This window comes from Opisthocomus hoazin, chromosome 4 (genome assembly GCF_030867145.1).
Source record: "Opisthocomus hoazin isolate bOpiHoa1 chromosome 4, bOpiHoa1.hap1, whole genome shotgun sequence".
NCBI classification, from domain to species: Eukaryota; Metazoa; Chordata; class Aves; order Opisthocomiformes; family Opisthocomidae; genus Opisthocomus; species Opisthocomus hoazin.
The window spans coordinates 93,492,286-93,593,785 of record NC_134417.1 but is presented as its reverse complement, the minus strand read 5'-3'; the positions used below and the strand labels follow the sequence as shown (position 1 = coordinate 93,593,785).

General features: G+C 57.0%; 2 protein-coding genes across 4 annotated transcripts; one reads left to right on the top strand and one right to left on the bottom strand.

Annotated features, from left to right (window-relative positions):
* Positions 1-2,327: 2,327 nt before the first annotated feature.
* On the bottom strand, positions 2,328-38,437 carry NBEAL2 (neurobeachin like 2). 3 transcript variants are annotated; one of them, XM_075419959.1, is made up of 55 exons: positions 38,348-38,437; positions 31,214-31,302; positions 30,041-30,205; positions 28,318-28,399; positions 28,086-28,207; positions 27,916-27,998; positions 24,489-24,574; positions 23,745-24,033; positions 23,566-23,672; positions 23,254-23,337; positions 23,074-23,157; positions 22,837-22,935; positions 21,304-21,875; positions 21,084-21,216; positions 20,876-20,995; positions 20,460-20,790; positions 20,287-20,369; positions 20,089-20,181; positions 19,420-19,591; positions 18,737-18,870; positions 18,495-18,654; positions 18,317-18,419; positions 17,606-17,759; positions 17,304-17,462; positions 17,052-17,211; positions 16,788-16,873; positions 15,823-16,491; positions 15,566-15,744; positions 15,320-15,479; positions 11,833-11,970; positions 11,438-11,743; positions 11,065-11,214; positions 9,584-9,741; positions 9,379-9,503; positions 9,056-9,176; positions 8,812-8,969; positions 8,455-8,588; positions 8,254-8,361; positions 7,615-7,710; positions 7,410-7,534; positions 7,185-7,325; positions 6,973-7,103; positions 6,769-6,878; positions 6,542-6,659; positions 6,375-6,472; positions 6,174-6,290; positions 5,997-6,086; positions 5,769-5,878; positions 5,502-5,674; positions 5,133-5,227; positions 4,922-5,038; positions 4,684-4,845; positions 4,461-4,609; positions 4,230-4,365; positions 2,328-2,812 (listed from the first exon to the last, which is right to left on the bottom strand). In XM_075419959.1, the coding sequence occupies exons 1-55, from the start codon at positions 38,396-38,398 to the stop codon at positions 2,708-2,710; spliced, it is 8,280 nt and encodes a 2,759-aa protein (XP_075276074.1). In that variant the 5' UTR covers positions 38,399-38,437; the 3' UTR covers positions 2,328-2,707. The 3 variants fall into 3 exon arrangements, with proteins under 3 accessions (XP_075276074.1, XP_075276072.1, XP_075276073.1); XM_075419957.1 differs by having other exon boundaries at positions 8,254-8,588; XM_075419958.1 differs by lacking the exon at positions 38,348-38,437 and adding an exon at positions 34,141-34,175 and having other exon boundaries at positions 8,254-8,588.
* A 62-nt stretch (positions 38,438-38,499) lies between these two features.
* Positions 38,500-95,745, top strand: CCDC12 (coiled-coil domain containing 12). The gene is made up of 7 exons (XM_075419960.1): positions 38,500-39,051; positions 75,906-75,976; positions 90,765-90,844; positions 93,849-93,910; positions 94,261-94,295; positions 94,707-94,783; positions 95,069-95,745. The coding sequence occupies exons 1-7, from the start codon at positions 38,851-38,853 to the stop codon at positions 95,146-95,148; spliced, it is 606 nt and encodes a 201-aa protein (XP_075276075.1). The 5' UTR covers positions 38,500-38,850; the 3' UTR covers positions 95,149-95,745.
* The last annotated feature ends 5,755 nt before the right edge of the window (positions 95,746-101,500 follow it).

The following is a 101,500-nucleotide window of genomic DNA, read 5'->3' as shown; positions in this document are numbered from 1 at the left end:
GACCACTCCACACTCGTGACACCTGGATGCACGGCTGCTGAGACACCCCCCCCCCAGTCGTGACATGGGGGTAAACATCTCCTGAGACCCCCCCCACGCTCGTGACACGTGGGTGCACGGCTGCTGAAACTCCTCCCACTTGTGACATGGGGTGCACGGCTGCTGAGACCCCCCCCACTTGTGACATGTGGGTTTACAGATGCTGAGACCCCCCAGTCGTGACATGGGGGTGCCCGGATGCTCAGACCCCCCCCCCCCCCACGATGGTGACACGGAGGTGCTCTGCTGCTGAGACCCCCCCCACTCTTGTGACATGTGGGTAAAGGGCTGCTGAGACCCCCCCCCCGCTCGTTAAATGTGGACATGTGGGTGCTGAGACCCCCCCGACTCGTGACACCTGGGTGCACGGCTGCTGAGACCCCTCCTGCCCATGAAATGTGGGCACGTGGCTGCTGAGACCCCCCCAACTCGCGACACATGGGCGTACAGATGCTGAGACCCTCCCAGTTGTGACATTGGCGTAAACGGCTGCTGAGACCCCCCACACTCGTGACATGGAAGTTCACGGATGCTGAGACTGCCCATGCTCGTGACACGTGGGCGTGAAGTCGCTGAGACCCCTCCACACACGTGACATGGGGTGCATGGCTGCTGAGACCCCCCCCACGCTCATGACACGTGGGTCTACAGATGCTGAGACCACTCCACACTCGTGACACCTGGATGCACGGCTGCTGAGACCACCCCACTCATGACATGGGGTAAATGGCTGCTGAGACCCCCCATGCTCGTGACCTGTGGGCGTACAGCTGCTGAGACCCCCCATGCTCGTGACATGGGGGTGCACGGATGCTGAGACTCCCCATGCTCGTGACACGTGTGCGTGAAGTCGCTGAGACCCCTCCACACACGTGACATGGGGTGCACGGCTGCTGAGACCCCCCCCCCCACGCTCGTGACACGTGGGTCTACAGATGCTGAGGCCACTCCACACTCGTGACACCTGGATGCATGGCTGCTGAGACCCCCCCACACTCGTGACATGTGGGCAGGTGGCTGCTGAGACCCCCCACGGTCGTGACATGGGGGTGCACGGCTGCAGAGACTCCTCCCACTCACGAAATGAGGGCATGTGGCTGCTGAGACCCCCACACTCGTGACACGTGGGCGCACAGATGCTGAGACGCCCCCCCACTCGTGACATGGGAGTAAACGGCTGCTGAGACCCCCCCCCTACTTGTGACATGGGGGTTTACAGATGCTGAGACCCCCCCACTCGTGACATGGGGGTAAACGGCTACTGGACCCTCCACTCCTGATATGTGGGCACGTGGCTGCTGAGACCCCCCCCCACGCTCATGACACATGGGCGCACAGATGCTGAGACCCCCCACGCTCATGACAACTGGGTGCACGGCTGCTGAGACCCCCCCAGTCATGACATGGGGTTAAACGGCTCCTGAGACCCCTCCTGCTCATGAAATATGGGCAAATGGCTGCTGAGACCCCCCCAACTCGTGACACGTGTGTGTATAGCTGCTGAGACCCTCCCAGTCGTGACATGGGGATGCCCGGATGCTCAGACCCCCCCCCCACTCTCGTGACATGTGGGTAAAGGGCTGCTGAGACCCCCCCACGCTCGCTAAATGTGGACATGTGGGTGCTGAGACCCCCCCCACTCGTGACATGTGGGCATACTGTTGCTGAGACCCCCCCACGCTCGTGACACGTGGGCATACAGATTCTGAGACCCCCCATGCTCGTGACAGGGGGGGTGCACGGCTGCTGAGACCCCTCTTATTCGTGACACCTGAATGCACGGCTGCTGAGACTCCCCACACTCGTGACAGGGGGGTGTACAGCTGCTGAGACCCCCCCCAGTCGTGACATGGGGGTAAACGGCTGCTGAGACCCCCCCAACTTGTGACATGGGGGTGTTTGGCTGCTGAGACCCCCCCCCCCACTCGTGACATGTGGGTATACAGATGCCGAGACCCCCCACGGTCATGACACCTGGGTGTACAGATGCTGAGACCCCCCCCCACTTGTGACATGGGGGTGCACGGCTGCTGAGACCCCCCCACTCGCAACGTGGGCGTACAGATGCTGAGACCCCCCCCCACTTGTGACATGGGGGTGCACGGCTGCTGAGACCCCCCCACGCTCGTGACACGTGTCCCCACATCCCAGGTGGGCAGAAAGGGCCCCAAAACCACGGGGGGGGGGGAGGGGGGTGACACCAGAGGGGGGGTGACATGGGGGGGGTGTCAGTCACCCCCCACCCAGCACGGGGCACACACGGGCCTTGCACACCTTATTCCCCATAGATATATTATTATTAATTTTTTCTTCTTTTTTTTTTCTGCAAAAAGACCTAAAAATGGATAGAAAAAAAAAAAAACAACCAAAATAGGGAGGGGGGACAACGCCGGCGGCCGGCTCCTGGCCAGCGGGCACGGCGACGGGGGGTGGGGGGCCACCGCGACACCCCCCTTCCCAGCAGGGGGTCCCTGCCTCCTCCTCCTCGCCCCCCGTCCGTCCACGTCCCCAAAACTGGGGGGGGGACACACGATTCTGCGCCCCCACCCCAGCGGGCTGAGGCCGTGGGGTTGAGCGGGGGTCTGCAGCCCCCCCCCGGCTCTGCGGGGCTCCCCGTGTCCCCACGGTGGGTGGGTGGGTGGGTGGGTGGTGGGTGGTGGGTGCCCAGCTAGGACCTGCCCTCGGCGGGGTTGTACTCCGTCTCGCCGGCCGAGACCTGGGAGATGCGTCGCGTGGAACGCCACAGCCGCCGGTGGAACTGGCCGGGTCGGACCTGGGTGAGGGGACAATGAGCGCCCACCCCGTGTCCCCAGTCCTGACCCCTGCCAGAAGACCAGCCCCCTACTCATCTCACCTGCATCCCCTTCTCCATCCCCATCCCCTTCTCCATCTTCATCTTCCTTTCCATCCCCATCGCCTTCCAGATCCCCATCCTTTTCTCCATCCCCATCCTCATCCCACTCTTCATTCCCATCCCCTTCCAGATCCTCATCTTCCAAATCTCCATCCCCTTCTCCAACCCCATCCCCTTCTCCATCTTCATCCTGTTCTCCATCCCCATACCCTTCCAGATCCCCATCCGTTTCTCCATCCCCATCCTCATCCCACTCTTCCTTCCCGTCCCCTTCCAGATCCTCATCCTCTCCTCCATCCTGATCGGCTTCCAGATCCCCAGCCTTGTTCCCTTCTTCAACCCTTCTCCATCACCACGCTCATCCTCTTCTCCTTGCCCATCCCCCTCCAGATCCTCCTCCCCTTCCAAAGCTCCATCCCCTTCTCCACCTCCAACGTCATCCCACTCTTCATGCCCATCCCCTTCCAGATCCTCATCCTCTTCTCCATCCCCATCCCCTTCCAGATCCTCACCCCCTTCTCCATCACCATCCTCAACCCACTCTTCATTCCCATCCCCTTCCAGATCCTCATCTCCTTCCAAATCTTCATCCACTGCTCCATCCCCATCCTCATCCCACTTTTTATTCCCACTCCCTTCCAGATCCTCATCCTCTTCTCCATCCCCATCCCCTTCCAGATCCTCATCCTCTTCATCCCCCTCACTTTCCAAATCCCCACCCGTTTCTGTATCCCCATCCTTATTCCCTTCTTCAACCCTCTCCATCCCCTTCTCCATCTTCATCCTCTTCTCCATCCCCATCCCCTTCCATATCCTCATCCCCTTCTCCATCTCCATCCTCATCCCACTCTTTATTCCCAACCCCTTCCAGATCCTCATCCCCTTCTCCATCTCCTCCATCCCCACCCTGATCCTCACCCCCTTGTCCATCTGCATCACCTTCCAGATCCCCATCTGCTTCTCCATCCCCATGGTTATTCCCTTCCTTCCCCATCCGTTCTCCATCCCCGCTCCTCACCCCCTTCTCCATCTCCATCCCCTTCCCAGATCCACATCTTCCGAATGTCCATCTCCTTCTCTATCCCCATTCCCTTCCAAATCCCCATCTCATCCCCATCTCCATCCCCGTCCCCTTCCAAACACCCTTCATCCCCAGCCCCTTCCCCATCATCATCTCCACCCCATGCCAAACCCCAGCCTTTTCTCCACACACACCCACACCCATCCCCATCCCTTCTCCCATCACCACCCCCTTCCCCATCTGCACCCCCACCCTTTTCCCAACCCTTTCCCAACCACCATCCGCCCACCACCCCCTTCCCCATCTCCAGCTCACCTCAGCGGGCTGCCCAGCCCCCACCACGATGAGCTTGCCATCCTCCAACCCCACCAAGATGTGACTCTTCTCCTTGGTGACGGACACGCTGTGGACGGGCACCCGCATGGGCACGGGGGGCATGGCTGCCCTGAGGCTGCGAGAAGACCAGTGGTGGGATGGGACCCCTCAAGCCCCCCGGGCACCCCAAGCGGGTGGCTGGGGTGGGACGAGGCAGGTGGAAGCCCTCACCTCTGGAGGTCACGGATCTCCAGCCCGCACTGCGTGGTCCCCAGCACCACGAACTCCTCCGTCAGGCACATGGCCGTCACCTCCTCGTCCAGGGGGACGGAGGAGAGGTGCTTCCCGTTCACCGAGTAGAGGTGCAGCGCAAACCTCTCCTGAAAGGCAAAGAGCGGGGGGACACACACGCTGACGGTGACGAGGAGGGGGACACGGGGACACCTGGCCATACCTTGGAGCAGGCTCGCTGACCCACGGTGGTCTGGGCGACCACCTGCCCTTCCAGCCCCACGGCCAGGTGGGAGAGGACAGCGGGTGGAGAGCTCTCGCCGGGCGGCCGCAGGGACCGGATGAAGAGACCCCGGCGGATGGTGTGGATGATGATGGTGCCATCCTACGGGAGGAAGGAGACACAGGGTGATGATGGTGGCACTCCCAACTCTGCCGCCCACCCCACCACCCCAGCTCACCTTGGACCCCGACACCGCCATGTCCAGCTCGGTGCTGATGGCCACGCATGTCACCTCAGCGTCGTGGCCGTATAGGACCTGGACAGGTTTGGGAGCCAAGCCGCTGGAGAACCCACCCTGGCGTTGGGGACACAGGGACCTCAGTGACCTGGTGGCAGCGCCCACCGCAAGCCCCCCAGCCTGGAGCGCAGGGTTAGGGTCAACCCCCTACCTGCTGTAGGACCTGCCACACCATGCAGGTGGTGTCTCGCGACCCAGAAATGAGGTAGATGCCGCAGAGGTCAAGCGCCAGGCAGGTGACAACATCTGTGACACCCAGAGGGACACCATGAGCTGCTGGTCCTGTCCCACCGTCCTCAGCACCCCGACCCCGTGGGCTGGCACCAAGATGTGTTTTGGGGTGTGGAGATGCTGCTAACCCCAACTCCAGCCCTGCTCCGTGATGGAGCCTGGACTGTCCCCAGAAGATGGGAGACACTGGGAGATGTCCCCTGCCCGCTCATGTGTCCCCTGCCTCCCCCCATGGCCCTACAAACCCATTGGGGCATCATCGGACCTTCATCATCGGAGGTGGACGTACCTATGTGCCGGGTGATCTGCCCAACGACCTTCCCTTTGGCCAGCGAGGTGACGCGGAGGCTGTTGTCCCAATGCCCCCCGCTGAAGAGCAGCTTCCCGTCGGGGGACACGGCCAGCGTGCGGGAGCAGAGGTCCGCGCCGGGGGCGAAGGGGCCCTGCAGGAAGCGCTGGGTCCTGGTGGGGAGGGGACACGGGATGGTGGCAGAGCCGTGGGGTGGGCTGGTGGCACCTCCGAGGACCATCCCCGGGGATCACGTGCCCGACTCACTTTGCGTTGGAGACGGTGGGGTCTTTGGTGAAGCTGAAGTAGTTGGAGATGTTCTTGTCGTAGGGTAACCAGTTGTGGGTGCCCAGCAAGCCGTTGGCACTCACGGTGACCTGGGCAGAGATGGAGATGGAGGTGACACAGCCATCACCACTGAAGCCCTCCTGGGGTTCGGTCCCAGTCCCCCCGGGCCAGCAGCATGCACCCATGCCTCAGTTTCCCCACACTCACCAGGACGTCGGGTGATCCCTGAGTGATGAAGGAGTGCGCCTGGTTCTTGGGGACCACTGCTTGCACCAGAGCCACCCCATCACTGATGCCCTGCAGGGAGACAGCAACCAGTGGGCACCCTCCTGGCCACCACCACCCTCCCAGTCCCGGCCAGGGACCCCTTGGGCTTGGCCTCACCTCCACGAAGAAGGACTTCAGCTGGTCCAGGTTCTCGAAGACGTTGGGTGAGCGGGTGTCGAGGCGGGCCAGCCTCCGGGCAGCGCTCTCTGCCGACAGCCGGGCGGGATGGGGTTCCTGAGGACGGTGGCGAGGGAACCCATCAGAAGGGGGGTGGCCCCCTGAAAGGGGCTATTCTTTTGGGGTGGGGGCATGAGCTACCTTGAGCAGCTGGCAGGGCGTCTGCCCAAAGTTGCTGATGATGCCCTCCAGAGCTTTCCTCTGCGTCTCATCAGCGATGGCGTCCAGGTCCACGGCCCCTGGGGACGGGGATGGTTATGGGGGGCCACCTGGCAGGTGCTCCTCCACCTCCTTGCCCCACGGCTCACCCTCATATGTGCAGTAGTAGAAGACGTTGAGGGCCTCCACGGCGGCCGGGCCTCGTTGCTTGTACCCAAAAATGAGGTCGATCCACTCGTGGAGGTGGGCTGAGACATACTCTGACTCCTGTCCAAGGATGGGGCATCGCGGTGGGCTGGGAACGCCCACCACCCCCTGTAACAACCCCCCAGGGGTGGGAGTGGAGCAATGGCCGGAGTGAGGTTCACCATCTCACCAGGGCTTTGCGGTGCTGGTAGATGAAGTCCTCGCGGGAGCGCGCCCACCGGGGCAGCACCACGTCGCCCACCTTCTCGTTGGAGAGCTGCAGGCAGCCCAGGTTGAAGCCTGAAGGCACAGCAGGTGGGGGGTGAGGGACACCCACCCAAGCCATGCTCCCATGGGTGCTGTCCCCATGGTGGGGATGGCGGGTGCTCCTCACCGTTCTGGTTCTCCAGGAACTCAGGGAAGTAGAAGAACTCGGGGATGAGCTCCTTGACGTCTACGGGGTTCTCCATGCGGGCTTGCCACGCTGCTGGCACCGAGTGGAACTGCCGGTCCGAGCAGTCAAACCTGGTGGCACAGGACACTCGGTCGGAGCCCGCTCGTCCCCCTCGATGTCCCCTCCGCAGGGTCGCCCCCCCAGATGCCCACCTGCCGCTCTGCAGCTGGATGTGGAGGGTGGTGAAGGGCTCGGTGCGGATCAGGTAGTGCATGACGCCCGCCGCGTTGGAGTAGTGTGTGCCGTAGTGGAACTTGTCCACGGTGCCCGTGGGGTCCTCGAAGCTCTCGTACCTGGGGGTGAGGTGGGGGAGGTCCACCAGGAGCTGACCAGATGGTCCCCAAGTCCCCCGTCCCTCCTTTCTTGGGGACACTCACTTCTCCTTCACGTCCCGGGCGTGCCGCTCGTTGGCCACCCCAATGGGCTTGGACAGGTCCCGAAACACGGCTGGGTCGGTGAGGTCGAGGGTCTCCGAGACGTAATCCCGCAGGATCCATGGGAACTGGGTGGGGGCGGGAGGTGGGTGAGGCTGGGGGGGCCCCGGGGTCACTGGGGGGACGGGGACACAGCTGGGGGGCTCACCACAGGGTACTGGGAGAGGTCATTGTAGGTGCGTCCTGCAATCGTGTTCAGCTGCATGAGGTACTCGAAGTTGGAGATCTCCCGCAGGACCCATTTCTGGAGGGAAGGGAGGGCGCTGAGATGGGCTGGGGGGGAGGAGAGGGCGCAGACACCCCCTCCCCATGGCTGTCCCTGTCCCACAGCCATCCCTGGTCCCATGGTCATCCCCATCCCATGGCCATCCCTGGTCCCACAAACATCCCTGATCCTGTGGCCATTCCTGGTGCCACGGCCATCCCTGGTCCTGCAGTCATCTCCATCCTATGACCACCCCAGGTCCCATGACCATCTCCATCACACAGCCATCCCTGATCCCATGACCACCCCAGGTTCCAAGGCCATCTCCATCCCACAGTCATCCCTGGTCCCATGGTCATCTCCAACCCATGGCCACCCCTGGTCCCACAGCCATCCCTGGTCCCATGGCTACCTCCATCCCACAGCCATCCCCGGTCCCATGGCCATCCCTGGTCCCATGGTCATCTCCAACCCATGCCCATCCTTGGTCCCACAGCCATCCCCATTCCACGCTGGCACTGTCCCCTTTGCCATCTGGGAAGGTGAGATATGGGGCGGGGATGGGCAAGGAGGGGCTGGTACCTGGGTGAGCCCTGAGGCTTTCAGCAGCTCCTGGGGTGACCGGCTGCCGAAGTAGATCTGGTTGGTGGGACGCAGGCCAAGGATGCAGGAGTATACCTTGTTCCTCACCTGAGGGGACGTCGGTAGGTCGTGGAGTGGCTGGAGCCTGGGCAGTGCCATGGCCCCAGGAGGGGCTTGGGGAGGGGGAAAGGGTGCCACCACCTTTTTTTTGAAGTTGAGGAAGTAGTTGGCCTGGTCGATGAAGAAGAGCTCAAGTGCAGAGCGGCGTAGGTTGTAGCGGCGCAGGTGGACCTCGCGCAGGTGGGACAAGGGGCGCTTGAAGTCGTAGCCGATCCCTGCCGAGATGGGGGGGCACAGAGCCCCACTGGCATCACTTTCCACCCGGATCCCAATTCCCGAGGCAGGGATGGAGGCCACCATCGCCCTGGGGCTGGGAGAAGCCCACCCCCAAAATGGCCAGCACCCAGCGCAATGGGCTTCTGGAGAAGATGGGATGGGTGGGGGGTTCCTCATCCCACCTTGCTGCAGGGTACTCCCCCAAGCAGCATGTGCCGTTACCTCCCTCTGTCTCCTCCTTCTCGCTGCTGCCGTCGTAGAAGTAGACGTGCTGGGTTGTGACCTCCAAGCGGCCGGGGACAACCGCCACCGTCGTGATGAGCTCGCAGTCCTCTGAGACCACCAGCTTCTCCCGCTGGTTTTGCTCCTTGGGCTCAGCCCTGGGTGACACAGGGGGGCAAGGAGACCCTGGTGACACCCCCAGCCTGGGCAAGCCAGGGCCACGGCAGGGGATGTGGACACTCACTGGTTGTCCAGGACGGGGAGGTCCTCCTCGGCCAGTTGGTCATCTTCCAGCTCGCTCACCTTGGCCTCCTTGGCCATGGCGAGTGGCAGGGACTCGGCGGGGTTGTGAAGGTGGTCGGCTCCTGAAATGAGGAAGGGGTCAGCAGGACCCCTGGCCTCCCACAGCTGGGGGACAAGCCCTGTGAAGGGTCTCCATCCCACCCCCCAACCCCAACAGGGTCCACGACAGTTCCCAGCTCAACTCCACCATGTGCATCCAACCAGTGGCACTCTTTGCCCAAGGTGTGGGGGGACCCCTGGGTGCCCCCCTCCCATCAGCCTCACCCAAGTTGTCCCGTAGCGCGCTGGCCTCCAAGTGTTGGTCAAAATTCAGGTTGGGCACCAGCTTCAGCCTCATCCGGGAGTAGGTCTCGGCGCTCGACAGCTTCCAGCGAACCTCCGGTGGGTTCCTGGGGGGCAGGTGGGGGTGAGGCACCCTGGAGACCCCCAGCCATGCCTCCCCTCCCCAGGGACCAAGGCGGGGGCTCACCGGTCAGCCCAGGCGGAGCGGGATGAGGTGAGGAGGCGGCACAGGGACCGCCACTGCTTCAGCACGGTGCTGTGGTGGTTGTTGGCCTGCTTGAGCACGTTGGCGTGCCGGGCGTTTTCTGCTTTGCAGCGCTTCGCCGCCGGCTCCAGCACCAGCTCCTACCGAGGGAGCAGAAGAGTGAAGTGACAGCAGGGCTGGGGCTTGGGGACATCCCTGCGGTGAGGAGCACATCCCTGGGGTGATGTCCCCAGGGCAAGGAGCACACCCCTGGGGTGATGTACTAGGGGTGAGGAGCACATCCTTGGGATGATGTCCTCAGGCTGATGAGCACATCTCCAGGAAGATGATGCTGGGATGAGGAGCACATCCCCAGGACGGTGCTCCTGGGATGAGGAGCACATCCTCAGGATGGTGCTCCAGGGATGAGGAGTACATCCCCAGGATGGTGCTCCTGGGATGAGGAGAACATCCCCAGGATGGTGGTCCTGCGATGAGGAGCACAGCCCCAGGATGGTGCTCCTGGAATTATGAGAACATCCCCAGTCTGGTGCTCCTGGGATGAGGAGCATGTCCCCAGTGTGAGTGGTACATCCCTGGGATGATGTCCCCAGTCTGAAGAGCACATCTCCAGGAAGATGATGCTGGGATGAGGGGCACATCCCCAGGATGGTGCTCCTGGAATGAGGAGCACAGCCCCAGTCTGAAGAGCACATCCCTGGGATGATGTCCCCAGGCTGATGAGCACATCCCTGGGATGATGATCCTGTGATGAGGAGCACAGCCCCAGAACAATGTCCTTTAGGATGAGGAGCACTTCCTGAGGGCAATGTCCCCAGCATAAGGAGCATGTCCCCAGGATGACATCCCTGGGATGAAGAGCACATCCCCGTGATTAATGTCCACCGGGTTGATAAGCATGTCTCTGAAGCAAGTAGCACGTCCCTAGGATGACAGCCCCAGAGTGAGGAGCACATCCCTGGGATGATGTCCCTGAGATGAGGAGCACGTCCCCACGATTTCCCGAGGATGAGGAGCACATCCTGAGGATGATGTCCCCAGAGAGAGGAGGATGTCCCCAAGATGACCTCCCCAGGATAAAGAGCACATCCCTGGGGTGAGCACCATGTCCCCAGGATGACATCTCCAGAGGAGCATGTCCCCAGCATGACAATCTTGGGTGAGAAGCACATCCCCATGACCCCTGGATGATGTCCCTGGGGTGAGGAGCATGTACCCAGGGTGAGGAGCACATCCCTGAAACAACGTCCCTGGGTTGATGAGTACATCCCTGGGATGATGTCCCTGGGATGAGGAGCACACCCTGAGGACCACGTCCCCAGAGTGAGGAGGATCTCCCCAAGATGACATCCTCGGGATGAGGAGCACATCCCCAGGATGACATCCTTGGGGTGAGGAGCATGTCCCCAGGATGAGGAAGACATCCCCAGAGTGACGTCCCAGGGGCGAGGAGCACGCAGTACCTGGAACATCTTGCGGCTGGCCGCCTTCTCCTGCTCCCGTCGCTGGGAGCTGCTCATCATGGCATCGTAGCAGGCGTTCCAGAAATTGGACATGTGGTCGTGGCTCTTGGCGAAGGTGTCCATCTCAAACTGGGCCATGGTGGGCTGCACCTACCGAGAGAACCGGGACGAAGGGGAAGGTGTTTGCAGGGCTTGGCACCCACCAACCATCATCCGGGCTAGAAGCATCCATGTCTTGGAGGTCACCCCTGCAGGCTGTCCCAAACCGCTGGTGACATGGGGACCCAGCTGCAGTATGGACCCGTCTCTAAGCCTGGGAAGGGGTTCCCCCAACACCAACGCCACCCCACGCCCCACGCCCCACGGCACCCACGTGCTTCTCGATGAAGCCCCTCCACTCCGGGGTGGTGCAGAAGAGCTGGAAGTCCTCGTAGAAGGTTGGGCTGCCGTTGGTGGGGGGCAGCGAGGGCAGGAAGACCTGCAGCTGCAGGGTCTCGTAGCACTGGTCCATGAGAGTGCGGACGATGGGCACCAACCAGGAGAAGGTCTCCGACTTGGCGTCCAGCGAGCGTCGCAGCGGGGTCTCCAGCTTGCCCAGCAGGTAGCAAGCCTCGTCCTTTTTGGGGGCTGAGGCGGTCTGCAGCAGGCTGTGGAGCTTCACGTACGCCAGCGAGTGTAGCTGGGGGGGACAGGGGACATCAGCTGGGGCCACCTGCCCTGCTCCAAGGGCTAGGGTCTCACCCCGAGTCCCGGGAAGGGTTGACCCACCTGGGGGTCTTGCAGCATGATGTAGCCCACGAGGACGCGTAGACCCGTCTGGGCCATCTCCTTGAGGTCGGAGGTGCCGTTGGCCAGGTGGTACCAGACGCCGAGCTTGTCCAGCAGACTGCTCACCCCCTCGTAGATCTGGGGGGGGCACAGTGAGACCCTGCCCAGCCACGCACCCCCCACCTCTCTGGCCTGGTGGGCATGAAGCCACCAGGTCTGTCCCCATCACCCGGCCACCCTCAGCTTTGGTGGACATGGGTGAGTTACCCATGGTTTGGGTTTGGGTAGGGGTTCGGATCAGGGTTTAGGGGGAGGGTAGAGCCCCAGCCCTAATGACGAACTCGTTAGGGTTTGGCATGAGGGTTATGGGTCGGGGCTTAGGGTATGGGTTTATGGTAGGGGGGTAGGGTTGGGGTTAGGGGTTGGGACTGATTTTAGGGTGATGATACAGGATTGGGGTCAGGGGTGAGGTTTAGGGCAAGGATGTCGGGTTCAGGTCGAGGATTTGGATTTAGGAGATACGGTTAGATTTATAAATCATAAATGAAGGTTAGTGCTTAGGGGATAGGGTTAGAAATTCGGTTTACAGTCACGTTGTAGGGTTAGGGTTGGGATTGGGGTTAGGGCGAGGGTATAGGATTGGGGTTAGGGCTGAGGTTTAGGGCAAGTATGTAGGGTTTAGGATTAGGATTTAAGAGGTATGATTAGATTATAGGTTATGTGTTATGGTTAGGGGTTGGGGTTTCGGCTTAAAGTAAGGGCGTAGGGTTAGGGTTAAGATTAGGGTTAAAGTTTGAGGTTTACAACAAGGATGTAAGGTTAAGGTTGAGGATTAGCATTTAGGAGATAAGGTTAGGTTTATAAATTATAAATGAAGGTTAGGGTTTAGGGTACAGGATTAGAATTTCGGTTTACAGTAAGGTTGTAGGGTTTGGGTTGAGGGTTGGGCTTGGGGTTAGGGCGAGGGTGTAGGACTGGGATTAGGGCTGAGCTTTAGGGCAAGGATGTAGGGTTAAGGTTTAGGATTAAGATTAGGAGATAGGGTTAGGGTTTAGGGTTAGACCTTAGGGCACAGGGCTAATGTTTTGGGTTTAGAGGAAGGGTTAGGCTTAAGGTTAAAGTTTAGGCTTAGCATCAGGGTTAGGGTTTAAAGGAATAGTGTGGGGTTAACAGCAGGGTTCGGGTCAGATTTCCAGGTTATGAGATGGGGATAGGGCTTAAGGTTAGATCTTAGCCTACAGGGTTAGTGTATGGGGTTAGGGTTACAGTAAGGGTTAGGGCTAGCGTTAGGGTTAGGACTGGGGTTAGGGTGAGGGCACAGGATTGGGGTTAGGGCTGAGCTTTAGGGCAAGGATGAACGGAGAGGTTGCAGATTAGGATTTAGGAGGCAGGGTTAGATTACAGGGTATGAGTTAAGGTTAGGTTTTGGCGTTTCAGTTTACAGTAAGGGCGTAGGGTTGGGGTTAAGATTAGGGTTAAGGGTTGGGGTTTACAACAAGGATGTCGGGTTAAGTTTGAGGATTAGCATTTAGGAGATAAGGTAAGGTTTATAAATTATAAATGAAGGTTAGGGTTTAGGGTACAGGATTAGAATTTCGGTTTACAGTAAGGTTGTAGGGTTTGGGTTGAGGGTACAGGACTGGGATTAGGGCTAAGCTTTAGGGCAAGGATGTAGGGTTAAGGTTTAGGATTAAGATTAGGAGATAGGGTTAGGGTTTAGGGTTAGACCTTAGGGCACAGGGCTAATGTTTTGGGTTTAGAGGAAGGGTTAGGCTTAAGGTTAAAATTTAGGCTTAGGATAAGGGTTAGGGTTTAAAGCAATAGTGTGGGGTTAACAGCAAGGGTTCGCGTTAGATTTCCAGGTTATGAGACAGGGATAGGGTTACATCTTAGCCTACAGGGTTAGTGTATGGGGTTAGGGTTACAGTAAGGGTTAGGGTTAGCGTTAGGGTTAGGACTGGGGTTAGGGTGAGGGCACAGGATTGGGGTTAGGGCTGAGCTTTAGGGCAAGGATGTAGGGTTAAGGTTTAGGATTTGGAGGTAGGGTTAGATTACAGGTTGTGAGTTAAGGTTAGGGTTTGGGGTTTAGGTTTGTGGTAAGGGCATAGGGTTGGGGTTAAGTTTAGGGTTAAGGGTTGGGGTTTACAACAAGGATGTAGGGTTCAGGTTGAGGATTAGCATTTAGGAGATATGGTCAGATTTATAAATTATAAATGAAGGTTAGCGCTTAGAGTACAGGATTAGAATTTCGGTTTACAGTAAGGTTGTAGGGTTTGGGTTGAGGGTTGGGACTGGGGTTAGGGTGAGGGTGTAGGACTGGGATTAGGGCTGAGTTTAGGGGAAGAATGTAGGGTTAAGGTTTAGGATTAAGATTAGGAGATAGGGTTAGGGTTTAGGCTTAGACCTTAGGGCATAGGGCTAATGTTTTGGGTTTAGAGGAAGGGTTAGGGTTAAGGTTAAAGTTTAGGCTTAGGATCAGGGTTAGGTTTAAAGCAATAGTGTGGGGTTAACAGCAGGCTTCGGGTTAGATTTACAGGCTATGAGATGGGGATAGGGTTTAAGGTTAGATCTTAGCCTACAGGGTTAGTGTATGGGGTTAGGATTACAGTAAGGGTTAGAGTTAGTGTCCAGGGTTAGGACTGGGGTTAGGGTGAGGGCACAGGCTTGGGGTTAGGGCTGAGCTTTAGGGCAAGGATGAACGGAGAGGTTGCAGATTAGGATTTAGGAGGTAGGGTTAGATTACAGGGTATGAGTTATGGTTCGGGTTTGGGGTTTTGGTTTAGAGTAAGTGCATAGGGTTGGGGTTAAGAGTAGGGTTAAGGATTGGGGCTTCCAACAAGGATGTAGGGTTAAGGTTGAGGATTAGGATTTGGTACAGTTAGATTTACAGATTATGAGTGAGGGACAGGCTTTAGGGTTAGGGCTTACGGTATAGGGCTAGGGGGTTGGATTTATGGTGAGAGTGCAGGGTTAAGTTTAAACTTCAGGATTAGGGGTTAGGGCTTAGGATCATCATTGGCATTTACAGCAGGAGTTGGGGCCTAGGGTTAACAGCATGGGTTAGGGTTAAATTGACAGTTTACTAGTTAGGGACAGGGTTTAGGGTTAGATCTCAGTGTACAGGGTTAGATCATCAGATTTGGGTTTACAGTAAGGCTGTAGGACTGGGGTTAAGGGTTAGAAGTAGGGCTTAGGGCTAGGGTGTAGGATCGGGCTTCACAGCAAGGGTGCGGGGTTGGGGTTAAGGCTTAGGGTTAGAGTTGGGGTTTACGGACAGAGCGTCGGGCTAGGGCTAAGGTTTTGGGGTCAGCATTTGCTTTACTGGTTATGGGTTAGCGTTTAGGATTAAGGCACAGGTTATTTCCTAAGGTTAGGTTCAAGGGCTGCAGGTAGGGGCAGGGTTTAGGCTCAGGGCTAACATCAGGGGTTAGCATCAGGGTTCTGAGCTCGGCTTTGGGATCAGGAACCCCTCCTCGTGCCCATCCACCTTCTCGCTCCACAGAGCCTGGTTGTTGTGTCCCTCGGAGAACAAGAAGTCCTGGAGCAGCCGCAGCAGCTTGAGGGCGTTGTGGGTGAGACCGGGCAGGGTGGCCGGCCCCGACTCCTTCAGGTCCGTCAGCGCCGATTCCAGCATCATCTCCAGCAGGCTGCGGGACAGCAGGCAGCTCCGCGGGGTGGTCCTCCCTTGGGGCACACCCCACCAGACCCCGCTCCGCACCTGGGCAGGACTCACCTGCGCTTGATCTCATCAGGGGGCCGCACCAGCTCACACGCCATCCCCAGCTTGGTGAGGACAGAGAAGACCTGCCCGCGCTCCCTCCACGCTGCGTCATCCCAGCCCTCCACCCCGCGCCAGGTCACCGAGAAGATGATGTTGGTCAAGAGGTTGCACAGCTCCTCCTCAGGCGTTTGCTGCCAACGGAGAGGAAGGGTGAGAGGTCCGGTGTCCAGTGTAGCCCAGGGTGGTGGGCATGATGGTTCTGGGCTCACCTGGGGGTTGCTGGTGTTGGAGACATTGTCACTGGGCAGAGCATCCTGGTAGCTGCTCTCATCCAGGACGTTGGAGAGGCTGGAGCTCTTGCGTGCTCGCATCCCCGGGAAGGGCTTGAAGCTCTCCAGGGGTGAGGGGGTGCCAGGGCCGCTGGTGGGGGTCTGCGTGCCACTCTCGGCTGTGGCAATGGAGCAGGTGCTGGCCAGGTCAAGCCCCAGGTCAAAGGGTGAGGTGGAGAAGGGTGAGAGTGGGTGATAGACACCATCAAAGGGAGGACCATCACCGGGGTTGGAGGACGAGCGGCTGGCCCGGTCAGAGGAGTCGAAAGACTTGAAGTTGTAGGAGTGGAAGGACTTGGTGCGGCCGCTCGGGGAGATGGAGTGGTCGGAGAAGCCTTCGGAGAGCTCCTGGTCAGAGGCCTCGTAGCCCAGAGGCAGGAAGACGTCCAGCTCCTGCAGCTCGGCTGGTGGCGAGCTCATCCCCTCTTTGCTGGGAGTGTCTGAGAGGCGGAGGAGCTCCAGGCAGCCCCCGTTGCCCGCGTTGCTCAGGCTGTGCTGACGGGACTCGTAGGACTCCTTGACGTAGAGCTTGGTGAGCGTGTCCTGCCAGCCAGCCAACCTCGCCAGCTGCTTCACCATGTCCTGCTGCGCGTAGATCAAGTGGAAGAGCTGCAAGAGAAAGCGAGAGGGGAGACCTGATGATGTTGCCCCAGCTCCTGGTAGCCTCTTGGGGGTTGGTCCCTCCAAGGGGCAGGATGCTTGAGCACCCTAGACCCTCCATAACCTTCACGGAGTGCTGGGGCTGCACCACCTCCATGCTGGCATGTCCATGTGCCAGCAGTCCCGTGCACAGGTGTCACCACCACCTCCATGGTCTCCGTGTTGAGGCATGGCTGGGTGCCCAAGGAGCTCAGCCCCGGGGCAACCACTCAGCCACAGCCCCTTGCACCCGTGGTCCTGCTCACCTTGCGGCAGATATCTAGCCGGACGGTCAGCTCAGCCCGGTGGGACAGGTAAACCACGGCCACCAGGTCCTTGTAGTTGGGAGGGTCTACGGACAAGGAGAGACAGTACTGCAGTTAGACACCTCCTTCTGTCTCCAAAAGCCACCAAAGACCCTCAGCCCCAGGACGGGCTGAGCCTTGCGGGAAGTCACCCGTGATGTCCCCATGGCACATGTTTGGGATAGGTGGCCGGGGTCAGCTTGGTTTGGTCAGGACATGCGGTACCTGCCCCGAGGACCTGCTCCGAGAGGCAGCGGAAGAGCAGCATGGAGCTGGGGACGTCGCTGAGGCAGGCGATCAGCCCCTGGTACCCGATGTCCTTCAGCTTCAGGCGGTTCTTGCTGCGCTCAGGGACCTTCTCGTACTTCAGCATCTTGTAGAGGACCTGGTGAGACAGAGAGAGGTGGTCACCCCGCTGCAGGAAAGGCCCTGGCTGCTGGGGGACAGCAAGAGGTTGGTACTGGGAACCTGCCTTACCTTGAAGACCCTCTCCCGCACTTCATCCGAGAACTTCTTCTGCACCAGTAGCGAGAAGAGGACCTCCACGTGGCCTGGCTCAAAGAGGAAGGCAAAGAGCTGCTCCTGGGCAGGTGAGCCCTTCAGCAGGCTGTGGATCACCTCCAGTGCCCCGCAGACCTGTGGGACATGGGGCTGGTTGTCCACGGCCCTCTACATGACCCACCAGGACCTCAGCGGCTTCTCCCCACCTACTGTGAAGCGCCGGGCCAGCCCATGGACACACTGAGGTGTCTGGGGACCTGGGTGGCTCAGTGCCGTACCTGCTGCTCGTCCTGTGCCCCGGCCACGTAGCTCAGCAAGCTCTGCATCTCCTCCCCGGAGAAGCTCCTGCAGAAGAAATCCTTCACCAGACTGAAGAGGGACGTCTGCACTGTCTTGATGTCATCGGTGGCTGTGGTCTTCTCCCTGGAGATGCTGGTGGACAGACACGCATGGGCATTCCCTCTGTGGATGTGCACAGCTGCCCTCCCCATCCCTTGTCACCCATCGCCAGCATCACCCCAAATCCCACCACGGAGCCTGAGGAGCTCCAGGTCAGCCTGGTGTGGACATCCCTTCTGACCAACCCTGCCCACTGGGAAATGTTCACCCCATGCATTTTGGTCTCTGCAGGGTGCAAGCACCCCCAGCATCACGAAAGTGTGGAAACACATCAGGTCAGACAAGAAAAGGGCATCAGTTCGTTGCAGAAACCACCAAGCTCTTGGTTGCTGCTGGAGAGACGCTGGGCGTGGATTTTGGGGCTGACCAGGCACAGCTCTGGGTGGAGGCTTGGGGACGAGGCATGGTCATGGGGAGCGGAACGTCCTGCACACACCACCATGCTCCCACACCGGGAGATCACCCCATGAGGTGCTTGCAGGGAGCATATTACCCCAAGCAAAGGGCATCTACCCCAAACAGCAGCTCTGAGGGGTGAAGCCCACCACCACGTCAGCATTCAGGGGTCCGGACTACAAGCGACAGCTCACCCATAGTACGTCCGGATGGAGTCGAGGATGTACTGCACCCCGTACTTCTTGCGGACGCGCTGCTTGTGGTCCTTGATGACGTTGGCCAGATACTGGATGTGACCTGCAGGGAGAAGGTGTGAGCGGCCGTGGAGGCTGGTCGGGATGAGAACACCCCCAAAGCAGCCCCAGTTCCCACCTAAGCGGACGGCGAAGTCGCTGTTGCTCCAGATGCGGAAGTCGAAGAGGAGATGCTGGTAGAGGAGGTGCAGCAAGAGCCCGCTGCCCTCGGAGCCCACCTGCTCCATGAGGATCTGTGAGGCCATCAGCGTGCTCATGTCCAGCAGCGGACTGGAGACCTGCCATGGGCGAGAGAGGAGGTCTGCAGCCTCGGCATCCCCCTTGGGACCATAGGATGGAACCCTTGGTAGCCCCCCACACCTTCTGCAGCAGCGCCCCAATGATGGCCGGCCCGTGGCACTGTACCAGGCTCTCCTGGTTCACTGGGTGGTTCTGGATGAAGTTCTTCACCAGCAGCAGGAAGGCGGCCACGCTGTTCCTCTCCAGCCTGCTCTCTGCAAGGCACAGGGCAGAGGCCCACCAGTAGCTGTGAGCCCCATGCCCACCTAGACACCTTCCCCTAGTGCTGCCTGCAATGGGCATCCTGGAGACCCCATCGTAAACTTTTCTCTGCAAACTTTTCAGCCCATTCCCGTATTTCCCCCAAATTTAAGCGAGTGGAAACCTCCGCTGCTCTGAGCTTCTTGGAAATAAGCAGCTGGGTATCGGGAAAAAGCCTATTTCACCTACGCAGGAGAAGCCTCCTGGATGAACCCAGCCCTACTATAAGACACCAGAGACTCCACACAAAGGCAAGCCGGAGGCAACAGGCTGGAGCCACCCTCACCTTCCCAGAACTGCTTGTTTATGACTAATTGGGTCATAACAACATTAAAAGATGTCAACGGTTTCTCCGTCACCCCATAACCCTTGGTGCCCCAGGCAAGACCTCTCATGGCCATGGTAGACACCAGCCTGCTCCAGGCAGCACCCATGTGGCAGCGGGGCTCCCTCCAGCCACCTGAGCAGGACAGCTCCCTCTCCACGTCCCCCGAGGTCCTCACCTGAGGACTTGCCCAGCGGGATGAGCATGCCCTGGGCGTTCCTGGAGGATGTCAGCTCTGGCCCCACCAGGTCGTTGGTCTCCTGCTCATCCTCGGGCTCCTCCTTCTTGGAAACCACTTGCTCGAGCAGGGGTAGCAGCACGCCCATCCCACCCACGCAGTTGACCACGTCCTGCCGGAGGGAGGCGAGAGGCTTTACCGGGTGCTGCGTGGTGACGGCAGCGTAGAGGAGGAGGTTGCACGTGCAACTGGGGTCCGTCCTACCTGCTCACGGCCTCAGCCCAAGCCGGGGAGAGCTGGGCCCTGTGCCTAGCAGATATCGGGGTGTGCCCTGACCCACCCCACAGCACAAACCTAAAACAGGTCCCCAAAGAGCACCTCGTCCCCTGCACCACCCATGGTGCCCGCCCTGGGTGCTGAGGAGTTGCGGGGCAACAGGTCCTTAGGGGACCCATGGGGCATGCAGGTCCTTGGGGGACCTATGGGTCAGGCAGGTCCTTGGTGGGCCCCATACTATGTAGCAGAGACCCCGCAGGGTCCAGGGGAACCACCGTGGCCATCCAACACTCCTTGGGGGTCCTGGCCCTGCCCCACACTCCAGAAGGGACCCAGCTGCCTCCATGCCATGGGATGGATGGACCAGGACAGGTCACCTTGTGCTCAGCATACCTTTATGTCCCAGTTGACCACCTTGTGTCCCGTCAGCCTCCCGTCCAAGCCATGGCTGGGAGAGAGGTCCAGGCAGATGTTGTTCCTGCAGGCCTAAAAGAGAGCACCATGGGAGCGTCCTCATGCTCCTGGAGATGTCACCTACGGTAGAGGGTCTACCAGTGCTGTCCTCGCCCCTGAAGGGGTGGCTCTCCTCACCTGTGGGGTGTAGTACAGCAAAAGCTTGCTGCTGAGCTCCACCAAGTCACCTTCTAGCGCAAACGGTGATGTGACGTTTGGTCCTGGGAGAAGAGGACTGGGGTGAGCTAGGGCATGGTGGAGGAGACCTTGGTTGCCACCAGCAACGTCCCCCATGCCCCACCCCGACGTACCCATGCAGAAGAGCGTCTTGACCTGGGCTTGCTGCAGTGCCTCGCAGAAGATGGCCACGGATCCCAGGTGACCCTCCAGGGAGGTGGGGCTGCCCCACTCGGTGTCCTGGCTACCGGCCGCCGTGGTGGCCACCACCCCCTCGGTGGGGGGCTGAGTAGGGGTCCAGGCGTGGGGGCCCAGCGTGGCGGGGACGGACTGGGAGCGGCCGAGTGCTGGGCGCGGGGGGAAGACCAGCTCCGGCCCGTGGGACGCCGGCAGGTGGCCAGCGGTGGTTGCGGTGGTGGTGGTGGTCCGGTGGCCTGCAGAGCCGATGCAGCAGGAGGTGAAGGACTGGAAGGGAGAAGGAGTTGTGCTCAGCCCCTATCCCCACGCCATCGGGAAAGGGGTCCGGCCAGGAGCCTGGGGGGTCCCCCACCTCGTGGAGGGACGGAAAGCGGAGCTGCGCCGTCTTCCGCAAGTGCCCATCAGCGTAGATGCTGACGATGTTCTGGCCAAAGGGCCGTCGGCCAGCAATGTGGACAATGTCAACGCAGTGCTGGGGGGACAGGGAGAGGGTGTCAGGCATCCCAGTGTCCCCGTTGCCCCTCCCTCGACGGGGACACAGGAATGGGGATGATGCTCACCCAAGCCGAGTCGTTGAAGGCAAACTCCGGCAATGCCACCGTCATGTAGTCCTTCTTGGTGCAGACGGCCACCACCAACACACCGCCGGCGGTGAAGAACGCCTCGAAGCCCGTCCCGCCGGCTGTGAAGAAGCTGGTGGAGGAGAAGCATGGTGGGGATGGTGGTGCTGCCCCTCCTCATCCTCACCTCAACCCCCCTGATCCCTCCACTGAGCATCACCTGTAGAGCTGCCTCCTCTTCGGCCTCACCGGTGGCTCGGGCTCCTCCTCGCTCAGGCACAACCAGGCGTGGAAGGCGAAGGCACCACCGGGCCACTTCTGGATGGCAGGCACCATGATCCCCGCCATGCCGGGCGTCAGGTCGAAGCACTGCAGCGCCCGGGGGGGTCCCTCGACCCGCGCCATCCCCGAGAGCGCCCGGATGACGGGCGCCGCGTAGGGATGCGGTCCCCGACCCCGCTCGTGTCGCAGCAGCCGCAGCAGCTGCCGCAGCTCCCCGGGGCGGATGGAGAGGCTGCCCAACGCCCGCAGCAGCTCCAGCAAATTTTCGGAGCAGGCTGCCGGCAGCGCTGGCTCGGTGGCCAAGGCACCCAACAGGCAACCGACCATGCCTGCCTTGACACAGGTGAGGCGGCTGGGCAGGGAGGCTTCACAGAGCCGCTGCAGCTGGCCCGAGAGGAAGACCTGCAGCTCCTGGCAGGCCAGCGCTGGCAACCAGGCCAGCAGGATGAGCAGGGGTTGCTCGTTGCGGATGGGACGCACCGGGAAGGAGCCGTGGTCACCTTCCACTGCCTGCCAAAACACAAGAGCCGGTTGGTGGAGACCCGCGTGTATCAAGTGTCTTGGAAACCCCATGCATCAAAAGGCTTGAAGACCTCCACGGATCAAAAGTCTTGAAGACCTCCATGCATCTAGGATCTTGAAGAACTCTGTGCATCAAGGATCTTGGAGACTCCCGTGCACCAAGGGTCTTGGAAACCCCATGCATCAAAAGTCTTGAAGACCTCATGCATTGAAAGTCTTGGAGACCTCTGTGCATCAAGGATCTTGGAGACCCCCGTGCACCAAGGGTCTTGGAAACCCCATGCATCAAAAGTCTTGAAGACCTCATGCATTGAAAGTCTTGGAGACCCCTGTGAATCAAGAGTCTTGAAGAACTCTGTGCATCAAGGATCTTGGAGACCTCTGTGCATCAACGGTCTTGGAGACCCCCATGCATCAAGGGTCTTGGAGAACCTCCATGCACCAAAGGTCTTGGAGACCCCCGTGCATCAAGGGTCTTGGAGACCCCTGTGCATCAAGGGTCTTGGAGACCCCCGTGCATCAAGGGTCTTGGAGAACCTCTGTGCACCAAGCAACTTTGAGACCCTCCATGCATCAAGCATCTTGGAGACCCTTGCGCATCAAGCGCCCTGAAGACTGCCACGCATCAAGCATCTTGGAGTCTGCTGTGCATCAAGCACTCTGAAGACCCCTATGCATCAAGCATTTTGGAAGCCCCTGTGCGTCAAGCATTTTGGAGATGTTGGCATGTCCAGCAGTACCAGCACAAGGACTACCACATCAGAAAGGACTCAAATCTTCCCAAAGCTGAACATGACTCCAAGCTAAAGATGGCCCCAGGACCCCTCAGGACCAAGGCGATGGGAAACTAGCAGGGTGGAGAGGACCGACGGTCTGCCGGGGGCTGAGTTCCACCATGAACCAACAGCACTGAGGGCTTTGCTCGGCGTAGAGAACTGGGAATGCTCACCATGTTGAGGAGCTCCTGGAGCAGGCGTTGGGTGGGCTGGCCTTGGCTCCTCAACACCTCGTAGAGGTGGGCATAGCCGATGCGCTCCTTGAACACCTCCTGCAAGCACCCGGGCATGTGGGACCCCACACCGAGCCCCACCACGTGCTGCTTTCACCCCAGCCCACCTTGCGAGGGGAAAACCCCCAAACCCATCCGCTTTTGGGGTGTCCTCCCCGCCTCTGGTCTGCTGCCCACCTTGGCTGAGGGCGAGTTGCTCATGATGGCGGTGAGCACTCTGACAGCGTGGACCGCGATGGCATCGGAGCTGCCGTCAAAAACCTATGGTGACATGGGGATGGTGGGTCCACCATTAGGTTGGGGGGACACAGCCCACCACACCCGGTGGTTTGGTTACGGGGTAGCCCCACACGATACCTGCTGGAGCCCATCCCCATCCGGTGGCTGCGCGGGGACCTGGTCCTGAGCTTCACCCACCTCCCGCGAGCTGCTGAGGTAGAGCTGTGGGACACAGGGTGCGTGTCAGCCCTGGGGAACGGCACCCGGTACAGGGTGGGAGGAAGAGGGAAGGGGTTATGGAGGGTCCCCACCCTGGGAATGCTGCTGCACTGCGGCCACCCCACCCCAGCATTGTTTAGAGCCAGGAAGGGTGAGGATGGAGATGAGGGTGCCCAAGGTGCCCAACCCTGGTGTCACCAAGGGGGAACACCAAGGTGGCCACCCTGGTACCTTGCTGTTCTGGAGGAGGCGGATGATGTGCTCGAAGCAGTTGTTGCTGAGAAACACGGCTTGGAGGACCGGGCGGTCCTCGCAGCTCAGCATGGCCGGGATGGCATCTACGGCGAGGTGGAGACAGCTCAGCACCCACCCCGCGTCCCCATCCCCATCCCCGTCCCCCAACCACCTACCCAGCATGAGGACACGGAGAGCGATGAGGCCACCGGCCGCCTCCGGCGCCAAGGAAGCCACGGGCAGATCCGAATTGAGCACCCTGAAGTAACCATCCAGGAGGACACGCAACGGGACGGGGCCGGCGCCGGGACTGCTGCCGTGCAGCACGTGGACCACGGCCACCACGCCACGCAACGCCAGCTCCAGCAACCCGGGGACCGGAGCGGGGGTCCCACCGCCTCCCCGCCGCAGCACCCCCAGCAGAACCTCCACCGCCGCCGGCGTGATGGCCCGCAGCGCGTTGGGCTGTCGGGATGATGGGAGGAGACGGGCGTTTATGTCGCCTATCGCGATATAAAATCCTTCCTTTAAGCTATCCGTGCTGAGCCCGCCGCCTCCGGCGCTGCAGGTTTTACCCCGCTTCCGGGCGCGTGCAAGTTATTTTAAAGCAAAATTTCAGAGCTATTAATTAAATCCTGATTTTTAAGCATCGGGGTAATTAAAACCTATTTCCGCTCAAATTTATTCAGCCGTGAAGTTCTCATCTGCCATCCCGGAGCCAAACCGGCAGCTTCAACTCAACCCCCTCTTTAATTTCATTATTTTTTGTTAGGTAAATCCCCCCGAATTTAGGGCTGGAATTTTAAATAGGATTTTTAAAAGCTTTGGAAAATTCAGACGTTTAATTCCAGCTCCTGGAAGAAATAAAGCTTCGGGGTTTATCACTTGGATGATGATCCCAAGTCCTTTCCCAACGCTACCTTGGATCCGGAGAGGACGGCCCCAAAAAGATGGATCAGTCGGAGCTGGAGCGTTTCGGGGAGCTGCGCTCCCGTTTGGAAACTCTCTGCGAGGATGAGGAGGGGGAAGATTGATTTCGGGGAGGAAGCAGTGAACAAAAATAAAAAAAGGGAAAATAAAAAAATCCCTTTTCTGCCCAAATCCACCTCAAAACTCAGCCCACGTGGGCGCTGGACGCTGTCGACGATGGAGGGGATGAGGATGCTCAATTTTTTTGCGGCTCTGGTTGCGGCACGGGAGCTATTTTTAACCCCCCCAAAACGGGGTTTTGCCCAGAAACAGGGTTCGGTTGGGGGATTTACGGGCGGTTGGGTGCGTCGGGAGTTTTAGGTGATTTTTTGCAACGCCTTTGCCTTGGGGTGAGGGTTTTTGGGGGGTTTCCCCAGAAAAAAAAAAGAGAAAAAAATCCCCCTTTGCATTGATTTTTGCGGGCTCCTCAGGTCATGAAGGACTTGATCCCCGCTTCGGGATCCTATACCTGCCCCCAGGACCCCCTACGTGCCCGGGGGCACGTACGGGGTCCCGGGGGCATGTATAGGATCCTATATTTGCCCCTGAATCATACAACAATACTGGAGCAGGTATAGGATCCTATATTTGCCCTTCCCTATGGGTCCTGGGGCAGGTATAGGCTCCTACACTTACAGGGGCAGGTATAGGATAACCAGGGGCAGGTATAGGCTCCTATATTTGCCCCTCACTACGGGCACATATGGGGTCCTGGGGCGGGTATAGGACCTTTTATTTCCCTCGAATCATATACAGACCCTAGGGTAGGTATAGGATCCTATATTTGCCCTCGAAGCATATACTGATCCTGGAGCAGGTATAGAATCCTATATTTGCAGGGGCAGGTATACGATAACCTGAGGCAGGTATAGGATCCTGTATTTGCCCTCAAATCATATACTGATCCTATATTAGCCCTGGAATCATATACTGATCCTGGGGAGGGTATAGGATCCTATATTTGCTCTTGAATCATATACTGATCCTGGGGAGGGTATAGGATCCTATATTTGCTCTTGAATCATATACTGATCCTGGGGAGGGTATAGGATCCTATATTTGCCCTCAAATCATATACTGATCCTGGAGCAGGTATAGAATCCTATATTTGCAGGGGCAGGTATACGATAACCTGAGGCAGGTATAGGATCTTGTATTAGCCCTGGAATCATATACTGATCTTGGGGCAGGTATAGGATCCTATATTTGCTCTTGAATCATATACTGATCCTGGGGAGGGTATAGGATCCTATATTTGTTCTCGAATCATATACTGATCCTGGGGAGGGTATAGGATCCTGTATTTGCTCTCGAATCATATACTGATCTTGGGGTAGGTATAGGATCTTATATTTGCCCTGAAATCATATACTGGTCCTGGGGCAGGTATAGGATCCTGTATTTGCTTTTGAATCATATACTGACCCTGGGACAGGCATAGGATCCCATATTTCCCTTCCCTATGGGTCCTGGGGTAGGTATAGGATCCTATATTTGCAGAGGCAGGTATAGGATAACCTGAGGCAGGTGTAGGATCCTATATTTGCCCTCGAATCACATACTGATCCTGGGGCAGGCATAGGATCCTGTATTTACTCTCCAATCATATACTGACCCTGGGACAGGCATAGGATCCCATATTTGGCCATCCCTATGGGTCCTGGGGTAGGTATAGGATCCTATATTTGCAGAGGCAGGTATAGGATAACCTGAGGCAGGTGTAGGATCCTATATTTGCCCTCGAATCACATACTGATCCTGGGGCAGGCATAGGATCCTGTATTTACTCTCCAATCATATACTGATCCCGGGGAGGGTATAGGATCCTGTATTTGCCTTTGAATCATATACTGGTCCTGGAGCAGGTATAGGATCCTGTATTTGCCGTCGAAGCCTACAGTGATCCTGGGGGAGCTACAGGCTCCTATATTTGCAGGGGCAGGTATAGGATAACTCGAGGCAGGTATAGGATCCTACAGTTGCCCTCCCATGAGGGCATGTAGGTGGTCCTGGGGCAGATACAGGGTCCTATATTTTCCCTTGAATCATATAGTGATCCTGGGGCAAGTATAGGCTCCCATACTTACAGGGGCAGGTATAGGGTAATCTGGGGCAGGTACAGGCTCCTATATTTGCCCCTCATTATGGGCACATATGGCGTCCTGGTATAGGACCCTATATTTCCCCTTGAACCATATAGTGATTCTGGGACAGGTATAGGCTCCTATAATTACAGGAGCAGGTATAGGATAACCAAGGGCAGGTTTAGGCTCCTGTATTTGTCCCCCACTATGGGCACATATGGGGTCCTGGGGCATGTATAGGACCCTATATTTCCCCTTGAACCATATAGCGACCCCGGGGCACGTATAGGCTCCTATACTTACAGGGCAGGTATAGGATAACCAGGTGCAGGTATAGGCTCCTATATTTGTCCTCCGCACTACAGGCACATATGGGCTCCTGGCATAGGCTCCTATATTTTCCCTTGAATCATACAGTGATCCTGGGGCAGGTATAGGCTCCTATACTTGCAGGGGCAGGTATAAGATAACCAGGGGCAGGTATAGGCTCCTATACTTGCAAGGGCAGGTATAGGATAACCAGGGGCAGGTATAGGCTCCTGTATTTGTCCCCCACTATGAGCACATATGGGGTCCTGGGGCATATATAGGACCCTATATTTTCCCTTGAATCATACAGCGACCCCAGGGCACGTATAGGCTCCTATACTTACAGGGCAGGTATAGGATAACCAGGTGCAGGTATAGGCTCCTATATTTGTCCTCCGCACTACAGGCACATATGGGCTCCTGGCATAGGCTCCTATATTTTCCCTTGAATCATACAGTGATCCTGGGGCAGGTATAGGCTCCTATACTTGCAAGGGCAGGTATAGGATAACCAGGGGCAGGTATAGGCTCCTATACTTGCAGGGGCAGGTATAAGATAACCAGGGGCAGGTATAGGCTCCTATACTTGCAAGGGCAGGTATAGGATAACCAGGGGCAGGTATAGGCTCCTGTATTTGTCCCCTACTACGAGCACATATGGGGTCCTGGGGCATATATAGGACCCTATATTTTCCCTTGAATCATACAGCGACCCCAGGGCACGTATAGGCTCCTATACATACAGGGCAGGTATAGGATAACCAGGGGCAGGTATAGAATCCAGCATCTACCCCCAAATCATCTACCTTCCCCTGAATACCATATGCCCCACGGATCCTATACGCTCCTGGATCCCACCCCCACCCCAGCACCCTCCACCCGCCCCGGGGTGCTCTACGCACCCATGGATCCCATACTGACCCTCTACGTGGCCCCAGATCCCGCTGCCAGAGCACCAAAGCCCCCCCCCCCCCACCCCCTTTACCTTGGAAGAAGGCGCCGAACTCGGGGGGCAAAGGGGCCGGGGCGAACTTGTATTTACTCTTCTCCTTGGCGCTGATGAGTTCCCTGGAAAGAGAGGGGTGAAGGGGGGGGGTGCAGGGGGGTTTTGGGGTGCAGGGGGGGGTGTGGTGGTGGGGGGGTGTCCCCGCTCACCCGCTCAGCTGCCGTCGCCAGGTCTGGTAGGGGTCGAAGAGGCACTCGCAGAGATGCAGGGCGTAGAGCATCCCGCTCTCCAGCTGCACCCCGCTCCCCTCATCCGCCCGGATGGTCCTCAGCTGCCGGAAAAGCGGAGCAGGATTAACCCCCCCCCCCCAAAAAAAAAAAAGTCTCCTCCCTGGGCTGAGCCCCCCCAGCTCGGCGCAGGGGGTTCCCCCCACGTCCTCACCTTGCTGGCACAGACCCGCAGCAGCTTCAGCACCTCCGGGATGAAGCCGGGGGTTTTGTCCCCTTGGATGTTTTCCGGGTTCCTGTGGGGAGGGGGGGTAATATATGGGGGGGGGGGGGGGGGTGTTAATGCATCGGGGGGGGAGGGTTATTGCACCATGGGGGGGGCTGTTGCATCATGGGGGGTTATTGCACTTCTTGGGGTCAGGATGCTATGTTTGGGGAGGTGCTGCACTTCTTGGGGGGGGAATGCTTTGTTTTTCGGGGGGGGCTGTACTTCTTGGGGGGGAATGCTTTGTTTTTGGGGGGGGGCTGTACTTCTTGGGGGGGATGCTGTGTTTTGGGGGGGTCCTGCACTTCTTGGTGGGCGGATGCTGTGTTTTGGGGGGGTGCTGAACTTGTTGGGGGGGGGAATGATGTGATTTCAGGGGGTGCTGCCCTTTGGGGGTTCCTGCACTTCTTGGGGGGAGGATGCTGTGCTTTGGGGGGGTGCTGCACTTGTTGGTGGGGGGAATTATGTGATTTAGGGGGGTGCTGCCATTTGAAGGGGGGTGCTGCCCTTTGGGGGGGTCCTGCACTTCTTGGGGGGAGGATGCTGTGCTTTGGGGGGGTGCTGCACTTGTTGGGGGGGGGAATTATGTGATTTAGGGGGGTGCTGTCATTTGGTGGGGGGTGCCGTGTTTTGAGGGGGTCCTGTACTTCCTGGGGGGGGAATGATGTGTTTCGGGGGGGTGCTGCACTTGTTGGGGGGTGGGAATGATGTGATTTGGGGGGGTGCTGCATTTTGGAGGGGTCCTGCACTTCCTGGAGGGGGAATGATGAGTTCTGGGGGGGTGCTGGACTTCTTGGGAGGGATGCTGTGTTTTGGGGGGGTGCTGTGTTTTGGGGGGTGTTGCTCTTCTTAGGGGGGGAATGATGTGTTTTGGGGGGTGTATGATGTGTTTTGGGGGGGTGTTGCCCTTCGGTGGGGGGGTGCTGTGTTTTTAGGGGGTGCTGCACTTGTTGGGGGGGTGCTGTGTTTTGGGGGGGTGCTGTAATTCTTGCGGGGGGGAATGCTGTGTTTTTGGGGGGTGTTGCCCTTCAGTGGAGGGGTGCTGTGCTTTGGGGGGGTGCTGTACTTGTTGGGGAGGGGATGCTGTGTTTTCAGGGGGGGTGCACTTCTTGGGGGGGGATGCTGTGATTTGGGGGGGTGCTGTCATTTGGTGGGGGGTGCTGTGTTTTGGGGGGGTCCTGTACTTCCTGGGGGGGGAATGATGTGTTTTGGGGGGGTCCTGTACTTCCTGGGGGGGGAATGATGTGTTTTGGGGGGCTGCTGCATTTCATTGGGGGGATGCTGTGTTTTGGGGGGTGCTGCAATTCTTGGAGGGGGTGCTGATCTTCTTGGGGGGGGAAGCTGTGTTTTAGGGGGTGCTGCTCTTCTTGGGGGGGAATGATGTCTTTTGGGGGGGTGCTGCCCTTTGGTGGGGGGGTGCTGTGTTTTGGGGGGGTGCTGTACTTGTTGGAGGGGGATGCTGTGTTTTTTGGGGGGTGGAATGCTGTGTTTTGGGGGGGTGCTGCACTTCCTGGGGGGGGGATGCTGCCCTTCGGCAGGCGGATGCTGTGTTTTGGGGGGGTGGTGGCCACAGGACCCAGAGATGGAGGGGTCCCCTCAGCACCCTTGGGAGGACCGAAACCAGGACCCGTCACAGGGGCCGGTGGGTGGCCCGGGGGGGTCTGTCACCCACCTGCAGATGATGATGAAGAACTTGAGGAGCAGCAGAGCCTGCCCCAAGCCGGCCCCGCCGCCCTCCTCCCGCGGGACCTGGGCCACGCAGTGCCCCAGCTGCTGGCTCAGCACCTGCACCACCTCCCGTGGCAGCACCGGGATCTCCGACGCCGAATCCTCCGGCCTGCCATGGGGAAAAGCAGGATGAGACCCCCACCATCACCACCATCAACCCCTCCATCAAATGTCGGACCACCGCGAGTGGCCGACCACGAGAATCCCAGAATCCCAGAATGTTGGAGGTTGGAAGGGACCTCTGGGGATCCCCCAGCCCAACCCCCTGCCGAAGCAGGGTCACCCACAGCAGGCTGCACAGCACCGCGGCCAGGCGGGGCTGGAATATCTCCAGGGAAGGAGACTCCCCAGCCCCTCTGGGCAGCCTGGGCCAGGGCTCCGTCACCCTCAGAGGGAAGAAGTTCTTCCTCGGGTTCAGCTGGAGCTTCCTCGGCTTCAGTTTGTGCCCATTGCCCCTTGTCCTGTCGCTGGGCACCACTGCAAAGAGTCTGGCCCCATCCTCCTGACCCCCACCCTGCAGATATTTAGAGGCATTTCCAAGGTCCCCTCTCAGCCTTCTCTTCTCCAGGCTGAACAAGCCCAGCTCCCTCAGCCTCTCCTCCTAGGAGAGATGCTCCAGTCCCCTCCTCATCCTTGTAGCCCTGCGCTGGGCTCTCTCCAGTAGCTCCTCATCTTTCTTGAAGTGGGGAGCCCAGCACTGGACACAGCACTGCAGATGGGGCCTCAGTGGGGCAGAGCAGAGGGGGAGGAGACCCTCCCTCGCCCTGCTGCCCACACTCCTCTGAATGCACCCCAGGAGACCATTGGCCTTCTGGGCAGCCAGGGCACGCTGCTGGCTCATGGTCACCCTGTCGTCCCCCAGCACTCCCAGTCCCTCTCCGCAGAGCTGCTCTCCAGCAGCTCAGCCCCAGCCTGTGCTGGTGCCTGGGGTTGTTCCTCCCCAGGCGCAGGACCCTGCCCTTGCCCTTGTTGAACCTCATCAGGTTCCTCTCTGCCCAACTCCCCAGCCTGCCCAGGTCTCGCTGGATGGCAGCACAGCCTGCCGGTGTATCCACCACTCCTCCCAGTTCTGTGTCACCAGCAAACCTGCCGAGGGTGAGCCCCAGGTCCCGCTCACCTGCGGGGCTCCAGTGAGGGGAGGGCGATGATCCGCTCGAAGTTCATGACGAAGGCTTCCAGCCACTGCTGCAGGTACGCCAGGTCCTTCTGCAAGGGAGATGAGGGGATGGAGCCGCTGGCCAATCACAGCCCGCGGTGACCGCCGCCCCGTAGGTATTGGCCAATCGGCAGCTGGAGTGGTCCAGCAGCCCCGCCCCCACCTCGAGGAGCCGCTGGCCAACCGGCACCGGGGGTGTGAGCGCACCCCTGGGAGCCGACAGCCAATCAGCAATCGGAGAAGCACAGCCTGTGAAGCTGCCGGCCAATCAGCACACAGAGCAGAACAACTTGTGGAGACATTGACCAATCAGCAGTCAGGTCAGAACAACCTGTGGAACCGCTGACCAATCAGCACATAGAGCAGGACAACCTGTGGAGCTGCTGGCCAATCAGCACCAAGAGCAGCATAACCTGTGGAGCCACTGGCCAATCAGCACACAGAGTAGAGCTACCTGTGGAGCTGTTGGCCAATCAATATGCAGGTCAGAACAACCTGTGTAGCTGCTGACCAATCAGCAACCAGAGCAGCACAACCTGTGGAGCTGCTGGCCAATCAGAACCCAAAGCAGGAAAACCCATGGAGCCACTGGCCAATCAGCACACAGAGCAGAGCTACCTGTGGAGACACTGGCCAGTCAGCACTCAAGTCAGAACAACCTGTGGAACCGCTGACCAATCAGCACATAGAACAGGACAACCTGTGGAGCTGCTGGCCAATCAACTCCAAAAGCAACACAACCTGTGGAGCTGCTGACCAATCATCACACAGAGCAGGACAAACTGTGGAGCTGCTGGCCAATCAACACAGAGGTCAGAACAACCTGTGGAGACACTGGCCAATCAATACCAAGAGCAACATAACCTGTGGAGCTTCTGGCCAATCAGCACTCAGAGCAGAACAACCTGTGGAGCCGCTGACCAATTAGCAACCAGAGCAGCACAATCTGTGCAGCTGCTGACCAATCAGTACCCAGAGCAGAAAAAAACCATGGAGCTGCTGGCCAATCAGCACATGGAGCAGCCCAACCTGTGGAGACGCTGGCCAATCAGCACTCAAGAGCAGAACAACCTGTGGAACTGCTGACCAATCAGCACAAACAGCAGCAAAACTGTGGACCTGCTGGCCAATCAGCACCCAGAGCACCTGTCCCTGCAGGCAGCTGCCAGCCAATCAGCGGGCAGAGCCGGGCGCCAGCAGCCAGCACCGTGGTTGTGCAAGGCGTGAGTCACCCAGGCCCTGAGCACCCCTGGCCACCCGCCGTGGGGTCACCCACGGCCCCAGCACCCCAATACAGCAACTTGGGGTCACTCAGGTCCTTGTGTACCCCAATACTGCACCTTGGGGTCACCCATGTCCCCACGCACCCCAATACAGCACCTCGGGGTCACCCAGGTCCTTGTGTACCCCAATACTGCACCTTGGGGTCACCCATGTCCCCACGCACCCCAATACAGCACCTCGGGGTCACCCAGGTCCCTGAGCACCCCAGTGCAGCACCTTGGGGTCACCCAGGTCCCTAAGCACCCCAACACCTCTCCTTGGGGTCACCCACGGCCCCAGCACCCCAATACAGCACCTTGGGGTGACCCAGGTCCCTGAGCACCCCAGTGCAGCACCTTGGGGTCACCCAGGTCTCTAAGCACCCCAACACCTCTCCTTGGGGTCACCACCTCTCCTTGGGGTCACCCATGTCCACATGCACCCCAATACCACACCTTGGGGTCACCCAGGTCCCCAAGGACCTCAGTGCAGCACCTTGGGGTGACCCACATCAGCGCCTTGGGGTGACCCACCGCCCCGAGCACCCCAAAACCACTCCTTGGGGTCACCCAGGCCCTTGTGCACCCCAATACCGCACCTTGGGGTCACCCAGGTCCCCAAGCACCCCAACACCACTCCTTGGGGTCACCCATGTCAACACGCACCCCAGTACAGCACTTTGGGGTCACTCACATCCCTGAGCACCCCAATGCCTCTCCTTGGGGTCCCCCATGTCCACACGCACCCCAATACAGCAACTCGGGGTCACCCACGGCCCTGAGCACCCCAGTGCAGCACCTTGGGGTCACCCAAGTCCTTGTGCACCCCAATACTGCACCTTGGGGTGACCCAGGTCCCCACGCACCCCAGTACAGCGCCTTGGGGTCACCCATGTCCTTGTGCACCCCAATACCTCACCTTGGGTTAACCCATGGCCCTGAGCACCCCAGCACAGCACCTTGGGGTCACCCACATCCCCGAGCACCCCAAAACCACTCCTTGGGGTCACCCAGGTCCTTGTGCACCCCAATACCGCACCCTGGGGACACCCAGGTGCCCATGCATGCCAGTGCACCACTTTGGGGTCACCCAGGTCCTTGTGCACCCCAATACTGCACCTTGGGGTCACCCAGGTCCCCACGCACCCCAAAGCCACTCCTTGGGGTCACCCACCGCCCCGAACACCCCCCTGCAGCACCTCGGGGTGACCCCGCTCCCTGAGCACCCCAATGCAGCACCCTGGCGTGACCCGTGTCCCCGTGCACCCCGAAGCCACTCCTCGGGGTCACCCGTACCACCCTGCACCCCAAAGCAGCACCCTGGGGTGTCCCCAGCCTGGGTAGAGACCACCCCCCCTTGGGGACCTCCCCACCCCAAACTCCCCAGGGACACAGGGGGACCCCATTGCTCCCCTGGCACCGCCGCGATGAAAAGGACCCCAAGGGGACCCCCCAAAACCCCCCTGTCACCCCTAAACCCCCCCTCCCGAGCTGCCACCTCCCACCCATCACCCATTTCCCCCCCCAAAAACCTTCCCCCCCCCATTTCCTGCTCAACCGCCAGCACCCAGCGGGACGCACTTGGGGGGTCCCCCCCATGTCCCCCCCCCCCAGACCCCCCGTTACCTCCCCGGCGGGGTGCCCGCCGCCATCCATGACCGAGCCGCGCCGGGACGGGGGGGTTGTTATTTTACGTGTCCCCTGTCCCCCCCCACTTTATGTCCCCCGCCCCCCCCCCCCCCCCCCAGTTTCTCGCCGCCGCCTCGCTTCGCTCTTGTGCAAAGCCACCAAAAAACAACAAAAAAACCCCAAAACCCCAGAGCCTCAGGAAACGCCAAGTCACCCGGCGCCCCAACGGCGTTTCCTCTTCGCCGCGCCCGGCGTCGCTTCGGGGTGGGTCACCCCCCCCCCCCCCGCAATCCCCCTCCCCACCCCGAGCCCCTTTGCGCCCACCCAGCAGCTCCGCGACGGGGGACGATGGTCAACGGCGGTTGGCGATGGCCAACGCGGTCAACGTCGGTTGGCGATGGCCGCCCCATCCCCGGTTGGGTTCGAACGCCGCGGAGAACCGGATCGCGCCGACGAGCGTCGCCGGGGTGTGTTGAGTTGGCCAGTTCTCAGCACCCCCTCTCCCCACCCACCCACCCACCCACCCAAATCCAACTTCCCCCCCTCCTTGCACCCACCCGGTGCCGGCGTCCCATCCCGGCGTGGTGCTCACCGGGCCGGTGCCGGCGGCCGCCCCCGCCGGTGCCCGTCCCATCCCGGCTGGCAGAGCCTGTTGGGTGGCTTCTGGGCTCGGCCGGCGCGGTGCCGCCTGGGAGCGGCGTGCCGGCATCTCCGTCCCTCGCCTCGGCGCTGGCAAAGCCACCGGGGTTGTCACCTCCCCACCATGGTGTCCAACCAGGTGGCACCTCACCAGGGTTCTCTGCTGCCCTGCCAACCCAACAATGTGGCCGGTGCTGTCCTCACCACGCCATGGGACACCCCCCCCCCCGGGGACATCGCTGTGACGCTCAGACTGGTGGCATCACCCGTGGCCCCGGGTTCAAGCCACCGAAGGAGCCCGGTAGAAGGTTGACGTGGGCCAGGGGACCTTGTCCTCACTGGGTGTTCGGGGACGTCACCGTGGCGAAGGTCAAGCGTGGTTTTTTGGGAGGTGACACCAAGGTCGCACCTTGGCTCCGGTGCCTCTCGGAGGTGGCACGGCCACCCCGTCGGCACGGCATGGTGAGCAGGGACACCCCGACGGCGTGGCGTGTCCCTGTACACCCACGCACACCCGATGGCACGTCATGCGTGACCACGCACCCCCCCACGGTGTGGCACGTGTCCCCATGTGACCACGCACACCCGTCGGCGTGGCACGTGTCCCCCAGAGGAGCACGTACATGCATGTCCCCTGTATGACCACGCACACCCGTCGGCGTGACACACGTCCATCCCATGAACCATGGACACCCAACGGCATGGCACGTGTCCCCATACGACCACGGCCACCTTGACGGCATGGTACATGTCCACCCTATGAACCACGCACACACAACGACATGGCACGTGTCCCCATACAACCACGGACACCTGACGGCATGGCACGTGTCCCCATATGACCACGGACACCTTGACAGCGTGGCATGTCCCCACACAATCACGGACATCTCGATGGCGTGGCACACATCCCCAGATATCCATGGACACCTCGATGGCGTGGCACACGTCCCCACACTAACCATGGACACCTTGAAGGCACGTCACACGTCCCCATACAACCACGGACACCTTGATGGTGTGGCACACGTGTGTCCTCATACAACCATGGACATCTTGATGGCATGGCACTTGTCCCCATATGACCATGGACACCTTGATGGTGTGGGACACACGTGTCCTCATACAACCATGGACATCTCAATGGCGTGGCACGTGTCCCCATACAATCACAGACACCTGATGGCGTGGCACGTGTCCCCATATGACCAGGGGCACCTTGATGGTGTGGCACACGCATGTCCCCATACAACCATGGACATCTCGATGGTGTGGGACATGTCCCCATACAACCCTCGACGGCATGGCACGTGTTCCCATATGACCATGGATACCTTGATGGTGTGGCACACGCATGCCCTCATACCACCATGGACACCTCGACAGCATGGCACATGTCCCCATACAACCTTGGACACCTGATGGCATGGCATGTGTCCCATATGACCAGGGACACCTCGATGGTGTGGCACACACATGTCCACATACAACCATGGACATCTCGATGCCATGGCACATGTCCCCACATGTCCATGGACACCTTGACAGCATGGCATGTGTCCCCATATGACAGACACCTTGACGGTGTGGCACATGCATGTCCTCATACAATCATGGACACCTTGATGACGTGGAACATGTCCCTGTACAACCATGGACACCTCGACGGTGTGGCACGTGTCCCCATGTGACCATGGACACCTTGATGGTGTGGCACACGCGTGTCCTCATACAATCATGGACACCTTGATGACGTGGGACATGTCCCCATACAACCATGGACACCTCGATGGCATGGCACACGTCTCCATATGACCATGGACACCTTCACGGTGTGGCACATGTGTGTCCTCATACAACCATGGACACCTCGACAGCGTGGCACATGTCCCCATACAACCATGGACACCTTGACGGTGTGGCACACGCGTGTCCCCATACAATCATAGACACCTTGATGACATGGAACATGTCCCTGTACAACCATGGACACCTCGACGGTGTGGCACGTGTCCCCATGTGACCATGGACACCTTGATGGTGTGGCACACGCGTGTCCTCATACAATCATGGACACCTTGATGACGTGGGACATGTCCCCATACAACCATGGACACCTCGATGGCATGGCACACGTCTCCATATGACCATGGACACCTTCATGGTGTGGCACACGTGTGTCCTCATATAACCATGGACACCTGACAGTGCGGCACATGTCCCTTATGAGCACGGACACCTTGACGGTGTGGCACACGCGTGTCCTCATACAATCATGGACACCTTGATGACATGGAACATGTCCCCGTACAACCACGGACACCTCGACAGTGTGGCACGTGTCCCCATGTGACCATGGACACCTTGATGGTGTGGCACACACTTGTCCTCATACCACCATGGACACCTGAGGGCATGGCAGGTGTCCCCATTTGACCACGGACCCCTCCATGGCATGGCACACGTCCATCCGTGGACCCCTTGATGTCGTGACACGTGTCCCCCCACATCCCCGGACCCCCCCGACGGCGCGACACGCGTCCCCGCGCGACGGTGACCACCCCAGCACCCCGACACCCGTCCCACCACGCACTCCTGACACCGTGGCTCCCACCCCCTCGCGCGACCCCCCGTCACCCATCCCCCCACCAGTATTTCGGGGTTCCCCTGTCCCTGTCCCCCAAAGACCCCCCCAGCGATCCCCACCCCGGTTCCCCGTCCCCCCCTCATCGATCCGGGGTCACCCCCCGGCACCTGCTCCCACAATTTATGGATTTATTTCGTTTTCCGGGCACGGGGGGGGGGGGGGGCCAGGTGGGGGTGACAGCACCCATGGGGGTGACAGCACCCACGGGGACCCCCAAGACGCTGCGACCCCTTCTCCCTAGGGGGGGGTGGCCTTGTTTTGGGGGGTGCAGAAGAACTGGCTGTCCCCAACCCCCCTGGGGACACGGAGGGGCTCTGGGGCTGAAATAAGCCCCTTTTTCCCCTTTTTCACCCCAAAAGTCGGGCCGGGCACCCCCGATTCGTGGGAGCCGGGGGGGGGGGGGACACGGAGACTGGGGGGGGCTCCTGTCCTCCAGGATCTGGCCCCCCCCAAGCTGGGATAATTAGGACAATTAAGGAGATAAGGAAGCGGGTGGGATGAGGGGGACCCCCGGCATTGGGAGGGGGGGGTGTCCGAGGAATGGGGGGGGCTGGGGGGGGTGGGGTGCTGAGGGGGGGTCCCCTTAAGGATGTCCCCACTCCGATGTCACCGGGGTAGGGACGCAGGGACACGGTGCCCTCCCCAAAAGAGGGAAGCACGAATGCGGGGGGGGGGTCACGGGTGGGATACGGGGGGGGGGGGTCACGGGTGGGATACAGGGGGGGGGCCGGGGGGGGGGATGCTGTGCAGGCAGGGGTTCGCTTATAGCCCCCCCCCCCTTCCCCAGCGATGAGGGAAGGTAAAGAGGTGCTGATGGGGGGGTGAAGAGGTGCTACCCACCCCCCCCCCCCGCCCCTTCTTCTCCCCCCCCCCCCCCTTGGGGGGGTCGCGGGGGGGGGTCTCCGGTGCCGCCCTCACCTTGGCGAAGTAAAGCATCCAAAGCTCGTAGAGCCGCTCCCGGGAAGCCATGCCGGGCCGGCACGGCTCGGTACGGCTCGGCACGGCGGGCAGCTCCGCCCCCCCCCGGCCCCCCCCCCTCGGGGCCCTCCCCTAGGTACGGGGGGGGGGGCGGTGACAGGGTTCCACCCCCCTAGCAGCAGGTACGGGGGGGGGGCACCTTCCCACTCTCCCTTTTTACCTTCCCCCCCCCCGCAAATAAAGGGGGGTTGGGGAAGGTAAAAAGGAAGAGAAAATGCCCCCCCCAATCTTAATTATTCCCCCCCCAATTAAACCAGCTGAGCCTTGCGCGCCCCGCGAGGGCGGGTGGATAATCCTGGCTGGGCAGAAGAGGAGGATTTGGGGTTGTTTTCCCCTCTTTCAATTTTTTAATTATTGATTTTAAATTTTTTTTTAAAGTGTCGCCCCCCACCCCCGCGACGGTGTGGTGTGTGGTGGTTTTTTTTTTTTTTTTTTTCCTATCGATGAGCTCGGCGCTCGACGGGTCGCGCCTGCCCCCTGCCATGCGCGCTGGGGGTTGTACGGAGAGCGGGGTGAGGGAGGACAAGATGGCGGCGCCCGGCGGAGGCGAGGAGACGGCGGAGGAGCCGGCCCTGGGGAGGCTGGAGGAGGAAGCGCGGCGGCGGCGGGAGAGGCTGCGGGCCCTGCGGGAGCGGACGCTTCAGGTCGGCGGGGGCTCGGCGGTGTGAGGTGGCTGGAGGAGGAGGAGGGTCGGGAGTGGGGCCTGGTGGGCGGGATGAGGCGGGAGGGCGATGAGGGAGCCACAGAGGGTCTGGGGACGTTGTGGGGGGGATCTCGGGTGTTGTTGGGGATGGAGGAGGGGGCAGAGGGCCTGGAGGAGGAGTTGGAGGGGAGATGGGGGCGATTTGGAGGGAGCTGGGGGGTATTGGGGGGGTTGGGAGAGGTTGAGGAACAGGACAGTGGGATGGGCTGGGGGGGGGTTAGGTTACGGGGTGCTGAGGGGTTAATGGGGGCGAGGGGGTGGCTGACTGGTGTCTGGTGGGTGGGAATGGCGAGGGGGCCGTGGGGTGGGAGGGAGGGAGAGCAGAGAGGAACGGGGCAGAGGGGGACCCAGCTCTGGGACCCTCAGCACAGGACAGAGCTGGAGCTGTGGGAGCGGGGCCAGAGGAGGCCCCAGCAATGATGCGAGGGCTGGAACCCCTCTGCTGGGAGGAAAGGCTGGGAGAGCTGGGGCTGGGCAGCCTGGGGAGGAGAAGGCTGTGGGGAGACCTTAGAGCAGCTGCCAGGGCATGGAGGGGCTGCGAGAGAGCTGGAGAGGGGCTGGGACAAGGGCCTGGAGTGATGGGACAAGGGGTGATGGCTTCAAGCTGAGAGAGGGGAGATTTAGATGAGGTAGAAGGAAGAAATTCTTCTCCAGGAGGGATGTGAATCCCAGAATCACAGAATGTTGGGAGTTGGAAGGGCCCTCTGTGGGTCACCCAGCCCAACCCCCTGCCCAAGCAGGGTCACCCACAGCAGGCTGCACAGCACCGCGGCCAGGCGGGGCTGGAATATCTCCAGAGAAGGAGACTCCCCAGCCCCTCTGGGCAGCCTGGGCCAGGGCTCCGTCACCCTCAGAGGGAAGAAGTTCTTCCTCGGGTTCAGCTGGAGCTTCCTCGGCTTCAGTTTGTGCCCGTTGCCCCTTGTCCTGTCGCTGGGCACCACTGGAAAGAGTCTGGCCCCTTCCTCCTGACACCCACCAATGAGATATTTATAAGCATTTCTAAGGTCCCCTTACAGCCTTCTCATGCCCCATGCCTGGAAACATTCATATCGAGCTTGGAGAAGGCTCTGAGCAACCTGGTCCAGTTGAAGATGTCCCTGCTCGCTGTAGGGGGGTTGGGCTGCATGGCCTCTAAAGGTCCCTTCCCACCCAAACCATTCCGTGATTCTCTGTGGGGTAAGAGGGGTGCAAGTGCAGAAGGAGGGGGCTTGGGATTTGGGTGATGCCCCCGTGATGGTACCGGGTCTCTTTGGTCCCATCTTGCGGGGTCTGCGCTGCCTCCGTAAGACCCCATGGCTTGCCTGGCCTCGGGCTTCCTCTTGCTTTTCTCTTCAGCCTTTGCCGTGGTGCCCCTGGCCTTTGCTAAAAACCCCTCCTCGTGTGATTCAGCCTCTTGATTTTTCCATGTTATCTCCCCAGTTTGCTGGGTTTGCGTCATGTCTGACATCCAGGCCGCAAGCTGGGTTTGGTACAAAGATGAAAACAGAGATTCACCCCGGGGTTAATTAATAACGTGTTAAATTTCTCTGGTGCTTTCTGGGCCTGAAACTTCTCTTCCTTAGAGGCGTCGAGACTCGATTGCCTTTAGTGCAGGCTTGAGGATACCGAGGAACCGGTTGTGTTGCCTGACAAAGCCAGGGCCGAGCAGGTCCATGAGTTGGGATTTTCTTCTCAGATGTGTGCACTGCGGATGGTGCAGCAGGCTCCGAGCTCAGCCTCGGAGGAATTCACGGTGGTGGGTGTAAATCTTGTGCTGGACAAGGTGCTGCTGGCAGCAAAATATCCGGGGTTGTTCCTAAGGAATTTATCTGAAAAGTTCTGCGATGGGGTGAATCCCCACCCAAAAAACTCCTGTTATTTTACCTTGCTGTTCTTGTTGCCTCCGCAAGTGCTGGGCTCTGGATATCGAAACAGAGATTTTTGGGGTTTTTTTACTGGGGCTGAGAGAAGGGTGGAATAAACTTGAGAAACTTGGTAATGAATACCTTGGCAGCACCTACCGAGGAAGGCGGCCGTGCTTCAGCGTGCGTCGGCATGTCCTGATATTGCTTGACTCTCCACTTTTGGGCTGGTAAGGCGGCGTTAGCTCTGCTCCCCTTCTGCCACGTCGTTCTGAATTTGTGGATCCAGGTTAGTACGGTCCAGTAACGTGGGAAGACGTCCTGTCCCTCCGCTGAGGGACCTTCTCTGGGGGTTGTTAATGGGAGCCGTGACTTTGGTGGACAGGCCGAGCGCTTCTTGCTGTGTCTCTTGCCCAGAGGTGTTCGTTATTATCGGAGAGCTGAGCTTTCCAAAAGGGGAAGGTGGGCTTCAGCCCTGCGCTCCGCCTTACCGAGAAGAAAAGCTGTTGGAAAGAAAAGCTCCTTCTGAAAGAAAAACCCTTTCCTTTCTTTTCTGCCCCGACTGGCCAGCTTAGAGAGAGTGAGGCAGAGCGGTTGTGGAGGGCGTAGCACATGAGGTCTTGTTCTCATCTGCTTTATTTATTTCTTAAAATTTTGGGCAAGGTTTTTTGACTTGGTCCCTGCGAGGGCTAAAGCTGTTCTCACTTCTTTTCCATGAGTAGCATCTCGTGCGTGGCACCGGCGTACTGTGCCCTCGAGGCTAATGCCCGGTAGCCTGTGCTGGCTCCTGGTAGACCTGTCCTGGTGAGTTTGTCCTAAGCTTTCTAAATCCCGTTTTACTTTTGGCTTTTGCAGCCTCCTCGGACAGAGTTCCACCGTTTAATGACAAAACTACCTCCTTTGGTTTTAAACCCGTTAAATGAAAGTTGCCTTGGGCGCTCTCTCACGCAGCCCTTTTGAGAAATGTGAAATAATCATTCTGTGTTTGTATTCATGATTTTTATAGCACACTTGATCTCTCTTCCAGGCTCAAGCTGTGGTCTGTGAAGCCTGTCCTTGTAGAAAAACCTCTCTGCATCGTCTCAGTGGCTTTTCCTTGTCCCTCTGTCGACTGCTGGGCTGCCCTTTTGCCGAGAGCGGTTCCGGGGCTGCGTGCCTGGCTCAGGATGTGGGACGCTCGTCGGCTGACAGCGCTGGCGCACAATTTCCTGTTGTGTGTTGTTTTTTTTTTTTCCTATATTCTCACTTTAGCCACATAAGCTTGTCTTCAACTGTCAAAGCTTGTCTAATTTTTCCAGTCCTACCAGTCGCTACTAAGACCTTTCCCCAGCGGCCGAGCTCATCGGGAGCCCGCTCCCTGTGCACACGTAGCCAGAATTATTTCCCTGCCTGATTGCTTTACATCGGGCTCTGAATTGCATTGGTTGTCTCGTCGCTCAGTTAGGTGGGATTTTACAACCCTGCTGCCAGGTGTTGCTGGATTTTCTTATGAGTGATCTCGCCTGCGAACACTTTTACCTGCTCAGGTCTTTCCCCAAGGCTTCTGCGGCGCTTGCGACAGCCCAAACCCTGGCAGAGGGTGTGGGGGATAGAGGAGGAGGGGGGACCTGCCGAGCCTCGCCTGGTGCTGTGCAGGCGGAGACGAGGTGCTGTGCTTTCTGCTGCCTTTCTGCACGTTGAGGGAAATGGCTGTTTGAGCTCCGACAAGGAGCCGCCTTCAGTTCGAGGCTTCTCCACTAATTACGCCGTGCGCTCGGTTTTCGCGGCGAGGTGATGCTCGCCTTCCCCCAGTCGGTGAGGAAGCGAGCGAGGGAGTGCCCAGACATACAAAAACCGAGCGGATGACCTTGCTTTCTGCTGTGCTTACCCGACCTGTCGCACCGCCCTTAATTAATCGCCAGCAAACGGGGTTTTTACTCGGTAAAAAGTCTGTTTGAGTTCTGGGTGTGATTTACGTTTGAGAAATCCCATGCACCGCTTGGTTATAAAAATATGCTTAAAATAATACGCAAGCTGATGGTGGATTCCCAACCTCCAGGTACGGCCTTGGCGTCAGCAGAGTTTGCAATGTCAGGGATCGGGTACGGTATCGAAGAGGCCATTTCCTCTCCTAAATTTAAATAAAATTGTCTTTCAGCAGCAAGCGATCAAGCCGTGGACTCTGACTTGTTGGGGTATTGAACATTGCTTCCTGTTCTGGTTAAAAAATGTAGTTTTGAGTTGCGTAGCTGTAATCTTAGTTTGCAAGTTTCCCTCTCTCCTCTTTTTTTTTTGCCCCCCTAAAAAAATTCAAATCGATTCATGGCTTACGAAGCGGAGAAGCCCCAAGGGCTGCTGCCCAGCCTCCTCTGTCGTGGCTGCTCACCTTTGAATTGCCAGTGTGGAGCCGAAGTGCCCGAACCCCATCTTTTAGTGTGACCCTCTCGGGCTTCACTTGGTGCTTCTGAGCGAGCCGGGCTGTCACGTTATTATTCAAGGCCATTTCTATTCCCTTGGGATAAGTCTGATCCATGCAGGCTCAGCCAGGACAGATTTTTTTTTCACTTTGTATGAGCGTTGTTACTGTTTCTGTGAATCCTGCAAGTTGAAAGATCGTCTCTCCATGTTTTATACCCCAAAAAAATCTCAAATCGAGGAAAGGGAATCTGAAAGAAAACCCCCACAGTCTCCTGTTGTCTAGAAGCTGTTGGAGAGTGAAGTGAAAAGGCGGCGGGAGCAGCCTGGGAGGTGAGCTTTCTGCTGTGCCGGAGGGGAGGAAGCGCACAGGGAAGTACCGTGGTCGTTAAACGGGGCTGTGCACATTTTCTGCCAGCTTACGACATTTGGGAATTAAAAAAAGAAAAAAAGAAAAAAAAAAAAACGTTCTTTTCTGAAGCTGGTCGCTTATATAACGGGCGCTTAGCTCCTGTTTTCGCTGCCGCGTTCAATTAACAGGAAAACCCCACCAAGTTTTTGCCGGGAGCCTCGCGAAAGGTCACGCGGTGACGTGGGTCTTTTCAAGTTGAAGTGGGTTTTTTTTTTTTATTTTGTTTTTTTGAAGTAGCAAACGGTTCCAGCTCCCGAGGTCCTGCAGCCGGGGGAAAGCGGGGACGGCCTTTTCCGCAATACACCGTGCCGTGTGTTGCAGACCTCTGCGAAAGGGAGGCGTGGGTGGGGTTGGGGGCTGAAGAGCAGGATTCTTCATACAGCTTTTATTTGTCAGATGACCGAGTACGGGGGCTAAAAGCTGCGTGAGCGTTGAACCGGTCCCCAGCGCTCCCTTTGCCCGACGCTCGTCGTGCGGGTGCTAGTGACGGCGCCGAGGCTTTATCCTTGCAGTGTCGTGCGATAAAGCCCCAATTATCTGCTATGTCTTTTTCTTCTCTTGCCTAATGGCTGGAAATCAGATTAAAACGTCCTGTTTGCGTTTCTCAGAAGGCTTTTTTTTCAGCTGAAGAAAAGCTTTTGCTCAGTTTAAGCTTCAGCTTAGCACAATTGTATTTTGTGCCTTTAGTTTAATTGTTGCTATCACCTACCTATACATCTTGAAGAAAAATGGGAGAGCAAGGTCTCCTGAAGCTGTTTTAACGCTGCCAGGTTGGAGGTGACTCCATGTTTGCACACACTGGAGCAAGCTGGAGCCATTTCAGATATGCAAAGGTATTTTCAGGATGGAGACCTGACTTTCAGTAGCACTTTGCAGTTTTCCAAGATAAAATAAGAGTGCAGCAGCATGGTGCTTCCGCTGAAAAGCTGGAAGCACTCACACCACCTCGACTGTAAAATTGTTGGGCTGCAGAGCAGATTGAAGCTGTTGGGGAGCTTTGTCTGCTTAATGGAGGGTTCAGTCCCAGACGGTGTTCGGAGCAGAAGGCAAGTTCTTGTCCTAGATAAGAAGTCATGAGGTAGCTCTGTTGATCGCCGCTGGCCGTTCTAAGGGGAGCCGTCATCCTTGCCTATCTGGAAACTTGAATTCTGTTGCAGCTTCTCTCCTTCATATGTAAGAAGCCGTTTTTCCATAACCACAGCTTTCTGCTGAGCAAGTTGATAATTAACTGTAGTTACTCCTATTTATGAAATGCTTGTCTGCAGGTGGCCCTTGAAACCGGTTCTCTGATGCGTTCACGTCTCCCCGCTGTGGAGTCAGATGAAGGCTTTGCTGGGGTGCGGCGTGCTCGCTCTGAACCCCCTTAACATCGCCACGTAAAGTCAGTTCTTCCAGCAGGCGCGTCCTGCGGTGTGGCTGCAAGCACCTTGTAAATCGGAGCTTGAATCTTCAAAATACTGGGATCTCTGTGAAAGCTAAGCTGACTCGGGGGTGCATCCGTGACAAGGAGAACTTCTGGTAAAAAAGGGTGGGAGAGGGGAAGGTCACAGAATCACAGAATGCTGGGGGTTGGAAGGGCCCTCTGGGGACCCCCCAGCCCAACCGCCTGCCGAAGCAGGGTCACCCACAGCAGGCTGCACAGGACCGTGTCCAGCCCAGTCTTGAATATCTCCAGAGAAGGAGACTCCCCAGCCCCTCTGGGCAGCCTGGGCCAGGGCTCCGTCACCCTCAGAGGGAAGAAGTTCTTCCTCGGGTTCAGCTGGAGCTTCCTCGGCTTCAGTTTGTGCCCGTTGCCCCTTGTCCTGTCGCTGGGCACCACTGGAAAGAGTCTGGCCCCGTCCTCCTGACCCCCACCCTGCAGATATTGAGAGGCATTTCCAAGGTCCCCTCTCAGCCTTCTCTCCTCCAGGCTGAACAAGCCCAGCTCCCTCAGCCTTTCCTCCTAGGAGAGATGCTCCAGGTCACGGACCTTTGAGTTGCTTTAGGTATCCCAGTGTCACGTGTGGGTTATCCATGGATGCTTTTGCCTTAGGGAAGAATTTTATTTTAGTTAAAAATATGTGTATACATATTTAGCAAAGCATTTGATAGGCCTTTCCTCCGGATAGCACCAGAGAAGCAAAGCAGTAAAATAAAGAAGTACGTACGTTATCTTTCTTGCAAGGAGCTAAGTACTTTTCCCACAGCTGCTTATTTTTAGCAATAGATATCCAAATAGAGGAGCTGTCGTCTCGGATGCTGCTGGCAACCTGGGTCTGCTCCTTTGATCCGGCTGTTGAAATAATCTTTTGTGTGGCTGCTGTTGAAATGAGAGGAAATACTTCATGGCTGCCGGAGGCGTGGCGGGGCTGTGCACGTTGCCGCTGGGTTAATTTGGACGACGAGGGAGAGGAAGGTGCTCAGAGGGAACTTCCCAAACTTGGCGTTGTGAGACTGCGAGCGGAGAGGTTTAAGGCGCGCTGGGTCAGGCTGTCATACGCCGAGTGCAATTAAAGTGTTGAGAGGAGCTTTGGATCCACCTTTGCCCTTTCCCTCCCAGTTTCTAGGGTTTCAGGGTGGTTTTTTCCCCCCCTCCCTGTTTCTAAAATACAGCTTGTGGCCCCTGTAAAGACAAAGAGGCAGCACAGCCCACTGCGAGGGTTTGGATGGCACTGGGTTGGGGAGCGCTGGACTCGTCTGATGGAGCAGCTCTGTGCTAGGAAGACACGTGTAGCCATCGTTTTCCGTTCTGCTGGGCTCTTTGATGGGCTGCGGTGTCCTGTCCGAGGCTCAGCCGTTCAGGAAGGATGGGCCAGCGTGCTGGAAGTGGCTGAGAGATGTGGCAGAGTGGGAAAGGATGACCCATGGCGAGGTGTACAGCAAATCGGATGATTAAATGGAAGGGCGAGAAGCTTGGGGTGCGATACGGGCAAGATAAGGACCCAAAGTCCTCAGCGCTGGTCCTGTTTGAGCCCTGCCCCCTGTTCCTCTCTGATGTGGCTATCGCCTCCCCGTTCCTCACCCATCGCTTGTGCTTTGGAGCTGTCAGGGCAGCTCCTGGGAGGTCAGGGATGTCGTTCCGTAGGCCAGGACTAGCACAAGGAGGTGCTTTAGGCAGAGCTGGCTTGACGTAGCCCAGCGCAGGGCTACGAGGATGAGGAGGGGACTGGAGCATCTCTCCTAGGAGGAGAGGCTGAGGGAGCTGGGCTTGTTCAGCCTGGAGAAGAGAAGGCTGAGAGGGGACCTTGGAAATGCCTCGAAATATCTGCAGGGTGGGGGTCAGGAGGCCGGGGCCAGACTCTTTGCAGTGGTGCCCAGCGACAGGACAAGGGGCAACGGGCACAAACTGAAGCCGAGGAAGCTCCAGCTGAACCCGAGGAAGAACTTCTTCCCTCTGGGGGTGACGGAGCCCTGGCCCAGGCTGCCCAGAGGGGCTGGGGAGTCTCCTTCTCTGGAGATATTCCAGCCCCGCCTGGCCGCGGTGCTGTGCAGCCTGCTGTGGGTGACCCTGCTTGGGCAGGGGGTTGGGCTGGGGGACCCACAGACGTCCCTTCCAACCCCCAACATTCTGTGATTCTGTGGTTCTGACTTAGTCCCTCTTTCTCATACTGCCTTTTGCCATCGCCAGCGGGCACCGTTGGCACCTTGTCAGATCTCTGGCAGAGGTTGGCACTTGGAAACAAAATCCTTGAAAAGACCACGCCGGTATTTTCCCTCTTTTTCAGGATGAAACCGCTGTGGTGTAATAAACCCCGTCATCAGCGTATCTTGTAAACGGAGGGGTTAACTTTCCTGGGAGAAACCAGGCAGAATGTTTATGATATCTGATTGTCCTGACGCTCGTTAATCTTGACTTACTTTTGCATCGCCATGGTAATGGACAGGGGGTTTTTACATATTTTTCTCTTTTCATCTGTACCCATAAAAAAAGATTAAGCGCTCCTTTTCAACCCAAGGTAGACAGTGCTAAAACCTTGGCTCCTTTAATCTCCCGCTCGGTGGTCCCAGCTGTGCCGTCTGCGTTGCCTCTTTGCTGGAGCTTTTGAATGGGCTCCATGGAAATGACAACTGACACGGAGCCTCTTTTCATCCGCCGCCGATAACGCGCCCGTGCCGAAGGAGCCGCGAGCTCCAAAGGGCAACGCGGAGCCGGAGGGATGAGTTGTGGAAGCGACGGGAGATACGGGCGGCGCGTCGGCTCTCCGTTGGGGAAATCTCGCTTAGCCTTCAAATGGATCAGCTTGTCTCCGCAATTGCTTGTTCTGTAGGTTATTGAAATTACCCGCTGTGGGTAGCTTTTTATTTTTTAACAGACAAGCCCTGTTTTCCCGAGGAGGCGAGGCTGGTGGGCTTGAGTCTCTTCTCCCTCGCTGCTGGCCCCGTTGACCGGTTTTGTGCCACCGTGATGGAGAGAGGGCACTCGGCAGCTACGAGGCCCCTGCAAGCTTCGGGAAAAGAGGTTGCGTAGAGGAGGAGACTTTTTTTTTTTGCCACCCTACTGATGGATTCAGCGTGAGCTCAGCTGTTACCAGCTCGATTTGGGAGATTTGTTGTGAAGTTTCAAGGGGGAAAATGTTTTGATTGAAGCTCCTGCTTTGTCAAACCCCAGAGAACATACCCAGGAGTCGAATCTGTAGGAAAGCAGGCCTCAAGCTACAGCGATTCCTGCAGGGATTTCGCTTGGCATCTATTCTTGAATCACATGTGTGATGGTTGTTACTGGGAAGGCAACGTCGGCGTGGTCCTGAGCTCTTAAGCTTTGTAAATTGTGGTTAAATTCAGGAAGGTGTTTGTTGAACAAAAGCAGTGTAGTTAGAGGTCAGTTTGAAGCTCTTCCTCCCGTCTAAGTGATTCGCTTTCAGGTTCTAATTTTGAAGCTTTTGGAAGCTTTTCCTGTATTCAGATTTGGTTCTGTTTCCTTTGACAACTCGCCGCATCGTTTTGTTGTTTTTTAATTAGGGCTCGACGCTTATTTTCCCGATGCCCTTAGTCCCGTAAATACAGCAAATGCAAATCATCCCGCTCCTCAGATCGTCTAGGGCAAAGCACGGACGTTTCAAGGGTAATGTATTTCCATCTGGAAGAAAGTAATTTGAAATACAGATGCTGACAGGGAAAACGAGCGTCAGTGTGAACTTTCAGACACACTCCTTAAGCGGCAAGCGCGGTGCGAAAACGGGGATCCGAAGCCGACCTAAGCGGCGAACGCATTCCTGAGTGGATTTAGGAGAGCTACAAAGGATGTTGTTAATAAGAAAAAAAAAATCAAGTGACCTTTAGGAGCGTGATGGGAGGCGGTGAAGGGCGGTGAAGCGCCTTGAAGGTGCAGTGCAGGCTGGTGGTGAAGAGGATGGGAAGCATCCAAGACCTGGTTGGTTGCCGAAAGTTAGGGGCAAGCTGGAATGAGAAAATCTATTCTGTAAATACCCAGATTTCACCCGTTTCTTGGGGCTAACACAGATTGTTTGAGCTTGTGCATACCCTACGCAAGCCATACCACTCTCCTTTTCCTTTAATTTTGCTATCGTTCTTCCATCTCTTGGGTCACAGACGGATTTTGTGCCGAAAATGTGGCAGCTTCAAGTTATTCCCACTGCTCTGCGGGAAACAAGGCACAGAGGTAAACATCAGGGATGCCCATGGGTCCATGGAGGAACTGGAGTTTGGCCCCGGGTGACGTCCTCGCCTGGGCTTTAAAAATCCGGGTTGCTTGGGGCTGCTGGGGATTTTGTGCCAAGCTAAGTGTTGGCGGCACAGAAAAGAGGCAAAAAGGGGATGCCTTCTTTCTGCTTGCTCAGATTCTCTGTCAAATCAACTTCAGGAGAGCTCTCCAAAAACGTTTAGTTGTTTCTAAGTGTAAAAAAATAATACGAGAGAATAATAGATAAAACAAATAACGCGATCTCGGCTTTGAAATGCCGGCATGGCAGAGTAGAAAGCAGCTTAACAAGCGTCCTTTGTAGCGTTTGAGTTTCCGAGGGAGCAGAGCAGATGGTTGTGCTGTTGGCTTCTGTGGAAGAGCTTGTTGGAGGCATGTATTTCAGTATTGTCTGTACAATATCAGTGCACATATATATATATCTCTATCTCTGTATATCTATAGAGTTCTTGCATTCAGATTCCACCTTCTCCTTCCTTGCAGCCTTCCCTTACTTTCCTGACTTGTAAAGTGGGTGGTGTGGTATTTTTCTGTAGCTTAGGGAGGAAGAGTTGTATGGAAAAAAAGCAGTATTTAGCATTTACAACCACAGACCGACCTTACTGTGTGGGCATGTTCTGGATGTACAGGTTTGCTTTTTCCTTTTGCGCTTGGCTTTGGAGCTGTTAGGTTCTGGGACAGCGCTGGATTGCTGTAGCTAAAGAACAGGATCCACTGCTAGGTAATTTCCAGGTAAAAGACCTGGGTATTCCTCTCCTTTGAAAACGGAGTATTTGGTGGCTCAAGGGGATGCTGCCTGTTTTGCAGAAGTGTCCCTCAGCAGAACCGAGGTGGAGATCAGCGCGGGAGGCAGAGGAGGAGCGGCATGGCCAGCGTGCGGGCTCACCTGAGCAGGGGAGATGCCTTTCTCCGCTCCAAGCCTTCATCATGCCATAACCTAACGAGCATAATAGCTGTCTCTCCTACTCCATTGGCCAAAAAGCCTTGAATGAGGCAAAAAAGCAGGAGCCTTCCCTCAGAGAACGTGTTTGCCCGGGGAGGAAGGGTCTCCTGCCTGCTCCTTCGCTCCGCGTCCCTGCGCCGGCACTAAAGCTTCCGCGGCTGTGTCGGAAAAAATTGCTTTGGCCACAGCCCAGCCTTTTGTTTAATGCTGCTTTCGCTTCGCAGCCGGGTCGCTTCCCTGCTCCTCCACGCCTGCCCGTGCTGGCGAGAGAGGTAGGAGGAGGAGGAAGGTCACGGCGCTGCTCGTTTCCTTTGCAGCGTTTGCCTGCCGTCGCCGCGGGTGAGGAGCCTTTTTTCCGTCTGTTCTCCTGGCTGGCCCGAAGAGTTGGTCGATGTGCAAGCGCCGGTGGGCTCTGGCCGAAGCAACCGAACCGTTTCTCCGTCTGAAGGCCGGTGTGTGGCAAGCAGCTTGGCTCGCCGCCCTCCTCAAATGTGTGTTTTCTGCTGCGTTTTTATTTTGGTGGAGCAAAGCAGCCCTGGCGCTCCTGAAGGCAAAGTGCCAAGCGGCTGAGAAAACAGTTGCTGTGGAAACAGAGCGTAGTAAAGTTATTACAGCGAGAATAAAAGGCACACTTAGGGCTACAAAGGCTTCATTTCTATTCAGGCTTTATTAGGAAAGTAATAAACTATTGCAGCAGTGCTTGGATGGCTGGAGATGGAAGCCTGCAGACAAAATGATTGCGCTTCCACCAGCGGCACACGAATACATGCTCAGCGGTCGGTCATCCAGCCTTGGGAAAGGGGCTTCTCTCCAATGCCACTCCACGAGCGTTGGTGACTTTGAGATAAGAGGGTTCTCCCGAGCCGCTTTGGTGTACCCTGGGGTCTGGGATGATGGGGCTTGGGCATCTCTGGGATGATGGGGAAGGTGAGGTCAATGGGGCTTGGGCGTTAATTAACCTGATGAGGTTCAACAAGAGTGAGTGCAGGGTCCTGCGCCTCAGGAGGAACAACCCCAGGCACCAGTCCAGGCTGGGGCTGAGCTGCTGGAGAGCAGCTCTGCGGAGAGGGACTGGGAGTGCTGGGGGACGACAGGGTGATCATGAGCCAGCAGTGTGCCCTGGCTGCCCAGAAGGCCATTGGGATCCTGGGGTGCATTCAGAGGAGTGTGGGCAGCAGGGCGAGGGAGGGTCTCCTTCCCCTCTGCTCTGCCCCACTGAGGCCCCATCTGCAGTGCTGTGTCCAGTGCTGGGCTCCCCAGTTCAAGAAAGATGAGGAGCTACTGGAGAGAGCCCAGCGCAGGGCTACGAGGATGAGGAGGGGACTGGAGCATCTCTCCTAGGAGGAGAGGCTGAGGGAGCTGGGCTTGTTCAGCCTGGAGAAGAGAAGGCTGAGAGGGGACCTTGGAAATGCCTCTAAATATCTGCAGGGTGGGGGTCAGGAGGCCGGGGCCAGACTCTTTGCAGTGGTGCCCAGCGACAGGACAAGGGGCAACGGGCACAAACTGAAGCCGAGGAAGCTCCAGCTGAACCCGAGGAAGAACTTCTTCCCTCTGAGGGTGACGGAGCCCTGGCCCAGTCTGCCCAGAGGGGCTGTGGAGTCTCCTTCTCTGGAGATATTCCAGCCCCGCCTGGCCGCGGTGCTGTGCAGCCTGCTGTGGGTGACCCTGCTTGGGCAGGGGATTGGGCTGGGTGACCCCCAGAGGGCCCTGCCAACCCCAACCATTCTGTGATTCTGTGATTTGGATCAGGAGCTTGCTGGATATCTTGGGTGTTTCTTGGTGCCTGCAGCGAGGTCCTTGGCCGGGCAGGCTCTGGCGTTGTGTTGCTTATCCACAGAGAAAGCTGTCAGGAGTAAAACCTGAAAATCAATATAATCTTCAACGCTCGTTTGGCTGGCGGCCAAAATATAGTTTGTTTTGGGCTTTTTTTATGTTAAAGTCCGGAAACCTTTTATGACCATGGGGTTAGGAAAGGCTGTGAAATAGGGTCTGGGAGTAGAGCAGTGCCAACGTATCATTACTTCCAAGCGCTGTACACGACACAGAAGGTGGGAAATACCAGCTTGCAGGTGAGTAGCGCTTTGTCTGTCTCTGATGACAGTCCTGTGAAATAAGGAGCTGTGCCTGCTTCTGTAGGAAGCTGGGTCTCCGTGTTCCCTTAAGGACGTGCAAACTTGGTGGTTATAGTCGAGACTCGGATTCGTGTCTGCTTATTCCCAGCTCCTTGCCGTAATCATTGGGAACAGCGACAGTCACAGCTGCCGTCTCCGTGCGCTCTTTGACAGGTTTTATGCAAGGGAGCCAAATAAATACAAGTATTTTCCTTCTGCTGTGGCTCCCAAGATGCTGCCGTGCAGCCAGCGCTGCGCGGGGAAGAAAGTGGTCCTGCTCTCTCCGCCTTCCCTCCAGTGAGCTGAGGTTAAAACAAACCCAGCTGGGTTAAAACTAACCCAGCAGTGAAAAGGAGACGCTTGGTTTCTGTCTGCTTCGATTCCTGGATCTGGTTAGCAGGGAGCCCTTGCGAACACGAGGGGTGAGGAGGAGGATGGCCGGAGCTTTGGTTGAAGTGTTGACTTTTGTGCAGTGGTTGGCTGGAGTTTAACGACCTTTTACACCCGTCTGAGTGGATCCTTCTGCGGCCGCATCCTGCCTGTGCTGGCATGTGCCTGACCCTGCCATGAACTGGTTCAGGAAGCTGCCTTTTATTTTTATTTTTTTTTTCCCCTTTTGTTCAGTCGGTTTCGTTTAATTTTTGTGGGAGGGTGAAGTCCTCGAAGTGGTTTCCCACGGGGCGAGGTTGGTAAGGTGCGGCTGGTGGGGATGGACGGAGGATGAGGGTGTGGGGGGGGCTCTGAGTGGCCACCTCAGATTTCTTCCCTGTGAGGGTGACAGAGCCCTGGCCCAGGCTGCCCAGAGGGGCTGTGGAGTCTCCTTCTCTGGAGATATTCAAGCCCCACCTGGACAAGATCCTCTACAGTCTACTGTAGGTGACCCTGCTTTGGCAGGGGGTTGGACTGGGTGACCCACAGAGGTCCCTTCCAACCCCCAACATTCTGTGATTCTGTGATGGGGCAGGGGACAAGCTGCAGGATGGCAGTGCCAGCGAGGCTGACCTGACAGGAGGCATCTCACCGACACAGCTCTGGGGCTAACACACTGGCAACCTAGGTGTGATACATTTATTTTTAAGCCCGTGACAGCCAGCGCCCACGTATAAATAATGGAGTGTGATGGGATTATTTTGAGTAAAAACACATGGAGCTGACACAGAGGCATCTGGGATAATTGATTTGATGAATTTGCAAGGCACAGGTTTTCCAGCAAGCGCTCTTTGCGGTGCAGCACTCCGTTCATCCTTGGGAGATGCTTTTCTTCAGTGCACCCACCTGCATTTCTCCAATGCGGCTCCAGACCCCCGGCTCTCGAGGGGTGGCCGGCCTGACCATCGGCTACAGAGGGAAAAAGTGCAGCACGGAGGCTGATGACTTGCTGCGAGTCAGGCAGGGATCTGCTGGGACCTGGGGAGGCTGGGGGAATCCCTCCTGTCCTGAAACCAGCAGCAGTTGGTGACAGTGGCACAAAAGCTTTTCAATCTGGGATCTGGACAGGCTGCATCCATGGGCCGAGGCCAACTGTGTGAGGGTCAACAAGGCCAAGGGCCAGGTACTGCCCTTGGGTCACACCAACCCCAGCAGCGCTGCAGGCCTGGGGAGGAGCGGCTGGAGAGCTGCCCGGTGGAAAAGGCCCTGGGGGTGCTGGGCGACAGCCAGCTGACCAGGAGCCAGCAGTGTGCCCAGGTGGCCAAGAAGGCCACCGGCATCCTGGCTTGGGTCAGCAATGGGGTGGGCAGCGGGAGCAGGGCAGGGATGGTGCCCCTGGACTGGGCACTGCTGAGGCCCCCCCTCCAGTGCTGTGTGCAGTGCTGGGCCCCTCACTGCAAGCAGGACCTGGAGGGGCTGGAGCGTGTCCAGAGAAGGGCAGCGAGGCTGGGGAGGGGGCTGGAGAAGAAGTCTGCTGAGGAGCGGCTGAGGGAGCTGGGGCTGTTCCGTCTGGAGAAGAGGAGGCTGAGGGGAGACCTTCTCGCTCTCTGCAGCTCCCTGCCAGGAGGGTGCAGTGAGGGGGGGTTGGTCTCTGCTCCCCAGGAACCAGCGACAGGACGAGAGGCGATGGCCTCAAGCTGCGTCAGGGGAGGTTCAGCTTGGAGATTGGGGAAAATGTCTGTGCTGAGAGAGTGGTCAGGCCTTGGGCCAGGCTGCCCAGGGCAGTGGGGGAGTCCCCATCCCTGGAGGGGTTCAAACCCCGTCTGGATGTGGCACTTGGGGAAGTGGTTGAGCAGGCATGGGGGTGTTGGGTTGTCGGTTGGACTTGATCTTAGAGGTCTTTTCCAACTTTAATGATTCTATGAATCTCTAAGCCTGGTCTCACCAAACAACGGCAGCGAGAGCGTGGCAGAACCGACCTCATCGGCAAAACGCATCGAGTGCCGTGCGGCCGGGATTACTCAGCGCAGTCGTAGAGCAGATGGACTGGTAAAAGATTTTGTTCCGCACGATTTGAGCGTTAATCGGGCTGTGCTTGGTTTTGGGAATCCCTGTGTGCTTGTTCCCTCCTGCAGTCTGACGCTTCGGTGCCGGTGGAAGAGGAGCCTTTCTCCCTTCCCGTCTGATTTCTGGTTGGTTGTGGCTGTGCGATGCATTTGGAGACAACGCCTTTTTTCGAGGGAACACGCGGGGTTTGGTTTTCCCCCCATAAAATGACGTTATTCTCCTTCCTGCTGTGGCAGAGAGGTGGAAATCAGGCCCAGCTACGGGAAAACCTGCTCGTTGGAGCTGCGGCGTGCGTGCTTGTGGGTACATCCGAGCTCATCCTCCTCCTCTTCCCGTCACCACGGGAGCATTCGGACCACGATGCCCTTCCCTGGAGATACCTGCAGCAGCTCCTGCGACGTCCAGCCTTTCTCTAGGCAGTTTCCCAAAAAGACCTGGATAGGCTGGAAAGCTGGGCAGAGAGGAACCTGATGAGGTTCAACAAAGGCAAATGCAGGGTACTGCACCTGGGGAGGAACAACCTCATGCACCAGTACAGGCTTGGGACGGACCTGCTGGAGAGCAGCTCTGCGGAGAGGGACCTGGGTGTCCTGGTGGACGACAGGTTAACCATGAGCCAGCAGCGTGCCCTGGCTGCCAAGAAAGCCAATGGAATCCTGGGGTGCATCAAGAAGAGTGTGGGCAGCAGGGGGAGGGAGGTTCTCCTTCCCCTCTACACTGCCCTGGTGAGGCCTCGTCTGGAGTACTCTGTCCAGTTCTGGGCTCCCCAGTTGAAGAAAGATGAAGAGCTACTGGAGAGAGTCCAGCGGAGGGCTACGAGGATGAGGAGGGGACTGGAGCATCTCTCCTAGGAGGAGAGGCTGAGGGAGCTGGGCTTGTTCAGCCTGGAGAAGAGAAGGCTGAGAGGGGACCTTGGAAATGCCTCTAAATATCTGCAGGGTGGGGGTCAGGAGGCCGGGGCCAGACTCTTTGCAGTGGTGCCCAGCGACAGGACAAGGGGCAATGGGCACAAACTGAAGCAGAGGAAGCTCCAGCTGAACCCGAGGAAGAACTTCTTCCCTCTGAGGGTGACGGAGCACTGGAACAGGCTGCCCAGGGAGGTTGTGGAGTCTCCTTCTCTGGAGATATTCAAGACCCACCTGGACAAGGTCCTGTGCAGCCTGCTGTGGGTGACCCTGCTTCAGCAGGGGGGTTGGGCTGGGTGACCCACAGAGGGCCCTTCCAACTCCTACTATTCTGTGATTCTGTGAAGACAAGCAGCCAAGGTCAGGCTGACCTCTGGTTGAAGAGCCCTTCGTGCTCTCTCCCGTTAGCCGTCTGCTTTGTTGTGCCAATTTTCCAGGGCGCGTACTTACGCTAAATTTCCAGGCTGTTTGCTCGAGGCCGTGTTCGCTGCTGGTTCCGTCGCCTGAATTGCTGGTGTGCTGCTGCTGTGAAGTGTTTCAACATCTCACATGGTGTCTGGATGAGCAATTAAACATTCATAAAGGCTGTCAGACTCTTTAAAAAATTAAAAAAAATTAAACAGAGAGACACGCCGATACAGAGGACCATTCGTATTTGGTGCTTTTTGAAAAAAATAATGCAAAGCTCAGCTTGTGAGCGCTTTATTCTGCCGCCTTCCGTATGTTTCAGGTTCTTTGCAAAAGTGACTATTACACTGTTCTGCTGTAAAACAAGTCTGAGGCAAGTCAGGAATTGGGGTCCCAGCACTGGGCAGAGACCTTGGTAATTGCCCAGTTTGATGAGTGAAAGGTATGAAGTCTGAGTGAAAATATTTGTTCCTTACCCAAAGATCATGAAGCCCTGAACTGATTTTTCATCCCGATCCTGAAATATTAGCTGAGGCTTGGCGCTGCCCCTCTCCTCCCATCCCGTCCACCGCAGCCTGGCGGAGGATCGAGGTGTTCGGAGAAGGAAAGGTTCGAAGGAGGCTTTGTCCGTATTTCTACGAGGAGCTATTTTGTTTTTCAATGAAGCGTTTTGTTCTCGGCCAGTTCGGTGCACGTCTTCAGTCCCCTGTGGCTGTGACCTTGCGTAAATCACAGTAAAGAGAAACTGCTGCTGTTAACACCGTGTCTCCCTGCGACGCCCAATTACTCCAGCCTTGGACTGGAAATACCTGGCTTGCACCATCTATGAAATTGTGGAGTTATTTGCCAAGCCTGCGTGTTCGTTTAGGCTCACAGCATCCCTCTCGGGGGGTTTCCGACCATCCCAATTTCACAGATGGCAGAATTAAAAGTCTCATTTCTGAAATAATGTGTGTCGTAAAAGGCCTGAGTGAATCACAGAATCACAGAATGGTCGGGGTTGGAAGGGCCCTCTGAGGGTCACCCAGCCCAGCCCCCTGCCCAAGCAGGGTCACCCACAGCAGGCTGCACAGCACCCTGTCCAGGTGGGGCTTGAATATCTCCAGAGAAGGAGACTCCCCAGCCCCTCTGGGCAGCCTGGGCCAGGGCTCCATCACCCTCACAGGGAAGAAGTTCTTCCTCGGGTTCAGCTGGAGCTTCCTCTGCTTCAGTTTGTGCCCGTTGCCCCTTGTCCTGTCGCTGGGCACCACTGGAAAGAGTCTGGCCCCGGCCTCCTGACCCCCACCCTGCAGATATTTCGAGGCATTTCCAAGGTCCCCTCTCAGCCTTCTCTTCTCCAGGCTGAACAAGCCCAGCTCCCTCAGCCTCTCCTCCTAGGAGAGATGCTCCAGTGCCCTCCTCATCCTCGCAGCCCTGCGCTGGGCTCTCTCCAGTAGCTCCTCATCTTTCTTGAAGTGGGGAGCCCAGCACTGGACACAGCACTGCAGATGGGGCCTCAGTGGGGCAGAGCAGAGGGGGAGGAGACCCTCCCTCGCCCTGCTGCCCACACTCCTCTGAATGCACCCCAGGAGACCATTGGCCTTCTGGGCAGCCAGGGCACGCTGCTGGCTCATGGTCACCCTGTCGTCCCCCAGCACTCCCAGTCCCTCTCCGCAGAGCTGCTCTCCAGCAGCTCAGCCCCAGCCTGTCCTGGTGCCTGGGGTTGTTCCTCCCCAGGCGCAGGACCCACGTATTAGAAAGGCTGTGTGTTACTGGGCCATCCTTCCGCTACACAAGCATAAGGTTGCTGTTAGTTATAGAGGAATTTTCTCTTAAAGCTTAGTTCCATGCAAATAACTTATAATGCCAACGAAGATGGGATGGTCGTGGCGATCTGCACCAGTGAGCAAGTTTCCCCAGCATCTTTCCACCTGGGAGAATAAAATTGAGTGCCAAAAAGCCAAGGAAAATCCGTGGCAGTGTAAGTGGGGAGTGGTGGCCGTGCTGCTGCCCGGCTGCCTGACGTTGCTTTTCAACGGGCTTTTTTGTTTAATTTATGAAGAGGAAAAAGAGACCTCCAGAAAATAGGTTAATCATCAGCTCCGAAAATGCAGAGTTAGGTTGGTCTTGAGCCCGAGTGGTGCCGCGTAATTGGCGCACGCGAAGCTGTGGTTTACACTGGTCAAACTCTGAGTAGTTTATCTAACTTCTTTTCTATATAAATATGAAATTGGGAGGATTCTTGTGCGGACCTCCTTGGCTGCAGCAAACTTTAACATTGCTGCAAGGTCTTGGTCTGTAAACACAAACCTGGTTGCGGTCTCGCTCTCTTTCACTCTCATTTTTTTGTTTCCTTTTTTATTTTTTTTCTTCCTCGGAGAAATGAAACTGGCCATGTGTGGCCTTTGGTTTTGTTTCTGCTTTTATCCGAGAGCAGCAGGGGTGACGTATTAACTCACTGAAACGCCGCTAAAATCCAGCCAAGCCAGCCTGGCCCTCTCTTCCCTCCCACCCCAGAGGAGAACAAGAAGGTAGCTGGAACATCGTTCCCGTCAGCTAAAGGCACTGGTGGCTTCTCAGCTTCAATATGACTAACAGGTGGTTTTTATAAAGCTTTTTTTTTGAGTCCTGGATAGTAGAAATGTGACTTAGCGAAGATGTGATGGGGGTTAAAACAGGCACGCTGTTTCTCTGGTACAAGCAGAATTAATTCTCGAGTTAAAACCCCATTTTTGGTAGAGACTCAGCTGATTCCTGAGTGTTGTGTCCTGTAAATCAACAGCTTTTATTGGAGGATGGGATGACTGTTCCAAGCACGTTAACCTGTCACGTTCAAATAAAGAAGGTTTGTTGTTGGTAGAACAAGCTGTAACGGTCTGCTCTGCCTGACGCTTTTTCAGAAGGGCTGGCTGTACCTGCTCAAAGGCGTCGGGGCTCTGCACGCAGCCTACGAAACCCATAAAACTTCCCATTTCTGATGCTGGTATTCATATCCCAGAATCCCAGCATGGCAGAGGTTGGAGGGGACCTCTGGAGATCCCCCAGCCCAACCCCCTGCCCAAGCAGGGTCACCCACAGCAGGCTGCACAGCACCGCGGCCAGGCGGGGCTGGAATATCTCCAGAGAAGGAGACTCCCCAGCCCCTCTGGGCAGCCTGGGCCAGGGCTCCGTCACCCTCAGAGGGAAGAAGTTCTTCCTCGGGTTCAGCTGGAGCTTCCTCGGCTTCAGTTTGTGCCCGGTGCCCCTTGTCCTGTCGCTGGGCACCACTGCAAAGAGTCTGGCCCCGGCCTCCTGACCCCCACCCTGCAGATATTTCGAGGCATTTCCAAGGTCCCCTCTCAGCCTTCTCTTCTCCAGGCTGAACAAGCCCAGCTCCCTCAGCCTCTCCTCCTAGGAGAGATGCTCCAGTCCCCTCCTCATCCTCGTAGCCCTGCGCTGGACTCTCTCCAGTAGCTCCTCATCTTTCTTGAATTGGGGAGCCCAGCACTGGACACAGCACTGCAAATGGGGCCCGTTTCTATTAGCGGGTGTTAGGGAGCAGTGCTTTACGCATTTGCCCTGCCGTTTCAAGGACAGATGGTCCCCCTGTGTCTCTGCAGACAAGGAGTTAAGAGTCCCTGATGGGCTCTTTTTCCACTAAAGGCAGTGGCTCTGGTTGCGCAGATTTCCTTCGGAGAAGCGATTTTACACTCAGACCTCAGAAAAGCACCACTTTCCCTCTCCAGTGTTAATTATTTGATGCTTTTGGGAATCGGCAGCTCCATCCATTCTCCCTCAATGTGCGAGCCTTTCCCTGCTGGCATGGTGGGGCTCCCCGCTGCCTCCCACCGAAGGGTTGCAGAGATATTTCTGAACAGCGTGCCGTGTCTCGCCAGCCAGGGCTGTGACTGCGCTGTGGAGGGGGAGTTCACGTGAAGGAAGGCCTCCCATTAATATTTTGCAGTAATAGGGAGGATTACTGGAGATGCTTGGCACAGGGATTGGGAGAAGACTTGTCATGCACGCCAGGTTTGAGGGCAGTGGCAGAGCACCTCTGATAACTGCCAAGAACACCTGATAATCACAGAATCACAGAATCATTAGGGTTGGAAAACACCACTAAGGTCACCAAGTCCAACCGTCACCCCAACACCCCCATGTCTGCTAAACCCTGTCCCCAAGGGCCACATCCAGACGGGGTTTGAACCCCTCCAGGGATGGAGACTCCCCCACTGCCCTGGGCAGCCTGGCCCAAGGCCTGACCACTCTCTCAGCACAGACATTTTCCCCAATCTCCAAGCTGAACCTCCCCTGACGCAGCTTGAGGCCATCGCCTCTCGTCCTGTCGCTGGTTCCTGGGGAGCAGAGCCCAACCCCCCCTCACTGCACCCTCCTGGCAGGGAGCTGCAGAGAGCGAGAAGGTCTCCCCTCAGCCTCCTCTTCTCCAGACGGAACAGCCCCAGCTCCCTCAGCCGCTCCTCAGCAGACTTGTTCCCCAGACCCTTCACCAGCTTCATGAGCTGCTTACCAAGAGCACTTCTAATAACCACTTAGAGCAGCTCTAACCACCTCCTGGTGTAGGCAGCACCAACGCATGCACATATCCATCGTCAACAGAATTGGTAACGACGGTGGAGCAGCATCTTGCGCTGGTGGGAACTGCAGTGACGTGGTTGGATCAGAGTTGTGAAGAATCTTGGGGTGAGGATGGAGAATGAAATGTAATCTTAAACTTACTCAGGACCTGGAGAAGAATGACGAGAGTTTGTCCGAAATAGTTGATGCCAAGGCAGTTTGGCACGAAATGGTGGTTTTGCTTAGTGTGTTGGGCAAAGCTGCTGGAAGGAACCAGGAGACTACGTGTGCACAGAGGTTCCAGCAACTTCCAAATTCTCTGATAATCACAGAATCATTAAGGTTGGCAAAGACCTCTGAGGTCATCAAGTCCAACTGTCACGCCAACACCCCCATGCCTGCTAAACCGTGTCCCCAAGGGCCACATCCAGACGGCGTTTGAACCCCTCCAGGGATGGGGACTCCCCCACTGCCCTGGGCAGCCTCTTGTTTTGCATTGCTTGGATTTTGCTTTGAGAGTCCTGAGTGAAGAGGAATTGGTGACGTTTCTGCTGTATTGGGCTGGAGAAGCTTATTCATGGCTTTTCCAGCTCTCTGTTGCCTGAAGACGTGTTGTGGCTTCGAAATGCCTTGTTCTCCTTGCTTGGAAGTGCCCATTTCTCGCCCCTCAAACTTTCTCCATCTAATTGAAACTCCTGTGTTTTTGTATGCGCAGTTTCTTCCGTAAAAAGGTTGTAGTTCTGATCTCAGGGGAGTGTTTGTGTCACTGATTTCACCGGGGGACAGCAGCCTGCTGCCCGAAACATCAAGAAAGATGAAGAGCTACTGGAGAGAGTCCAGTGAAGGGCTACAAGGATGGTGAGGGGACTGGAGCATCTCCCCTATGAGGAGAGGCTGAGGGAGCTGGGCTTGTTCAGCCTGGAGAAGAGAAGGCTGAGAGGGGACCTTGGAAATGCCTCTAAATATCTGCAGGGTGGGGGTCAGGAGGCCGGGGCCAGACTCTTTCCAGTGGTGCCCAGCGACAGGACAAGGGGCAACGGGCACAAACTGAAGCAGAGGAAGCTCCAGCTGAACCCGAGGAAGAACTTCTTCCCTCTGAGGGTGACGGAGCCCTGGCCCAGGCTGCCCAGAGGGGCTGTGGAGTCTCCTTCTCTGGAGATATTCCAGCCCTGCCTGGCCGCGGTGCTGTGCAGCCTGCTGTGGGTGACCCTGCTTGGGCAGGGGTTGGACTGGGGGACCCCCAGAGGGCCCTGCCAACCCCAAACATTCTGTGATTCTGTGATTCTCCAGTCTGTGCTGTTTAACAGCGGTGTTAGTGACGTAGACACGCGGGTTCCGAAATCCCAGTGATAGGTACCTTTAAACTGGCAACCCGCAGCCGTTGAGGAGTCGTTCTGGGTTACTTGAAGAGAAGAAATATTTGTGTTTGTTTACTATATAAACAACACAGTAATTAAAAAGAGATAGTATTATAAATACCTTTCCTTTCGGAAATGCGAGGTTCTTTTGTGGAGGCGTGGACATAAAGCACGGGGTTTAATTTTCCGCAGCAGTTTTGTTCCTCGTGTTTGTTTCTTACGGGAAGCCCCACGGTTTGGGCTCTGATTTAACCATTTCCATAGTAACCAGCTGTGACTGAACCAGGATTAGGACTTCAATAAGGAATAGGCAGCAGGGACACAGAAGCTCCGGCTCTTAAAAAATCGTGTTTTGACTGAAGAAGAGAAGGCTGAGAGGGGACCTTGGAAATGCCTCTAAATATCTGCAGGGTGGGGGTCAGGAGGCCGGGGCCAGACTCTTTCCAGTGGTGCCCAGCGACAGGACAAGGGGCAACGGGCACAAACTGAAGCCGAGGAAGCTCCATCTGAACCCGAGGAAGAACTTCTTCCCTCTGAGGGTGACGGAGCCCTGGCCCAGGCTGCCCAGAGGGGCTGGGGAGTCTCCTTCTCTGGAGATATTCAAGCCCCGCCTGGACAAGGTCCTCTAGGCCTGCTCTGGGTGACCCTGCTTCGGCAGGGGGTTGGACTAGATGACCCACAGAGGTCCCTTCCAACCCCTACTATTCTGTGATTCTGTGATTACCACAATGCTATGAGCAAATGGATTGCAAACAGCTTTGGAAAAATACCAGCGGCTCTCGGGTACCGAGTGTGCTTTAATGGCGTTTTTACATTTGGAACGTTTTGCTGCGAAATTTTGTTAGAGAATTGAAAATTTATTGGTTTGAAAACATGCTTTATTGCTAACAGAAACCTTTAGCTGCTCGGTGGCATTTCGTGACTTAGCTTTTTTGCGTTCTGCCATTAAACTTCTGGAAAGAGCAGCGAGGCGGGAGCAGGGCTGCGCAGCGGTGCCGTGCCAAACTTCAAGGACATCTGAGCTTCGATCTCGGCCGAGCGGGAAGCGTGAAGTACTCGTACGTGCCATGCTCGGACTGAGGACTGTGACGCTGTCCTCGCCTCGTGGCTGACCTGACGGCCGCCTACGCTTCCGTCCGAAGAAATACCAAGGAAAATGGCGACTGTAACGGCCAAACAAGGTGAATGCTCGTTACCTGGATGAAGCTGTCTGCTCATTCTGCAGAAAATCAGGCCGTATGACCTAGGAGCTTCCCGCTTATCCACGATACGAGGACGGGGGCTGCTTTTCTTGCTGATTGGAATGCTAGTGCTTTGTCTTGCACGGGCTCCCCAGGGCCTGTAAGTGGGAATAGGAGCAGTTATAGCTCAGCTGGCAGAGAAGAGCTGGAGAGATCAAACTTGCTTTGTTCCAGCACTGACCTCTTTTTAACTCCTTGAAAAGAGAGAGTTGTTTGTGCCAAAGAGGCACTTGACTGGTAACGTGACCATCCCCTAAGCCTTAAATGAAAGATAAGGAGATCTTTAGTATTCTGGTCAATCCCCAAGGAAAATCAGTCGGTATTAGTTCCTGGGAAGGGGAGAAGCTGTCGGGTCGTTTTGTTGACTTTTCGGGGTTGCCAGGGGATGGCTGGCCTTGGCTGGGTTGTGTTTAATAAGGGCACGGCACGCCGGCCGAGTAACCTGGGGGATTCGAAAAAGCAGCTCTGCTGAAGCTGGGGAGGAGTGGAAATGCAAGTTGGAAGATTTCGGCAGACAGCGAAACACGGCAACGTGGTTATCGTATCTTTGGGTAAAGGCCAGCCCTGATTAGAGGGGGAAGCAATTCTTCAGACAGAAATTTTTAAAAGGCGATGGAGAGAAGAGAAGGAAACAAACATAAGGTTCAGTTTATGAAGGGTGTTTGGGAGGGAGTGAAGTGCCACACTTGTGTGGGAATGATGAGCTGCTTTCCAGACCAACGGTGACGAGAGGATGTTAGACACCTAGCAAAACCACTTAAAATCAGCAGTTGCAGGTAATTTGCACCAAGGATTCCTAAAATAATCAACCGAAGAGACTGTGAGCCTGCTGCGATTTGATTTAAATCTCTTCTGAATACTGGATAAATTCCAAAGGACTGGGAAAGTGCTAATAAAACACCACTTCTTAAAAATAAAGGCAAGAGGGGTAACTTGGGTGAAGCCAGTTCAACTGCTGTTGGTGCTGAGCAGAGTGATAAAAAGCCTGATTTGCGATTCTTGTAACTAAGAGTGAGAAAAAGGGAGCGTCATTTTTTGTGATTTAAATTTGATTTAGTGGAGGGTTGGTATTGCACAACGTGCTGGTTAAAAATTACAACTCTGAAAATGGGAAACCGATAGCTTAATAGCTGTCAGCGAGGAAGCGTCATCCGGCACAAGCGCTGCTTTTTGAGGCCTGTGCACTATTTCCATTAGTTGTTTGGAAATATGTATGAATTTTCTGCTGGCTTAATGACAGTTGACTCAAAGCCTGAAGGCCGGTGAGGTCTGAGCAGCGATCGTCGTCTGTGCGTTATCAAGTGTGAGCCCTTTCGAGCAAAAAGGGGTTGCAGCGTGCTCTGTACGCCTGTGTGAGGAAAATGCACCATTTATCCATAAAATGGGGCCATCTCCGGGAGACCAGCGGCGTTGGGAAGGATGCTGGGGCTTGGGTTGGGCTATCAGGTGAAGGATGGTGTCCCCTCCATGCTGCCCTGGTTCACGTGGTCCAGCGTGGAGACATCGTAAAAACTCAGGGAAGGGGCGGGGGAGGAAGAGAGAGCCACATCATAGAATCCCAGCATGGCAGGGGCTGGAAGGGACCTCTGGGGGTCACCCACCCAACCCCCTGCCGAAGCAGGGTCACCCACAGCAGGCTGCACAGCACCGCGGCCAGGCGGGGCTGGAATATCTCCAGAGAAGGAGACTCCCCAGCCCCTCTGGGCAGCCTGGGCCAGGGCTCCGTCACCCTCAGAGGGAAGAAGTTCTTCCTCGGGTTCAGCTGGAGCTTCCTCTGCTTCCGTTTGTGCCCGTTGCCCCTTGTCCTGTCGCTGGGCACCACTGGAAAGAGTCTGGCCCCGGCCTCCTGACCCCCACCCTGCAGATATTTCGAGGCATTTCCAAGGTCCCCTCTCAGCCTTCTCTTCTCCAGGCTGAACAAGCCCAGCTCCCTCAGCCTCTCCTCCTAGGAGAGATGCTCCAGTCCCCTCCTCATCCTCGTAGCCCTGCGCTGGGCTCTCTCCAGTAGCTCCTCATCTTTCTTGAAGTGGGGAGCCCAGCACTGGACACAGCACTGCAGATGGGGCCTCAGTGGGGCAGAGCAGAGGGGGAGGAGACCCTCCCTCGCCCTGCTGCCCACACTCCTCTGAATGCACCCCAGGAGACCATTGGCCTTCTGGGCAGCCAGGGCACGCTGCTGGCTCATGGTCACCCTGTCGTCCCCCAGCACTCCCAGGTCCACATTAATCTAGTGGTTTATCAGAAAGATCTGGGAAGTGTCCTCGATCGTAATGTGCAAGTGTTTGCACCCTTTCGAGGTGTCAGACACAAAATGCTCTTTGGAGATGAGCGATGGCAGGAACCAACAACTGGAAATAAGCCCAGCTCCCTCAGCCTTTCCTCCTAGGACAGATGCTCCAGTCCCTTCATCATCCTCGTAGCCCTTAGGCTCCTACCAGCAAGAAAAAAATGATGATAATGTGCTGAAGCCCAGGGGAAAATTTCATGTTCCCCAAAATGTTGCGTTCCCCAGAGCAGATGCTTCTCGCAGGTAGCCAAAACCTGCTCCGCGCACAGGGAAGCGCACGGTGGGTGGGAGAGGTTGCTTTACCCCGGGTGAAGTCTGCTGTTTTGTAATTTCCCATGCAAAGTGCGGCTGCGCGCCGGGAGAGGTGATGGAAATGCCTTCCGCGACCGCATTCCTCTCCGCTGATCATCGAGGTTCACCTCCTGCTTGGTGACGCGGGGAGTGGCAGAACGTGAAACCGGGCGCTTTCCCCAAAACGCTGGCGGAGCCTGAGGTTTTGCAATGGGAGCTCGATAAAATCCGGTTGTTCTGCAGCAGGCAAATCAAACTTCTGCCTGCCGGGACGGTGGGTCGTGGGTGGGGACGGGAGATGGGCTCATCTCCTAGCTGTGACCCCGAAGCCTTCCTCTTCACCACCCTCCTGCGATGTGTAGATGCTCAGCTGTGCTTAAAGGCTTTTTTTTACTGTGTTGCCACTGTCCCTCCCTGAACATTGAACTGTTGGATGTATTCATCTCTCTGCCTGGTGCTGGCTAGGAGAAAAGCAAATTAATGCAATTAATGCTGACCGAATAACAGGGTTTACATCCTGGGTTTGCAGGACTTGGGATCTAAACCTTGCAGACGTCACCCAGTTCCCCGTCTGTGTTCAGCTGGGAGCACAAGCTGGTAGCTGATCCCACGTGAAGCTTGCTATGGGCCTTGCAGCCGACACGCTTTGAACAACCTGATTTACACCTTGCGCGGGCAGCGGATGAACTCTTTTCATCTCAGACCTCTTTGTGAAGAGCGGGAGCCCGTGGAGAAGGCGTCTTCGTGTTGGTGGCTACGAGCCAAGGGCTGCCAGTTGCGAAATCTGCGAATTAAAATAGGTAGGAGACTAGAAGCGAGGAAGGTTTTTAATGTTGGGAGTTTGTTTTTGGAGTGTCCAGTTCTGGGCTCCCCAGTTCAAGAAAGATGAGGAGCTACTGGAGAGAGCCCAGCGCAGGGCTACGAGGATGAGGAGGGGACTGGAGCATCTCTCCTAGGAGGAGAGGCTGAGGGAGCTGGGCTTGTTCAGCCTGGAGAAGAGAAGGCTGTGAGGGGACCTTGGAAATGCCTCTAAATATCTGCAGGGTGGGGGTCAGGAGGCCGGGGCCAGACTCTTTGCAGTGGTGCCCAGCGACAGGACAAGGGGCAACGGGCACAAACTGAAGCCGAGGAAGCTCCAGCTGAAGCCGAGGAAGAACTTCTTCCCTGTGAGGGTGACGGAGCCCTGTCCCAGGCTGCCCAGAGGGGCTGGGGAGTCTCCTTCTCTGGAGATATTCCAGCCCCGCCTGGCCGTGGTGCTGTGCAGCCTGCTGTGGGTGACCCTGCTTGGGCAGGGGGTTGGGCTGGGTGACCCACAGAGGTCCCTTCCAACCCCCAACGTTCTGTGTCCAGTTCTGGGCTCCCCAGTTCAAGAAAGATGAAGAGCTACTGGAGAGAGCCCAGCGCAGGGCTACGAGGATGATGAGGGCACTGGAGCATCTGTCCTAGGAGGAGAGGCTGAGGGAGCTGGGCTTGTTCAGCCTGAAGAAGAGAAGGCTGCGAGGGGACCTTATAAATGCTTACAAATATCTGCAGGGTGGGTGTCAGGAGGATGGGAACAAGCTCTTTTCAGCGGTGCCCAGCGACAGGACAAGGGGCAATGGGCACAAACTGAAGCAGAGGAAGCTCCAGCTGAACCCGAGGAAGAACTTCTTCCCTCTGAGGGTGACGGAGCCCTGGCCCAGGCTGCCCAGAGGGGCTGGGGAGTCTCCTTCTCTGGAGATATTCCAGCCCCGCCTGGCCGCGGTGCTGTGCAGCCTGCTGTGGGTGACCCTGCTTCGGCAGGGGGTTGGGCTGGGGGATCTCCAGAGGTCCCTTCCAACCCCCAACGTTCTGTGATTCTGTGTCTCCTTCTGGAGACTGAAGGACGGGAATGACTTGGTTTGCGGGCGGTTGGTGAACGGCCTTGTAGGCTTGGGTGCGTGGCTCCAATCTTCTGACTTACAGCTAATAAGAAACTTGGAAACTTGGAAAGAGGAATCGCTGGAGAGAGAGTGGAGCGGCAGAGCGGTTATTTTTGGCTCCCTTCGTGGCGTTAAGTTTTGAAATGTGAGGAAACGAAGTTGAACCGAAAGGTGGTGAGAGTTGGATTGGTGCTGTGCGCCGGTGGGAAGGGACCACCGCCAAGCGAAGGGAGACGCACTCGAACGCTTGAAGGACGAGGTGGTAAAGAGGGCAGACGCTGTTTTGGGGAGGAATCCCTCCTTTCCTGAGTTCAGGAATGAAAGTTGTTACACAGCTGTTGAACAGAAGTGCTTGAAGAGATTGATGAAGGGGCAGCTCTTAAGGCCAACATTCGGAGCAACGGGGAGAACCCCAGGACATCGCTGCTGTGTCAGAGTCCCGAGGGATCGGATAAACCCAGGGTGGGCAGAGAAGAAAGAGGAGCGAGGTGGGGCAGCGGTGAAGCACGGAGCTGTGAGATAACTTGCGCGTTCGAGAGGCCATCTCTGTATCCGTAAACGATCGTGGTAATGGGATCTGCCTTCCTGCAGCCCTTTGCTCCCGGAGAGGCACAGCATCCTCGCCGCGGGCTCCCTATCTCGTGGTTTCAGGTTCTGCACCTGCAGGAGCGGCTGGAGAGGGAAGCTCCTCAGCGTTCGTCGCCTGCGCGGCTGCTTGTGCACAGGAGGAAGGAGATGTTGGTTGCAAACCCCCGTGGCTTCTCTTTGCAGAGTCATCTGCTTCGGTGCAGAAGAATAATATTCACTAAGCAGAGTATCAAGGGAACGTTATTTCCCCTCCTTTTTGTCTGCTTATTAACGGCTCTCTCCATACCACCATCTCTCAGCTGTCCCCAGGCAAGGCGACGTGAACAAGGAGGCTTCCCTCTGAGGGTGATGGAGCCCTGGCCCAGGCTGCCCAGGGAGGTTGTGGAGTCTCCTTCTCTGGAGATATTCAAGCCCCGCCTGGACAAGGTCCTGTGCAGCCTGCTGTGGGTGACCCTGCTTCGGCAGGAGGGTTGGACTGGGTGACCCACAGAGGTCCCTTCCAACCCCTACCATTCTGTGATTCTGTGATTCTGTATCTCAGCCGGGTTAATTTGCAGCGCTGACGGATGCGGCCGGAGCGGAGGAGCGCGCGCGCCGTCCTTCGGCAGCCGACGCCGTGCTTGCACGTGAGGACACAAGCGTCGTACGGCCTCGCACCCCTTTGTCGATACCCCAGGGGCTTCTGATGGGTGTTCCCTTCAGAATTTGGCTGTGCTATGAAGTGAAGCGCGTTGGTTTTGGATGTAATTTCAGGGCGTGCTCCGAGCAACTACCTGGAGAGCGCAGGGGATGCGGGCAAAGCTTGCTGTGGTGAAGCTTTTCTATCGCCGGCCGAAGCTATGGGCATGGCCAAGCAGTGGGGTGCGTCTCTGGTGCTCACAGAGGAGGAATGATCTCTAAGGGGATCTAACAGAATTTTTTTGTAGGCATAGCACCATGACTTTAGGAAATATCAGGGAATAAATTAAATTACAGAATCACAGAATCACAGAATCACAGAATAGTAGGGGTTGGAAGGGACCTCTGTGGGTCATCTAGTCCAACCCCCCCGCCGAAGCAGGGTCACCTACAGCAGGCTGCACAGGACCTTGTCCAGGCGGGTCTTGAATATCTCCAGAGAAGGAGACTCCACAACCTCCCTGGGCAGCCTGTTCCAGTGCTCCGTCACCCTCAGAGGGAAGAAGTTCTTCCTCATGTTCAGACGGAACTTCCTGTGCCTCAGTTTGTGCCCATTACCCCTTGTCCTGTCACTGGGCACCACTGAAAAGAGCTTGGCCCCATCCTCCTGACACCCACCCTTCAGATATTTGTAGGCATTTATAAGGTCCCCTCGCAGCCTTCTCTTCTTCAGGCTGAACAAGCCCAGTTCCCTCAACCTCTCCTCGTAGTGGAGATGCTCCAGTCCCCTCACCATCCTTGTAGCCCTCCGCTGGACTCTCTCCAGTAGCTCTTCATCCTTCTTGAACTGGGGAGCCCAGAACTGGACACAGTACTCCAGATGAGGCCTCACCAGGGCAGTGTAGAGGGGAAGGAGAACCTCCCTTGTCCTGCTGGCCACACTCTTCTTGATGCACCCCAGGATCCCATTGGCTTTCTTGGCAGCCAGGGCACACTGCTGGCTCATGGTTAACCTGTCGTCCACCAGGACACCCAGGTCCCTCTCCGCAGAGCTGCTCTCCAGCAGGTCCACCCCAAGCCTGTACTGGTGCATGAGGTTGTTCCTCCCCAGGTGCAGGACCCTGCACTTGCCCTTGTTGAACCTCATCAGGTTCCTCTCTGCCCAGCTCTCCAGCCTATCCAGGTCACGCTGAATGGCAGCACAGCCTTCTGGTGTATCTACCACACCTCCCAGTTTGGTGTCGTCAGCAAACTTGCTGAGGGTACATTCTAACTCTTCATCCAGGTCGTTGATTAAAATTAAAGCTGTGAGGGGGATCTAACAGGTCAAGCTGCTGCGAGCGCTGGATCAGTCTTTTCCTTTCCGTGCTGCTGTTGTGCACAGTCGGTCTCTGAGGCTGCAGGCACTTGAATTGCCACGTTCTGCCAGAGTAATTTAAAGTTGAGCTTTCTTAGACAGAAGGAAACCCCAGCGTTTTGGGTGAGGAAGCGTGGAAAGCAGAGGAGGGATCTTCTCCGAAGCCTGGCTGGCTGGGTGCCGCTGTGCACTGCTCCAGAGCAAAACGTTGAGAAGCCCGTTGAGTCGGCTGCAATTTATAGGTATTTAGAAACCCGGGACGGCTCCCTCCACCCAGCATCTAGACTAAGCCGCTGCTGTCTTCTAACTTTGCCTTTTTTCAGCTCGTGTGAAGCGGTTGAAGGCAGCACAGGAAGCCCTCGTGGTAAGCTGTGGGTTGGGACCGCGCGCGGGGAGAAGGCAGCGCAGCCTGGCTGGAAAGGCAAGCGAAAAGCTCGGCGATGGGAAGAGGAGCAGCGATCCTCCTCTGCTGCGCCCACCAAACATTGCCTTAGAAACCCCCCTTTTTTTGTGCTGGAGCCTGTGAGGAGCCGTCGCTTTGCAGAGCTGCGACCGTTCCCGAGGCTGCTGGAAGTTTGTGGCCTCCTCACCGCGTGTCGGCTCTGCCCTGTGGCCGGGGGTTTTTTCGTCACTCTGCTAATGAAACCAAAATCTTGTTTACAGACCGTTTTGCAAGCAGGGAACCAGCTTTAATTTCTCTTGCTGGCTGGTGGAGGGGGGAAGCGTGACTTCAGGCATCCATTTCAGACCTCGTTTGTGTTCCGCTTGCTCGCCGATCTGCCTGGTGGATCCTGATTAGCGGCGGATGATGGCAGGGAGCGTAATTTAGAAGGCATTCGTGTCGGCGGTGAGCAGGCTGGAAATGGTTGTGTGGAGTTATGCTGTCTCCTTGAACTGTGCTGCAATCCTCCTCATCCCGTGTTCCCCATTGCTGAAGTCCGAGAGGGACTGTAGCTCGTTCTTTCCAGCTTGGGACATCCCCAGGGAAGCTCCCGCACCCCTTCTCGCGTTGCCGAAGGGCAGTGTGCCTGCTCCGCGCCGTCCGAGAAGGTGCTACCAGGAGAGCTGTGGCGGAGAAAAAGCCTCTGGTTGAAGGCACCGCAGGACTTGGTGTGTGAAGTTGCATTTGCTGGGGGTGTGCTGGATTTTGCTACGAATACAGAATCACAGAATGAATCACAGAATGGTTGGCGTTGGAAGGGACCTCTGTGGGTCATCTAGTCCAACCCCCTGCCGAAGCAGGGTCACCCAGAGCAGGCCGTAGAGGACCTTGTCCAGGCGGGGCTTGAATATCTCCAGAGAAGGAGACTCCCCAGCCCCTCTGGGCAGCCTGGGCCAGGGCTCCGTCACCCTCAGAGGGAAGAAGTTCTTCCTCGGGTTCAGCTGGAGCTTCCTCTGCTTCAGTTTGTGCCCGTTGCCCCTTGTCCTGTCACTGGGCACCACTGGAAAGAGTCTGGCCCCGGCCTCCTGACCCCCACCCTGCAGATATTTCGAGGCATTTCCAAGGTCCCCTCTCAGCCTTCTCTTCTCCAGGCTGAACAAGCCCAGCTCCCTCAGCCTCTCCTCCTAGGAGAGATGCTCCAGGACTTTAGAAAGCATTCGGGCGGTAGCGGGGAATAAATCGGAATCGGGGATTTTGGGCAAGCTGTAGAAGAGCGGGAGGATTTCGATATCAAATTATTTCAGCGTATGGGGAAGAGAAAGATTTGCAGCGCTGCGGAGAGTGAAGGCTTGCGGTGGGAAGAGCAGCCACGGCTTGATGGGGATATTTTTGCAAAATACCTCTTTAGGATTTCTGAACCTGCTTATAACCCTCCCGGATAAAGCTCTAGCAAGAATGAGGGGAATGCAGGCTCTCTGGAGAGAGCCCAGCGCAGGGCTACGAGGATGGTGAGGGGACTGGAGCATCTCCCCTACGAGGAGAGGTTGAGGGAACTGGGCTTGTTCAGCCTGAAGAAGAGAAGGCTGCGAGGGGACCTTATAAATGCCTACAAATATCTGAAGGGTGGGTGTCAGGAGGATGGGGCCAAGCTCTTTTCAGTGGTGCCCAGCGACAGGACAAGGGGCAATGGGCACAAACTGAGGCACAGGAAGCTCCAGCTGAACCCGAGGAAGAACTTCTTCCCTCTGAGGGTGACGGAGCCCTGGCCCAGGCTGCCCAGGGAGGTTGTGAAGTCTCCTTCTCTGGAGATATTCAAGACCCGCTTGGACAAGGTCCTGTGCAGCCTGCTGTAGGAGACCCTGCTTCAGCAGGAGGGTTGGACTAGATGACCCACAGAGGTCCCTTCCAACCCCTACTATTCTGTGATTCTGTGATTCTGCGCGCGTGCGCTGGAAGTGTGAAGAGATGAAAGGAGTGCGAAAAGAGCGCAAGGAGGTGCTTCCCACAGCGTGAAATAGCGTGGACTGAAGGGTCTCTCAATATTTCCTCGCGCCGAGCTCTCGCCAGAAGGCTCCAGCGGGCTGCGTGTGCTCTGACCCAGCCAAGCTCACGGTCTTTGGCGAACGAGAAATGTCTGTGCAAGTATCACAGGGTTATGGACTTAAAAATAAAAAGAAACTGCAAACAGGGAGTTAAAACGGGATGAAATATTGGTTTTAGTAATGATTGCTGGTTTTTATTGTTTTCTTCCTAAAAAGACAGGAGCATTTTTCTTGCCCTTTGATCAGGAGCTGAACCTGAACAACTCCCATCGCTGATGAGCCGGAACCAGAACTGAGCTGTTTCCTGGCTCGCCTCCCTGTTTGCACAGAATCTTAATTTTTAACCCAGGTTGCAGAACAGAGATTTAAAGTTTGTACAGTCGAGATGCACGTGATAAGGAAGCTGTTGGCTAGGGAAACCTTTCTGGTCCTTTCAGAGATTAAGAATAGGTTTAGCTGGGAAATAATTTTGGTGTCGTGAAGCTGGCTGTTAAATATCCGAGCTCTCCAGTGAAGGTTTTAACAGAGCAAGCGACTAATCAAAGCAATTCCTGATCTGAAAGTGATGCTGGTCGTGTTCTGGTTGTGACCAATTTCTCCTTGCAGTTTTCCAAAGAGAGCCGTGAACCAGTTTCAGGGTTGAAAAAAGAGTTTGAACAGACCGACCTAGAGGGCTTCGTCTCTTTGAATTGGGTGGCGAGGACCGGTGGTGACCTTTGCAGTGCGGTGAAAGGACGTTTCACAGAATCACAGAATCACAGAATGTTGGGGGTTGGAAGTGATCTCTGGGGATCCCCCAGCCCAACCCCCTGCCGAAGCAGGGTCACCCACAGCAGGCTGCACAGCACCGCGGCCAGGCGGGTCTTGAATATCTCCAGAGAAGGAGACTCCACAACCTCCCTGGGCAGCCTGTTCCAGGGCTCCGTCACCCTCAGAGGGAAGAAGTTCTTCCTCATGTTCAGACGGAACTTCCTGTGCCTCAGTTTGTGCCCGTTGCCCCTTGTCCTGTCACTGGGCACCACTGAAAAGAGCTTGGCCCCATCCTCCTGACCCCCACCCTTCAGATATTTGTAGGCATTTATAAGGTCCCCTCTCAGCCTTCTCTTCTCCAGGCTGAACAAGCCCAGTTCCCTCAACCTCTCCTCGTAGGGGAGATGCTCCAGTCCCCTCACCATCCTTGTAGCCCTGCGCTGGACTCTCTCCAGTAGCTCTTCATCTTTCTTGAACTGGGGAGCCCAGAACTGGACACAGTACTCCAGATGAGGCCTCACCAGGGCAGTGTAGAGGGGAAGGAGAACCTCCCTCGTCCTGCTGGCCACACTCTTCTTGATGCACCCCAGGACCCCATTGGCTTTCTTGGCAGCCAGGGCACACTGCTGGCTCATGGTTAACCTGTCGTCCACCAGGACGCCCAGGTCCCTCTCTGCAGAGCTGCTCTCCAGCAGGTCCACCCCAACCTGTACTGGTGCATGAGGTTGTTCCTCCCCAGGTGCAGGACCCTGCATTTGCCCTTGTTGAACCTCATTAGGTTCCTCTCTGCCCAACTTTCCAGCCTATCCAGGTCTCGCTGGATGGCAGCACAGCCTTCTGGTGTATCTACCACACCTCCCAGTTTGGTGTCATCAGCAAACTTGCTGAGGGTACATTCTAACTCTTCATCCAGGTCATTGATGAAGAAGTTAAACAAGACTGGGCCCAGTACTGACCCCTGGGGGACACCACTGTGTTTGTGGCGACGCGACTCGTAGGCAGATATTACAAACGCGGTGCGTTCATCACCGGGTAGCTTGGGTAATGCTCCTCCTGGAACTGGCCACGCTCGAGGAAATAAAGACTTCATCTGGCGTCTGCCGGAGCTGCCGCGCTGAGCTTGTCGCTTGGAGGATGACGGGGGGGTTCGATCGGAAAAGCAACAGCTGCCAAGGAGGTCGGTGGTTGGCTTTGCTGTGATGATGTAGTCTGTGAAAGAAGGACAGATGAGTTAGTCACGGCGCATACTTTGTTCAGCAGTTGAATTAAATCAGTTAATCAGGGTGAGAACCAAACAACCCCCTTTCAAGCTCATTATTGCAAACATTCAATATCTGTGCCCGGCTGGAGAATAAATATAATTGGTAGCTTGGCTAATAAGCTGTCAGTGCCAGTGTCTGGATGATGCAAAGTGAGCCTCTGTACGATACTGCAGCACCATGTTAAGGAGAAATTTGTTTTATGTCGCTGCACGGTGTTGCTGGGGCTGGAAGGAGACCCTTTGTGGTGCTGATCGCTGTTTGATTTCTGCCGGCTTCTTTTGCAGCCTGTTAAAACGCCCAAAATAATGATTTAGGAGAGGGAAAAGGGACCCGTGCGAAGCCTGCAGACAGAATCACAGAATCACAGAATAGTAGGGGTTGGAAGGGACCTCTGTGGGTCACCCAGCCCAACCCCCCTGCCCAAGCAGGGTCACCCACAGCAGGCTGCACAGGACCTTGTCCAGGCGGGGCTGGAATATCTCCAGAGAAGGAGACTCCCCAGCCCCTCTGGGCAGCCTGGGCCAGGGCTCCGTCACCCTCAGAGGGAAGAAGTTCTTCCTCGGGTTCAGCTGGAGCTTCCTCAGCTTCAGTTTGTGCCCGTTGCCCCTTGTCCTGTCGCTGGGCACCACTGCAAAGAGTCTGGCCCCGGCCTCCTGACCCCCACCCTGCAGATATTTAGAGGCATTTCCAAGGTCCCCTCTCAGCCTTCTCTTCTCCAGGCTGAACAAGCCCAGCTCCCTCAGCCTCTCCTCCTAGGAGAGATGCTCCAGTCCCCTCCTCATCCTCGTAGCCCTGCACTGGACTCTCTCCAGTAGCTCCTCATCTTTCTTGAACTGGGGAGCCCAGCACTGGACACAGTAAAAGTTTCCTTGCCTGTTCCTACACTTGTTTATCGTGCAATCTGTACAATCAGAGTGCTAAAGGGAGAAAAAAGGAAGACAGGCTTAATTGAAAGGTGTCGTAATCTAAAAGTCATTCCAAACTGCTGGTTGCTGTTTGCCTTGTACCCCCCCCAGGGAGGGTTTCTGGGCTGCTGTTTGCTCTCCGGTGTTTCCAGAGAGGCCAGAGCCTGACAGATCAACTTCTCCTTCTTTCAGAACAAGGACGGCGGCGAGCGTGAGAACAAGCAGCCCAGAGAAGACGACGAAGAGGAGACCGTCAAGCACAAGTAATGATTTATTTATTTCCCACTTGTCTCTCCTGTATGTATTGTTCAGGTGCTGCTCTCGTGGTTGCTAATTAGGATCTTTCCTTGGCTGCTAATGTTCAATTTATTTGTTTTTTCCAGCGCGAATTTGATCTCGTGGTGTAAATGAGATGGGGGAATAAAGAGGAAGAGCCTGGGGCTGACTTGCAGCGTTTCTGGGTGGTGTTGGGAGCATTTAGGCTCCCTGGAACTCGACGGCCATTGCTGCCTCTCTATCCCCTGCACATGTGTCATTTGAAATGTGGAGTTTTTTGTTTTTTCTTCCCCCATGAACGGAGGCCTGTGGGGTACGCGTGGCTGTTTCACTGCGGCCCACTGCTGTTCTCTCTTGTCACCGGAAAATGTGAGCACAGAACTAACCGAGGCAGCGTGTCGCTCCTGGCAGGAGCAGCTGACTGTGCAGTTGGTTTCCTGCCGGTAAAACCACCATCAGGTCTCCTTTGGAGACGAGGGGGGGTAAAGTTTGGTTTGAAGATGCGGAACGTGACCTTTTCTCACCGCTTTACCAGCTAGAAACCTCCTCTGTGGGAGGCGTGCATCAGAGATGCTGCTGCAGATGAGCACACGTGCTTTGCTGAGAAACCAGAGCGAAATCCTCGCTGCTTCTTGGGAAGAACTCCAGGCAGAAAATGCATCCCTTTGGGAGAGCAGCCCGCCTGGATTTGGGGCTGGGAGTGCTTCTTCAGAACCTCGACTAAGGCTGAACTTCGGTTGTGGGCACCGTGGTTGGGTTTCGTGCCGGAAAAGGCACGAGCTCTGGGTTGAAGCTGAAACAGGAGCTAGAGATCTTGGAAACGATGGTGAATAATGAATAAACGGCTCTTGCTTTCGAACCCCGCCACTCGATACGCGAGGTGATGCGGCGTGCCGTGGCCCGCTGACGGGGAGCTGGACTGCCTTTACCACGCGATGAGCCGGTGTCGTTGGGCTAGCAGCGACGCGCTCCCATTCCCAAACTGGATTTCTGACTTGGTCCACTAAATCTCGGAAAAACACCACCCCCATAGATTTTTTTTTCTACTCCAGCTGACTTTCAGGCTGGGGATTGCTGCTTCTTCACCACTGCTGAGCAGCCTGGAGCGTATTGAAGGTGACGCGGTTTCTCACCGGGCTTTCAACGTTGTTGCCCTCAAGTTGGCAACTCACTTTTTCCACAAGCGCTCGCTCGTGAGCTCTCGTCTTGCGGCAGGCTCAGCAAAAAACCTTCCCCTGCGTGTGGGTGATGCCCTTGAAACTTCACCGAGGTTATGTGTAGAGAGGAAGGATGCCCTGCTGGTGGTGACCCTGCTTCGGCAGGAGGGTTGGACTAGATGACCCACAGAGGTCCCTTCCAACCCCGACCATTCTGTGATTCTGTGATTCTATGCTGAGCAGGAACCCCCGTGTCCAGCCAGCTCTGTAGCGACGCACGAAACTCCCCGCAGAGGTGGGCACGGGGCTTCTCCCGAAATTCGTGGGAGCGGTGCCTTTGTGGAGGCAGCTTTTGGGGCAAAAAATTTGCTTTCCAAATCGATTTACCTGCAGGGTTCGGTAGCTCCTTGTCTGTCGATCCAACTGTGGCGTGTTTTGTCGGGATCCAAACGTAGCTTTGCAAGGCAAATGAGAGCAAGATCTGCTCTGCAGGAAATGTTTGAATCACAAATGTGGCCGAGGTGATTCTTAGCTTTCGCTTGACTTGTTGAATGTCCTTTTTCTGTCACCGGAGGTGTGTGTTTAACGAGGTCTAGAAGGCCGGTGAGCCAATAACTCCATTTTGTCTTCGGTTTTGATTTCCCAGTAGCGCAGCTGAACTTTCTTACCCCTTTGAAAAAGGGATCTTCACCCTGAATTTGAGAAACGAGGGGTGCTGGTGGCTGAAATCTGCCTCCCCTGCCAACCGCTCCCCAAACAAGAGCCTCAGTGGCCACGCTGCTTTCTCGAGCTGAAAACCACCAAGAGCACGACGCGGCGGGGGCGGAAGTCTGGTGGTTCAGTAACTAATCCTGTGGCCTGTACAGAATCCCAGAATCCCAGAATGTTGGGGGTTGGAAGGGACCTCTGGGGATCCCCCAGCCCAACCCCCTGCCCAAGCAGGGTCACCCACAGCAGGCTGCACAGCACCGCGGCCAGGCAGGGCTGGAATATCTCCAGAGAAGGAGACTCCCCAGCCCCTCTGGGCAGCCTGGGCCAGGGCTCCGTCACCCTCAGAGGGAAGAAGTTCTTCCTGGGGTTCAGCTGGAGCTTCCTCGGCTTCAGTTTGTGCCCGTTGCCCCTTGTCCTGTCGCTGGGCACCACTGCAAAGAGTCTGGCCCCATCCTCCTGACCCCCACCCTGCAGACATTTAGAGGCATTTCCAAGGTCCCCTCTCAGCCTTCTCTTCTCCAGGCTGAACAAGCCCAGCTCCCTCAGCCTCTCCTCCTAGGAGAGATGCTCCAGTCCCCTCCTCATCCTCGTAGCCCTGCGCTGGGCTCTCTCCAGTAGCTCCTCATCTTTCTTGAACTGGGGAGCCCAGCACTGGACACAGCACTGCAGATGGGGCCTCAGTGGGGCAGAGCAGAGGGGGAGGAGACCCTCCCTCGCTCTGCTGCCCACACTCCTCTGAATGCACCCCAGGAGACCATTGGCCTTCTGGGCAGCCAGGGCACGCTGCTGGCTCATGGTCACCCTGTCGTCCCCCAGCACTCCCAGTCCCTCTCCGCAGAGCTGCTCCCCAGCAGCTCAGCCCCAGCCTGTCCTGGTGCCTGGGGTTCTTCCTCCCCAGGTGCAGGACCCTGCACTTCAAACCCTGGCAGCACCCCATGGCTTTCGCTGCGGGCCGGTTCCTCCTCCATCCCTGTGCCAGCCCGCTCCTGCCCCATCCTCACACCCTACAGCAAGGACCGAACCCTGGGCACCGGCTTCACTGATATTTTCTCGCTGCCTATGTGACGCCACGCTTTTTGGCGGCTTCCTGTTTTGTTATTTTTGTTTTTCTTTCTGATCGACTCACATCTCCCCACCGCCCTCCCCTCCCCCATTTCTTTTTGCCTTTTTTTTTTTTTTCTTTTGTTCCTTGTTTTTATCTTTCAAGCCGCAAGCTACCGCCGCAGGAACAAGCGCTGACGAAGGCCTCTGCAGAAAACCCGATACACTCGCAGCAGTTTCAGCTCGGGCTGTCGCTGACCTGAGCTCTCGGGGAAGTTTATATCTGTAATTGCGAAGAGTTCAGGTTATTATTATTATTTTTATTTTAAACCAGTTGTGTTTAGCCCACTGACCAGGAAACACCTCCCGCCAACGTTCCGCCTATGCAAGGAACAGGGTGTGGGTGGACTTTGGCCCTTCCGCCTGCTTCCCGCGGGGGAAAAACGGTCGGTTTGGGGCTCGGGGACCTGCAAGGCGAGCGCTGCGCAAAGCCACGACTGGCTGGAGACCGGCATTGCCGCCCCGTGGGGAGCAGAGAGGCGTCGGGCTGTGAAGTCGAGCTGCAGTTCTGCGAGTGTAAAGAAAAAGCCAAGGTAGGGCTCAGAGAGGGAGGAGGAAACAAAAAAAAAAAAGAAAGATCTTCAACTGAACTAGAAATTAAGGTTCAGTGAGCTGCTGTTAATCAGCTGCCGGTGTTTCGACACTTAGTCATCCTTGAAAATTACAGCTCGGTGCCGTGCCGCTCGCAGAGATGAATTTCTGGGAGGAGCTGGGGGAGGCAGGGGTTGGGAAACGCCAGCTCTCCCCTCGCTGTGGGAAGAATGTCACGGGGCAGGTCAAAACCACTCCTTTCTTTTTTTTTTCTTTTTTTTTTTAAATATAATCTCTGCACAGAAAAAAAAAATACAGCGGCGAGCCTGCTCAGCGTTGGGTTTAGCTTGGCAGGACAGCCGAGGCAGTAGCAGGGATACCTGCTGTGCGGCTGGGCTTCCTTACGGCCTCGACTGTGGAGAGCTTGGTGAGTTTAAAAAAAATAAATAAACACTTAAAATTTTAATCAAATATGGGAGGCAGCAGTGTTTGTGTGTAGGCTGAGCTCGGTAGATGTGGCGTATTTGATTGGCGTCTGCCTGGATGGCTCAACCTGCTGCCGCTGGTGGCTTGTCCTGATGGACGCTGTGCGATGGGTCAGGCTCCATCACCACCCCCAGCTCCAGGGACCAAGCGCTGGTCCCCTCCCTCGGGGAAGGGCTGGGCCCATGGCAGGAGGAGGTGGGCAGGGGCAAGGCTGGAGCTTTTGGTGGGTGCCGGAGAAGGGAGAGCAGGAGTTTAGATCATAGAATCATTAAGGTTGGGAAAGACCTCTGAGATCACCAGGTCCAACTGTCAACCCAACACCCCCATGCCTGCTAAACCATGTCCCCAAGGGCCACATCCAGACGGTGTTTGAACCCCTCCAGGGATGGGGACTCCCCCACTGCCCTGGGCAGCCTGGCCCAAGGCCTGACCACTCTCTCAGCACAGACGTTTTGCCCAATCTCCAAGCTGAACCTCCCCTGACGCAGCTTGAGGCCATCGCCTCTCGTCCTGTCGCTGGTTCCTGGGGAGCAGAGCCCAACCCCCCCTCACTGCACCCTCCTGGCAGGGAGCTGCAGAGAGCGAGAAGGTCTCCCCTCAGCCTCCTCTTCTCCAGATGAAACAGCCCCAGCTCCCTCAGCCGCTCCTCACCAAACTTGTTCTCCAGACCCTGAATCCACCTGCCCAGTAACCATCGGGGTTCTGGGTGAGGGGGTTTAGGAGCTGGCAGGATCTAGGCTCCCTTCTGAAGTCGCTCGTCCCTGTTTTGTTGCACTGCAGAGTCCTTCTCCCCTCCAGAGCAGCGAGGATGCTGTGGACCTTCCCTCCACTTAGAGCCGTGCCCGTCTCCCTTTGGAGGAGGTATCTGGGAGATGATTTGCTTTTGCAGGGAAGGCCCCGTGGAGCTTCAGCTGGTCTGAAGCCTGGCTGCACCCTCCTAGCAGAGACTGTTGACATGTTTAAAGGGTGCCCGGTGCTCCAGGCTCTTCCTCGGGCAGGCTGGGTGCCCCTCTGCCCATCCCCCAGCTGCAGGAGACAAGGGTGATGCAAACTCTGGTCCCTCCTACCCAGCCTTTGTTGATGAGTTCCCAACATCTTCCCAGCGGTTTGCTCTTTTTCAGTGGTCGTTGCTGGGAACGTGTCCCTGCTGTAACCAAAGCACAGCATTTTGGGTGTTGGATTTTGGGTGCTTAGACCTCCATCTGACCTGGCAGTGGGAGAGCTGTTGGTGTGCTGCGGGGGCAAGGCTGTACAGAACCCTGAGCTTACCAGGAGGATCTTTTCTCTTGCAGACCTTGTGTTGGCACTGTGCTGAGTCTGGATCAGAAGTGAAGTAGTGCTTGGTACTGTTCTGAGGCCAGCTAGGGGGGATGCCAAGGTCCTGTGGTCATCCAGGTGCTACCAAGGTACCTCTTTTTGACTTGAGCCTTGAGGGTGGCAAATCATCTCTGACCCAGCACCAGCTGAAGAAGCTGGAGAAACCCCATAAGAGCATGGGCAGAGCATGTTCTTGTGCCGGGATGTGGAGGAGCGTCACCGGGCGCTGGGTCAGGGTTTGCACGTAGAATCATGGAATGATTTGGGTGGAAGGGACCTTAAAGATCATCTGGTTCCAACCCCCCTGCCATGAGCAGGGACATCTTCCACCAGCCCAGGGTGCTCAGAGCTCCATCCAGCCTGGCCTTGAGCACTGCCAGGGAGGGGGCAGCCACAGCTTCTCTGGGCAGCCTGGGCCAGGGCCTCACCACCCTCATGGGGAAGAATTTCTTCCTCATATCTAATCTCAATCTGCCCTCTTTGAGTTTAGAGCCGTTCCCCCTTGTCCCATCACTGCACCCCCTTGTGCAAAGCCCCTCTCCATCCTTCCTGTCACCCCTCCAGGCACTGGCAGCTGCTCTAAGGTCACCCCGCAGCCTTCTCTTCTCCAGGCTGAACAGCCCCAGCTCCCTCAGCCTGTCCTCGGAGGAGAGGTGCTCCAGCCCTCGGATCATCTTCGTGGCCTCCTCTGGCCCTGCTCCAACACCTCCACGTCCTTCTTCTGTTGGGGGCTCAGCCCGCTCCTGCTGCCACGCCACCAGCCTGGGTCCCGCGCTGCAGATGGAGCGTGGGTTTTTGTCCTGGTTGTATTCACTGAAGTTGAAGTCGTTCTTGTCTGCCTGGAAAAGCACACCACTGCCTGGTGAACCACCACGGCCGGCCTTTTGGCACTTGCCTGCGTTTGAAGACCTCCTCCTGCAACACCCCAGGATCCATCTCTCCCTGTCCGTGCTCCCCTGAGCAGCACGTCCTTGGCAAGTTTTGGGGGCTTGCGGTGTAATAGAGGCATTTGTTTTTTTGGCATTCCTCGAGTGCCTTTCGGCAGCTGCTTGGGGAGGAGGATGTGCTCTGACACGCTCAGCTATTTGGGCAGGAGATATCGCTCCTCAGAGGGTGGGTGCTGGTGGGTCTCTGCCTCTGCTTGTTCTTGCTCCTTTTCTGCCTGGGGTGAGGAATCCGGGAGCAGCGGCAACAACTTCGCTCTCTTGATCAAACAGCCGCTCTGGACCCCTGCGTTGGAGACGTCTCTGTGCTGCTGCAAGGGGGTGTGAGGACAGCTTTGACTAGCACGGTGCGCGACGTGAAATTTGTTTCTTGGTTGCGAAGTCGGAGCAGATGCAGATCCTCTTGGTGTGTGTCTTGGTTGCTGGAAAGGTCGCTGCGTGCAGTGAGACAGCCTGGGGATGTATGGACCGTGCTTTCGAGCCAGCCCAGCCGTAGGGAAGGCTCCAGGAACAGAATCACAGAATCACAGAACGTTGGGTGTTGGAAGGGACCTCTGTGGGTCACCCAGCCCAACCCCCTGCCCAAGCAGGGTCACCCACAGCAGGCTGCACAGCACCGCGGCCAGGCGGGGCTGGAATATCTCCAGAGAAGGAGACTCCCCAGCCCCTCTGGGCAGCCTGGGCCAGGGCTCCGTCACCCTCAGAGGGAAGAAGTTCTTCCTCGGGTTCAGCTGGAGCTTCCTCGGCTTCAGTTTGTGCCCATTGCCCCTTGTCCTGTCGCTGGGCACCACTGCAAAGAGTCTGGCCCCGGCCTCCTGACCCCCACCCTGCAGGTATTTAGAGGCATTTCCAAGGTCCCCTCTCAGCCTTCTCTTCTCCAGGCTGAACAAGCCCAGCTCCCTCAGCCTCTCCTCCTAGGAGAGATGCTCCAGTCCCCTCCTCATCCTCGTAGCCCTGCGCTGGGCTCTCTCCAGTAGCTCCTCATCTTTCTTGAACTGGGGAGCCCAGCACTGGACACAGCGCTGCAGATGGGGCCTCAGTGGGGCAGAGCAGAGGGGGAGGAGACCCTCCCTCGCCCTGCTGCCCACACTCCTCTGAATGCACCCCAGCTGGAACGCTGCGGCGGGAGCTGGTGCACCCACATCTGCCAAAGCCGTCTGCAAGGGGACGAGCTGGGTAGGAAAGCAAAGTGCAAAAAAATGGGATCATGGAATTAAATCTGTATCAGCTCTGATGGCCGTTGCGTGGCAGGTCTCGTGCTGCTTCCGAAGGGCGACAGTACTGTCACCTTCCCTCAGCACCCATGGGTGATCGCGCAGCACCCTGTATGTGCTAGTTGACGTCGCAGAGAAGTGCAGCGGCTCGGTGGGGAATGACCGAGTGGAGCGAAGAGAGGACAAGGGTCTGGGATCTCTGCTCCAATGCTCTTGATCTGGCTCTTTCCATGGGCTTTGCAGACAGGAGGAAGAAGAGCAAGCTTGTCAGTTAAACTCTCTATACAGTGAATTTTCGCTGGCAAAAGAATCAGGGGACCTGTAGAAAAAGTGTGAAAGGGACTTCTGCTATGTGGTTTGCAATTGGAAACAGAAAAGGGAAGAGGCCCTTTGAGGTGGTGTTTGTTGCCATTGAAGAGCATCCGAGTGCTGCCCCGGGGGACACCTTCACCACATGGTCCCACAGGTACCGCAGCATTCCCGCTTCTTCCAGGTCCTTCAGTAGCTTGGCCAGAGCCCAGTTCCTTTCAACTTGGGCACAAAACCTTCTGGGTTGCTGCTGAAGTCTCCTGCTTTGCTGTCCTAGGTCATCTGGCTGCCTTGTCTCTGCTCCTTCAAACCTTCTTGCCCTCATGGAGCACATGATGGAGTGGAGGAGGGTCCACCAAACCACTGCTTCTTCCAGGTCCTTCAGTAGCTTGGCCAGAGCCCAGCTCACTCCAGCTTGGGCACAAAACCTTCTGGGTTGCTGCTGAAGTCTCCTGCTTTGCTGTCCTAGGTCATCTGGCTACCTTGTCTCTGCTCCTTCAAACCTTCTTGCCCTCATGGAGGAGGGTCTGCCAAACCACCACTCCTTCAAGGATTTGAAACCTCCCTCGTATCTTCTGTAGCAATAATTTCTTGACGTGTTTGGGTGTGGCTTCACAGGACCACCCAGGAGTAAGAGGATTTTTGGAGATGCAGAGAAATAGAATGAAATCCTTCTGCTGGTTCTTTACGGGCATTGTGGAAGCGGTTGCCTGGGACATTTGGTTTCAAGCAAGCTGGAGTGGCTGTTGCGAAAATGGATGGTTCTGAACGGGCTCTGGAGCAGCTTGGGAATGTCAAAGGGCAGCAAATTCTCAAACCAGGTGGCATTTCTGCAGGCCTTTGGGAAAGAAGTCGCCTGAAACGCCTGAGATAAGGTTGAGAACATCCAGGACTTCCCTAAACTGCTTCTGAAGAATGGAAGGGCTCTACCATTGCACTTCAGAAATAGCTGTCTGGCATCTGGCTGTTTGAAACCTCTTTGTTTTGATGATGCAGCAGAGGAAGCATCTGTTTGGTTTTTTTTCCCTAGCTTCATCAGGTGCCTAGAGCTGATGCTGAGGAGCACAAGAGATGTTTAAGCAGACCGACGTGAAGGGCTTGAGGGGAAACCGAGAGGTGAAGAGACGTGGAGGACACCCACCTCTGATCCTGGGCAGAGCAAGCAGGGTCTGCAAACGCCGCCAGGCTCCCGCCTTCTGCTGGTACCTGTCCTGCTGAGGTCTGCTGGCCTCTTCCACCTCCAGAAGCACCAAGAAAACCGGAGCGAGATGTCCTAGCCAGCTTTCTTCGGCTCTTAGCCTTGTCCTCAGAGAGGTAAAAATAGGAAGGTGCTCTTGTAATCGGTGCAGCTCCCAGTGACTGTTTTGTGATGGTAACTGGGGAGTGGGAATGCTGCGACGTTTGAAGAAATCGCCCTTAGGGGGTTGCTTGGTGACCCCGTTCCCCGTGCTCCCGAGACAAGGACATGGGCAAGCGGGTGCTTCACCAGAAGGCTTAGAAAGATCCATTCATCAAGTGAAAAAACCCAGTGTTTCCTCCATAAAGCCCTTGGGGCTGGAGGAGTAAAGCAAAAATCAACCTCGCGGGCAGCTTGGAGCGTCCTGTGTTTTGCAGCGAGATAGCTCTCTGCATTCTGCGCATACCCTGCGTGCCGTGCCACTTCCAACCCGCCTGCTTCAAAGAAAAGCTGACATCTCTTCTTCTTCCCCAACAAGGAGCTGTGGGCCCGAGTCCAAAGCAGATTTGAGATGTTCCTGACCCAAAACAGGGGACCAGCAACCCCTGATGGGCTTTTAGGAGATGCTGGGAGGCTGTGGCCATCACTGCCCTCTGTAATCGCTGCAGAATCGCTGCAGCTACCCCAGTCCTCACAGAATATTAGGGGTTGGAAGGGACCTCTGTGGGTCATCTAGTCCAGCTGGGAGCTTTCAGCACGGATCAGTGCCCGCTGCCAGCTGTGGGGCTCTAGCCACCTCCATCCCTAGCAGCCCTGGCTCGTTTGGGCTGAAACGGGCTGGAAATCACAGAATCACAGAATAGTAGGGGTTGGAAGGGACCTCTGTGGGTCATCTAGTCCAACCCCCCTGCCGAAGCAGGGTCACCTACAGCAGGCTGCACAGGATCTTGTCCAGGCGGGTCTTGAATATCTCCAGAGAAGGAGACTCCCCAGCCCCTCTGGGCAGCCTGGGCCAGGGCTCCATCACCCTCACAGGGAAGAAGTTCTTCCTCATGTTCAGACGGAACTTCCTGTGCCTCAGTTTGTGCCCATTGCCCCTTGTCCTGTCACTGGGCACCACTGGAAAGAGCTTGGCCCCATCCTCCTGACACCCACCCTGCAGATATTTGTAGGCATTTATAAGGTCCCCTCGCAGCCTTCTCTTCTTCAGGCTGAACAAGCCCAGTTCCCTCAACCTCTCCTTGTAGGGGAGATGCTCCAGTCCCCTCATCATCCTCGTAGCCCTCCGCTGGGCTCTCTCCAGTAGCTCTTCATCTTTCTTGAACTGGGGAGCCCAGAACTGGACACAGTACTCCAGATGAGGCCTCACTAGGGCAGTGTAGAGGGGAAGGAGAACCTCCCTTGTCCTGCTGGCCACACTCTTCTTGATGCACCCCAGGATCCCATTGGCCTTCTGGGCAGCCAGGGCACACTGCTGGCTCATGGTTAACCTGTCGTCCACCAGGACACCCAGGTCCCTCTCCACAGAGCTGCTCTCCAGCAGGTCCACCCCAAGCCTGTACTGGTGCATGAGGTTGTTCCTCCCCAGGTGCAGGACCCTGCACTTGCCCTTGTTGAACCTCATCAGATTCCTCTCTGCCCAGCTTTCCAGCCTATCCAGGTCACGCTGAATGGCAGCACAGCCTTCTGGTGTATCTACCACACCTCCCAGTTTGGTGTCGTCAGCAAACTTGCTGAGGGTACATTCTAACTCTTCATCCAGGTCATTGATGAAGAAGTTAAACAAGACTGGGCCCAGTACTGACCCCTGGGGGACACCACTTGTCACCAGCCTCCAACCAGACTCAGCACCGCTGATGCCAACCCTCTGAGCTCTGCCATTCAGCCAGTTCTCGATCCACTTCACCGACCACTCATCCAGCCCACGCTTCCTCAGCTTCCCTAGGAGGATATCATGGGAGACCGTGTGGGAAGCACTGCACAAGGTGCTCGAAGGGGCAGGAGAGCATCTCCTGGGTCCGGCACGTCCATCAATTATAAAAAGATGCTTATCAAGCCTGCTGGTGACCCTGCACGAGCTGGATCCCACCCTGAAGCCAAGTGGTTCAAACCCAGGTCTCATCCGGACGCTTGGTCCTTCCCGAGGAACGCCAAGCACCTCTGTGGAAGACCAGTAGCTTCTTCTAAATATATATATTTTCTTAATCCTTCCCTGCCTTTGAGTTACATGGGGTAGCACCGCTGTGCTGCTTGTTCCTCTGTCTTTACAGATACACTCGTGCACGGAAAAAGGAGGAGACAAGTCTTCTGCTCGTGGTGAGCGTGGCACTGCGTGGTGCAATGGCCAAGCCCCCCGAGGAGATGGCTGCGGGGAGCCCTGGGCGCCGAGAATTACCCGAGGCAGCTGCGAGAGCTGCTCTCGCCTGGCACGGTTAATTAAAGGGATCAATTTTTTGTTTGTTTTCTCCAGGCACTCGCAGTTTAATAAGGGTTTAATAAGGATCTGAAAGCACCGGTGCCGGGCACGGGGGGGATCAGCTCGCGGCGCTTCTCCTCTTCGCCCCCGCGCCTCGGCTGCTTCCCCTTCTGCCAGACCCGCGCCGCCGCTCGTCCCATCTGCGGCAGAACCTGCCAGCTTCTGCCTCGTGATCTCATTATTTTTCAGTTGTGTGGATAAACCGCCAGCGAGTGTGAGCGGTGCTGGACTGCAAGGCTTTTGTTTGCAAGCCCAAAGGAATCACAGAATCACAGAATCCCAGGATGGCAGGGCCTGGAGGGGACCTCTGTGGGTCACCCAGCCCAACCCCCTGCCGAAGCAGGGTCACCCACAGCAGGCTGCACAGCACCGTGTCCAGCCAGGTCTTGAATATCTCCAGAGAAGGAGACTCCCCAGCCCCTCTGGGCAGCCTGTTCCAGGGCTCCGTCACCCTTAGAGGGAAGAAGTTCTTCCTCGGGTTCAGCTGGAGCTTCCTCTGCTTCAGTTTGTGCCCGTTGCCCCTTGTCCTGTCGCTGGGCACCACTGGAAAGAGTCTGGCCCCAGCCTCCTGACCCCCACCCTGCAGATATTTAGAGGCATTTCCAAGGACCCCTCTCAGCCTTGTCTTCTTCGTGCTAAGCTCAGAGCTCTCTTGTTTTGGGTGATCTGACCCTAGGGAGTCGGTGTTTGGTTCCCTTTCAGCTGCAAGTGAATCCTTCTAAACGTGAGCTAAGGAGACCAGAAAGTCTGGGAGATACTGAAATTTTGCAGGATCTGCCGCTTTGTCAGGTAAATCCTCTCCAGCGAGCGTGAGCCAGGCTGTGGCCGGCTGTTAGACGTCGCAGCCTGATGTCCGATTACCTCCTGGACGAAGTAGCTGCTCCTCTTCTTCCCCCAGCCTCCCAACTTCACTGCAAAATCCCGCTAAGTGGAGATTGTCCGTGAAATCGCGGAATTATGGTGGTTTCTGTGTGCCTGGAGATGGCATCTGCTGCTGCAAAAACAAAGAAGAAATCGTTTGATCCTCCAAGATCAGCGTTCCTGAGAAGAGCTGCCATTCTGGCTGGGATTGGTGGTGATCAGGACAGATTAAATTATTGAATCCCTCCTCCCAGAGCACGTGTGTGTAAAAATCGACGTCAAACTGTGCACAGCAGCTCGTCGGCGTGGGGCGAAGCTGCTCCTGGCCTGGGGGAGGGATTGCAGCGACACGCTGAGCTCTCCTGTGTTTCTTTGAAGCATCTTCTCCTCTCCCAGTGCTGGGGGAAGTTGTTCCTCTTCCGCAGCGTTGCGCTGACGCGAGGGCTCGGGGGACCTGGGCTTGATTACACGAGAAATGTCTGCGAGCCTCCCAGTCTGCCCGGGCCCTGGGTTCCAGTCTGCTGGTCGCGTTTATCTCCGTTAGGTCTTGCTGAGCTCCAACCGCGTGCTCCCACCGCCCCGGTGGCACCGGCTGTGGTGTGGGTTGGGCTTTTTGCAGGTAGAGTCCGCTACCGGAGAGGGGATGAGATGGTGTGGGAAGGGCAGGACCTTACTCTGCTGCAGGGACCTCCAAGGTTGGGTTTCTTTGTGCTTCCCAGATGAGCGTGGCCATCTGCCCGCTGACCTTCCCCTTCTCGTCTCTCTTGGACCGTAGCTTCTTCACCCTTTATTTTGCCTCTCTTTGCTTTGGCTGCAAGCCCCTGGATGGGCTCTGTCTCACTTGCTTCTCCATCTGTAAATTCTAGCAGCGAGGTGGCCTGAGGTATCAGCTACCTGCTGGGAGGAAAAATGGTAATACCCACTTCAAGAAAGATGAGGAGCTGCTCGAGACTGTCCAGCGCAGGGCTACGAGGATGAGGAGGGGACTGGAGCATCTCTCCTGTGAGGAGAGGCTGAGGGAGCTGGGCTTGTTCAGCCTGGAGAAGAGAAGGCTGAGAGGGGACCTTGGAAATGCCTCTAAATATCTGCAGGGTGGGGGTCAGGAGGCCGGGGCCAGACTCTTTGCAGTGGTGCCCAGCGACAGGACAAGGGCCAACGGGCACAAACTGAAGCCAAGGAAGCTCCAGCTGAACCCGAGGAAGAACTTCTTCCCTCTGAGGGCGATGGAGCCATGGCCCAGGCTGCCCAGAGGGGCTGGGGAGTCTCCTTCTCTGGAGATATTCCAGCCCCGCCTGGCCGCGGTGCTGTGCAGCCTGCTGTGGGTGACCCTGCTTGGGCAGGGGGTTGGGCTGGGTGACCCCCAGAGGTCCCTTCCAACCCCTGCCATGCTGGGATTCTGGGATTCTGTGATTCTGTTTTGGTTTTCCTGCCTGATAAAAGCGTTTGCGTCGGGGCTCTCTGCGTCCTCCTCCGCGGCGACACGGCCACCCTCATCGCCGCCGAAGGCTTTGCCGACAGCTGGGGCAGGAGCATTGCCGGGCAGCGAGTGCTTCCATTTCTATTTCAACTAATTAAAGCCATCGACAGTGTTAAATGAGTTTAATCTACTGAATTTGCCCTGTGGGCCGGTGTGCCGGAGTATAGATCCAGCAGCCTGCAGAGCGCATTGTACGCGTGTGCAAGCGCCCGGAGGTGGGATGGGGTCCCCTGAGCTTCATTTTCAGGGCTCTGGTTTTTGGAAAAGCCTCTGCTTGAAGCCTGCAGGGTTGGACCTCGGGGAGAATCGGCCCTGGGGGTGCGCAGTGACTGAGGTTGCCTAACGGTTGTCCGTCCGAAGCCCAAATTATTCAGGAGAGGGGTTAAAAGAACAGCCTCGGAAAGGGGGAGAATTGCCGTCCGAATATCGGGGAGGTGTGGGCCCTGGGGAGAGGGCTGACTGCTCTCTCTTGAGGTGATGGGATGGGTGAACGTCTGGGTGTTGGCTGGGTGTCACCGTCCCTGTCACTGCCAGCCTCACCACCCGTTTGCTCGGAAACCTGAATTTACTCCCCATATTTGCGCCGTGTGGCTGACCTGCACCCCAGAAGCATTTCTGGTAACCACCTCGTACCCTAAATACTGTTTTTCCCCTGTCCATCCTGCGTACCCTCCTGGGGTCGTTTTTTTCCCTGACTGTGGATCTTCTCTGGTGTTTCCATCCTGGGTCCATCACTGAGTTGAGACCTAAAATGGAGCTGGTCTGAAGTTCAGAGTTTTACGAGGCAGCTTTAGTCTTACCCTAGCTGCCTCGGCTTGGCTCACCGAGATATATCGCTTTTATCGTGCCAAACTCCTGGCTGACCTTGCCTTTTCTGGCTTCTCCAGGTCCTGCTGGACCCTGGCCGCTGCCTGCAGCCGCTGATGGAGACGTGCCCCTCGCTAACGAGAGCCCACGGTCCGGGGCAGCGTGGACGTGTCTCACCGCTCTCTTGCTCTTCCCCTTCCTCCCCAGGGAGCTCAGGCTGCGAAACTACGAGCCCGAAGATGAGGAGCTGAAGAAGAGGAAGGTGCCCCAGGCCAGGCTGGCCTCAGGTGGGTGCAAGTGGGAGCGTGGGAGGTGAAATGGGGGAGCACGAAAGCAGAAGCGTTGGCAGCGGTGGGGCCGGTGCCTGCGGTGGGCGAATGAAGCAGCACTCGTGGTCGTGAGGACAAGTAAACCAGCACGGGACCCTGCGTCCAGCCAGCATGCTGCAAAATGGGTGGGTTAGACCTTTCCCCTCCAAAACCGGGTGACTTGGGAGCCACTGTGTTCCTGCTCTCTCCAGCCTGAGGTGGTAGAACCTCCTGGGATGTATTCTGGTAGCAGCTCGCTGGTTGGTGTGGGGGTGGTACGGTCTAGGAGACGAATGCCTGCAGCCCAGGAGGGTGCTGAAGTGTCCCAGCAGCCGTGGTGGGAGCGCTGGGGCTCTCTTGCTGCTGTGTGATCACAGAATCCCAGCATGGCAGGGGTTAGAAGGGACCTCTGTGGGTCACCCAGCCCAACCCCCTGCCCAAGCAGGGTCACCCACAGCAGGCTGCACAGCACCGCGGCCAGGCGGGGCTTGAATATCTCCAGAGAAGGAGACTCCCCAGCCCCTCTGGGCAGCCTGGGCCAGGGCTCCGTCACCCTCAGAGGGAAGAAGTTCTTCCTCGGGTTCAGCTGGAGCTTCCTCGGCTTCAGTTTGTGCCCGTTGCCCCTTGTCCTGTCGCTGGGCACCACTGCAAAGAGTCTGGCCCCGTCCTCCTGACCCCCACCCTGCAGATATTTAGAGGCATTTCGAAGGTCCCCTCTCAGCCTTCTCTTCTCCAGGCTGAACAAGCCCAGCTCCCTCAGCCTCTCCTCCTAGGAGAGATGCTCCAGTCCCCTCCTCATCCTCGTAGCCCTGCGCTGGGCTCTCTCCAGTAGCTCCTCATCTTTCTTGAACTGGGGAGCCCAGCACTGGACACAGCACTGCAGATGGGGCCTCAGTGGGGCAGAGCAGAGGGGGAGGAGACCCTCCCTCACCCTGCTGCCCACACTCCTCTGAATGCACCCCAGGAGACCATTGGCCTTCTGGGCAGCCAGGGCACGCTGCTGGCTCATGGTCACCCTGTCGTCCCCCAGCACTCCCAGTCCCTCTCCGCAGAGCTGCTCCCCAGCAGCTCAGCCCCAGCCTGTGCTGGTGCCTGGGGTTCTAATGCTTGCGGCCCCGTTGCTTCGTCATCGTGGGGACCGCGCACCCTGTGTTGCACAAGCGGGGGATGTGTCTGAGCGCGCTGACTCCGGCCCAGCACCGAAGGGTTGATACTCCGAGGAGCCGAGCTCTCGCTGGAGGATTCTCAAGGAGATCCGGGCTGGTTTTTGTTTGAATTGCCTTGAAACAAATATTAGTCATGAGGCCAGGGCATTCAGTCTGCTGTTTCCTAGCACTGAACTTCTGCGCAGCTCTGGAGAGGGAGGCGAAGGGTAGAAGTTCCTCTTGATCTTCAAATACTCAGTCCTTCTGGAATAGATCTCTTTAAAAAGGCCCAAAATCAAGAGGCTGCCTTTGGGAGCACGGCAGAGAGCTGGTAGGTAGGAACGCTGATGCTGCGCTTTTTTTATCCCTTTTGTAAAAGTTGAAAACTTCCCCCTGACTCTTCGCCGATGCGTGGTTTGGATTTGGGAACAGCGATTTTGACCATTTCCAGCAAAACTCACGCTCTCTGCCGGCCCTTCTTTGGAGCCGTGGTGCCCATCGGCTGCGGTTCCCCGTGTCTGGAGCCACCAGCCTGTCTGTCCTCGGGCGCTTGGAGCAGGGGCTGGGGATGGAGGAGCTCCGACTTGGAGTGCATTGGCATATCCAGCAGCTCTGCGGAGAGGGACCTGGGTGTCCTGGTGGATGACAGGTTAACCATGAGCCAGCAGCGTGCCCTGGCTGCCCAGAAGGCCAATGGTCTCCTGGGGTGCATTCAGAGGAGTGTGGGCAGCAGGGCGAGGGAGGGTCTCCTCCCCCTCTGCTCTGCCCCAGTGGGGCCCCATCTGCAGTGCTGTGTCCAGTTCTGGGCTCCCCAGTTCAAGAGAGATGAGGAGCTACTGGAGAGAGCCCAGCGCAGGGCTACGAGGATGAGGAGGGGACTGGAGCATCTCTCCTAGGAGGAGAGGCTGAGAGAGCTGGGCTTGTTCAGCCTGGAGAAGAGAAGGCTGAGAGGGGACCTTGGAAATGCCTCTAAATATCTGCAGGGCGGGGGTCAGGAGGATGGGGCCAGACTCTGCAGTGGTGCCCAGCGACAGGACAAGGGGCGACGGGCACAAACTGAAGCCGAGGAAGCTCCAGCTGAACCCGAGGAAGAACTTCTTCCCTCTGAGGGTGACGGAGCCCTGTCCCAGGCTGCCCAGAGGGGCTGGGGAGTCTCCTTCTCTGGAGATATTCAAGCCCCCCTGGCCGCGGTGCTGTGCAGCCTGCTGTGGGTGACCCTGCTTGGGCAGGGGGTTGGGCTGGGTGACCCCCAGAGGTCCCTTCCAACGCCCAACATTCTGTGATTCTGTGATCCGCTTGCTGGAGCAGGATTCATCCCTCAGGGATGTGCTCCCTGCTGCCCGCGCCGCCTCCTGGCGCAGACGCCCGAGGTGAAGGATGGAGGGCCGTTTTCCAGCGTGCTTTGCCTTTATCCCCAATATCTGCAGACCTTTACATCAGGTCTGGGCTGGAGCTTGATTTCTCCAAGGTGTCTCAGGCGGTGGCCTCGTAAGTGAGTCACGGTGAGTCAAATTCCAGTCTAAACGCCTGCGGAGCAGCTGAGCCCTATAGGTCTTACGAAAGGGGGTCCTGAACCCAGCAGACTTCTCACATTTAATGGTTTTTGGGTTTGTGTTGTTTTCAGGTGATATTTAGGAGTCTCCAAAAGGGTTTGGGTGCTGGAGGGAGGTGTGTACTCCCGTGTAGTCACGTGTATGTACCGCGCTCTGAAGGCAAAAGCGTTCAAATGGGCTTTTTAGAAAAGCTTTTGTGACCCGAGCCCAGAGCTGGGGTGGGTTTCCCTGCGCCTCTCCCCCGTGGTGTCCCAGCGCTGATGCTGGTCCTGTTCCCCCATCTAGTGGAAGACACGGTGAAAGACCAGCTGGAGGCTGCCAAGCCGGAGCCCATCATCGACGAGGTGGTACGTATACAATCACAGAATCATTAGGGTTGGAGAAGACCTTTAAGATGAAGTCCAACCATCATCCCAACACCCCCATGCCTGCTAAACCATGTCCCCAAGGGCCACATCCAGATGGTGTTTGAACCCCTCCAGGGATGGGGACTCCCCCACTGCCCTGGGCAGCCTGGGTGAACACCTGACCACTCTTTCAGGAAAGAAATTTTTCCTGATGTCCGATCTGAACATCCCCTGATGCAACTGAGGCCATTGCCTCTTAAGTTTTCAGAGCTGCTCTCTGCCGGGTGCGTCTGCAGCCGCGCTTGAACCTCACCTGCAGCTCTCACTGGGTGTCTCCTCTTCCTCCCTAGGATCTGGCAAACCTGGCCCCCAGGAAGCCGGACTGGTGAGTGCCTGCAGAGCCCTGCTCCTGGCAAAGGGGCCTTGGCGTCAGCGGTGGGTTACCGTCACCTCGAGGTTGTCCAGGTTAGGTTAAAAGTGCTAGAAATGGGAAACCCACCCTTGCTGTGGACGGAGACGCAAGGCACGGGGCTGTCCTCCCTCTTCCCGCTTACACCAAGACTCCGCTGATCCCTTTGGGGTGCTGGTCACCACGGTGGCCTTGGTGACAAGGGATGCTCTGGATGTTGGGTTGGTTCACCCATGAGCTGCCCTGGTGGCAGACACACACTGTGCTCCGTGGTGCTCACAGGAGAGAGAAGCAGGTTCTCTTCCACTGGGAAAGGTGTAACGTGGCCCCTGTGTTTGCATCTGCCGGGGAGAGGATTTGTTCTGATGTTCTCGCTCTCCTCCCCAGGGACCTGAAGCGAGATGTATCCAAGAAACTGGAGAAGCTGGAGAAGAGGACGCAGAGGGCCATCGCTGAACTGATACGTGCGTTGCGGTGCCGCAGGGATGGCGTATGGGGTCACCAGGGATTACACGATCCATACTGGGAGCTCAGCGCCTTGCTGCTGGGCGAGGGAGGGACTTGGTAGAGCTTCATCCCCTTCTCAAAGGGGTCTGTGAAGCTGTTGGTCCTGGGTAGCTTCCCTGAGGCTGCACTCATGCTTGGCTTGTGCGGCAGCGAAGCGTGGCTTGTGGGTTCAGGTCCTCTGCTGTGTGGGTTCCCCGGTACGGTCGCTTTATCGCTAAGCTGCCGCTGTTTCTCGCTTGCAGGAGAGCGGTTGAAGGGGCCGGAGGGGGAGCTGGCGTCCGCTGTCGAGTCAGGAAAGCAGGAGGGAAGCGACTCCGACTGAGGAGGTCAGTCCGGGAGCCTCGGGCAGTGGGGTCTGCGCATCTGCCCAGCCAGCTCCACCGGTGCCCGTTGCTCTCGGGTGGAGGCACCTGGTTGGCACGCGCTGCTCACCGACGCTTTGCCAGAAGCCCACGAATCCTACCGTGCCTGAAGGACAGGGGCAGATCCAAGGAGCCCTGCTGTCCTCCCTCGGACTGCGGCTGTTCCTCCCTTGAGGAACGCTTCACAGGTAGCTTTTTGGGACTGTGGTGAGATGATGGGAGCAGGACAGACACCATGTGTAACTGCTGTGCGGGCAACAACGAGGTGTCTCACTCTGGACATCTTCTGGCTGCGAGTATTTGGGAACGTCTGTGGTCAGACCCAGCACATGCAGAAGAACTCGGCTGGAAGTGGCCGTGTGGCTCAGGACCTGTTGGCTGCTCTGCGTCCAGCTGAGGTTAACGTGGGGTGTGTTCTGTTCCCTGAAGTTTCCCAGCTCTCAGGGCTGTGCAGCGTGTGCCACTCCTCTATGTGTTTCATAATTGACAAAGTTCATTGTTGACAAATCTTTTCATAATAAAACAGTCCCGCAGCGGAAGAAGTTGTGGCTTGTTCTGCAGAGGGCTGGGTGGAGGCACCTCGCTTCATCTCCCTGGTGTCTGTGGGGACTCCCTGTGTCTTGGGTGGGAGTGGCTGGAGAGCTGCCCAGCGGAAAAGGCCCTGGGGGTGCTGGGCGACAGCCGGCTGACCAGGAGCCAGCAGTGTGCCCAGGTGGCCAAGAAGGCCACCGCCATCCTGGCTTGGCTCAGCAATGGGGTGGCCAGCGGGAGCAGGGCAGGGATGGTGCCCCTGGACTGGGCACTGCTGAGGCCGCCCCTCCAGTGCTGGGTGCAGTGCTGGGCCCCTCACTGCAAGCAGGACCTGGAGGGGCTGGAGCGTGTCCAGAGAAGGGCAGCGAGGCTGGGGAGGGGGCTGGAGAAGAAGTCTGCTGAGGAGCGGCTGAGGGAGCTGGGGCTGTTCCGTCTGGAGAAGAGGAGGCTGAGGGGAGACCTTCTCGCTCTCTGCAGCTCCCTGCCAGGAGGGTGCAGTGAGGGGGGGTTGGTCTCTGCTCCCCAGGAACCAGCGACAGGACGAGAGGTGATGGCCTCAAGCTGCGTCAGGGGAGGTTCAGCTTGGAGACTGGGAAAAATGTCTGTGCTGAGAGAGTGGTCAGGCCTTGGGCCAGGCTACCCAGGGCAGTGGGGGAGTCCCCATCTCTGGAGGGGTTCAAACACCATGGGGATGTGGCCCTTGGGGACAGGGTTTAGCAGGCATGGGGGTGTTGGGGTGACGGTTGGGCTTGGTGACCTTAGTGGTCTTTTCCAACTCTATGACTCTAAATACCTGCTGATGGATGCTCGTCCCTCTGCCAGGTTCTGCTGTGACTGCCCGTGGCTCTGTGGCTCTGTGCAGGGCAAGGACACCCAAGGGGCTTTCCACCTACAAAACCCTGTCCCTGCTTCCAGATGGTGGGCTTGGGGCAAAGATCATAGAATCATAGAATGGTTTGGGTTGGAAGGGACCTTAAAGATCATCTGGTTCCAAACCCCCTGCCACGAGCAGGGACCCCTTCCCCCAGCCCAGGGTGCTCAGAGCTCCATCCAACCTGGCCTTGAGCCCTGCCAGGGAGGGGGCAGCCACAGCTTCTCTGGGCAGCCTGGGCCGGGGCCTCACCACCCTCACGGAGAAGAATTTCTTCCTTCTACCTCATCTAAATCTGCCCTCTCTTAGTTTAGAGCCGTTCCCCCTTGTGCTATCACTGCACCCCCTTGTGAAAAGCCCCTCTCCATCCTTCCTGTCAGCCCCTCCAGGCACTGGCAGCTGCTCTAAGGTCACCCCAGAGCCTTCTCTTCTCCAGGCTGAACAGCCCCAGCTCTCTCAGCCTGTCAAGACCTGGTGAGACACCCTCTTGTTCCTCTGTGCATGAACGGCTGCTTAAAGCCCTCCAGCCCCAGCTGCCTCCCTTGGCTTGCCTGTTCCTGGTGTTTGCAGCCATCCCTGCTACATCCTCCCCTTGGACTGGTGCTCCTCACCCTTTGGAGAAGGCCTTATCCCAGGCACGTGGGGCCAATGAGGTGACAGACGTCCCATCCAAGCTGCTTCTCGTGGGTGCCCTTGGCCATCAGGTAACGCTGCCCTGTGGGTCTGTCATGGGAAATGGTGGTGGATCTGATTGGGGACGTCCGCAGTACCCAGCAGAACACGTGGTGATGCTTCAAGGGTGATTAAATGTGAAAAGGACCCCCCGGCTGATGATGGAGGTGGGTTCTCCACCGCAAAAGCAGACAACGATCGGGACGAGCGTTCAGCGATCGCTCTACCACGCGGGTGAAGTTGTGGTTCGTTACTAATGACCATTTCCTCGTTGGGAAGGAAGCTGGGGAACGTGAACACGCGTCCCCCGTGGAGCCACGGCCTCTTCCCCGTGAAACGCCCTGTAGATGTCAGCAAATCTCCGCGCGCAAAACCGTGTCCCGCTTGGTCCCAACAGCTGGACCCTGCGCTGAGCCCGAGCTTTGCACCCCCCGGGCTGGGACGCTGCCGTGCTCTGTCCACCCGGCCACGAGGCACCCACGCTGCCCTGCCCGCCCCGGCTGGAGCCCGACCGATGGCTTTGCGACATGGGTCAAATATTAATACAAACACCCTGTGGGACGGCGGCGTGAAGAAGAGCGGAGTTTTCCTTCACTGACTCTAAAGAGACATAAATTGCTCTTAAATCGCCTCTGGCTGCGAGCGCAGCGCTTCCCAGAACAAACCTCTGTGCCCGCTGGCAGCAGAAACACCCTTCTTCTGAAGGTTCTGAAGCCCTGCCCGAAAAATGAAAAATGAAAAACATTTCTTCAGCTCATTTGCAGTATTGTTTCACCTCCCTCCCCTAAAAAAATCGAAACAACTCAAACCTGCTTTTCTGGTCTGAGGAAATGTTCTCGAAAGAATCATTTTCTCTCTTGCCCAGAAGGCCAATGGTCTCCTGGGGTGCATTCAGAGGAGTGTGGGCAGCAGGGCGAGGGAGGGTCTCCTCCCCCTCTGCTCTGCCCCACTGAGGCCCCATCTGCAGTGCTGTGTCCAGTGCTGGGCTCCCCAGTTCAAGAAAGATGAGGAGCTGCTGGAGAGAGCCCAGCGCAGGGCTACGAGGATGAGGAGGGGACTGGAGCATCTCTCCTACGAGGAGAGGTTGAGGGAGCTGGAGAAGCCTGGAGAAGAGAAGGCTGAGAGGGGACCTTGGAAATGCCTCGAAATATCTGCAGGGTGGGGGTCAGGAGGCCGGGGCCAGACTCTTTCCAGTGGTGCCCAGCGACAGGACGAGGGGCAACGGGCACAAACTGAAGCCGAGGAAGCTCCAGCTGAACCCGAGGAAGAACTTCTTCCCTGTGAGGGTGACGGAGCCCTGGCCCAGGCTGCCCAGAGGGGCTGTGGAGTCTCCTTCTCTGGAGATATTCAAGCCCCGCCTGGACAGGGTGCTGTGCAGCCTGCTGTGGGTGACCCTGCTTGGGCAGGGGGTTGGGCTGGGTGACCCCCAGAGGTCTCCTGCCATGGGACCGGGATCTCAGCATGAGACTGGGGTCCTGAAATGGGACTGGGGTCCCAGCATGGGACAGGGATCCTGGCATTGGACTGGGGTCCCGGCATGGGACCAGGATCCCAGTATGAGACTGGGGTCACACCATGGGACAAGGATCCCTGAATGGTAAAGGGATCCCAGTGTGCGACAGAGATCCTGGCATGGGATCGAGGTCCTGGAATGGAACTGGAAACCCTGCATAGGACAGGGATCCCAACATAGTACAAAGATCCCAGCATGGGACTGGGGTCCATCTGTGGGACAGGGATCCCAGCATAGTGCAAGGATCCCAGCATGGGACTGGGGTCCATCCATGGGACAGGGATCCCAGCGTAGTACAAAGATCCCAGCATGGGACTGGGGTCCATCTGTGGGACAGGGATCCCAGCACAGTGCAAGGATCCCAGCATGGGACTGGGGTCCATCCATGGGACAGGGATCCCAGCATGGGACTGGGGTCACACCATGGGACAGGGATCCCAGCATAGTACAGAGATCCCAACATGGGACTGGGGTCACACCATGGGACAGGGATCCCAGCATGGGACTGGTATCCCTCCATGGGAGCAGGGTCCTGGCATAGGACGGGGGTCCCACCACGGGCCAGCCCTGGGACTGGTGGTGCAGGTGCTGGGGGTCAAATCCCCCCTTCCCTGGGGCTTTCCCTTCCCCATCCACAAAGAGGACGACTTTCCCTTGGTCGAGGAGGACTGTGTGAGGGATCCCTTAAGCGATCTGGAAGTCCACAAATCCATGGGCCCCGATGGAATGCACCCACGAGTGCTGAGGGAGCTGGCGGATGTCATTGCTGAGCCACTCTCCATCATCTTTGAGAGGTCCTGGAGAACAGGAGAGGTGCCCGAGGACTGGGGAAAGGCCAATGTCACTCCAATCTTCAAAAAGGGCAAGAAGGAGGACCCAGGGAACTACAGGCCGGTCAGCCTCACCTCCATCCCGGGAAAGGTGATGGAGCAGCTTATCCTGGAGGCCATCATGAAGCAAGTGGAAGAAAAGAAGGTTATCAGGAGTAGTCAGCATGGATTCACCAAGGGGGAATCATGCCTGACCAATCTAATAGCTTTCTGCGATGACATGACTGGCTGGGTAGACGAAGGGAGAGCTGTGGATGTTGTCTACCTTGACTTCAGCAAGGCTTTCGACACAGTCTCCCATGATATCCTCCTAGGGAAGCTGAGGAAGTGTGGGCTGGATGAGTGGTCGGTGAAGTGGACAGAGAACTGGCTGAATGGCCGAGCTCAGAGGGTTGGCATCAGCGGCGCTGAGTCTGGTTGGAGGCTGGTGACAAGTGGTGTCCCCCAGGGGTCAGTACTGGGCCCAGCCTTGTTTAACTTCTTCATCAACGACCTGGATGAAGAGTTAGAATGTACCCTCAGCAAGTTTGCTGATGACACCAGACTGGGAGGAGTGGTAGACACACCGGCAGGCTGTGCTGCCATTCAGCGTGACCTGGATAGGCTGGAAAGCTGGGCAGAGAGGAACCTGATGAGGTTCAACAAGGGCCCGGAGGCAGCTTTAACTTCACCGTGGGCTTTGGGTGTTTTTTCGCATTGCAGGCGTCCCCTCCGGCAGCGCAGTGCCCTGTGCTTATCCCGTGCCTGTATCCTCAGGATGCTGCCATGGCAGAAGTACTCGGAGAAACAGCCCTGGTTTGCTTTGCCTCAGTTTCCCCAGATGAGGGGAGCTCCTCTGAGAGCCAGGCTGGAAAAGGAGGAGAAAACACACCAGAGTCTGAGGATGGGGAGGTAATTTGACTCAAGGTCGTTAGCAAAGTGGACAGTGAGCCCGGAATTAACAGTTTCTCGAGCAAAGCGGATCAGAAAAGCCAGGGGAGAAGGGTGAATAAATAACCCAGCGAGAAAATCCCTTCAGCTTGAGGGAAATCAAAGGCTTAACATTTATCCTGTTGCCGTTTATCCCGTTTATCTCGGGGGATTTCACCGAGCTGATGCTTCATCCACGCTGCCAGATACTGGAGGAAGCACCTCATCGTTGAGCTCCTCTGGGCAGGGATGCTGCTCACGCCCTGCTGCTCGAAACAGGGAAAGGGTGGTCTGCAGGCGTGAGCTGACCCTTCTGGAAACCTTAGGGTGTTTTGGGGTGGACGTGGGGCATTTGGTCCATTGTGTCTTCACCTCCTGCCTCCCCAACAGCAGTGAGAGCAGGTCCCAGCTCTTGGCAGAGCAGTCCGACCACACAGCCCGTTCTCCTCCTTTTACAGACTCTCATAGTAAACAACGGCACGGCGTCTGTCCTCTGCCTGTCCCCTGCAAATGGCTTGGGATCTGCTGTCCTGGTGAGACACCTCGACTCAGCTGTTGTCTCCTTTGGTTGAGAGTGGTGCAACCTCCTCCAACCCAAGACCAGTTTCTGGCAGACACCTGCCTCTAGTAGAGCTGATAATAATTCATAGAATCATAGAATCATTAAGGTTGGAAGAGACCTCTAAGATCAAGGCCAACCGACAACCCAACACCACCATGCCTGCTAAGCCATGTCCCCAAGGGCCACATCCAGACAGTGTTTGAACCCCTCCAGGGATGGGGACTCCCCCACTGCCCTGGGCAGCCTGGCCCAAGGCCTGACCACTCTCTCAGCACAGACATTTTCCCCAATCTCCAAGCTGAACCTCCCCTGACGCAGCTTGAGGCCATCGCCTCTCGTCCTGTCGCTGGTTCCTGGGGAGCAGAGACCAACCCCCCCTCACTGCACCCTCCTGGCAGGGAGCTGCAGAGAGCGAGAAGGTCTC

What these genes read in the sequence shown, in the direction of transcription:
- NBEAL2 (XM_075419957.1), bottom strand. Translation starts at nt 38,398, where the DNA reads ATGGCTTCCCGGGAGCGGCTCTACGAGCTTTGGATGCTTTACTTCGCC. An exon ending in TCTCCGTGTCCTCATGCTGG is followed by an intron (nt 23,673 to 23,744) that starts GTAGGTGGTTGG and finishes ACCTCGCCGTAG; the next exon opens with ATGCCATCCCGGCCATGCTG. An exon ending in GGGCTGGGCAGCCCGCTGAG is followed by an intron (nt 2,813 to 4,229) that starts GTGAGCTGGAGA and finishes CCCCTCACCCAG; the next exon opens with GTCCGACCCGGCCAGTTCCA.
- CCDC12 (XM_075419960.1), top strand. Translation starts at nt 38,851, where the DNA reads ATGAGCTCGGCGCTCGACGGGTCGCGCCTGCCCCCTGCCATGCGCGCT. An exon ending in AGCCCATCATCGACGAGGTG is followed by an intron (nt 93,911 to 94,260) that starts GTACGTATACAA and finishes CTTCCTCCCTAG; the next exon opens with GATCTGGCAAACCTGGCCCC. An exon ending in GCCCCCAGGAAGCCGGACTG is followed by an intron (nt 94,296 to 94,706) that starts GTGAGTGCCTGC and finishes TCTCCTCCCCAG; the next exon opens with GGACCTGAAGCGAGATGTAT.